Source organism: Phacochoerus africanus, chromosome 4 (assembly GCF_016906955.1).
Source record: "Phacochoerus africanus isolate WHEZ1 chromosome 4, ROS_Pafr_v1, whole genome shotgun sequence".
Classification (NCBI taxonomy): domain Eukaryota; kingdom Metazoa; phylum Chordata; class Mammalia; order Artiodactyla; family Suidae; genus Phacochoerus; species Phacochoerus africanus.
Genome location: NC_062547.1, coordinates 146,995,823 through 147,117,718, shown reverse-complemented (window position 1 = coordinate 147,117,718; position 121,896 = coordinate 146,995,823). Strand labels below are relative to the sequence as shown.

The following is a 121,896-nucleotide window of genomic DNA, read 5'->3' as shown; positions in this document are numbered from 1 at the left end:
TAGTTGATGTATTTATTATTACTTTCTTTAGTGCTGCCAATAGCTGCTTAAGTAAGGCTCCAGGCGAAGTGATGACAGATGCCCCAGGCGCAAGGTCCAAGAACTCAGGGCAGTTGCTGGAGGCTCTCGGGCTGAAACTTGGGTCCGCAGGCGTGGCCCGGGCGAGGGAGTGGCCATGGGCGTGGCGTGGCTGGGCCCGGGCGTGGGCGTGGCGTGGGCGTGGCGTGGGCGTGGCGTGGGCGGGCCCGGGCGAGCGTGGGCGGAGGTGAGGCGGGGCGGCTCCTGGCACCACCAGCCAGCACTGCCCCGGCCTCCGCGCCTCCCACGCCCGCCGCCCAGATTAGGACGCCGCTGAAGGGGGCGGGGCGAGACGACTGTCAGTTTCTCTGAGTGGACAATAAAGTTTCAGAAGTTTGAAAAAGGAGGAAAGAAACACCCCACGCCCCTTTGGCTGCTCCGGCGTGGACGCCTGCGGCCCTGCACGGGCAGATCTCCAGCGACAGTGTGCGGGCGGAGGCGTGGTGGGCGCGCTGGGATGGGGGTCACCGTGGACGTGCACGAGGTGTTCAAGTATCCCTTCGAGCAGGTGGTCGCCAGCTTCCTCCGAAAGGTACTCGTCCTGCTCCGGTCCGGCCGGGGTTCGGGTTCTCTGGAGCTGCCCGGGGGCTCAGCCATGTGCCCCCGAGGCTGCGGGCTCCCTCAACTCCCCCTCTCCTCTGCTCTGCTCTGCTGCGCTCGCTCCAGCCGCAGGTTGCGCCTCTGGGATGTGCGGGGCGAGGGCGGGGGTGCCTTTTCTCGAAAGCTACCCCTCCAGAATCCCGGAAAAGTCTCCGTGCGTGGCCTCACGTTCACACCCTGCCCCACCTGGAGGGAGAGGCTTTAGGGGAGGGAGGGTCAGGGAGAACCGCAGTGCTGGAGCCGGGTTGAAATTGCACTTAACTCTCTAGTGCATCTTTGAAAGCTGGCGGGAGCCGCCGAAGCCTTCATCCCAGTTTACTCAGCTCTGCCGCGTTACCACCTCAGCACTTGGCTCTCGTTAAGCAGCTGTGGGCCTTGGGGCAGACTCCGTGCCTTAGTTTAGTTTTATAATATGTAAAATGGGAAGAACTAAAGTCCCAACTCAGGGGTTGTTGTGAAGATTCAAGCAAAGTATTCCTGTAAAGCTCTTATCACAGTAACTGATGCTACTTAGTTCTTTAAAAGGTTATTTTTTTGTGCGACTATAACTGCACACCTTGGGCCTCAATATTCAGTGGCCCTGTTTATCTCAAGGGCGCCTCCTGGGACTGGCTGGTAATGGTAGAATGGGAAATTTCTTGGTAGAGTGAAAAGCACCCAGGCTTGCGAGACGGGACCCCTGGATTCACCTCTGGTTCTGCCTTTAGTTCACTGGATGACACCGGTTAAGGGTCATCTCTCTCGGCTTCAATGTCTGCATCTAAGATGTGTGGGTTTAAAACAGTGCACAAAGTTGAGAGCTATGTTTTATTTGGCAGACTTGCTGAGGGTTTAAGCCCAGACACAGCGTCCCAGAAGCTGAGGTTAGGGGGGAGCCAGGTTAGATTGGAGTTCAAACAAACCCGTTATTGGAATATCCAAAGAATACTGCTAATTAAAGACAACGAGCCATCTCAAGTTAAGGGATTTAGCACTTTTCTGTGTATGCGAAGATTGCGGGCTATGGGCTCACTGAAATTCCTTTGATATGTGCCTTAACGATCTGGAGCCAGTATCCTGTTTTTATCTGAACTAAATCCCCCCTGGGGGCTGGGTTGTTGGGGGCTGCAGAGGTTGAAGAATTTATGGCCACAATATCCTTTGTTTACAGAAATGGTGAGATGAGAGTGTTGTACCGGGAACTCTTCTTTCAGCTTTTACCTTCTTAAACAGGATTTGCAAGAATTGTAACTTGCCTTGGGTGGCCACCACTGGCCATGCTCTCCATCTGCCCCCTGGAAGCCAAATGGGGGAGTGGGGGGAGGAGATGCATTTTCTTAAGTGCTAAGACCTGACTTCTGGTTCCCGTCCTGGCTCAGTAGTTAACGAACCCTACTAGCATCTATGAGGAACGAGGGTTCTATCCCTGGCCTCGCTCAGTGGGTTAAGGATCCGGCATTGCCGTGAGCTGTGGTGTAGGTCGCAGATGTGGCTCGGGTCCCAAGTTGCTGTGGCTGTGGTGTAGGCCAGCAGCTACAGCTCCACTTCGACCCCTAGCCTGGGAACCTCCCTATGCTGCAGGTGTGGCCCTAAAAAGACATAAAAGAAAAAAAAAAAAAAAAGACCTGACTTCCTGTTAGAGGAGGGAATGCAGTTGCACTTGGGGGCCCAGGTCACAAAGGAGTGAGTAGGACTGGGCCTTTTTGGAGGGGACTGTCACCTTGCTGATATTGTTAATTGAGCCACTGGGTCCAGAGGAGTACCTGCCACCTGCTGGGTGCTCAGTACAGATCTGATGAATGATGAATGAATAACTGAATGAAAACGTGAATTACAGATCTGATGGAGACTTTGTTTTCGGCCAGGCCTCTGAACCCAGAAGAGAACCAGCCAACATCGTGTTTTTGTTAGGACCAGCCCTTCGGAGTGTGGACCCTCCAGTGCCACTGTTCCTTGGGAACACCTTTCTCGGTTGTCCTTGCTAGAGCTGGAGGGACACTTTGGGCCTTATTGTTGGATAGTTACTTCTGCATGTGTCTTTTCCCTCATTAGACTCGAAGCTTCTTTGGAGTAGGTATCACTCCTTCAGAAGCACCTAGCACAGCACCAAGGTCTCATCTAGAGAGTGATTGACATGTGCTAAGCTTCTGGGCTAAATGCTTTTCTTTTCATTCAGCAGGTGCTTAGAGACACTTTTCTTCCAGGTGCTAGGCTCACTGCTGGTCGCTAGGGCCCCACAGACAGACCCTCTTCTCATGGGGCCAATGATCTCTAGTGGGTGAGACCGACTTGATAAGTGATCAACAAGGAAACGCGTCACTCCAGTTGGTGGTGTGTATTTATTTACACAGGGAAAGTGCCCGGTGTTGTGACTGAGGATGGAGGCGGGGCTTGCTGACGTCCAGGAAAGTGGCCCTGAGGAAGGGCTTCCTGGAGAAAGTGGTGATTGGGAAATTGAAGCTTGAGTAGGAGTTTCCTAGACGCATGGGGCTGGGGAAGGAAGTGCTTTCATAAATATCACGTTTACTCCTCTCGGAAGCTTTGGGAAGTAGTTGTGATGGCCTTCCGTTCCGTGGACTGTAGAAATATGTTCAGAGAAGTTGAAGCAGCTTTTTTTTTTTTTGGTCTTTTTGCCATTTCTTGGGCCGCTCCCGCGGCATATGGAGGTTGCCAGGCTAGGGGTCTAATCGGAGCTGTACCACCAGCCTACACCAGAGCCACAGCAACGCAGGATCCGAGCCGTGTCTGCGACCTACACAGCCACAGCTCACCGCAACGCCGGATCGTTAACCCACTGAGCAAGGGCAGGGACCGAACCTGCAACTTCATGGTTCCTAGTCAGATTCGTCAACACTGCGCCACGACCGGAACTCCTGAATCAGCTTTTGCAAGTTCCCACAGCTAGCTGTCGGGAGAGCCAGGATTGCAACACATCTGAATCCAAGCCCACACCGCTCATCGCCAGGCTGAGCTGCCTTGCACATACCAAGCACTCAGATAATCATTGAGGGAGAAAATGTTGCAGTCTCAACTTTGCAGTGTTCTTTATTCAGCCTCAGTTTCCCTTTGCCTGCCCTCTTCTCTCAGGGTTTATTCCTCTGGGTGGACCTGCTGTGCTTGATATAAAGGTATAGCTTTGAAGTGTGGTAGGGAGAGAAAATACAGTGTTACAGTTTTGATTTGCTGTGTAACAAATCACCCTCTTGAGATTTTGTGGCTTATACTGATGGTAGGCTTTTTTTTTTTTTTTTGGTCTTTTTGCTATTTCTTGGGCCGCTCCCATGGCATATGGAGATTCCCAGGCTAGGGGTCTAATCAGAGCTGTAGCCACCAGCCCACACCAGAGCCACAGCAACGCGTGATCCGAGCTGTGTCTGCAACCTGCACCACAGCTCACGGCAATGCCAGATCGTCAACCCACTGAGCAAGGGCAGGGACCGAACCTGCAACTTCATGGTTCCTAGTTGGATTCGTTAACCACTGTGCCACAATGGGAACTCCTGATGGTAGGCTTTTAATTCTCCCTTTTCTGCAGGTTGCCTAGGCTCAGATGAGTGGTTTTTGGGGGCCATGTGCTGTATACCCTAAAGCTGCTTGTCTAGCTGGTTTCAGTTAGAATCTAGAAGAATTCTTTTTTTTTTTTTTTTTTTTTAGGGCCACACCTGTGGCGTATAGAAGTTCCCAGGCTAGGGGTTCAATCAGAGCTGCCCCTGCCGGCCTATGCCACAGCCAAAGCAATGCCAGATCCAAGCCGCATCTGCAAGCTACACAGCAGCTTGCAGCAACGCTGGGATCCTTAACCCACTGAGCAAGGCTAGGGGTTGAACCTGCATCCTGAAGGATCCTAGTCGGATTCTGAACCCTCTGAGCCACGATGGAAACTTCATTGTATCTGGAAGAATTCTTCTTACATTCTTAGCACAATGTCTGGCACCTAGTAAATAAAGGCTGAGGAGGACATTTTCAGAGGCTGGGTGAGGGAAAGGGGAGGAGAACGTTTGCAGAAAAGGTCAGGGATGGGGCAGTGCCGTCTCTGTACACACTACATTTCTGCTCTTTCTGTTCGCAAAGCAGCCCTTCACAGGTCCCGGAACAGGGATGTGTGACTGTCTCGAGGATGTCAGTAAAATGCATTTACTGTGGGAATTAAAGCTGTGAACTCAGAGTTCCCTGGGGGTGCACTGGGTTAAAGGTGCTGCATGGTCACTACTGTGGCTTGGATGCAGCTGCGGTGCGGGTTTGATCCCTGGCCCTGGAACTTGCCTATTCTGTGGGAGTGCACAAATAAATAAATAAATAAAGCCATAAACTGGACGTTGGTAGACCTGCCTCCTTCATTTTTTTAAACTAATTTTTTAAATCAAAGTATACTTGATTTACACTGTTGTGCCAATTTCTGCTGTACAGCAAAGTAACCCAGTCATATATATTTATACACACATTATATACATTCCTTTTTTTTTTTTTTTCCTTTTTGGCCACACCTGTGGCATATGGCCATTCCCAGGCCAGGGATAGAATCCAAGCCACATCTGTGGCCTATGCCACAGCTGTAGCAATGCTGGATCCTTAACCCACTGTGCTGGGCTGGGGATTGAACTGGCAACAACCACAGAGACAAACTGGATCATTAACCCATTTTGTCACAGTGGGAACTCCCTACATTCCTTTTTTTCCTTTTCTTTCTTTCTTTTTTTTTTTTTTCAGAGCCACACCCAAGGCACATGGAAGTTCCCAGGCTAGGGGTCAAATTGAAGCTGCAACTGCAGGCCTTCTCCACTGCCCTATGCCACAGCCACAGCAATGCCAGATCCAAGCCGCGTCTCTGACCTACACCACAGATTGTGGCAACACTGGATCCTTAACCCACTGAGCGAGGCCAGGGATTGAACCCACATCCTCATGGATACTACTCCGGTTCTTAACCTGCTGAGGCATAGTGGGAATTTCTGCCTTCCTTATATTATCTTTTCTCATGGTCTATCCCAGGAGACTGGATGTAGTTCCCTGTACTGTACAGCAGGACCTCATTGCTTATCCATTCTAAATGTAATAGTTTGCATTTACTAACCCCAGACTCCTAGTCCATCTCCCCCGCCCCCCAACCCCCGGTCAACCACAAATACGTTTTATGTGTCTGTGAGCCTCTTTCTGTTTTGTAAATAGGTTTCTTTGTGCCATATTTTAGATTCCATGTATAAGTGGACTATCATATGGTATTTGTCTTTCTCTTTCTGACTGACTTCACTTAGTATGAGAATCTCTAGTTGCATCTGTGCTGTTGGAAATGGCGTCCTTTTGTTCTTTTTAATGCCTGAGTAGTATTCCATTGAGTATATGTACCATATCTTCTTTATCCATTCATCTGTCCATGGTTTTCTTCCATGTCTTGGTTATTGTGAATAGTGCAACAGTGACCATAGCATGTATGTATCTTTTTGAGTTATGGTTTTGTCCAAATATATGCCCAGGAGTGGGATTGATGGATCATATGGTAGTTCTAGATTTAGTTTTCTGGAACCTCCATACAGTTTCCATAGTGGCTATACTAATGTACATTCCCACCGGCAGTGTAGAAGGGTTCCCTTTCCCCACACCCCCTCCCCTGCTTCCTTCATTAAATGAGCTTTGAGGTGACGTTGGGAAACTGTTTTCTCCAGCCTATACTGTGCCCTTGTGCAAATTAGAAAGAGATGTCATCTAGGCAGTCTGCCCCATAAGCTCACAGTAAATGGGGATAGTGGAAAGTATATGAGGCGACTTATGCAAGTCAGAAAAAAGTCCTCCTTCCTCTAGGTAACTGTAGCCCTGTGCCCACTGGCTTGATGGGAAAACCTTGTGCAGTGAGCAACATGCACAACACAAGCCTACTGTCTTAATGTCTCATCTTTGAAATAATAGGCCCTGTACCCCACCTATCTCCCAGGATTGTTGTGAGGATCAAACAAGTAACAGTTTGACAGGCATACATTTTTTTTCTTTTTAGGGCTGCACCCTTGGCATATGGAGGTGCCCAGGCGAGGGGTGTAATCGGAGCTGTAGCTGTTGCCCTACACCACAGCCACAGCAACACCAGATCCGAGCCATGTCTGCAACCTACACCACAGCTCACTGCAACGCCAGATCCTTTAACCCACTGAGTGAGGCCAGGGTTTGAACCTGTGTCCTCATGGATGCTAGTCTGGGTTCATTACTGCCAAGCCACAGTGGGAACTCCAAGCGTATATTTTTCTTAAGCATATGGTAGTAAGAATGATCCTTTTGGCAACATATGCTTTTATTTTTCTTTTAGTCTTTATGTGTTTTTTATTCAAAGGAAAGCACTTGGCAGAAGGGACAATCATACAAGGGTCTCCGGGAAGCATTTAGTCTGCTTTTGCGCAGTGGTATGTTTGCAGGCGTCTGCAGCACGGAGGAAGTTCTGTTTTAAATAGTCTGCTGATCTCTGGCTTTTGGTATGTTAGGACTTGCCTTCCAAGTTATAATATACGACTATTTTTAAAACCCGAGGAATGCTTGCTCTTCTTACACCTGCCTGTTGGATGCCACAGGCAAAACATAAACTACATGCTTTCAAAGCAAAGTGGCACCTTGAAAAACAAACACCACAACATTCTTTGTTCCTGGAATGTAATGTTTCTCGATGAACTTTTCGTGGAGGAATGCTGTGAAACCCCAAATGGTTTATTCATCAGATGCTAAACTGAACTTGCCATGAATTGTCATGTTGGTGCTCTTGACAGGGTGTTTTGGTTTCTTTCTTTGGGTAACTCTTAGTTTTCTAGTTCTCATCACTTAGAGCTGGTTCCTTCCTGCTGCGGAGAACTAGCTACAAAGAGAACACACTGTTGCATGGATGCATGTAGCAGCCTACAGGCTCCCTGGTCTCTGAAAGCTCACCTGAGTCTATTTAATGGGCTCACTTTGCATGAGCTGGATTCCTAAATTTTCTTTCTAAAAATCTTCCTAAATTTTGTCTCCCCGAAATTGAAAGTCATTAGAAAGGCCCTAGAGAGTGATGGTGAAGCCTGGGTTTTTCTTGTTTATTCTCAAATGAGACCAGGGAAGTTACAGTTTTTCTTAGCGTAGAGTTGTTCAAATTGATTTTCTTATGTTCTAGGACCAAAGAGTCCTTGTGCTTAGAGAGTCACCTTCCTGAATAGAGATTTTGTCATCTGTTCCTGATGTATCTCAGGTACCCAAAGAAATCCTGGGACATAGTAGGTATTCCGCCAATCCTTATGGAATGAAATACACGCTTCTGGGGTTTAGCCTTATGTAATTTCCAGCTTAAATCGCTGTGGGATTCAGCGCCATGTCCTGGCTTTGGGTACTGTAATGAAATGGACAGATTGAAACAGTTTCTTTGCTTCAACACCATGGCCTTGGGTTTTATTTATTCTAGTGAGGATCCTGATGTTCTCAACAAAATGGTCTGAGTGTTTACTCTCACATTCATAAAGGAGATTTATGAATGGCTATTTCCATTTAGAGTAGAAAGGTGATTGGGTAATTAATAATGTTTCCATTTCTGATGCTGTCTTTTCTCCCTTGCAAATTTGACACGTACATGCATGGAGCATCCCTCCCTGCAGAGTTTCTGAACTATTTGGGGTGGACCCATATTTCCAAAATAGGTGGTGTGAGAAACGACAGGCCTTGGTTAACATAATGGTTATTAATCTTTTTGCTCACACCGTAATAGTCTTTCTTCACTGTTATCTTCCTCTCCTCAATTCTCCTGGAAGATGAGGCACAGTGGAAGGACAAGCTGCAGAGAGGCGCGGGGCCTGGGCTTTGGCATCAGGGTCAAGGTGCTTCTAGCTGCCTGAGTGTGGGCAAGTAAGTTCATTTTCCAGAGCCTCAGTTTCCTTATATGCAACATAGTATCTTCTGGAGTCCTTGGGGGAAGGTAAGTTGGCTCATGCACACGGATTGCTTGCAGTTATGCCATATACATGGTTTAATGTTGCCACACATAGGTGCTTTTAAAGTACTTGTTAAAAATCATTATAGGAATCCTAACAATAATTGTTACATGTATCCCATGAACTTGAAAATAAAAAGCTGGGAAAAGTAGCCTGTAGAAATCCTTACTACTGGAGTTCCCGTCGTGGCACAGTGGTTAACGAATCCGACTAGGAACCATGAGGTTGCGGGTTCGATCCCTGGCCTCGCTGGGTGGGTTAAGGATCCAGCGTTGCCATGTAGGTTCCAGATGCAGCTCGGATCCTGCGTTGCTGTGGCTCTGGCGTAGGCCGGCGGCTGCAGTTCTGATTCTACCCCTAGCCTGGGAACCTTTATATGCCGTGAGAGTGGCCCTAGAAAAGGCCAAAAAAAAAAAAAAAGAAAAAAAAAGAAATCCTTACTACCTTAGAGTGATAAAGGGGAGCGTGAGCATGAATAATGTGCACATTTAAATAATGACATTTTTGCGTGCTTCCTGGTGGCCTAGTGGTTAAGGATCCAGCATTGTCACTGCTCTGGCTTGAGTCACTGCACCTCTGTGGCTCCGGTTCCAGCCCTGGCCAGGAAACTTCTGCATGCTGCTGGTGAGGCCAAAAAAAAAAAAAAGAAAAAAAAAAGACTTATTTTTAAAAAATCATTTAAATAATATTAAAGCATACTTAGTAAATGACCTAGTGGAGGTTGTGGCTTAATCATTGCCTAAAAGATAGGTGATTGTTAACTGTCAATGTATTAATAGTTAAATGTTCATTATATGTGTATATCTGTGCCCCAGTAGAAATTCACGATAGGTCTGTGTATCATTCGGCCCCTGGGAGATGAAAAGCTGAACAAAACGTGGCCCTGACCTCAAGGAGTTTGCTGTCAAGGGGGACAAAAGGAAATAAATTACTTTTTGTGATAAGTGCTTTCTCAGGGGCATATCATAATCCTATTGTGTGGGGCGAGTTTGGTCTTTTTACGATTTTGTATTTTATTGAAATGTAGTTGATTGACAGTGTTGCAGTGTTGTGTTAATTTCCGCTGTACAGCAGAGTGACTCAGACGTATGTACTCTTTTCCACATTCTTTTCTATTATGGTTTATCGCAGGATATTGAATACAGTCTGCTGTGCTGCACAGCAGGACCGTGTTGTTTCTCCATCTGGTCGATAATAGTTGGCCTCTGCTAACACCAAACTCCCACTCCTCCCCCCTCCCGCCCCCCAACCATGGTCTGTTCTCTTTATCTGTGAGTCTGTTTTTGTTTCATAGATGTGCTGATTTGTCTTGTATTTTATATTCCCCATATAGGGAGTTCCTGTAGTGGTGCCGTGGTGACAAGTAGTGTCCTTGAGGACACGGGTTCAATCCCTGACCTTGCTCAGTGGGTTAAGGATCCCCTGTTGCCACAAGCTGCAGTCTAAGTCAAACTGATGAGGCTCTTGATCTGGCATTGCCATGAGCTGTAGTGTAGGCTGGCAGGTGCAGCTCCTATTTGACCCCTGGCCTGGGAACTTTCACATGCTGCAGCTGTGGCCTTACAAAAAAAGACTAAATAAATAACTAAATAACTAAAAATAGATTCTACACATAAGTGGTATTTCTTCTTCTTCTTCTTTTTTTTTTTTTTTTTTGCTTTTTAGGGCCATCCTTGCAGCATGTGGAAGTTCCCAGACTAGAGGTCGAATCAGAGCTACAACTGCTGGCCTACCCCACAGCCACAGAAACACAGGATCCGAGCTGCATTTGTGACCTACACCACAGCTCACGGCAACGCTGGATTCCCGACCCACTGAGCGAGGCCAGGGATTGAACCCGAGACCTCATGGATACTAGTCGGATTTGTTTCCATTGCACCCTCCATGGGAACTCCCATTTGTTTTTTATTTATTTATTTTTTCCTGTTTTTTGTTTTTAATTTTGTTGGAGTATAGTTGATTTACAATTTTGTGTTAGCGTCAGGGGCATAGATGGCAAGGTGATTCAGTTATACATGCCAAGACGTGTAAATATATGTGTTTATATACATATATATGTGTATATCTCATTCTTTTCCCGTGTAGGTTGTTGTGGTATAGTGAGTAGAGTTCCCTCTGCCATATAGCAGGTATACTGCACTATTCTACTATTGCTGTACTGTTCCACTAGTCGACACTGCTATATGCTAAGTTCCTTGTTAGTTGCCTATTTTATATATAGTAGTGTCTGTACGTTAATCCCAAACTCCTAATTTATTCCATCCCCATTTGTTTATTTTTGCTTTTTTTTTTTTTTTTTTTGGCGGTGCCCACCCAGGCCATGTGGAAGTTATGGGCCAAGGATTGAACCTGCATTACGTAGTGACCCAAGCTACAGCAATAGCAACACTAGATCCTTTAAGCAGTAGGCCACCAGGGAACTCTTATTTTTGCTATATTTCTGTTTCCTTCAAAGACGGTCTAAGGAAACAGTGCTGTGATTTATGTCAGAAAATGTTTGCCTCTATTCTCTTCTAGCAGTTTTATGGTGCTTCGTCTTATATTTAAGTCTTGAAAGCCACTTCGAGTTTATTTTTGTGCATGGGTGATGGCGTGTTCTAACTTGATTGATTTACATGAAGCTGTCCAGCTTTCCCAGCACCGCTTGCTGGAGAGATTGTCCTTTCCCCTTTGTATAGTCCTGCCTCCTTTGTCCAGGGTTAATTGGCCATAGGTGTGTGGGTTTATTTCTAAGTTCTCTCTTCTGCTTCATTGATTCATATACCGATACCATACTGCTTTGATTACTGTAGCCCAGTTGTTTTGTCTGACGTCTGGAAAGATGATGCCTCCCGCTTTGTTCTTTATCCTGAGGATTTCTTTGGCAATGTTTAGTCTTGTGGTTCCATATAAATTTTAGGATTATTTGTTCCAGTTCTGTGAAAAACATGGAGGCAAAATAAAAAAAAAAAAAGGGCAAACTCATTCTGTTTTCTAGACTCTCTTTAATTTTTTCAAATTTCTTTTTAGTTATATTTTTGTTTTTTCACTTTACATTTTAAGCTTTTTTTAATTTATATTTTTTGTTTTGTTCTTTCTTTTTTTGGTGGGGGGTTGCTGGGCCCACAGCATGCAGAAGTTCCTGGGCCAGGGATTGAACCCATACCACAGCAGTGGCCCAAGCCACTAAAGTGATAATGGTGGCTCCTTAGCCTGCTGTGCTGCAAGAGAACTCCTAGACTCTATTTTTATTTTATTGTATTTTATTTTTTGTCTTTTCAGGGCCGTACCTGCGGCATGTGGAGGTTCCCAGGCTAGGGGTCTAATTGGAACTGTAGCTGCCAGCCTACACCACAGCTACAGCAATGCCAGATCTGAGCCGTATCTATGCCCTAATCGCAGCTCATGGCAATGCCGGATCCTTAACCCTCTGAGTGAGGCCGGGGATCGAACCTGAAACCTTATGGTTCCTAGTTGGATTCCTTTTCACTGCAGTGCCACGACAGGAACTCCCTAGACTCTGTGTCTTTAAATGAATAGGGTTTATGTGTGTATTTAATGTTTAGATAAGAGGATTTTCTTCTGTGTTACAGTTGTATAAACTGTTTCTTTGAAAAAACTTCATTATGTCATTGCCAGTGATGGGGACATTTTGGGATGAATGGGGGTGCAGTGATGTTGGTTGGCCTTCGTTTAGAGTCGTGGCTTGTCCTGCCAGAGGGCCTTTGGGATCAGCTGGAGGTCCACCGTCTGGTGTCACAGAGAGCAGCACATGATCTGGGCTTCAGGTCTTGCCTCCTTGTTGTTTGTTCTTTCTACTTCGTCTTCCTACTGGGACGGCCTGTAAACAGCCATTCAAAATATCTATTGACTTAAAATAGGTTTAGTCTTTGATCATTGAAACTTTTTTGGTGTGTGTCATTTTAGGGCCACACCCGGGGCCATATGGAGGGTCCCAGGCTAGGGATCGAATCGGAGTTGCTGCTGCCGGCCTACACCACAGCCAAAGCAACTCAGGATCCGAGCCACATCTGCGACCTACACCACAGCTCATGGCAATGCTGGATCCTTAACCCGCTGATCCAAGCCAGGGATTGAACCTGTGTCCTCATGGCTGCTAGTCAGATTTGTTTCCCCTGAGTCACGATGGGAATTCCTGATCGTCGCAGTTTTGACTGATCATCTGATCTTGGTATAAAATGCACATTGTCTTTCTTCTAAGATAGGCTGTTGCCTGTAGGTCTCAGTAGGATTTTGGCCCAGCCTATGGTGATTTCTTTGTGTAGCCGAAGGCCTCATCTCTTTCGTGCAGCCCCATCCCCTTGCATGTACGTGTCGGCAGCAGCATGAGTAGCAAAGATACCCTTGATGCTTGCACAACTGCCGTGTTAATATATTACACAATATACCGCGTTAATATAAATAAGGTATAATAAAATATATCTTATTTTAGGTCCCCTTGGCCTTCTTTGCAGGACTAATACTGATATGTCAGTGCAGCTGCTTCCTTGTCCCCTCTTGGATAATGCCCTTTGGAAGTTGGTCCACAATAGCTCCTTAGGGAGTCGTTGACTTTTTTGGTGGAGGGAGTGTTGTAAGAGGCAGACATTGACGTCTCAGCTTTTTGGAAAGTTGCTCTTTTACTAATTCCTTACTCTCTTAAAAGTAGGCTTTATGAAAGCTTATGTACTTTCTCCCCTGTAAGAAAAACGAATGTACCCTATCTTCACAAATCTACTTCCAGAAATATGTTGAGAGTTATTCCTATAGTTGGATGGACTCCATTTCTTGGCCTCTTACTCCTCATAGCGAAGTGTTTGTTTTAATGTATATTTTGGGTTTTTTTAGCCGTTACTTTGCAATTTTTGGCTTCTTACCTTTTAATATGTAAAACATAAATGAAAGCAAAGTACCTGACAATGCAGGAGAGCCTGCATGTTTCCCTTGTTAGACTCTTACCTACACATAAGATATTGCAGTGATATTTGCAACACATTTATATCCTGGGGAAAAGAGTTAGTTTACACCTTCTGTGAAGAAAGTAAAAATGATAAGTCAATTCAAAATAAAACCAAATCATACCTTAAAAAATCTCTAACGACACCCAGAAAGTACAGCAAATGTGCATAGCCCCTCGGGGTAGGTAATTCTTAGCCACTGCAGCTAGTGGTGCACTGAGTCAGCTCCAAGGATGGCAAGGAATTTTGGCAGGTATCTGGGTCATCCACTAGACCCCTTTGCTTCCTTGAGAGTCCCTAGTGTGAGTGGGACTGGGAAACCCCTGGGTTGCCCTGCTTGTGTGCAGGCTCCAACCATTATGTTTTTAACACGGAGACTCCTTATCGTAATGCTTGTTAATAGGCTTCCTTGTTTGGGGGAGGACGACATGAGATAATACATATGGTGACCTTATTACAGTGCTTTGCTCAGGCGGAGATGCTCAGTCAGCCTTTGATGGGCTTGATCCTGATCTAGCCTGATCCTTTCCACTGTCGCACTGTGTATGAAAGGTGTCCAGAAAAATCTGCTCACCTGCTTCTTGCCTTCCCAAATTGGCATTCCTAGTGATGCCCCCCTGCCCTCCAGTAGCCTTCCTTCTCTCTGCCCCCCAGGTAAATTTTTGTGAATTAAATCGCAAATATTCGTTGGCTTAAGATGGTGTCAGACCATTTCAAGTGATGCCCGCTAGGGGGCGCTTCGGCACAGTAAGTCCTTTAAGAACGTTAAACTCTATGCTTTTCACGTCACGGTATTTAGCTATTGTAAATAAACTGCTGATTTTTTTTTTTTTTTTCCCATTCCCATATGGAAGGAAACTTGAGGCTTGTGTCTATTCAGCTCCTAAAGTAGTTGCCTAGGAAAATGACTTGAATCTTGCAGATGAGTTTACTAGAGTGAATAGTTTAGGCTCTCCTGTGTTTGACTAAGGAAAGTCGTGTTTTACTTTGTAATTTACAAGAGTTGTCTAATGAGTTTAATGGCCCCGCTCAGTATTTCCCATCCTCCTATTATCTCCTGGTCTGATTTATTTTCTCCTTATGTGTTTTATTTTTTGCTTGTTTTTCTAACGAACATGCAAACTCTCTAAGAGGCTGCAATGTTGTTTGTTTCATTATTGTATCCCTAGGGCCTAGAACAGTGTGTGGCATGGTGAGGCGCCACGTTATTCAGTGAAGAATAAATAGTTTTTACCATGCGATGCCCTTCAGCTTAATAAGCAAATATTAAGGTTATATACACGCATAAATAAATCATTTGAGCTTATAATCTTGAGGAATTTCACTGATAACTTTGAAGCAATGAGAACTTGGGAACTTTTTACATGATCCTTTTCTGACGATGACCTTTCCAAGTTCTTTCATGATTTGGTTCAGCGATCTTCCTACAACTGACAACTTCCTACAACTTATTTATAGTATTCAGTCAGTCAGGACGTATTGATAATAGAACTCGAGTAAACTAGAATGGCAGTAAAGGCAGTACCCTCATACTCTCGTTTAACTTTTTACACTCAAGTTCTGTTTTGTACACACACACACACACACACGGACACAATAAAAATTCAGGGCATCTGTGTGGGTCTCAGCTCTCTCCCTAGCTTCAAGGATTTTGTGTAAGTGAGGCCTCTTGCTGAGGAACAAAATAGCTAAACCTGATCCTCTGTAAATGGGCCTTATCTTCAAAAAAAAAATGCTGAAGGCTAAACTTGAAGAAAACCGTCATCATCGTCATTCTGAGCATTTTTTTCTGGAGCTAGAATGAATGGATGAATGAATGCATGAGTAAACGTTTAAGAAGCTGAGCTGTCGACTAGTTGTCAAGCTCGAAGTTGTCAGGACGGTAGTGTCAGTGGCAGAGTTTAGGGCATGGGGCGTGAAGAGGTGTCAGGAAGCTGAGGACAGAGCCCAGGGCCCTCCGTAGATGGGTCTCCGAAGGAAGTGAGGTGTAGTTTCCACAATGCCCCTGAGGGCAGCATGTTTCTCTTCCAGATCGTTCTTTCATTCAGCAGATAGTCACCCAGTGCCTACTATGTGCCAGACACTGCTGGATGGTGCAGATACAAAATCCCTGTTCTTGTAGAGTCTGTGTTCTAATCCCATGTCTTTTGGGACACAGATATCTTTAAGAATGTGTGGGAGTTCCCGCTGAGGCACAGTGGGTTAAGGATCCAGCATAGTCTCTGCAGCTGCAGCGGCTTGGGTCGGTCGCAGCCGTGGCTTGGATTCAATCCCTGGCCCGGGAACTTGCATATATGCTGTCGGAGCGGTCAAACAAAGAAGGTGTCAACTTGATGGGCCCTGTTTCCTGAAAATTAGTCAGTCATTCTACCTCTTACGCACGCACGCACACACGCATGCACGCACGCACGCACGCACATGCGCACAGCTGCAGTGGGGTAGGGGAGACCCTCCCTGCTCCCTGAGTCCTCTATACCATTTCTTGGGTTTGGAAGGCTTAAAGCTCACGCTTACTAAGTAGAGGCCTCTGACGCCTGCCTGCATCCTGTTCGCTGCTTTCACCTCCTCATTTGCTCCTCATGCTGTTTTTGGATAAGACCCTGGAGTTTCCTTTTCAGATTAGATTGCATGATGAAGCTGTAAACCTCTGGGAACAGAGCCTACTCTGCCGCCTGCTTGTCTGATGGCTTTGAAGATGTTACTTCCATGCTCTGAGTCTCTTGTTGCACCTGAGCAGGGAGAATGTGGGATTGCAGTGATGGAGGGGTTTGAGGGTAGGTTGAGGGAGCTGACCTTGACGGCAAAAGAAGTATCTGTGTGTAAAGTCCAGTCTTGACGCTCCTTAGCTGGGTGGTTTTGAGCACATGACTTAGTTTCTCCAAGTCTTATTTCTCAGACGTGAAAGGAAAAAACCCAGCATGTACCTCATGGAATAGTTTTGAGAATTAAACTAAAATAATGTATGCAAATTGCCTAGGACAAAAGTGGTAGCTGTTATCATATCAAGTTTGTTACCTCCTCACCGTCTTTCAGGAGCATTTAATCAGTGAACTGTTCCTTGAGCCCCTGGCGTAGACTCTGTCTGTAGTAACCCTCCTGTGAGGCTGGCCCGGCCACCAGGCAGGAGTGCAGCACAGCGGTCTCACTCTGTCTTAGGCCTGGTTTAATTCTGTATATCAGCTGGGTGATCCTACGCGCTCTGATTTCGTTTAGTTTCCATTTCTAAAAGATGGAATAGTGATGCCACATGACACAGTCACAACAGAGAGGCTGGTTTTAAACAAGATCATGCATATAAAGCATTTAGTACAGTGCCCTGAAGAAACAACACGCAGGATAAATCCTCTAAGGCTAGTTCCATATTAATAGCATTATTTATTAATGAGCTTAACCTAACCTACCCCTGTCCACCCAGGGCTAGGCTGACTCTAAAGAAGATTTCTTAGAGTTCCCTGAAGGCTCTGCGAGTTAAACATCCAGTGTTGTCACTGCTGTGACTTGGGCTTAGGCTTGATCCCTGGCTTGGGGACTTTAGCATGTCTCAGGTGCAGCCAAAAAAAAAAAAGTTTCTCTAGATTTCATACCAGTCCAGTTGATGATGGGATGTACCATAGAAGTAAAATTAAGACTCTTGATTGAAAACTTGCCTTAGAGATTGCTTGGAAAATATTTATTGTTCCTGCAAATAACTGGTTACTGTGAAGTAATTCGCTATGGTAAAAAAAAAAAAAAATGAATGGTAATCTTTCTTTGTGTGTTTTCACTTAGTATCCGAACCCCATGGATAAAAATGTCATCTCTGTAAAAATTGTGGAGGAGAAAAGAGGTAAGTTCTCCAAATCTACCTTACTTCAGTGATGATCATTAAGTGATGTGATTTTTGTAAAGGTGTGTGTGTGTGTGTGTGTGTGTGTGTGTGTATTTGTGGCCTGTTAGATTTTAAACAGATCTATTAACAGGTGTATTTCTGTGTTCGAGGCAACCGTCAGAAAAGAGCACCCAGCATTTCCAGCAGTAGGAGGCTTGCCTTACACCCTTGTCACTTTCTCCATTAAGAATTGATGACACCTGTAAGAGCTGACATTTTTGAATACTTGATATGTGCCAGGCACTGTTGCTTTCATTAACTTAATCCTCAGAACAATGCAAGGGGTAGGAGTTATTATTCTTATGGAATGAATGAAGAAACCAAGGTATAGAGAGGTTCAATAACTTGCCCAAGGTGACATGGCTTTACCCCTTGCTATATTCTTGTATCATCTTATAGATGATAGAATAGATGTGACTGTCAAGTGATCAAATTCTAGAATCATGGAGTTCCCATCGTGGCTCAGTGGTTAACGAACCCGACTAGCATCCATGAGGACTTGGGTTTGATCCCTGGCCCGCTCAGTGGGTTAAGGATCCGGCATTGCCATGAGCTGTGGTGGAGGTCGCAGTCGAGGCTCAGATCTAGCATTGCTGTGGCTGTGGTGTAGGCCAGCAGCTGCAGCTCTGGTTTGATCCCTAGCCTGGGGACTTCCATATGCCATAGGTGCCACCCTAAAAAGCAAAAAAAAAAAAAAAAAAAAAAAAAAAATTATGGTCTCAAAACTCTGCTTAACACTATGGTTCGGTCTTGACTAGAGCAGGGCTTGACAAACTATGCTTGTGTTGCCTATTGTAAATAAAGTTTTACCTGCACCCAGCTCTGCCTGTTTGTTCACCTGTTATCTGTGGCTGCTGCCTTCCAACAATAGAGTTGTTGTGACAGAGACGGTAAGGCCCACAAACCCTGAAATACTTGCCGTCTGGCCCTTTAGAGAAGATGCTTCCTGAGCCCTGGCCTGGAGTGCAGGAGTCTTTCCTCTTCTCTGTCATTCTCGGCTCAGGGAGAAGCCTTTTCCTTGTTAGAACTAGAGAGCTGGGCAATGCAGGAAGCAGTAATGATACATATCACCAACCTCCAAACCTTTGGAGGCAGCCAGGCCCGCTCTCCTGGGCTCTTAAACCTTCAAAGAAAACATATAAGATGCTACTGTTCATCCCACGACTCTGAGACCTTCTCTGTGCTCAGGGAACAGAGAACTGGCTCTGGTTGTGAGGGTGTTTTGTGCACTTCCCGTAATTGTGTCGATATAGTTAAAAGCCATTTTCTCAGGCCCCTGCCCTCAGCGTGGGAGAAAGGTATGACGTGGCATTGGAGAAATCTGATTTCAGGTCCTGCAAGTTACTATCTGCATTACCTGACATCTGGGAGGCTCCATGTCTTCATCTATTCAATGGGAAAATCATAGCAATCCTGCCTTTAGGCTGTGGAGAAGATCAAATGAGAGAGCAGTGTTGCATATTCCATAGCTAATTATAATTTCTACCATTGGCAGGGCCATCTTTGCCTCTGGGAGTGGCTAATCCATTTCAGCAGGTGTGCTGCCGATACGGGATGACGTAGCCCAAGGAGTGCCCGTGGCCAGCGATGAGGCAGTTTCTCACCCACGGACAAGTTCTGGCAGTCAGGGTGTTTGCACCAAGGTTCAGACTGTTCCAGCCAGAGCTTTGAGAAACCCTGCAGGAGCGTGGCTGAGTCACAGTAATTCACAGAGCAAACGACAACACTTCAGAATTTGTCTTTTTCTCTGATGTGGTTTCCTTTTTTCTCAACTCACATTTATTGCATTATTTTTTTAAGTACCTAGTGCTAGTCTGTAAACTTTATTCCCAAACAGAATAGTTCCAGGCACAGGGAGCCTGCTCCCCTATGAGAGAGCATTGTGCCTAATATAATTAATTTCAAGTTTACATTTGTCGCCAGAAACCTGTGCTTGAAACATGTTTGGTGCAGAAGGTGGCGGAATCAGATCCTCCATCACTTTGTTAGAGCATTCTCTTGGTTGGCAGGAGGCTCATTGGCCGTGGCCTTCTACGTGTTGACACAGATCTCCCCGAGCAGGGAAGAACTGTTCCATCCTTGACTTTAGAACGTGCGGTGGGAGTAGCTACTTGTTTCGCCTTTATTCCTTTGCTCACAGATCTCTGGAGGGATCTGGTCCAGAAAAGTGGTCAGGGACACCGAGTTGGGAGGTAAAACATTTTCTCTAAAAATTCTTCATGGAGTTGAGATTGATGTTAAAAGTTTTATTCACCTTAACACAGGAATACAGTCCCTTGAATTTTTTTTTTTTTTTTTTGAGTGTAAACTTTTCTGTTTCTAGATGTGTCGACAGGGATCGTCTATAGAAAGAGGATTGCAGTCTGTCAGAATGTGGTTCCAGAGATTTTAAGGAAGGTAAATTCATTTCAAAATTTCATCCGATTTGGTGTGACACTGGGTGTTTTTCAGTCGTGGGGAGAGATCGCCTTTCTAATGGAGAGAGGAGCTGAGAACGCTCCCGGTTCTCCAGCCTCGTAGCCCTTTGAAGGCGGGAATCTGTCCCTCTCCAACCTCAGCTTGACAGGTGTTCTCAGAGATCGTTTTTTCCCGTTTGGTCTCTCTTCGGAGGGCGCTCGGTGTTCACAGCGATGGTCTGCAGTTAATTTAAAAGCTACTTTGAACGTTTTGCATGAAGTGACCATTTTTTGTAATCTGTCAGTGGCCAGCTGTGACTGTTAGGTAAGAATGATCAGAAGTGGGCAGATGGTAAATATTTAGCCTGAGCTTGAGTAAGGAAAGAAAAGCTTCAGTTGCCATCTCACTGTCAGAGAGAATGGTGATTTGGGAGTGTAATGTTCTCAGCACCTTGTGTAAATCTTTTTGTGTGTTTCTGTGAAGTAACGGTGTCGATGACGAAATCTTCATGATAGCAAATTGTTTTCTCTCTTTGAAATCCTTAAGCACTCTGGTGATTGTTGGAAAAAGGTGAGTGGAAATTTTCAATCACGTTGCTTTAACCGCAGAGGGATTCTTGACAAGAGTCCTTGTAGAATCATTAGGAAGTAAGAGGAGAGCGTGTTGATGCACACTTTTGAAAATGTCTCAAATGGTCATTTTAACCCGGAAGTGATTCTCTGTGTGATATAAAATCCAGCAGGGCTTCCGCTGATTAGCTTGCAAATTGCTTTGTTGTGCTGTATATAGAACACGTGGCTGCTTCGATCACTTTCTTATCAGGGATTAACACGGTCACTTTCTTTAGTGGATATGACAATGAACAGGAACTTTCTTTTGTTTTCCAGATGGCAATATGTTGCAGTATATGCAGCAAATTATTGCCGGCTTTTTCCACCGAGTGTGTACCCTGCCTTTGCCCTATATACACGCTTTGAATCTATTATTTAAAAAGGCATTCAACTTTGTCTTGTATCTCAATTCTTGAATAATTTAAGGACACCTCTGACTTGTGCAGTTCTGCCTTTGTAGTTTTCCATGTGTTCTCCACCTCGGAAAGCCTGCATGTCTAGATATTGGACAGAGTTTAAAATGAAGAAAATATTTTATCTGATAGTGTCCTGCATGTGATCCCGTAAGTGGCTCCAATGAGAATCCATCAGTTTAAGAAGGCCATAAGCAGCCCTGCAAGAGGCAGGGAAGGAGGCTGATAATTTGCTTAGTGGTTAGCACTTGGGAACATCAGGCCACGGACTCCGCAGCCCGCATAAATCCTGGGCCATTTGCATGTCCTCACCACCGTTTAGTAAGGTCCTAGTGTGTTTGATTATCAAGGACTTTGAACCATTGGGGAGCCATCTTCGGTGTATCAGGATCACCTGTCCTCTTAATTGTCCATGACCAAAGGCAGCTCTGGATATAGTCCTTATGAAGCTTGCTCTTCCTAAATTCAGAAAGCCGTCCTCCCTTTTTTGGACAGGTGAACATTTTAAAGGTACCTAGTATCCAGTTAGAAGAGGAGTCATGGTTCGATCCTCAGGAAAGGAACATGGCTATAAGGAGTCACTGCCTTACGTGGACACAGTATGCATCCATGAAGGAAGAGTCTGTTTTCCGGGAAAGTGTGGAAAATCCGAATTGGTAAGATGACCTGTGTGTGTGTGTGTGTGTGTGTGTGTGTGTGGACTGGGTGCAGGAAAGCACAAATGAGAGCACCTAATTGAAAAGCTGTGATTGCGTACTTGTAGCTTCTGTCTCACATAAATTATGTACTATTAATTTTTATCACACAAATAATCAATGACTAGATTTCCCATTGGGGAAGAAAAGCAGCTCAGCTGCTTTCTGCCTATCCTATCTAATCCTGGTGCCTTTTTACCTTCTCCAGAGGCAATGAACATTGCCAGCATATTGAATATTCTTCCAGACCTTTAAGAGATAGGTTTAGATACTCATAGAACCTGTAGAGTATGGTTTTTTGTGGCTTTTTTTTTGTCTTTTTTAGGGCTGCACCTGTGACATATGGAGGGTCCCACGCTAGGGGGTTGAACTGAAGCTGTAGACTCCGGCCTACACCATGTCACAGCAGTGCTGGATACAAGCCGTACCTGTGACCTGTATCACAGCTCACCACAATGCTGGATCCTTAACCCACGAGGCAAGGCCAGGGATCGAACCCGCGTCCTCATGGGTGCTACGTGGGTTCATTAACCATTGGGCCACAATGGAACTCCCTGTGTATGTTTTTTACATACATGTTTTCATTCTGTGTAAATCATTGTGGGCACTTACCTTCTTTAAATAGGATGTTTCTAAACTTTATCCATTGATGTTTATAAAATCTAGATTATTCCTTTGAACTGCTGCACAGCATTCAATCCTATCATCATGCTACATTCTCTTTAGCTTTTTTCCTTTTTGACAGACATTCAGATGGTTGCTAGTTACTCTTTATTGTAAACAGTGCTGTAATATTTGTGAGGAATATGATCTTATATATGCTATATGTGAGTGTTTCTCTAAGGGAAAATTGTTTTTACTATTGAGATATAGCTGACATACAGTAATGTGTGAAAAGAGAATTCGTAATTGTCAGGTTTATTGAGTTATTATTTCCATACAACAAAATGTATTCTTCTTAGTGTACAATTCACTGAATTTTGACAGATATGCAGATATACGGTTATATAACCACTGGCACAGTCTATAGAACACTTAAGGTAGTGTTAAAAAGCTATAGGCCATAATAATTCAGTGGGAAAAGAGTATTTTTTTTCAACATATGGTGCTGGCACAACTATATATCCTCATTCAAAAGAATGAAGATGAATCTCTTTGCACAGCAAAATACAAAATTACCTTGAAAGGGATCAGACATCTAAATGAAAGAGTTAAGGCTATTAAGCTCTTAGGAGAAAACACGGTAGTCAGTCTTTGTGGTCTAGGATTAGGCGGTAGTTTCTGAGATAGGACACCAAGATGCCAAACAACAAAACAAAGAATAGGTCACATTGACTTCACCAAAACTGAAAACTTTGTACTTCAAAGGACACTGTCCAGAAGGTGAAAAGACATCCAGAGAACGGGAGAACATATTTGCAAGCCATGTACCTGATAAGGGTGTAGTGTCCAGAATATATAAAGGGACATTCCAACTCAGGAATAAAAAGACAACCCAGCTAAAACGTGGGCAGGGCATCGGAGTCAATCCCCAAAGGTTGGCAGGTGTGAAAGGATGCTCGGCAAGGTTAGTGTTTAGGAGAATGCACAATAAAGCCACAGCGAGATACCACTGCAGCCCTGCTAGGATGGCTGTACCAAAAAGAACACACAACGCCAAGTGCTGGAAAGGATGTGGAGAAACTGGAACCCTCACACACTGCAGATGGGAATGTATAATGGTGCGGTTGTTGTGGAAACCAGGTTTTCAGGGCCTCACGCAGCTAAACATAGACTTTCCATCGGACCCAGCAATCCTGCATTGTATTGAACACATATCCACGTGACAGTTTGTGCAGGAACACGCATAGCACCACGTTCATAACAGGCAGAATGTGGAAACAGGCCGTATGTCCGTCACCTGTTAAATATGTACCCAAATGTGATATATCCACTCCATGGAATATTATTCAGCCATGAAAAAGAAATGGAGTAATCGCTCCTGTCACAACAGGGAAGAAGCTTGAGAACACAGTTTTAAGTGAAAGAAGCCAGTTATAGAAGGGCAGTTGAGGCAGTTTATTTGAGATGCCCATAATAGGTAAATCCACAGGACAGGAAGTAGGTAAGTGGTTGCCATGGGCAACAAGGCTGGGAGAGGAGGGCGTGACTGCTGCTGGTATGGGATTTCTTGTTGGGCGATGAAAGTATTCTGGAGCTAGTGTGGATGACTGCACAACTCTGAATGTACTAAAACCACGGAACTGTGCACCTTCAAGGGGGTAAATTTATTGGTATGTGAAGTATTTCTCGATAAAAGAAAGTTAAATGGCTGGTCCTCATATTTTTAGTTTATATAGATTTGGTTACAAGTGTGTTAACACATTAATTTACGCCCTGATCACTAGCACATGAAAGCTCATTTCTCTTCAACACTGTTCGGACTTGACACTAACATTCTTTAAATTTTTTGCCAGTGTAATGGATGAAAAACATTTAATTCCTTTGAAATGGTGTTTTTTTTTTAAAACAAACTGTAACAAGTGCCATATTTTAATAGTGATTATTGCCGTGAACTGTGATTTCAGAGGGTAATTTACTCTTTTATTTTTCGTCTTTTTTGGGCCTCACCCATGGCATATGGAGGTTCCCAGGCTAGGGGTTGAATTGGAGCTGTAGCTGCTGGCCTACACCACAGCCACAGCAACAGCAATGCTGGATCCAAGCCGCATCTGCGACCTACACTACAGCTCACAGCAATGCCGGATCCTTAACCCACTGAGCAAGGCCAGGGAGCGAACTGGCGTCCTCATGGATGCTAGTCACATTTGTCTCTGCTGCGCTATGACGAGAACTCCCTCTTTTGTTTTGGTGTTGTTCTGTATGATTTGAAATTTTTTTTTTTGGATGTGCCTGAGGCATGTGGAAGTTCCCAGGCCAGGAATTGAACCTGAACCGCAGCAGTGACAATGCCTGATCCTTAACCTGCTGAGCAATGAGGGAACTCCTGGGTTGAATTTTTTATTCCCCCATCATTTAAAGGGACATAAAGCCCTCAAACTCAAATAATTGAGACCCAGAAATTTGAAGTCCATTCTGAAGCCTCATCAGGTGGGCACATCATTTCTGCTCCCCTAATTTTGGTCCTGTAGACTCTGCCTCAGCAGCACACCGAGTGTGGGTGCCATGTCTCATTAATGTGTCCGAGATGGGTTTGCTCTCAACTACCATATAATTTTTTTTTTCAGTTTCTCATAATAAAAACTTCACATAGAATGTAGATCTTTTGGATTAACTATAACGGTTGTGTTTAAAGAATAGAGTTTATTTTTTCCTTTTTGTTGAAATGGTGAAAGAACAGAATGGTCTGATTTTATGCAAAAAACACGTCTTTCACTTCGTATACTTCATTTCATCCTCATTTTTATCAGCTCTTTTGGGTGATTGTCTAGTTTGAAAAGGTGAGCTAAACCTTCACCAGTTCTTCGTAAATGATAATTGGTCTGGGGAATCCACGGGAAACATCCTTCAGGACTTTTTTCCTTTGCGTTTTCTTAAAAATTATTTTTTCTTTTTCCTTTTTTTTTTTTTTTTTGGCTGCCCCACAGCATACAGAGTTTCCAGGCCAGGGATCAGATCCAAGCTGTAGTTGCCACCTATGCTGCAGCTGTGAATGCCAGATCCTTTAGCCCACTGTGCCAGGCTGGGGATTGAACCTGCACCCTGGTGCTGCAGAGATGCCACTAATCCTGTTGCACCACAGCAAGAACTCCTAAAAATTATTTTTTAAATAGCCACTCTGATTCTGGGAAAAATTATATATGTATCTTGTAAAAAAAATACTAAACAATTCAGGAAAAAAAAAGCAATTTTCATCCCCTAACAATAGTGTCTTCTTATGTAATTTTCTTGGTCCAATCCTAATTGGCATTTTGATTGTTCCTAAATTTTTTGCTATTATAAACAGTGCTGTAATGAAATCCCTATGATTACATATATCCCCGCTTGTTATTCATTGAACTTTTAGGGTAGATGGAGCAATGTGGGATTTCTGGGTCAAGGGTTATATGCACTTTGTATTTTGATACATATTACCAGATTCCTCTGTGAAAAGGTTTGCCCAGGAGTTTCCGTCATGGCACAGCAGAAACGAATCCAACTAGGAACCATGAGGTTGCAAGTTCGATCCCTGGCCTCGCCCAGTGGGATAAGGGTCCAGCGTTGCTGTGAGCTGTGGTGTAGGTGACACTTGTGACTCGGATCCTGAGTTGCTGTGGCTGTGGTGTGGGCTGGCAGCTACAGGTCCGACTCAACCTCTAGTCTGGGAACTTCCATATGCCATGAATGCAGCCCTGAAAAGACAGAAGACAAAAAAAGAAAGAAAGAAAGAAAAGAAAATTAGAATACAACAAAATGCAAAAAATGGGGGGGGGGGGACAGGTTTGCCCAGCTGTACTTTTTCTTATCTTTGGTTTGTTATGTTCTTGTCCTCTGCCAAACACTCTCTTTGATTCTTGGCACAACAAGCCAGTATTTATTGACTCCTGTTATGTCAGGGCCAAAGCTGTTTCCTTCATCTGTGGAGTTTTGAAGCTCAGATTAAGTAGCTTTCAAAGTGGTATGGTCACTAAGTCACCAAGCCAAGATGTGAACCCACTTGGAGCAAAGCCGTGAGGCAGGGATATGAACATTTGTGAAGAATGGACTTATGTCAGTCTGTAGGTTGCTTTGGATTCCAGGTTATGGAAAATGGGCTTTATTCTTTCGGCAACAAGCAGCCACACAGAGGTTTCTGAGCAGGGGATGAAGTGATGAAAGCTGTGATTCAGACTTTGGGAAACTTCACGTTTTCTTAGATCCTGAGGTGGATTTATAAAGGCATTTTAGGCAGGCATTCTTAAACGAGTGGATCATTCTGGGGGGGCATCAAAGACAAGACACCTTGTAACTTCTGTTCCCCTTCTTTGAAGGGAATGTGAGAGTGTTGGCTAGCCACTGCACCCAGAAAATGAAATATGGGCAGTCTTCTTTTAAAGAGCAAAACAAAACAAAACAGAACTGTCATGGCTGCTGCATCCAAAATTAGACCTTCCAGCAGTGTGTTGGTTAGCAGGTATGGGTGTGTGACAGGAAACCAGTCGGTCTGTCCCTGTGCATGGCCTTTTGGCTCAGTTTAGAGATGGCTTGAAATGGGCTTCCTATAGAATCTAAGCCTCGCTCTGTCCTTTACATAAACACACTTTTGGCATCTTGCAGACTCTCTGCAGTTGTGGCACCTTCTTGGGCAAGAGTTCATTAGTTTTTCCCTTGTCTGTGCGTTACACAGCTGGGTATTTCTTTTTAATTTAATTTAATTTTAATTTTTTTATTACATTTTCTTTTTTTCCCCCACTGTACAGCATGGGGACCCAGTTACACATACATACATACATAATTTTTTTCTCCCATTGTTGTGCTGTGTTGTAAGTATCTAGACATAGTTCTCAGTGCTACACAGCAGGATCTCCTTGCTAATCCATTCCAAAAGCAATAGTTTGCACCCATTAACCCCAAGCTCCCAATCCCTCCCACTCCCTCCCCCTCCCCCCCGGGCAACCACAAGTCTATTTTCCAAGTCCATGATTTTCTTTTCTGTGGAAAGGTTCATTTGTGCTGTATATTAGATACCAGATATGAGTGATACCATATGGTATTTGTCTTTCTCTTTCTGACTTCACTCAGGATGAGAGTCTCTGGTTCCATCCATGTTGCTGCAAATGGCATTATGTCATTCTTTTTTATGGCTGAGTAGTATTCCATCATATATATTTGGGTTGTTTCCATGTCTTGGCTATTGTGAATAGTGCTGCAATGAATATGCAGGTGCATGTGTCTTTTTTAAGGAAAGTTTTGTCTGGATGTATGCCCAAGAGTGGGATTGCTGGGTCATATGGTAGTTCCATGTACAGTTTTCTAAGGTACCTCCATACTGTTCTCCATAGTGGTTGCACCAGCTTGCATTCCCACCAACAGTGCAGGAGGGTTCCCTTTTCTCCACACCCCCTCCAGCATTTGTTATTTGTGGACTTCTTAATGATGGCCATTCTGACTGGTGTGAGGTGGTATCTCATGGTAATTTTGATTTGCATTTCTCTAATAATCAGGGATGTTGAACATTTTTTCATGTGCTTCTTGGCCGTCTGTATGTCTTCTTTGGTGAAATGTCTATTCAGGTCTTTTGCCCATTTTTCCATTGGGTTGTTGGCTTTTTTGCTGTTGAGTTGTATAAGTTGCTTGTATATTCTAGAGATTAAGCCCTTCTCAGTAGCATCATTTTAAAGTATTTTCTCCCCACTTACATCAATGGACACATCATTTAGATAGAAAATCAGTTAAGCAACAGAGATCCTAAAGGAAACAATAGAAAAGTTAGGCTTAATTGTCATTTTCAGGACATTACATCCAAAAAAAATCAGAATATACATTCTTCTCAAGTGCACAGGGAACATTCTCAAGAATTGACCACATATTGGGGCACAAAGCTAACCTCAACAAATTTAAGAGTATAGAAATTATCTTAAGTATCTTCTCTGATCACAATGGCATGAAACTAAAAATCAACCACAGGAAAAGAAATGAGAAAAAACTAAGTACATGGAGACTAAACAACATGCTACTGAAAAACCAATGGGTCAATGAGGAAATCAAGAAGTAAATTAAAAAAATACCTTGGGACAAGTCATAACGAAGACACAACCACTCAAAGTCTATGAGACGCCGCAAAAGCAGTGCTCAGAGGGAATACAGACCTTCCTCAAAAAAGAAGAAAGATCAAATTGACAACTTAACCCACTACCTAAATGAATTAGAAAAAAGAACAAAAAAACCATAAAGTCAGCAGAAGGAAGGGAATCATAAAGGTCAAAGAGGAAATCAATAAAACAGAGATTCAAAAAACAATAGAAAAAAACCAAGAGCTGGTTCTTTGAAAAGGTAAACGAAACTGATAAACCTCTGGCTAGACTCATTAAGAAGAGGAGAGAAAGAACGCAAATAAACAAAATAAAAAACAAAAAAGGAGAAATCACAACGGATACTGCAGAAATACAAAAAACCATGAGAGAATACTATGAACAATTATATGCCCACAAATTTGACAATCTGAAGGAAATGGAGAACTTTCTAGATTCTTACAGCCTGCCAAAACTGAATCAAGAAGGAATAGACCAACTGAACAGACTGATCACTAGAAATGAACTTGAATATGTCATAAAAACACTCCCTACAAGTAGAAGTTCAGGACCAGATGGCTTCACAGGTGAATTCTACCAAACATACAAAGAGGAACTGGTGCCCATCCTCCTTAACTTTCTCAAAAGGTTGAAGAAGAAGGAACACTTGCAAAGACATTCTATGAAGCTACCATCACCCTCATTCTAAAATCAGACAAAGATACCACCAAAAAGAAAACTATAGGTCAATATATTTGATGAATATAGACGCAAAAATTCTCAACAGAATTTTAGCCAACCAAATCCAACAACATATCAAAAAGATTGTTCACCACGACCAGGGGGGATTCATCCCAGGTGCACAAGGATGGTTCAGCATATGCAAATCAATCAACATCATACACCACATTAAGAAAAGAATAGTCAAAAACCACATGATCATCTCAATAGATGCAGAAAAAGCATTTGACAAAGTCCAACATCCACTTATGATAAAAACTCACAGCTGGGTACTTCTCATATGCCCTCTTCCTGTGTTAACTTCAGCGGACAGTTTCTCCTGCAGTTCTTAGGGAATGGAGTTTACATCCTTTTCAGAAGATGGGTCGGTGTGGTGTTTTGCACTTAATTTTTCCGAAATCCAGCTTGGCACTCCATGCCTCAGAGAAGTCCTTCTATCCTTATTCTGTCCCTTCTCCTATACCAGTCAGGCCACCTTCTACAGTAATTTATAGACACCCTGACTCACATGATTCTAGCCACCATTTCTATGTGTTTAGTATGTGCTTGGCTCTTCTAAGTGCTTGATATATATATGAATTTTTATGTATATAATCACTGAATCCTCATAGCCACCCTGTGAGTTCTTATGAAGTTGGAACTCTCCCCTGTTATTGTCCCCTTTACAGCCTGAGGCTTAGAGAAGTTAGGTAGGTTAAGCTAGCACAGATGGCCAGTCAGTGTCAGAGTCAGATTCAAACCCAGGCAGTTTGGCTCCAGAATCGAGGCTGTTGGCCATGACACTGCCCGGTCTCATAAGCAAGCCACTGTGGTTTCATAGTTGTTCTTTTGGCTCTACCTTTTCCTTTTCCTGTGTATCCATTTTTTTTCCCACCCACTCCCTCTGGGCAGATTATCAGAGACTGATGTGGGCTTGACGGGGCCCAACCAGTCGGAATCTGCTCCAGGAGCTGGGGGTGGGGTGGCTCCGTGCCAGATCCATCAACCCATTGTGCTGGGCCAAGGATCAAACCCATGCCTCCACAGCGACCTAAGTCACTGCAGTTGGGTTCTTAACCCACGATGCCACAGTGGGAACTCCAAACAATTCATGTGACTTCAGATTCTAATCCCAAACGTGTGCTCTTTTATTATAGAGTCAGTGTCTGTGGTTATTACCATTATGCTGTGGGAAGATGTTCCACGCTGCGATTTTGCATGTCCTCAGCACGTGCTGTCCGGGGCCACCAAGCCCCTCACTTTGAGAGTCCTGAGTCCCTTTCTCTTTTGGTTTCAAGGTGAGATTTCAGCACTGGAGAGCCTATCAGGCAGGGTCAGTGCAAGCATTTGGCATGGTTCCAATGCACCCGGATTTGGGATCTCTCCTTGGTTCCTGCTGAGACTGCAGCTGAGACTGTGGCTGAGACCCAGGGCTGTCATGCTCCCTGCTCTGGGGAACTGCCCACGTTTCCGGAGTCAGAGAATGTGCTGCGTGGCTTAGGCACACTTGGGCCAAATCAGATAATAGGAAAATGAATCTTACTCCAACGTAACAACATTAAAAGTTAAAAGTCGGCTCTTGTGGGAATGATGTAGAGCAGGATACTGGGCATTTGCGTTTGAAAGTGGAGAATGGAGTGTGTGCTTTTAGGTTTTTCAGAGTGAAAAGTTATGGTTTCTGCCCTCTGAAACCTTCCATTCCAAATTATAAGCTCATTCATTTCTTGCTATTTTGTGTTTGCTTCTAGATGTTAAAATACATTCGTTTGTCGTTTTCTGGTTCTCTTCTTACAGCAAATAGATTTTTATTGTACTGTGTGGCAGTGTAGCTGAAATGTGCTTGATTTGGCTTTAGTAGCATTGACTTCTCCAAGTCATGTAATTTTAACACACACTCATCTTGTAAAACTATTTTCTTGGGCTTTGCCCTTTCACCAGAACTGCGTGTTTTGGTGGTAAATAAAAACGTTTCTGTTATCCTGAAGCAAGATTTAAGTTGTCCCTGTCAGCGGAGACTAATTCTGTTCATGAAGTTGCAGAGCTGGGTTTCTTTGGAGTGACAGGACCACGCTCCCCTGCTCAGCATCTTGATGGCCCATGACTTCCCCTTCCCCTGTCTCAGAGCTTCTGCTTATCCAGCGATGCCCGCAAACCTTATTTCTGAAATCTAGAGATACTCAGCCTTGTCGAATGTGTGTTAATAACCTTGGTTATGTTGATTCAACATTTATAAAATCCCAAAGAAATCCCTCCTGGAATATGGTAAAATAAACAGAGAAGCCAAGATCAAACTTTACACATAGATTAAGTGAAGAGGATGAGCAGCTGTTCTTGGTTCAGTAAATTTCCATTGTTTTTGAAGTTACTCATACGAATATTCTTTGTTCTGTTAAATAAGGTATATACCATTTTCAGTTTTTATTTTTTTAATTTCTGGATTAAAACATCCCAAGTCTCAAATAATACCACTTGCATATTTTAAAGGGCTGATTGTTGGACACTGTTTTTTTTCTTTTTTGCCGTCCTGCGGCACGTGGAGTTCCCCGACCAGGGATCCGTTCTGAGGCACAGTTGCGATCTATGCTGTGTCTGTGGCGACAGCAGACCCTTTCACCCATTGTGCCTGGCTGGGAATTGAACCTGGGTCCCAGCATTCCAGAAACACCACTGATCCCGTTGTGCCACAGCGGAAACTCCTATTGGACATTTTTGCACTCTGCTTTTTCCCTACTCTGATGTATTTTTTCCTCAGGAGCAAATTTGATAGTTTGTTGACTTCTTTGTGTTTGGCAGTGGCTTTTTAAAAATTTTTTTTTTTTTTTTTTTTGCTTTTTAGGATCATACCTGTGGCATATGGAAGTTCTCAGGCTAGGGGTTGAATCGGAGCTACCGCTGTCTGCCTACACCACAGCCACAGCAATGCAAGATCCAAGCCGTGTCTGCAACCTGCACCACAGTTCACTGAAACGCCAGATCCTTAACCCACTGAGCAAGGCCAGGGATCGAACTTGCAACCTCATGGTTCCTAGTCAGATTTGTTTCTGCTGAGCCACGAGGGGAACTCTTGGCAGTAGCCTTTTTAGTTGACATCTAAACTTGTTTTCAGTGAAGTATTAAAATGTTCTGGCTTTACCAACTTAGGAATTGTTTCTGAGCTCAATCATAATGATAAAGGGCTTGAGGGGTTAGTTCCTTCACAGCCTGAACAAAAGCCACTGTATTCAACCCAGAGAGGACTCCCCATCGTTATTGACCTTGATTTCCAGCGCACCAGTGGGTGACGAGACAATTAGCAGAGCCCGCAGACTATTCCTGAACATGGGACACAAAGGCCGTTTCTGTGACTGTGACATCTGGGCAGGAGCCTTCCTTTTCGCTCACTAAGACTGCCCAGCAGAAGACACATTTGTGTCCCTGGGATCAGTCTTCTCTTCCCATCCTGCTGAGCCTCCGTGTCTAGCACAGTGCTGGGCTCACAGAGGAGGCTCCGTGGCTGTTTGCTGCATGAACGGCAGGTCATGCTTGGGGGCTGGAAAGGGAATGTGGGGAGGGCAGTGAAAAGACAGGGAACCGGCAGGAGAGGCACGTGCAGATGGGACAGTGCCCTAGGGTTTGGGAGGACATTTGAGCTAGAGGGACTCTTCTTGAACCCAGTAATGTGGGTAATTCTCTTCTGGTGTTGGCTGCTTGGTCTCTTAAGCGCCGTTGTGCGCTGGGAAAAGGGATGGAGCTGGCCCGAGCGCCCTCAGCGAGCAGTGTGAAGATTTAATAAGATAATACCTGGCAGCACTCTGCACTTGCGGACTATGAGGCGCTGGATAATGCGGGTTGTTGTTGGAACTAATGGTGAATAAATGGTGATTTCAAAGTGGCCTGGTTCCTAAAAGGTACTGACTTTGAAAAATAGAGTAAAGCTGTTTTATTGAAAATGGAGCTGATGATGGAACTGGAAACAGCGATGGTGAGCCAAGAGAACATTCTGTGCCATTTGCAAGTAAGTGCTTTTTGAAGTAGCTTAGTGAATGCATATGGAATGTTTTTTTTCTCTCCCGTCCTCCTTTGCTCTTCGGTTTTGAGGTGTGCCTTCATGCAGGCTTTGGGGGGAGTTTAAACTGGATTCACTGTGGTGATTTTAGTTTCGTAGGCTCCTGGGACTCAATATGTTTAATGTTTTCTCAGCGAATCTGTTGAGCAGTCAGATTTGGGAACCGCTGATAATGGTCCGAGTCCCGGGCTTCCAGTGGGAAGCAGACATACAGCTGGCACTGCTTTTGGAACTTTGTTTTGTGCTAAGTTCCTGTTAATCTTATAAAGCATGACCAGCTGATAATCTGACTCTTCAGAAAATAGTAAATGTTTTTTTGGCAGAAATAATCCTGCTGAAACGTTTAGCAAAATTTTGCTGAACTCCTCTTGACTCTCTTATGGAGCAGAGATGCCAGTTTAATTTCCTTCATTCTTTCCTCTTTTTCTTTCTTTTTTTTTTTCCTGTCTCTCTCCCTTCCCTCTTTCTTTCTTTTCTTTCCTCCCTCTCCCTTTCTTCTTTTGTCATCTTTCTCCTTCCTTCCTTCTTTCATTCCTTCCTGCTTTCTTCCTTTCCTTCTTTCCACAGTAAGAAGTTCAGGTTAAAAATTACTGTATTTTGTCAACCAAGAATTGATGCCATGTTGAGCAACTTGAAAATCTTGGGACCCTGGCCAGGCACCTGGCGACAGTCTCCTAGTGCCAGGACCTCTGTCAGGTTGAGGATCAGTGCCTGGGGGCTTGGTCACCATCGTTCTAATAGGTATCAGAGTCTCGTCCGCTAAGCAAAGAGACAGAACAAAGAAGTGACAAGGAGTTCCCATCGTGGCTCAGTGGTTAACAAATCTGACTAGGAACCATGAGGTTGCAGGTTTGATCCCTGGCCTCGCTCAGTGGCTTAAGGACCTGGCATTGCCATGAGCTGTGGTGTAGGTCGCAGATGTGGCTCGGATCCCACGTTGCTATGGCTCTGGTGTAGGCTGGTGGCTACAGCTCTGATTCAACCCTCAGCCTGGGAACTTCCATATGCCGCAGGAGCGGCCCAAGAAATGGCAAAAAAAAAAAAAAAGTGACAAGCTGAGTTCTTTTTCCTGGTTTGCATTCACAGCTGCATTTTGAGACATTTTCTCTGCTGGAGGTGGAGGCTGTTCTAGTTCATCTGTGTCTGAGAGAAATCTAGGTGGAAATTCTTATTAGCTTGTTCTGTTTGATTCTCCCTTCTGCTCTGGGAAGATGCAGCAGTCCCATGTCTGAACATAGAAAACCTCGGGCTTTACTCTGGTCTCATCTGGATGAGTTTATTCCAAGTATTCTTTATTATCGCATTTAAAAACGTTTCCTCTTTTTTTTTTGCCCATGAGTATTACATGTTCATTGCAGGATGGTTACAAGACACAAAGGAGAAAAAGCAGAACTTTTTCATGCCCTCTCCAGGTCTGGGCTCTTTCTGGTTGGTGACCTCAGAGGGAACCAGCGTTCTGAGGCCATCCTTGCAGATGAGTTTTGACTCTTGGTGAGCTTCATGGGGGATGGAATCATGTAGTGTGTGTACTAAGTTGTGTTTGTGTGTTTTGGGTTTTTGTTTTCTTAACATTTGTGTCTAGGAGCTTCCTCTGGTGTATCAGCAGTTTAGTTTGTTCTTTTCCCATTGGGGTGTAGCCTTCCTGGGAAGGAGCCGATTGCACTTGCTACAATGTATTTACTCCTTCTGCAGAAAAATCATTTTTACACACATGAAATCATACTGTGCATGGTGTTCTGACTTTTACAGTAGTTTAACACCACACTTGGGACCGTCTTTCCTTATTAAATGTGTCATGTTAAAATGATTTTTCAAAAATAGATGCTCAGATGTATTTATTAGATAAAGTTATTCTGGTATGTTTCATTCAGTGTCCTAATTATTGGGTGTGGCATTATTTGCCATCCTATGCTGTTATCAACAGTGATGTGATGAGTATCTTTACAAACTGGTCTGTGTCCTCTCCTGAGACCCCTTTATTAGAGGTAGAGGTAGGTTTGCCTGGGTTTGAGGCTTTTATTAGGTATTGCTCAATTGAAGTCTGCATTTTGAAGCCCCTCAGAAAATTTCCCAGGGACTTCGCAGATGGCAGTGTTGAATAGACCATGTTTGAAATGGAAACAGGAACAGCGACATAATTTGGAGGAGCTACTGAAAAATGCAAATGCAGCGACCCCTGTTCGAAAGAGTTAAGAATTTTGAAACAGTGGCCATGGAGCATTTAACTAAGCCTGTAGCCCTTCTGATAGCTGAGCCCTGTGCCTCCCTGCAGGTCACACACCCTCGAAGCCAGCAAGAACGGAATGCATGGTGGGCCCCGTATCCCGAGACTAGCTTCCAGCTGGGACAGTTCACAAACTTGGGTTTTTTGAAGGATGCCCGTAAGCTTTCACCGAGTCAGCACTTTTCTAGGTGACAGGATTGTGGGAAGGGACATAGGCGCTGAGGTTAAATATATGGATTTAAAAAGTGGGCCTGACACTTAACTTTGTGTGACTTTAGCAGATTTCCTTCTCCGAACCTCAGTTTTTTCCATCTGTAAAATGGAGCTAATATTACCTATCTCATTAGATAGATGGTGAGAATGAACTGAAGTGTGTGTATGTAGAGGACTTACTATGGTGCTTCTCCACGATAGGCTATTAAATAAGATAGATCGTGAGAATGAACACTGTGCTTTCAGGGACTCGGCCACCCTGCCCTACAACAGATGCCTGCCCTGGGCCGCCAGGCTCCTGAGATTCACCATTTACTCCCTTCCTGCTGATGCTCATGGTGGGTCATCTAGACAGCCAGCCAGTGGTCCCGGCAGGGGTTAAAAGAGCGCAGCTCCGAGGGGAAGGGCTCTGGGGAGGCTTTGGAAGCTGGCAGGGTGTTTGGCTCTCTAGCCACTGTGCTGTGTGGGGAGAGGAGACTGGAAGGATGGCAGGTTCTGGAGCTTCACGGACCTCGAATGCCGCTGGGGCGGGGCGGGGACTCACTGCCAGGTGGTTTATGACCGTCGAGTGCTGCCTAGATGCTAATGAAGTGGAGATATGTTGGAGTTTGCTGGGCATTTGCCTTCTTAAACACCATGCTTCTCTTTCTGCAAACGGGAGTCACCCCGGATGGGAGGACTAAGCAGCATTATCACTACCAGTGTTAGGATTATCGACGTTTATCAAATGCGTCCCCCCCTTACCTTGAGTGCGTTGCACAGCTTACCGTACTCACCTTTGAAACCACCTTTGAGTAGGTGTGATGAACCATTTTACAGAGGGGACCGGGCTTCGGGAGCATGCCTACGTGGGCGGGTGGCCATCCCGTGTGAGACGTGCATTCATATCACCTGACTCCAGGAACCCCGTGCTTCAGCCATGCCCTGTACGAGTATATATATTTAGTATAAATATAAAATAGGTGGAACGTATATATAATTATGTGTGTTTGTGTTCAGGCTAAAGACTGCTTAGTGCTTATTGAGAAGCCTGAGAATTGCATCGGGCCCCGGGGGATGCACGGTTCTGTGGTGGATTTGGTAAGGTGTTCGGGCGTGGCGGGGTGCATGCGGGCGGGCGTGCTCCCCAGCAGTGTTGGGCTCAGGGAGTTAGCCAGGGCACGAGCAGGCGGTCTGAGCCACAGACCTGGCCTGTGCCTTGGGGCCACCCCTCTGTCTGTCACAGGAGAATGCTGAAAACATCCTGATGAGAACTGAGGTGTCATCACGACTCATCCATGGATGCTTTCTTCCTCCTCGCAGACACTTTCATCAAATTCCCATCGTGAAAACCATTAGGCAGTGTTTGCCATACCCACCCAGTTAATGATTCAGGGACAGGATCTCATTAAGAGCTTTTGCTGTCCTGGAAAACGCTGTTTTGGGGATTCCGAGCTGGTGGCTGCACGCTCTGGGGATTAATTCCTGATCCGTATTTCCTCTGAACTTTTTTATTTTCCCAAATTCAGAAGGAAACACATTTTTAAATGACCCCGAACTAGGAGACTGATTGCATAGACTGCCGTTCACTTTCACAAAGATGTTCCTAGGTTTGAGCCGTGCTCTCTGTCATGATCCATTGTGCTCTGAATTGTCTGCCCATGGACGGAACGGTGGATGTGACTCAGATATGGGCCCTTTGTGAGTGAGTGAGCTGCTTTGAACAAAGTTTTCCAGATACCGTGGTGGCTTATCCCAGCCAGGCGAAGGCTGCCCCCTACTGACACCAGCAGGTGGAACTCCTGAGACAGTTCAGTTTCCCTGACAAAAGTATTGAGATGAACTAGAAATTTCTCCTCTTTGTTTGCTTCTTCCCTGCCTCTTCCCTCCCCTTCCTCCTCCCTTCCATCCTTCTGTTCCTGATTCTTTATTGATTTCCTCCTATGTGCTCGTCAGTGCAGCTGGAAATGATGCCATGAAAAAAATAGAGGTATAACCATTCAGAAAAACGTGGCATTTTAAAAGTTAAAGTCAGAAACTGTGCATGTCCTGTGACCCAGATACTCTGGACACTCTAGAGACACTCATGCACAGGTGCACCTGTGTAGCTGGATGCATTGGAAATATTTCCTTTACAGCGCTGGACATAGCTCTAAACGGAGTCCATATTAAATGTCCATCTTCAGTAGAGTGGATCAATAATTTGGAGTATTTTCAAGCGCTAAAACAGTATGCAGCAATGAAAACGGAACAAACAACAGGTACAGGCAGCAACATGGACAGCTCTCCACTGAGCACTCAGGTTTTCTTCTGTGTGCCTTAGGGAACAGTGACAAGATCAGGGTGTGCTTAGGAAGCTGACTGGGGGCTGAGCGGTTTATGGGGAGTCCACACTGGGGGCAAGGACCCTTTGGGGTGATGCTCCTTGAGAGAGAAAGTGCTGCGCTGAACCCAGACGGGAGGAGCAGCTAGGAAGAGAATGATGGACTGTCGAGCGCCATCAGAAGTCAAATAAACACAATCTGGTGATGAGTGAAGGCACTGACGCCAAGAGGAACCATATAACCTGTTGTTGAGATTTCTCGTCTCGTGGACGAGGACAGTGGTTATATTATTCACTGAGGCAGGAGCAGGACTAGGGTGTTGAGGCGGTAGATGTGAATCGGAGGTCACGTTGTGACCTCAGGCAAGTTCTCTTCTCTTTGCCACCCTTTCCTCGTGTGTAAAAGAGAGACAACATGTTAAGGGTAACACCCTCAGAAGACATTGCAGTGTCTGAGACGTAAAATACAGCTTTTTCCAAACTGGGTGGGACCCTGAGGGTATCCCACCGTAAAGGGATGCAGTCATTCCTTTAGGCTTAACAGAGATAAGACGGGTGTAGGGAAACTTGAATTATCTTTCTATCTCTTGAGTGAGACGTCAAACACTTAAAGCTTGGGGGCAGGAGAAAAGTCTTAGGACAAAAGGCAAGAGCACTGGAGTCACGTAGTGTGGGAAAAGCAGCGCCAAGAGGTGATTGAATGCGACTTTAAATGAAGGACAAGTCAGAAATTACCGTATACCTTTGCTGAAAATGGTTCTTGGTAGCACAGACACTTTCAAGGAATACCTTTTTATTTATACAAAAGTGATCCTCAGGGGCTTATTAGTCATATTTTTTGGTGATTGCCAAGTAATACATACTTGGTATAGAAAATCAGTCAAAAGAAGAAAGTGGATAACACCTCGTTCTAAAGCCCAGCGAGTCTGTTCATATTTCAGCGCTGTCCATTTGTCTCTCAGTCTGTGCTTCCATCTACCTCATCTTTTCTCTTTCTTTCTTTCTTTTTTTAAATAAGCTGAATTAAGTTGTTGTAAGCTGCTGTGTTTTGTGTTGGAACTTAAGTGGAGGCTTATCTAGCCTGAGGGATTTAGGTTGGCTATGTGTATTAAGAAGGAATGTGTGGTGGGCTTTGTCAAGAGAGCGCGTACATTTCCTTCTTTGGCAGTCTTAAAATATAATAGGATAAACTCTCATCTCGTTGATGGCAAGGGCGTGACCCTGCTTTCCTGCTCTGTTCTTCTCTGATATGTGGGCAAAGCCCGAAAGTGATTTTCTGAGCCCTTCCTTCTCCCAAAAGTGGTGGAAAGAAATATGGGTTAGAATGTGACATAAGTGAGACTCTTGGTAATCCCTCACCTGCATTTTCTTTGCGGACTGAAGAGGGCGTTTCTCCCAAGAGTGCAAGACTGCCGAACTCTTCATTTTAAAATATTAAAATCACCGTAAAATCCTACTCCGACTCATCGGGAACAAAGACAGGAAAGATTGGTGTCACTGGGATATAGTTTCCCACGAACAAGTCATTTTCAATCGACTTAAATCTAAAAGGTGGAAATGGCTTTGCTCAGACTGACTTTTGGCCTAGACTGTTTATGTCAGACTGGCTTGGGTACCTCTGTCTGTGTGTTGGGCGGGTGGGCTGGAGAGGAAGAGGAGTGTTCTGGAGGCTTTCTTTTACAGGGTTCATGATCTCCATGTAGAAGAATTAGAGAGAAGGACTAATTAAGAGGTGATTACTCAGGAGTTCCCATCGTGGCGCAATGGTTAACGAATCTGACTAGGAACCATGAGGTTGCGGATTCGATCCCTGGCCTCGCTCAGTGGGTCTGATGTAGGCCGGCGGCTACAGCTCCGATTAGACCCTTAGCCTGGGAACCTCCATATGCCGTGGGTGCAGCCCTAGAAAAGACAAAAAAAAAAAAAAAAAAAGAAGGTGATTACCCAAACCATAGCCTTTTGGTTTCATAATTTTCTCAATATATTTCTTTCTTTTTTTTTAGTTTGATTTAGCAGGTTTCTTTTTTTTTTTAAATTTATTGCAGTTGATTTACAATGTTCTGTCAATTTCTGCTATACAGCAAAGTGACCCAGTTATGCATATATATATATATATATATATATATATAAAATACATTCTTTTTCTCATATTATCTTCTGTCATGTTCCCTCACAAGTGATGGATGGTCCCCTGTGCTGTACAGCAGGACCTCATTGCTTATCCCCTTCTGAATGTCATAGTTTGCGTCTGCCAACCCCAAACTCCCCGTCCATCCCGCCTCTTCCCCCTCCCACTTGGCAGCCACAAGTCTGTTTTCCATGTCTGGGTGTCTTGTTTCTGTTTTGCAGATAGGTTCATTTGTGCCATATTTGAGATTCCACATAAAAGTGATATCATGTGGTATTTGTCTTTCTCTTTCTGACTTAACTTCATTTAGTATGAGAATCTCTAGTTGCATTCATGTTTCTGCAAATGGCATTATTTCGTCCTTTTTTTATGGCTGGACAGTATTTCATCACATATACTTACCACATCTTAATCTCTTCATCTGTCGATGGACATTTAGGTTGTTTCCGTGTTTTGGCTATTGTGAATAGTATTGCTGTGAACATAGGGGTGCATGTGTCTTTTTGAATTAGAGTTTTGTCTGGATATGCCCGGAGTGGGATTGCTGGATGGTATGGTAGTTCTATATTTAGTTTTCCGAGGCACCTCCATACTGTTTTCCATGGTGGTTGTATCATTTTACATTCCCACCCACAGTGTAGGAGGGTTCCCTTTTCTGCACCCTCCAGCATTTGTTATTTGTTAATTTTCTCAGGATATTTCTTGGCGTTAGAAGATGTGCTCATATAGACATGTACACACATTCCCAAATGCACATATGGGAGCTGTGGCCCATTTCCTTTCCATAGTGATAGGTAGGGTTTTTTTTTTTTTTTTTTTTTTTTGCTGTCATTGAGTAGTTTTGATTGTTAAGAAATTTAATATTTATTTGTCCATTTAACAAATGCTCATTGAACTCATTGCGTGTAGGCACTGTGCTGAAAATGGGAGATAGGAGGTGATCTGAAAAGCATTCACAAATGGCAACAAGCCTCTCAGTCAGTGGTGCACTTGTTACTGTTAATCTCTGCCTGTTATTAAGTGGCCTCAGGTGAGACATTCCTTCTTGCCTTCAGGATAAAGTCTAAATTCCTCAGCCTGGGAAAACCATTTGTAATCTGGTCTTCATCTCTCATTCCAGCCTTAGCTCCTAAGCTCCCACACTCATCTTATGCTTTGGTCATTTCTATGGGAAGAATTTATCAAGCCCCTTACTAAGTATTGGCTCTTTTAAGATAACTGGTGTCTCTTCAGACATTCTTTGTTCCTCCACACTTTCTTATCTGAGTCTTTGTGGCTTTCCTCTGGTGGAATGCTTTGCCTCCACTTGCGGGTATGACACTCATTCTCTTGTCCATTTATCCTTCCCACAAGTAAGTCAGATCCTGGAGGACAGATCCCTGGCTTTCCCTGGGGGCTTCTCATACCCAGTAAGGTGCTTAGCATATAGTAGCTGCTCACTCCGTGTGTGTTGAACTTGTGAATGAATGAGGCAAAGTTCAGTCTCGTGGTGATGAATTCCCTCATCTTTTGTTTTTCTGGGAAAGTCTTAATTTCACCTTCTGTTTTTATTTTGTTTTGTTTTCCTTTGGCCACACACACAGCATGTGGACGTTTCTGGACCAGGGATTGAACCTTTGCCACAGCAGTGACCTGAGCCATAGCAGTGAAAACACCAGATCCTTAACCCACTGTACCACAGGGAAACTCCCTTGCCTTCACGTTGAAGGATGGTTTTACAAAATAGGGTATTCGTAGTTTGCAGGGGTTTTGTTTTGTTTTGTTTTTGCACTTTGAATATATCTTCCCAATTCCTTCTGACCTACAAGATTTCTCCTGAGACATCATTGAACATTTTATGTGGGCTCTCTTGTGTGTAACGAGTTGCTTTTTTCTTGCTGCTTTCAAGATTCTCTGTCGTTGTTTGTGATCTGATGATTTGATTTTAAAGTCTTGATGTGAGTCTCTTTAGTTTGTCCTTTTTAGCATCATTGAGCTTCGTGAATTTAGATGTCCATTTTATTCCTCAGATTTGAGAAGTTTCCTGCCATTATTTCTTTACATAGGCTCTTTCCTCCTTTCTTCCTCTCCTCTCTTTCTGGCACTCCTCTAATATGTGCCACATTGACTCGGATGATGTCCATAAGTCCATTAGGCTGTCTTTACTTTTCTTCATTCTTTTTTCTTTTTTTCATTCCTCTCTGATGCAGTAATTTCAAATGACTTGTCTTCAGGTTCACTGATTCTTCTGCTTGATCATATCTGGTGTTTAACCCCCCTAGTGAATTTTTCAGTTCAAATATTTTATTCTTCAGCTCTTGAATCTCTGTTTTCTTTTTTTAAACTAGTTTCTATCTTTATTGATATTCTATTTTTTTCATGCATCATTTTCTTGATTTCATTTGGTTATCTACCTCTGTTTTCTTTTAGCTCATTGAACATCTTCAAAGTGGTTATATTGCATTCTTTGGTAATTTCATAGACCTGTATTTCTTTAGGATTGGTTTCTAGAGATTTGTTTTGTTATTTTGGTGAGGCCTGGTTTCCTTCTTGATCTCTTGCTGAGTCTTGGGCATTTGAAAAGATAGCCACCTCTCCCGGCCTCTGCATACTGGCTTCTTGCAAGGGGATGACCTTCACCTGGCAGCCTGAGTGGAGATTTGGGGAGAGGGGGCTCTTAAACTTGCTCTGAGGATGTTTCTTTTTTGGACCTGTGTGTGTAGTTTCCTGGTTAAAAAGATCTGCTCCTTTTTTAAGAGCGCATATGCTCTTGCTCCCCCTGGTGTCTGTCTTTGGTACTCCAGCTTCTCTAGCACTATCAGCCACCATGGCTTGCCTTTGTTCTTAGCAGCCCCCAGACATCCCAAGTATACTGCTGTTCCCTTCAACATTCTGAGTCAGCCAAGACAGGACCCAGTTCCTGGGCAGTTCCCTGAAAAGCCAAAATATTATCTGTATACTTTGCTCTTCTCTTTTCCCCAAAGAAGAAGCCAGACGTTAGGAGCTTCCTCCTGATTCGCTGCACTGTGCTGGGTGGATGGGGCCTATGGCAGGTACATGCAGCAAGCATTCTTCCACTTTGATGTGGCTCTGCTTGGTTTTGTACTTGTCTGAGGTGCTATAGTCTCTTAACTGGTTTTTGGACTTCTCAGAAAGGCAGCTTGGCCCACACTGGCAGAATGAGGGCCTGGGGCTTCCTATTCTGCCGTCTTTTTAGCATCACTCTCAAATCCTATTCAAATCTTTCTTTTATGAAATGGAGATAATATTGAATTAATATTGGTAGAACTTTAAATAGGTTAGTGGCACATATAATCTGGCTCACCTTCCTTTCTTTCTTTTCCTTTTTTTTTTGCTTGTGCTCATGGCATGTAGAAGTTGCTGGGCCAGGAATCAGACCTGAGCCAGAGCAGTGATAGCACCGACTCCTTAACCATTAGGCCACCAGGGAATTCCTCACCCCCCCCCTTTTTTTAATAATGATACTTACTTTTTCCATTATAGTTGGTTTACAGTGTTCTGTCAATTTTCTACTTTACAGCAAAGTGACCCAGTCACACATACATATGTACATTCTTCTTCTCATATTATCCTCCATCATGCTCCATCGCAAGTGACTAGTTATAGGAGTCCCTGTCATGGCTCAGTGGTTAACAAACCTGACTAGCATCCATGAGGATGCGGGTTCAATCCTTGGCCTCGCTCACTGGGTTAAAGATCTGCTGTTGCCATGATCTGTGGTGTAGGTCACAGAGGCAGCTAGGATCCCGCATTGCTGTGGCTGTGGCATCGGCTGGTGGCTACAGCTCCAAATCGACCCCTAGCCTGGGAACCTCCATATGCTGCAGGTGTGGCCCTAAAAAGACAAAAAAGACAAAAAAAAAGTGACTAGATGTAGTTCCCAGTGCTGTACAGTAGAATCTCATTGCTTTTCCATTCCAAATGCAGTAGTTTGTATCTATTAACCCCAGATTCCCAGTCCATCCCACTCCCTCCCCCCATCCCTTGGCAACCACAGGTCTATTCTCCAAGTCCATGAGTTTCTTTTCTTTCACCTTCCTTTCTAATCGAGGATTAAATGAGTCATTCCAGGCTTTTTTCCTGTCTCTGTCTCTATTTTCTCATGGTGGTTAGCATTTAATAAGTTCCTTATTGTGTGTCAGGAACCATTCATGTTCCTGTTATATGTATTAATTCATTTACTTCTGACAGTAATTATACAAGGAGAATACTATAATTATTACCAATTTACAATTGAGGAAACAGAGTTAAGAAGATGTAGGTGATTTACCTAAAATCATCCAGTTGATAATTGTTTCAGACTCAGTTTTAACAAGACATTTCGGAGCATGCAATGAGAATACATAATATTTACTTAAAATCAGTCAAAGTTATTTATTGTGGGTCACCTAGAGATTCTTGAAGATTATTGGCTGTCCTATCACAGTTTGATCATCGAATTATATGTTAGGTATAACTAGAAATTCTGTGTTCTGCAGTATTTTATAATTAGAATAATACACCCGTATATATTTTCTTCTTTCTAGCTTTATTGAGATGTAATTGGCATCTAATTGTGTAAGTTTAAGATGTACAGTATACTGATTTGATATACGTATGTGTTGCAAGATAATTAGCACAATAATATTACTTAACACATCCATTACCTCATATAGTTAGAATTTTCCTGTGTATGATGAGAACTTTCAAAATCTACTTTCTTAGCAACTCAGATATTCTTTGAGTAAGAATGTTGTTACATTATATAAACTGTACGTTTCCTTTTAACAAAATATTTTGTTGTAAAATGCAGTTTTACTGTGGGTATTATTTTTTGTTGATTATAAGTGGTGATTATGCTGTTGGAAATCCCTGTAATTTGAGTATTCAAATGTAGAGTGACACCAAAGATGCATGTTTTTGCTTTTTGCAGGACAGAGTTCATTCAGAAGGGCAAGATTTCCATCACAGGGGTTGGTTTTCTCAACTGCGTTTTGGAAACTTTTGCCAGCACTTTCCTAAGACAGGGCGCCCAAAAGGTAAGCTTGTTTTTCACTTTGAACCAACATCAATTTTAAGAAAACATGGAGGAGTTCCCGTCGTGGCACAGTGGTTAACGAATCCGACTGGGAACCATGAGGTTGCGGGTTCGGTCCCTGCCCTTGCTCAGTGGGTTAACGATCCGGCGTTGCCGTGAGCTGTGGTGTAGGTTGCAGACGCGGCTCGGATCCCGCGTTGCTGTGGCTCTGGAGTAGGCCGGTGGCTACAGCTCCTATTAGACCCCTAGCCTGGAAATCTCCATATGCCGCGGGAGCGGCCCAAGAAATAGCAAAAAAAAGACAAAAAAAAAAAAGAAAACATGGAGATGCCCCCTGGGTTCTTGAACGAGGCTTACGAACAGACATAACCTGAAAAATATGGTTAATAAACAAATGTATGTGAAGATAATTACCCTCACTAATTATTAACATAAATCCAAATGAAAGGAAAAGTGGAATGCCATTTGTGGCCCATTAAATTAAAAATATACCAATGAAGGATATGTGAGAATATGGAAGACTCTTATAGTCTAAATATAGTGTAAATAATTATTACAGTGTTTACGGTATATACAATATGTATGACAGCTATTTAATGAGAAAGAATAATAGCTAATATTTATGGAGTGCTTACCATGTGCTGCTCACTGAAAAGAGTTTTTAACCATTGACTCATTTCATCCTCACAAACCTTGGAAAGAGCCGTTAGTGTTGTGCTGATGTTGTGGATGAAGAAGACGCAGAGCTCGGGAGCTGCTGCTTGTCTTTGACTGTTTTTCAAGCTCTGGACTTGGGGGAGCACAGGCTTCCATGAGGCAAAGGGGTTCTAAGGTCCTCTATTTTTTTTCTTTTTTTTTTTTTTTTGGCGTTTTGAGGGCCGCACCTGCAACCTATGGAGGTTCCCTGGCTAGGGGTCGAATCGGAGCTGCAGCTGCTGCCCTACACCACAGCTCACAGCAATGCCAGATCTTTAGCCTATTGAGCGAGGCCAGGGATTGAACTTGTGTCCTCATGGATCCTAGTCAGATTCGTTTCTGCTGAGCCATGACAGAAACGCGCCTCTGTTATGCTATTTTAAGTTGAGCTATTCTGTTTTTCATCTGTCTTATATAGCATTGCTTAGGAGACTGCATATATCCTGTTGTCCAGGAAAATCCATTTCTTTTTCTTTTTTTTTTTGCTTTTTATGGCCACATATACAGCATATGGAAGTTCCCAGGCTAGAGGTAAAATCAGAACTGCAGCTGCCCGCCTATACCCCAGCCACAACTACGCCACATCCTACCCACATCTGTGACCTACTTAGCAGCTTGTGGCAGCACTGGATCCTTCACCCACTGAGCAAGGCCAGAGATCAAACCCTCGTCTCACGGGTACTCGTTGGGTGTGTTACTGATGAGCCACAATAGGGACGCTAGGAAAGTCCGTTTCTTATGCCGTTTTGTATACCTATTGCAGGTGTTCCCGAATTTTAAAAAGATACTTTATTGTTATTTCTTTTATCATATTTAAAATTTGCCATTATTGTTACTGTGATGATGAGCATCGCTTATTTCCAGGGTTTATTCAGGACCGATGCATGTGTTACCTCGTTTTGTTTTGTGGAATAGGCTTGACGGCACTCAGGATTTACACATATGCTCCGTAGATTTGTTTTGTGGGACAGGTTAATGGTTGAACTAAAGAACTAAAGAACTGAAGAACTGTCATCATGACCCCAGAGATACTGTTCTCATTTTGCAGATCTAGCTTGAAGAATGAACCTGAACTACACCGTTTTAGTCTGGAAGGCTGAGGGTAATGAATGAGTATTTGGTACTGTGCTCTACTGCATAGACAGACTGTCGTGATTAATGATGTGTTTCTGACCCTGGTGAACACAGAGCTAGGCTGGTCCCGCCTGTTTAAGCCTGAGCTTGAAGTGAGCAGTTGAGCTTCTGGAGGGTCTAATGGGATTGTCACTCAGACATTGTTGTGGGTTTTTCCAACTTTATTGCAAAATATGCGGAATATGCAAAAATTTGTAAAAAACCCTATGCTCTGCAAAACCGCACTCTAAAAATAATAGCCCTGATAAGAAAAATAACTTTGTTGCCGTGTCCTTGACTGAGTTGACTTCCTGGACATTGTTTAGACTTTTTTTGCAATGAGCCAGATAGTACATATGTTCGATTTTGTGGGCCAACAGGCAAAATAAAGATACCATGTAGGTGCTTTGTAACAAAGAGAGAAACAAATTTGTACACATTTTTTACTGACGAGATTAAAATTATAATAGGAATAATTGAGGATAATTTTTTACAATGCAAGTCTACTAATATTATAATTCTTAGAAGAGTGAAATTCATTTTTTAGGGGGATAACATTTACCTGAGTTGGGGTTAAAAAGTTAATGTTCCCTAGCATCAAATTGGTTGCAACTGTTGATTTATAAAAGCCATTCTTACCTTGGTGGAGCATGCAAATGCAAGTGGTGGCTGGTTTTGGCCTGTGAGCTATAGTTTGCCAGTCCTTGCTTTAGATAAATAAATACTGTTTGGTTAATCCATGGGTCTCTCTTTGACCTGTCCATCATTCTGAACCAATTAATGACTTTTACCCATGCAATGATTATGTATATTCTGATCCTGTGAGATACGTAAAGTAGGCGTTATTATTCCCATTTTATTGATGAGAAATTTCTTGAAGAAATGACTGTACCCAGTGCTGGCTGCTTGCCCATGTTCCTTCCTTTTGCACATGTGTATTGGGTGCCTGCTTTGTAGTAGGCACCATACCGAGTGGGCAAAATGGATTTACTCAAGGCCACAGAACTAGCATAGGTTGGAGATTAGACACAAATCCCCATCTTTTATCAACAAATCTTACCCCTTGCTACCCCGTGTGTTCATATGAATGAAGCAGAATGCCAGCCTGCTCAGCACCATGTGGTACATTTGAAAAATTTGTGTCGCAGTCCTATTCCTCCTGCATTTATTAAGACTCTTTGGTTGCAGATAACTGAAACTACCTTAGACTAGCTCGATATAAAGGGGGGTGAGGCTGGCAGGCTTCAGAATGGTCAGCACTGGAACTGAAAGCTGCTAGGAGTACAGGTGGTATTCTTTCTTCAGCTCTGTCCATTAAGACTCTATGTCTGTTTGGAGGTCCCGTGATGGTGCAGCAGAAACGAATCTGAATGAGATTGCAGGTTTGATCCCTGGCCTTGCTCAGTGGATTAACAATCTGGCGTTGCCATGAGCTGTGGTGTAGGTTGCAGACGTGGCTTGGATCCCACGTTGCTGTGGCTCTGGCGTAGGCCGGCAGCAACAGCTCCAAATAGACCCCTAGCCTGGGAACCTCCTTTTTAAGTTCAGCCTTAAAAAGGACAAAAACAAACGAACAAAAGACTGTGTGTCTGTTTTATTCTCTTCCTCTGCAGTCTGGCTTTCTCTGCTTCACAGACTGTAGAGTGATGTGGGCTGCCACTGTCCAAGTGCACCTGTAATGTGGACTTCTGGCCCGCAGAGAGGCTGCCTATTTCCTCATTTCCAAAGTCTCTGGAAGGGACTTTCACTGGCCCCCTCTAGGTCAGCATGGCCAGGATGGTAGAAGCCAGGTTGTATAAATACGGATAATCCTTTGTCGTGACTACATGTGTCAGGGTTGGGGTGTCAGTTCCCCGGGGGAAGGGATGGTAAATACTCCCAAAGATGTCTAGCGTAGTCTCACAGTAGTCCTAGGTTCTGGATGGCAGAGAGACAGTTTTATTCATCTTTTTTTTCTTTTTTCTTTCTTTTCTTTTTTTTTTGTCTTTTTGCCTTTTCTAGGGCTGCTCCTGCGGCACATGGAGGTTCCCAGGCTAAGGGTCCAATCGGAGCTATAGCCGCCAGCCTACGCCAGAGCCACAGCCACTCGGGATCTGAGCTGCGTCTGTGACCTACACCACAGCTCACGGCAACACCAGAGGATCCTCAACCCACTGAGCGAGGCCAGGGATTGAACCTGCAACCTCATGGTTCCTAGTTGGATTCGTTAACCACTGAGCCACAGCAGGAACTCCTTTTTAAATTTTTAAATTTTGTTTTGTTTTGTTTTGCCTTTTTTTCTTTTCTTTCTTTCTTTCTTTTTTTTTTTTTTTGTCATCTTAAACCCAACCCCCTCTCAGCAAAGTTCCTTGGACAGTGCTCCATACATATATGTAGAAACCAGTGAAAAGGAGATAGAATGCACAGTGAGGTCCACAGCTGGTTGCTGACGGCTGTTATCTGGAAAGCAAGTGACTTTACATTGTTAAAGTCACTTACTGTGCTTAGGAGTAAGAATATATTTTCCCTGCATGTTTTTTGGCCTTTTTGCCTTTCGCCTTTCTTTTCCCTTCCCTGACCCCCCCTCTTCCCTTTTTTTCCCTCCCCTCCTCCCTCCTCTTCTCTCCCTCTTCCCCTCCCTTCCCCCAAGGTGAGGTTGCTTGTGTTTTTGTGCCTCTGGGGTGTGTTCAGTTGCTTGTCTCTCTTCTCTTTACCACCTTGCAGTGCAGGGGCCTTTCTGACACAAGTGCTGATTTTCACTTTCCATGCATCACTCTCAAGTATGTGGGCAGGAGAATGGGCATTTCCCCTTGGTAGTCAGGTTAACACATGGGTCTCTGAAATATAAGCCGTCCTGGACTTACAGTCCACTAAAGCCTACTGTCTTTGTGATCGGTTACTTTGTGGCCAGTTACCAACTAGGAGCCAGGCCTTGGGTGGGATGCTGGAGACCTAGGAAGGAGTGTAAGACCGGATTCACAACAGTAGAGGCTGTGACTTCTACACAGCCTTCCTCCCTAGACATCTCTCTCAGGGTTGGCATGTGTGGCAGCAATGACTAAGCATCTGCTGATGCCAAAAATGCATTAAGTCCCCCTTGGTGTTCAATGCTCAGCACTATGATCAGTGCTGAGAAGGATATTAAAATAATGACTGGTACTTATCAGGAGCCTACTAGATGCCGGTGGGCGTGCATTACCTTATCTGTTTGCCTAAACAGCTCTGAGATAAGAACGTGTTATTCCCATTTTATGCATAGGGAAACTGAGGTTTCAGGAGTTAAAGAAGTTTTCTCAAGGTCACAGAATTAGTGAGTGGTGAACCTGGGATTTGATGTTGATGGTTACACCACCCTGCTGCATCTGTGCGCTCTGCACTCAGAATGCTTGTGTGGGTCAAGATCTGGGTGCTTGATAGAGCCAGAGCAGGGTGATGTCTGATGCCATACGGACAGTCAGGATGAAGGAATGTAGAAGCAAGGAAACTCAGTCGTAATGAAAGAACTTGGAAAGGACCAGAGGGATGGAGGGGAGGGGTTATGATGTTGGTACTCAAAAGGGCCTTTTGCGCCTGGAGAGTGTTCTCCCTTCCATTCAGAGCCCCTGCCTCTGTTTTTATCCAGACTCCAGCTGGCCTGTTTTATTTAGAGTGCCACGCACATTGAGGGTGTGCTTAGCTGGCATTTCTACCATTTTCACTGTAACGACATCCTTTTTTTCTGCTTTCCCATGGTCTGTAGATTTGTTGTTGTGCTATTTGTTTTGAAAATATCCTAGGAAAATAGCCAAAACAATCTTGAGAAAGAAGAACAAAGCTAGAGTATCACATTTCTTGATTTCAAACTATATTACAAAGCTATAGTAATAAAACAGTATGATATTGGCATAAAAATAGACTCATAGATCAATGGAACAGAATAGATGGAGAGCCCAGAAATAAACCCATACATGTATGGTCAGTTAGTTACAACAAAGGAGCCAAGAGTGTACGGTGGGTGAGGACAATCTCTTCAGGGGATGGTGTTGGGGAAACTGGACCACTATCTTTGACCATACACAGAAATCAACTCAGTATGGATTAACTGGATGCAAGACCTAGAACCATAAAAGTCATAGGGAAATACAGGTAATAAGCTCCTTGACACTGGTTTTGGCAATAATATATTGGATTTGACAGAAACAAATGCAAAGGCAGCAAAAGCAAAAATAACAACTGAGACCCCATCAAGCAATAGGACTTCTGCACAGCAACAAAACCATCAACAAAATGAAGAGGCAACTCCATTGAATGGGAGAAAATATTTGTTTCCAAATCATATATCTGATAAATGGTTAAATCCAAAATATGTGATGAACTCAGAGGACTCAATAGTAAAAATAATCAATTGTCAGATAATCCAATTGCCTGACAAATGAGAAAAGGTTCTGAGTAGACATTTCTCCAAAAAAAAGATGCAAGTGTCCAACAGGTGCATGAAAAGATGCTCAACATCAGTAACTGTCAGGGAAATGCACATCAAAACCATAATGAGATACCACCTCACACGTATTAGAGTGTTTATTTTCCAAAAGACAAGAAATAAAAAAGTGTTGGTGAGGCTGTGGAGAAATGGGAACCCTTATGCACTGTCTTAGAAGAATGTCAAGTGGTGCAGTCGCAATGGGAAACCGTATGGAGGTTCCTCAAAAAATTAAAAAGGGAACAGTCATATGATCCAGCAGTTCTGCTTGTGGGTATCTATCCAAAGAAAATGAAAACGCCAACTGGAAAGATAAACACCCCCCCACGTTCATCACAGCATTGTTTACTATAGCCAAGACACGGAAGCAACGTAAATGTCCATCGACAGATGAATGGATAAAGAAGATGTAGTATATATACACCATAGAGTATTTTCCAGCCATCAAAAAGAATGAAGTCCTGCCATTTGTGCTAACATGAATGGATGCTGAGGACGTTATGTTAAGCGAAATAAGACGAGGAGAGACAAATATCACACGATTTCACTTATGAATAGAATCTAAAAAACAAACAAAAAAGTGAACTCATCGATACAGACAGCAGACTGGTGGAAGTCAGGGATGGGGGTGGGGTAGGTGAAATGAGTGAAGGGAGTCAAAGGTACAAACTTAGCCGTTACAAAGTAAATAAGTCAGCAGAATGTAATGTACAGCAGGTGACTATATTTAGTCATATTTGAAAGTTGCTAAGAATAAATCTTGAAGTTCTGATCACAAGGAAAAGAATTTTATAAGTTTGTATGGTGACAGATGGTAGCTAGTTTTACTGTGGTGATCATTTTGCAGTATATACACATATCGAATCAATATGTTGTACAACTAAAACTAGTATAATGTTGTATGCCAGTTATTCCTCAAAACACACACACACACACACACACACACACACACACACACACGGAGAAAAACAAACCATACACACCTGTGAAGATGACGTTGGGGATAGTGCGGCTGATGACATAACAAAAGATGAAACAGAAAATGTCACCCACCCGTTGGAAAGTTCAAGGAATCATGGGTGTGCACAGTAGAAGTGGCGTTTACTTTCTGAGCTGCTGATCAAATCTGGATCCAGGCGTTGCCCACAGAACTTCTGGCTCAGAATCTCGAAGCCACAACAGAGGACAGGCTCTTGGGGATGTGTGGTGATCTGCAGGTTTGGGAAGCAGAGCCTGAGAGAAGAGAAAGCAGGAGTTCCAGTGATATTATTTGACTTGCCAACATTGTAAATCAAGAAGCAGAGGTAAAACTACTGTACGTTTTATACCATTTTGACCATTTCTAAGGGGGTGCAGTTCAGTGTCATTACACACATTCAGTGTTGTGCAGCCCCTTCATCACCATCCATCTCCAGAGTGTTTTCATCTTACCAAACTCTGCCACTCATATAATAACCCCCAGTCCTCCCTCCCCCCTGCTCCTGGCAGCCACTACAATTTTTTTTTTTTTGTCTCTATGGATTTCACTTCCTTAGGTACTTCATATAAGTAGAATTACAATATTTGTGGTTTTGTGCCTGGCTTATTTCACTTAGCATAATGTTTCCAAGGTTCATTCATGTTGTAGCAGGCGTCAGAATTTCCTTTCTTTTTAAGACTGAGTAGTTATCCATTGTGTGTGTGTATGTATATATATTATATACACCACATTTTACTTCTCTGTTCTTCCACCAATGGATTGCTTCCATCTTTAGGCTACTGTGACGAATGCTTAGGGGTGAATAAATACCTGTTCAAATCTCAGCTTTCAGTTCTTGGCGAGATTACGTGGTGATTCTTTGCCTCGTTTTCCAAGGACCCTCTTGAAAGTTTGGGTTTGAGATAGCTGTCTATCTTTCCGTGACAGCAGTGGACTGCACCATTACTGTGTATTTTTCTCAAGTCTGTGCGGCAGAGTGAGTGCTTCATAATCTGCACACTTCAGCTGGTGACGCTAGTGAGTGTGCCATACGCGTGCTGTTCTCACTCTGAGGGGCCCTCACTCGCCTCTCTCTTGACTTCGCTGCAGTTTCTGTTACTTTGCCCTGATTTCACATTCTGGTGGAGAGTTCTGAGCCAAGATGGCCAGCAGAGATGGGTTGGACATGTTGAAAAAGTGCCAGGAACAAGCAGTACACTGGATGCCAACTATCTATGTTAACATGCCTCCAGCTAAGCAGGCAGCAAAACTGATTAAGGAAACAGGAAGATGTGAAGGAAAATAGAGATAGGTGGACGTCCAGGACACTTGAAAGGCTTCATGTAGATTTCTGCAGCCTAGGGGATTGGCCAGCAGCTGTGATGCGGAGCTGAGAGGAGCCCAGGCCAGTCAAGTCCAAGTTTGGGATGCTCAGAGCAGGAAGCAGAAAGAGTAGGATATTCCCTTGGGCAGGCCTGGCACTGCAGGTGGCCTCTGGTCTGGGAAGGCAACCCTTAGGCAGTGTTGCTAAGTCTTTTTACCAGTATCACCTGCAATTAAGGATTTTTTTTTTTTTTGTCTATTTGCCATTTCTTGGGCCGCTTCCGCGGCATATGGAGGTTCCCAGGCTAGGGGTCGAATCAGAGCTGTAGCCACCGGCCTACGCCAGAGCCACAGCAACGCGGGATCCGAGCCGCGTCTGCAACCTACACCACAGCTCACGGCAACGCCGGATCGTTAACCCACTGAGCAAGGGCAGGGACCGAACCCACTACCTCATGGTTCCTAGTCGGATTCGTTAACCACTGCGCCACGACGGGAACTCCAAGGATCTTTTTTGACATTTTTTTTCCAGATCGCCTCTCCCCCAGAATTTGAATGCCATAGATATTCTGCTTATCTGTTTATACACTGTATTATATCTTTGCTATATATTTAAAAAATGTAAGATATTTTTCACTCCTGAGGACAAATTGTCATCTTGTTTTGATATTGTCCCTATTGAGAACGCGTGCTCTATACTGTATTGGGTATAACTATCTTTTGGAGTTTTTGCTTCCATCTCTCCCAATCACTAGCTCTCCCCCATTCTCACCCTCCCCAAACCTCCCCCTAAGCTTCCACCCCGCCAAAAAAATCCCTCAAATTCTAAATAGAAATCCAAAGAACTTTTTGCTGAACTGTCATGTGGTTCTTAGAAATCCCACATTTTACTTTCCTGGGAGAGGCGCAGGGGATGATATGGGTGATAACTGTGCTGCCACACCAGTGTTCTTTTTTAGTCCAGTTGTCTGAGTGCTTCGGCATGACTGTAAATGCTGCGGGAAATGCAAGGAGCTCATTATGCGCTTGCATAGAGGCATTTTTTTTTTTTTTTAACGTATGTGAAATACATTTTCAATGTGTGATAAAATAATTTGTTATTTCTGCCACTCTCCTGGCAAGGCCCCATTATTGGTTCCATCTATTTGTATTGTGTTGATCGGGAAGCTGCAGCAGCAGGAGATTGAATTCAACAGTATGTGAAGTATTTGTCACTGAAACAATGTGGGCAAGTCAAACAATTTGTGCATCGCTTTGAGGAAGGTCTGGCCTAGACGTGTTACAGCTAAAGAGATCTGAATATGCTGTTTCCTTAGGGTGTCTGCTTATTTGAGCCTTACAAAATCCATTTGAGTGGTGGAAGATAATTCTCTGAGACAGAAGATACTGTTCTTGAGCTAGTATATATGTGTGTACTGTGTGTGTATATATTGTGTGTGTATCCTACACACACACACGCACACACGCACACACAATATATGTACATGTGTTTGTGTATTTAGTATACTGAGGTACAATATATGTAGTCCGAATGGGCTTTTGGAAAAAAAAATTGTTGCATCCTTTTTTATTTATTGATTTTTGCATCATTGAAAAAAACCCCTTTAGTTCTCTGATGCTCTGTAACAAGCCTCCCCCACACTCTGCAGCTTACACAGCACGTATATTATGTCTCCGTTTCTGTGAGTCAGGAGCCTGTCATGGCTTAGTTGGGGTGCTCAGCTTTATGATCTTGCAAGGATGTAATCAGGGTGTTGGCTGGGGCTGTGATCTCCTCTGAAGGCTCGATGGAGAGGATTCCGTTCCGAATGCTCATGTGGTTCCTGGTAGGAATCTGCCAGCCTCTCTTGGTTTCTTGCCATGAGGGTGCATCCATAGAGCATTTCACAACATGGCAGCAAGCAAGAGAGGGGGCAGGGGGAGCGAGCAAGGCAGAAGCCGTAGTTTTTTTCCTTTCCTAATTGCAAAAATGACATGCCTTTATTTTACTGTATTCTGTTCATTAGCAGCAAGTCACTAGCTATAGGCCAGAGTCCAGGGAAAGGGATTAGCCAAGAGCATAAATACCAAAGGGAGGGAGCATTTGCAACAAGGTCAAAACTGCCTGTGTACTGCCCTAAGTAGATCGGTATGCCAAGTTGAATGCACAACTGTTAAAGTCTTTCTGGTACATATTGGCAGGGGATGCTAATAGGTGAGAGTCAGCTGCACCCTCACCACCTCGACCTCCCTCGCTACCAGCTAATAAAAAAGTTCTACAACACATACAGATACCTTGTTAATCACTTACAAGTAGGTACAAAGTAACTCACCTAGTCTGTAAATTTGATTAAATCTCTGTCCTTCTGTGTGCTCTGACCCGTGAATTGCACAAACAGTTCATTGAAGGCAGTGCTGATGATATTCCAAAAGCAAGATTCGGCTCTTTTTCAGATAGCATCAGGTACCCAGAATCTTCTCATCCGGTGTCTGGGCCACAGTACCATTTAGACATTAACTGTGGGGGCCACTCCTCAAATTGAAAGGTGAAGACCTTGCTGAACAGTCCTCAGGCCTCATTGTGCAAAGATGAATGTCTCTCTAGATTTTAATCCCATGACTTAAGTTCCACTAATTGAGTTAACACGAGTTGGTTTCTAACATCCATTATGCTAGTCAGCAAGCCACTAATTTTACCGGTGAAAATTCACACTTTTAACATTCTTTATGCTACTCAGAGACTCTGGCGTTTGCAAGGATAAAGATATCTGAAATTTTTGGGGGGTGAGATTGCTGATTAGAACGCTCGTAGCCAGTGCCCGGAGTGTGAAGCCTGCGTTAGGGCAACTCGCTACCTAGTATATTACTTGAAGTAAACAGGCACTGTAATATTATGTTGCACCTGCTAAAGTATTTTAAGACAAATTATAGTCATGCCAATAATCCTTTTCCAAATACCAACTCCTGAACTAAAAGCCTAGTTAGGTATATTTTGCCCTTAGAAAGACTGTAGCGCTGGGTTCTTAACTTGCTGCACCACAGTGGGAACTCCCTAGAAAGATTTTTCAGTGTGAAACAAGGTTTTTGTCTGTGTGTTTTAAAAAGTGTGAAGCTTTAGAGAAGTGTCCCTCAGGGCGTGATCTGGTTTTCTCACTTTCCAGATGTCACATTTTACATCTTGGACCCTTAGTTTTCTCATCTCTAAAATAGAAGGATAATAGTCTGTTGTCACAGGGTTCTTTTAAGGATTAAGTTTAGAAGCCACAAATGTGAAACATGCCAGGCACATAGAAACACTTAAATAATTCCTAACATTACAAAAAATTTTCTGACAAGTATATTTTTATAAATAGCCTTTTAAATATTTATCCAAACAAGAATTTTAGGTAGAAGTATGAGCAAGGCTTTGTTTCTTTAAAAATCATTTTTTAAACCATTTTTAAAATCCATTTTCAGTACTCAGTGTATCCACATTTAACAGGTTGATATAGATCCTTCCATGCATCTTTGTATATGTTTGCATATGTATGTATATGTATGGTTTTTTTTTTTGAAGAACAAAATTGGAATTATTCTGTTCATTTAGCTTAACTTTGTCATTTATGGACATACTGTGAACATTTTTCTGTGTCATTACATATCCTCTGAAAACATGATTTTTGATGCTTTCGTAATATTCCGCTGGCATAATAGCTCTTGTTCTTGATTTTTCACTATTACATATAAATATTATTATAAATAATAATATATAAAAATATATTTATATAAATATATAAATAATATATTATAAATAGTAACAACTCACTATTATAAATAATATTTATAAATATATTATAAATAATAATAATAATAATTTGTGAATCCACAAATATAAATATTTGTGTGTATTTCTGGTAACTTCCTAGACTAATGAGTGCGCACATTTTCAAGTCCTTTGATGGGTATCACTAAATTTGCTTCCAGAAGAATTCTGCCCACTTGTAGCTTCCACCACGAGTTTGCTTTGGGTTTTATCAATTTTCTTGCCATATGACTTGAAAGAACTTCCACTGGCCTTAGGAAAGCAGGACTATTTAGTCCACCCTCTTGGAACTGTTGTGAAGGAGAAATGAAATGTTAGCACCAGTCTTCTGATTCTTACTCCAAAGACAGGGCAAGTTAATGCTTGTCATTAACTAGTTGTCTGACCTCAGTCCTCCTCCAGGGTTTTTAATTCTGTTACCTTAGACTAGTTGCCCTGAACTATTCAGCTCCTTATCTGTGAATTGACTATATAGTGTACACACACGCATGGTAGTCACAGCCCTAAAACACAGCGAACATTTCAAAAGCTAATAATCATTCCAACATAGAGGAAAAGAGCAACTAAAACTGTCATTCAGATGACTAAACTCACAAACCTGGCGTAAGAACACCAGTGTGACATTCTGCTGACTATATATTGGAGGCTAGTATATCCTGCTTGGCTGTGTGAGTACTTTCAAGATTCTTTGCATTACCCGAATTACTCAAAAGAACTGATAAAATATGTTCTGTCCCTCCAGTTCCAAAGGGTTTATTTCCCAGCTTTCGATTTAAATCTGTTGATAATACTTTTTAATCCCACTCTTGAGTGCGCAAATAGATTGATGTATTTGATATTTATTCATTAGATGCCACAAGACTATTACCAGGAATCTGATTTTTAACAACTCACTTCTAGTTCTGCTACATAACAGCAGCTGCCCTCTTCTTACACCACCCCCCCACCCCCCTCAATGGCTCAGCTCAGCCTGCTCTTATCTCTAGAGTTTTAGTCCCAAGAAATGTAACTTTTGCAGTGAACACATCTCAGTGAAAATGAGTATTCTGCGAGCTATACAGTTTTTGTTCCTTCTGCTGAGTTTCAATCAGTGCGTTTGCCTTGGCTGTGAGACATAAGAGTCCACAGTCCCTTGATGAGTCATTTGAATTCATCCGGGTTGTAATAGACTCCTCAGGAGTGAAGCTCCTGGGAATCCTTTAAATCAGCCAGCTAAAATTCTGTGAAACTAGATGAAACCTGAGAAGTTGAGCTTTTTCTTGAAAGGGTTGAAAGTGGTTTCCTGAGCTTGACAGGAGTCATCGTCGTTATTTGCACCGTGATCAAGAGTCACATGTCTACACAGCACAATAAGCAACACATGGGCCAGGAATCCAGAAATCTGGGCTCCAGTCCTTCTTGGCTACACTCTCTTGGCCACAGTGCTTGGACTAGTTGCTTTGAGCCTCACTGTCTTTTTTTTTTTTTTTCTTTTTTCTTTTGGGTAAAATCAGGCATTGTACTAGGAGGTCATTGTCAGTTCTGACACTTTATGATTTTTTGAGACCTTTTTTTTCCTCCCATGTGTAAATACCAAGATTTTTTTTCAAGATTTAAAAAATTTCCTACAAATGGTCTTTAAGCCTGTATAAAAATTGAGGAGTTGACGCTAAGAGGGGATCCCAGAGCATCAGAGATGATTTAACAAGGGATGAGTTGGTGGCAGTAAAATATTTAAAATAAAATATTTAAAAATAAGACAAAACCTTAACAAATTACTAATGAGCAGAAGAGGGTGATAAGCATGTGGTAGGGTGTTAACAGTTTCATTTTATAATCCTTTTCATGTGAGCTAAATACTCTGCATATTGCAAAGATTTGTAAGTCTTGAATAGGGGTCTTTGAGTTTGGGTGCCCAGTAATAGATATATTTGCTTATTTTTAGTCCATGCCTTCTGTATACACAGACTGTACTGGAAGTTTTGGAGAGCGCTAGATATTATAATAGTAGTAGCTATCACTTACTGGGGGTTTATCAGGAGCCAAGCCCCGTGCTGTTTTATGAACACTGAGTTCTCCCTATAACCCTCTGGAAGAGAGATGTTGTTTTTGTCAGTTTTCCATTTTACGTACGAGGAAATAGAAGCACGTGGAGGTTAAATTACTTGCATGGTGTCCTTAGCCAGTGAGTGGTGGAGCCTGGTACACATATGACCTTGAAGTTGACTCTAGTACTTGAAGTGCACACGGTAGTACTTGCTTTCCTCTTGCTCGGTATGCCCACGCCCAGCCAGAATCTTTGGAGATTTGGGAGCCGTATTCTCCCCACTGTCTGGTTGGAGTTTCCAACCATGAATTACTTTTCTGAGCCCATTCTTGTACTCTGTTGTGCTGAGTTAGAAGACAATGAGGAAACGGGGTTTGGAGGCCACGATAGATCTTCACATACCTTGTGTAAATCTCAGGCAGGCATAGAACTGAAAACTGAAACCCCTCTGGCCAGGCTGCATTGAAATACCAGAAAAATAGGGGCTGCATCTGCAGCTTGTGTGGACTAAGTGTGTTTGAGGCACAAATCTTTTCTGGATCGGAACTGTTGTAGCACTGGGCAGCACTTAGTGCTAATAAATTAAGGCTCCTGGTTGGACCAACAAGGCCAGGAAAAGTCATTCAGGCATCGCAGATGAGGGCTTAATACAGCATTCTGGGTAGAGCCCAACTTGAATTGCAAAGGTATTCTAAAACCTTGAAGGGGCATCTAAGAGTTGAACTGCAGTTTTTGCATACCTGGAGCGTGCTAATTAAATGCCCCTTGCCTTCTCGGAGGTGTCCAGCTGTTCCTCTTGGTCATTCTTACCCCTGTGTTGGTGGTCATTTCTTATTCTGTCTCCCTGCTCTGCTGTAGCATTTCATCTCTTGCTGGAGGACCCCTCTGGCGTGTCCACGCTTTTCAGGACGTGGGTCACCAGGCTGAGCCCCATGCAGCAATGGGGAGGTGGCTGGGGTGTCTGCCGCTTTGGGAGAAAAGGAGCTTTGTATCTCATGAACCCAGCTTTGCTGGGTGATATTTCTATGTCCTTTCAATTTCTCTGAAATTCCATTTGCTGCCTGGGATTTGCTCCTTTATTCTCTGTCTAGCTTTCTTCCATAGAGTCTAGCTAAACTGTTTTTCTCTGAATTTCCTTGGTAAAGGAAAATGGTGAGTTTTTGAGAGTTAATTAACTCCTTTCGTGTTGACACCTTAGTTTAAGAAGAATTTAAAGGCTGTAATTAAAAATTTTCTCAATCAGTGGCCCTTGGTGAGGAGGTAGCTTTTGCTACTTTAAAAGACATTAATGTTTGATAAAGCCCATTAGTTTTTCTACTCTCTGCACTTCCTGATATGTTTTTAATATTTGGTAATTTAAAACATTGCTACACTCCCCCTAAAAAGACTCTCAGTTTAAAAAATTTTTTTAAAAACATTTTATATAAAGTGTTTTAGAGTAGATATTAACTGCACGTAAATGTTTTAAATGGTATTTCCAGCAGAGCCATTTATGTTCTTCAGCCCTAGCTCTCTTTCACAGCAGCAGCATACTTTGTACTGGCCGCCTCTGTGACTTGGGGCAAGCGATTTAATTTTCTGAGTCTCATTTTTGTCATTTGTCGAATGAGGATAACATGGGAACTAAACTTCGTAGAGTACTTGTGAGGAGTGAATGAGTTATATACATAAAATGTGCAGGACAGGACTTGGCATACAATAAGCGATCAGTTGTTACTGTTACGTAAAAAGAAGCTCGCGGACTCGGCTTGTGTCCCAAGTTGCTGTGGCTCTGGTGTAGGCCAGCAGCTACAGCTCTGATTAAACTGCTAGACTGGGAACTTCCATGTGCCTCGGGTGTGGCCCTAAAAAGACTGAAGGGAAAAAAAAGAAAGGAAAGGCAGTTTTAGGAGTTCCCATCGTGGCCCAGGGGCAATGAATCTGACTAGTATCCATGAGGATGTGGGTTCGCTCCCTGGCCTCGCTCACTTGGTTAATAAGCATTGCTGTGACCTGTGGCGTAGGTCACAGACATGGCTCGGAAATGGCATCGCTGTGGCTGTGGTGTAGGCTGGCAGATACCGCTCCCACTAGACCCCTAGCCTGGGAACTTCCATATGCCAGTCCTAAAAAGCAATTATCCTGCTAAGCGAAGTCAGCCAGACAACAAGCAATGAGACACCAACATCCAATGCTATCCCTGACATGTGGAATCTCAAAAAAGGACAGAATGAACTTCTTTGCAGAACAGACACTGACTCACAGACTTTGAAAAACTTGTGGTTTCCAAAGGAGACAGTTTGAGGGGGGGGGGGATGCTCCAGGGGGTGTGGGATGGAAATCCTATCAAATTGGATTGTGGTGATCATTGTATAACTATAAATGTAATAAATGCATTAAGTAGTAATAAAAAGATTTAAAAAAGAAAGAGAAAAGGCAAGGATATCATAGGCAAACACTTAATTTTTTCATTATGATATTGTAGACAAATGTGTAGTGACCGTGATGAGCCTGTTTTTGGAGTCACGCTAAGCCAAGTTTAAATCTCTGTGTCCCCCCCGCCCCAGGGGGATGTGTGAACTTAACCTCCCTCTGGGTGAAATGTCAATATAGTATCTACCTTCTGAGTATGAGAATTGAAGGAAATAGCAGTAAAGAAGTGCTTTAAATACCTGTCACATAATAAATGCTTCATAAATGATACCTGTTATCTTTCTGTTATACCCAAATTGGCGTATTTCCTTCTAGTATTTTATATACAGATTTTAAACCATCATAATTGCAGCAAGTATTTCATGCCTTGCTCAAGTATTATTTTATTACAAATGTATTTCAGAATAACTACATAACCTTCAAAGCCATCATTTTAATGACTGCATACTATTTCACCAAGTTATATAATAATTGATCTCACCATTTCTTAGGTTTTGAACGTTGAAGTGAGACCAGGTGAAACATCTCTATACATGAAGTCTTTTATATTTTGTATCATTGCCTTAGAAAAGATGTAACTGTTTTTGTGACTCTTTGCATTCTTTGTCTCCTTTACTGGGCGGCAGGCTTCTGAGTGGGGGTCCCTACTTTATCCTCGGTACCTAGCTCATCGTTAGTACCCAGTATTTATTCAGTTAGTGAATAAATGTGTATAACATTGTACTGTTTTCCGGAAGGAGTAAGATTTCTTCCTCTTTCCATTTTATTATCTCTTAAAAAGTCTGAAAAGCAGAGAAGCATTTTATCCGTTGGGGTAATAGGAAGGGTAACGGTAACAGGTGATATTTGTTGTGTACTTCCTATGCCCCAAGCATTGCGCTTAATACCTTGCATGCATTACCTGCTCCAATTTGCTCAGCCGTTCTCCGTGATAGGTACTGTTATCTCCATTTTATACATGAAGAAGCTCAGCGAGGTGAGCTGACGCGCCCATGTCACACAGGTAGTGAGTGGTAGAACCGGAATTCAAACCAGGTCGCTGGACCCTCAGTCTGAACACTTAGACTAAGGGCCACATGCCCCCTAATCGTGCTTCTCCGGTATCTCACCCCTTTACATTTCAGCCAGTTTAACATCTTATTTCCCGGGAGCCTGACTTTGTTGGCCACATTCCAGGTAAGGTGGGAATCAAAGCTGGCCCTCAGCCTTGAGGCTTTTTCATCAGTCTTAGAACAAGAACAAGAGCCAGTGTTGCTTACCACTCTGGTTATTTAAAAGGAATTCCACTCCTGCATTTCAGTAAGTGAAGGATGTGTGAATATATTTTTTATAAGCCTTAGCTTTTTTTTTTTTTTTTTTTAACTGAGGAGAAGCATTTGATGAGATTGGTTAACATTTAAGAGAGCCGGTAGTGTTAGAACCTTGTCCAGGTGGAAGTTACAATCCACAGGAATATCTCGGGCTGACCATGTGAGGGGTGTGATTCTAGGGACTCATCAATTATGTCCTATTTAGTGAGCACTTGAAATATTAGAGCAGCTTTTAAAAAGCATCAACTATGTTATTATGTCCATTCAGTCTTTCCCCCCTGCCCCAGCGTCAGTTTATTATGGGGGCTGGGAATGTTAAAGATCCTTTGCACCGATAAGTACTACCTTTTATTTTTCTCCCCCTTGCAAAATGATTGACTCTTAATCTTTGGATTGTCATTTGCTTATAGAAGTTGTATTGATCCGTCAGTCACATGTAGCTTTTGTTCTGGTCGCTCTGGCTTTGTGACTTGAAATGCTTAAAAAAAAAGCATCCCTTCTGAAACTTGCCATGGGCTTGTGCTTCTGCCACTCCACAGGTCGTGTGAAGGCTGAGGAGGGACGGTGGGCTGTCGTATTGATGGTGCTGATGTTCGCTTGGACCCTGGCTCTTGGACACCTCGTTCGCCCTCCCCAGGTTTCGTCCCTGAGAAGCTGGGATCATGTTTAGCATGAAAGGCTTTTCTTGGGAAGTAAAGGGCTCTCCCGGTTGGCGTTTGACAGTCAACCAGGGAAGTAGAACTGGCAGATCCTGTGTTGCATCAGAAGCGCTTTCCCTGCACGTGTTGGTCCTCTGGCCTCTCCAGCGTGCATGATGCAGCTTTCCTTGGTTTTGGTAGGAAACAAAATGGATTTGGAGATGTGGTGAGCTGTTTTTATTCTTAGGACAGTTCCAAGAGCTGCATGTGATTTGATCTCACCTTCCTCCCCTAAATTTATAAAAGGAAAGCCTCCCAGACGTAGATGGAAATGACTTTGTGGTGGCAGGAAGGACTGCGCCTACGGACGTGTTAAGGAGGTGGTGCGCTGAAGGCTTCGACTCACAGAAGCCTGGGTGTGAGTCTGGATTCTTCGCTTGCTGAGTGCTTTCGATCAAGTTTCTTAAGCTATCTGAGTTTCCTGTTTTCCTCTTGTCACTGACTCATAGGTTGAGTGTGAGGATTAAAAAGGACAAGGCGTGTAGGGTGCTCAGCCCAGCAACGTAGGGCATCAGCCTCTCAACAGCCACTTCTTTCCAGAGGCGTAGGTTTGCTCTCGCTCAGGTACTGGCTATTCCATCTGTACTGTGCTGTCTAGTGCTGGCTCTGTTGCAGATGACCCTGTGACCTAGGAAGAGCTGGTTCACCTGCAGGGCCCAGGCTTGCCAGCAGCAGTGGGACTGCCTCTTAGAGGTGCTGTGTCCAGGACACGTCAGATATGCCCGTGAACCACGATCCAGTGCAAGGTGAGCCCCTGCTGACGTTTCCTCCACGTCAGTCACTGACCATCAGCTGAATGGAGGGTCTCTTGCTGTGGGAGCCCCATTGTCAGGGCCCCTCGTCTGATTGAGGTCCATAAAGCTGTCAGTAGCTGACTTCCGGGCTACAGCGGAAGTGGGAAGTAGCGGTCAATGGAAGTCTCTGATGGGTCAGGAGCTCTAGATGTTGCCTCACTGAGTCCTCACAGCAGCCCTGCAGGGACGTGCATGCACTCTCTTCCCTCCACCCATCTAACGGGTGCAGAAACACACTTTGTGAGGCAGGACTCATGGTGGAAAAGAGTGGGAGGATTCTAGGTTTAAATTCCAGGTTGGCTGCTTACTAGCTGTGGGACCTTGAGCTAGTTACTCACCGCTCTGAGTCTCCTTATCTAGAAATGGTGAGCGTAAAAGTACCTCACCTCCTAGGACTGCTGAGAGGGTTAACGGTGACGCTGAGGGCAAAGTCCCTGGCAGATAGTGCGCCCATGATAAATTATTGACCCTATATTCTTGGGATTTGGGGGGATGGGGTTTTGACCAAAATATCGCTTTGCAAAATTATATTTTGTGCGAAGAAATGTGTGATTTGAAGATAGGGTAGACGGGCCCTACTTGTAAAGAAGATCATTTATTTATAGATTGATTTACAGAAACTTGAGAATTTGGGGGAAGGCAAAGGTAGAGATAAAAGATAAATGGAGGATTATCTGAGCATCCATTGGATTCGTTTATTACCTAGGCATCAGTTGGATTTATTTATTCCGTTAAAGACAGTTCAGTGGTCAAAGGCACACGCGCGCTGCTCACCATTTGCTCTCGCAGGAAATGAAGGGGATGTTATGACGAGCTTAAATTTAATGAACAGTGAACAAGGGGCTGATGCAGGAGGTGGAGAGGCCTCTTGCTTTTTGACGTGATAGTGTACGAGTCGGTACTCAGACCTTTGGCGCAGGCACTGAGGCAGCGCTGCTTCAGCGTAAGGACGACGGTCTTACACCTGTAGGCCTGAGACAGAGGCGGTAAGGAGCAGGTACCCATCAGTGGAGGTTTCTAAGCAAGCCGATCCGTTGTCAGAAATGTCGTGGGTGCAATGTGGCCTTGATATTTGAACAAATTACTAAAATTAATTATGCTTAGTAATCACACATGGACAAGCTGTAAGTTGGATGAAGTATAAGTCAGGAAAACTAAAATTATATACCTGTCCCAGTCCTTCCCTCCCTCCTTCTTTTCTTCCTTCCTTTCCTGCACCCGTGGCATACAGAAGTTCCCAGGCTGGGGGTGGAATCAGAGCTGCAGCTGCTGGCCTACACCACAGCCACAGCAATGCCAGATCTGAGCCACATCTGAGACCTAGGCCGCAGCTCTCGGCAATGCCAGATCCTTGACCCCCTGAGCGATGCCAGGGATCAACCCCACGTTCTCATGTGTACTAGTTGTGCTTCTTACTGCTGAGCCACGACGGGAGCCCCGCAGGTTACATTTCAAAAGATCAGAAATGGAAATAGACTAGTTAAGTAACATTGGAGCGTGGGCAACCAATGACTAAATGCCTTTTAGCCACTAAAATATTCATGCCCGTTGGGGTTTATTTGCAAATTTACAGTGTGGAAATGGCTTTGTCATCTTCCACTCTGGTATTTGATCCCAGGACAACTCCATAAACCAGATGGGCCACTTTCATTTCTTTGCTGAGACTTTCCTATCTGGATAATGTGATGACTTTTCCAAATTTTTCTTTTTCCTTTTTTTTTGTCTGCACCCAGGTTATGTGGAATGTTCTGGGCCAGGGATTGAACCTGTGCCACAGCAATGACCCAAGCCCAGCAGTGACAAGGCTGGGTCCTTATTAACCTGCTGAGCCATAGGAGAACTTCAGTTTTCATTTTTATTTTTAAAAAATTTTATTATAGTTGATTTACAGTGTTCTGTCAATTTCTGCTATACAGCAAAGTGACCCAGTTACACCTTTAAATACTTTCTTTTTTTCACATTATCCTCCATCATGTTCCATTACAAATGATTAGATATATAGTTCCCTGTGCTATGCAGCAGGATCTCATTGCTCATCCACTCCAAATGCTATAGTTTGCATCTATTAACCCCAGACTCCCAGTCCATCCCAATCCCCCCCCACCCCGGCAACCACAAGTCTGTTCTCCATGTCCATGAGTTCGTTTCTTTTCTGTAGATAGGTTCATTTGTGCCATATGTTAGATTCTGGATATAAATGATATCATATGATATTTGTCTTTCTCCTTCTGGCTTACTTTACTCAGTATGAGAGTCTCTAGTTCTGCACATGGCATTATTTTGTTCTTTTTTATGGCTGAGTAGTATTCCATTGTGTATATAACCTGATGAGCCGCAGGAGAACTCCTCCAGTTTTTAGATTTTATTATTTTGGGATATATTCTTTTCTTTTCCAAATTGTGAGATTAAATATTCTCCTTAAGGAGAGAGGAAACTTTGTAATGTGAAGCAATGACGTCTGAATTATTGTATCAGTTTAATGTTCTGCAGTTACACCTAAGGCTTGTGAGTTACCAAAATAAAAGGGAGTCTTACTCAAGAGCTTATTAGCCACTCTGGGGAAATTACATTGAAGTCATATAGACTGTTAGGATATTCCTACTTGAAAAGCATTGTACTCAAAATAATTTGTAGGAGTTCCCATTGTGGCTCAGTGGGTTAAGAACTTGACTAGTATCCCTGAAGATGTGTGTTGGTCCTTGGCCTCAGTGGGTTAAGGATCTGGTGTTGCTGCAAGCTGTGGCATGGATCTCAGATGTCACTCAGATCTGGTGTTGCTGTGGCCGTGGCCTAGGCCGGCAGCCACAGCTCCAACTCGATACCTAGGCTAGGTGTGGCCCTAAAAACAAAAATTGTAGATGTGATTAAATTTTGACTTATATATTAAGAATCATGCCATTTAGTTTGGGAGCAGGGCTGAAATATCCGATTTGTTTTTGAACATAACCAGTAGGGAAAGGAAGGGACAGCGCTTGCGGTATAGCCAACATTACAATGTCTGCAGTCTCATTAAAATCCTGTGGCCCCCAGTGTTGTAATATCCTGGATCCTGGCCTCTCGATCCTGATTGCCTTGGGTCATATGGAGACTCAGCTTCTCAGACTTGTGGTTGCCAAGGGTGGGGGGGGGTAAGGAGAGGGATGGACTGGAAATTGGGGGTTAGTAGATGCCAGTTATTACATTTGGAAAGGATAAACAACAAGGTCCCACTTTTTAGCACAGGGACCTATATCCAGTTTCCTGGGGTAGACCATGATGGAAGATAATATAAAAAAAAGATAATATAAAGAGAGGTAATATAAAAATATGTATATGTATGACTGAGTCACTTTGCTATATAGCAGAAACAGGCACATTGTAGACCCACTGTGCTGTAATAAAAATAAAATAATGAATAGGAAATACTACACACATGAACATATCTATGAAAAAGAAACAAACTCACAGATAAAGAAAACAGACTGGTGGTTGCCAAGGTGGTGGGGGGCGAGGTTTGGCAGTCTGGGATTTGCAGAGTAAAACTATTGTATATAGGATTGATAAATAACAGGGCCCTGTATATGGCCCAGGGAACTATATCCAATCTCCTGGGATAGACCAGGATGGAAAAGAATATAAAAAAAGACTGAGTCATTTTGCTGTAAAGCAGAAATTGGCACAACATTGTAAATCACCTATTCTTTACTAAAAAAAAAAAAAAAGTCCATAAACATTTGTTAAATGAAATGAAAAAAAAACAAAAAAACAAGACAGCCTCTTAGTTATTATGTGATTTTGGTCCAGGTGCTTAATTTCTCTGAGCCTTGAGTCTCATCCAAAAAAAGAAGATAATCTAAGCAGATAGGAGGGTGAAAGAAGTCAGCGCAGGTAAAGCTCTCGGCATGGTGCCCTGCGCACAGTATGTGCTAGTGCATCTAAACTATTGTTCTTGTTTGATGTTGTCCACGTTTTATAGATCAGAAATCCTACATATAAAAGAATGGGACAATATCAGATGAAAAGATACTTTGTCGCGGCAAAAAATCTGTTCCTGGAGAAGCACTGAGCAGTGTCTCTCTCTCTCTCTCTTGCCTGCTCGCTCTTTCTTTTTTTTTTGGGGGGCGGCGCACTTGCAGCAGATGGAAGTTCCCAGGCTAGGGTCCAGTCGAAACTACAGCTTCCGGCCTATACCATAGCCACAGCAGTGTGGGATCTGAGTCGCATCTGTGACCTACACCACAGCTCTTGGCAACACTGGATTCCCGACCCACTGAGCAAGGCCAGGGGTCTAACCTGCATCCTCATGGATGCTAGTCCGATTCGTTTCCCCTGCGCTGCAGCGGGAACTCCCTCTCTTACCTTTTGAATGAGAAAACTGGACGTGGATTCCTCCCTCCCTCCTTCCCTTCCTTCGTGCAGTTGAAGTGGGCTAGAAGCAGATCATCCAGAGCCTTACAGCCAAGATACAGAATGTGGGTTTTCTTAGAAGAGCAGTGGAACACCATCGAAGGGCTGAAGCAAAGAAGCAGCATTTTCTTTTTCTGCCTTTTTTTCATGCTGTTACATTTCTAAATAAAGTAAGCGAAAAGATTCTGAAAAAGTTTTATGTAAACCACCTCGGTAAAAAAAAAGTTTAGATTCGAAAGGAAAGTGAGGTTTTTAAACTCGATGCATACCTTTTTATCAAGGTGAGTGGTTTTATAATGCTCACTTCAGCATCTGAAATTGTCTCACTTTCTAACTCCTCTTGGCTAATCCAGATTCTTCAGGACCCATTTGAAGTCCCATCTCGGCTGAAAATTCTTTGCATAGCATTCCTTCCCTTTTATCTTTATATTCTTGTTCTTTATCTTTCCTTTTTTTTTTTTTTCCATTTCTATGGCAGCCCTTGTTATCCAGACCTTTCACCACACTGTCTAGGATGCTAACTACTGCTTAGATTGCACTATAATTCCACAATTCAGACTCATCAGCTTGGCATTCAAATATAATCATTGATCAGTTTTATACAGTCTTATAATTCGTCAACATTGAGCAGGTATTTTCTGCCAAATTCTGCACTAGACCATACGGATTCAGATGTAACTTTTGTTCCTTGACTCTGAGCACCTTACTATCTAATGTGGTCAACTTGTAAACTGATGACTGGTAGACTCATTCATTCATTCAGTAGCCGTTTATTGTGTGACGTCTGTGTCCTGGGCATTGTTCTTCTAGGGGTTGCATCTTGAACAAGACAGACAAGCCCCCTAGCCTTATGGGACTTACGTTCTGGTGGGATTAGATGATTGCGAAAGAGATGTAGATGAACAGCTATTTATTGAGTGTTTACCAGAAGCTAGGTACTGTGATAACGAGATTAGACATTATTTACACTAGTTTTTAGGACCAACTGCCATGTTATCTTCATTCAGTGATGAGGCTGTTGAAGATTAGAGAATGTAAGAGAAAGGCCCAAGACTTCACAGCTAGCTTGGACGCACCTAAATCTCTCTAACAAACCATGTTATGGCATAAATGCAGAGCTCTTTGTGTCCGTACAGCGATGTTTTGTATGCTGCTGTCTCTTCCAGGAAAGAGCAGAGCTAAGGTGGGAGTGTGTGTGTGTGTGCGAGCAGGTGGGGTGTGGGGAGGTGAAGTAGGCTCATTGCCTGCTGTGTCCAGTCCACTTTCTCCCCCGTGAAGAAGGCAGGTGCTGAACTGCCTGTGCTTGGATGTTCCCAGCCCTGCCCTTTCTCCGTCCCCTCCCCTGCTTGGACTCCCCTCCACTCTGTAGGTCCCACTCATAACCAGACTTGGGTCTGTCTTAAGTGGTTCCTCCTCTGCCGGCTGCTGCAAGTCCTCCTCTACGCAAGGTCCATCTCTACTTCCCTTGTTCCATTGACTTTCTAAAAGTGTTTTAAATTGGTAATGCTTCTCAGAGGCTGTCTTGCTTTTCAGTTATTTTGCATTGCTCCGATTCTTCCCAAGAGACCAGTGACCCCTGGAGTAGAGACACCGTGCCTTCTATGCATCTAATTCCTCACAGCATCTGTGCAGTCCCTGATGCACAGCAGGTGCTGAGACTGTGAGCCAAGACCCACCAGAAAGCTTTATTTCCTGTGGCAGGGGCTCTTCCCAGTGCTTTGTCTGGTTGTCATAGTACCTGCTTCTGGTAAACATTCAGTCCGCAAATTGTTATTCTCCTAATTATGACCCATCTCTTATCTTTGTGATGGCTAAGTGAGCACTTCTCTCTTGTTAAGAGCACCCTGTAGACGTGTCTTTTGCGACCTGCTTTAGAACTTCATGATTTTTATAAGGTTGACTGTGACTCTTTTCAGGGCCCCCACGTCAATCAGAGCTTCTTAAGGTAGCACCAATTTGATAACAAAATAAATACACTGCCTGGATCGAGCCACTTTTAGTCCCAACTTATTCTGCCTCCTCTTCGGGCAAGCCTTTCATTGTCTGTCATCATCAGTTCTTGCTCAGACACTCTTGGAGTGGGGAACGTGGAAGTGTTTTGACTCTGGGGCGCTGCTGTGCGGATGCACTTGGCCAGCACAGCCCTGGTCTTAGGGAAATGAGACTGGGAGACCTCACTTATCTCTGGACGTTGGCAAATAGAGAAGGTAGGCCGCGTAATAGAAAAAAACTTTTGCAGAGGGGAAAGAAATAATGCAATCAAGCTGGTTTACGGTTTGTCAGTCCAGAAAGCTTGTAAGTTAAGCTCTATCTATAAAGATGGATCCACTTAATGTTTGTTCTGCATCTCAGGCATCATTGTGGGATAAGTGATATAAATCTAGCCCCTTTAAGCCTGATCTCCTGGGGGTTGAGTTTTAAGCATTGAAACTTTATTTGAAAGGCCTCTATCGACTGGGCTTTGGTTTGGTCCTTCCTTACCCAAGAGACGCGCTAAATAATGGCTTGGCCTTCCTGGTAGGTTTTTTTGGTTTTTGGTTTTAATTCATTTTATAGGTCTCTCTCTCTCTGCCCCGGTTCTTCACCTTCCATTTCTAACTGTTCTGCTTACAAAACTAAAGTGGTGTGGGGCTGGGGGGAGGGAAAAGAAAAAATCACTGTCACATTGTAAACATAATTGATTCAGTAAATAACCTCTTTCAATTCCCAGGGCAAACCTCACAGTCTTGACTAAAGTCTGCTAGTGCTCAGCTCAGCAAGTGGGGGTGTTCCTAATTTGGATGGATGGGAAGAGCTCACCGGGGCCCGCATCCTAAGGAGAGGAGGTGGCTTTTCTGCTTTTCAGGACGTAACGGCTGGACTTATGGGCCGACTTCGCAAAGTGAAGCTTGCAACGAAATTAACCTGGCTGTTTTTATTCTTCCTGAAAACAGAAGGCAGGCACTTAATTATTGCTTGGGTTGGTTGAACAAAAAAAAAAAAAAAAGAACAAAACTTGAAACAAGGGGAGTGGCATCTACTAGTCTGTTGAGTTCCATGGAGACGAGGACTTGGGTTTGGTCACCAGTTAATCTCCAATGGACCTCGCAGGTGCATGCTACGTGGTTAACTGGTTCTGCTGGTGAATGAATGGGACCAGAAATGAGCACCGTTCAGATCTTAGGTTAAGAATGAGGGGAGATTTTATTCCACTGGGTGTTGGACTCTCTCTCCCCTCCTTTCCCCCCTAATTCTTTAAAGGGTGAGGGGCTCTAAGAGGACCGCGAATATGCTGTATGTTGAGAGATGATTAAGGAGAACCATTTCATCAGTTCCTAGACTGTCAGGGTTGGGAGGGACCTGGGGGGTGGTGTCCAGCTGGGCTAAGGGACACCTCAGTAGACGTGACGAGCCTGTGGACCCAGCAGAATAATCGTCGGGGCTGTGACCAGAACCAAGGGTTCCCGACGGACCACAGGGCTCGGCTCCCGGCCCTACAGCCTGCTGTTTTGGCTCATCCCACACTCCGTGCTCCTCGACCTTGTCAAGATCCTTTTGTTAATACTTCGTCCTTCCAAGCTGGTAGTATTTTGGGGTGACGGCCAGCCAGGCTCTGAGGGGCCTTCTAGGAGTTCCGGGGAACAGTACGTTTAGTTCAGTACACTTTAGCACTCGATGTATTTTTATTGTCTTCTCTAGAGAAGCACCCTTTCCTGTGGCTCCGAACAGACCCCCAGTAGGAAGTCCTTGCTTCCCTGGTGGGCCCACTTGGGGTTCCCCAGCCCTGCCTGACATGGGGAGGACCTGGTGTTTGTTTCAGGCACAGAGCCCTGGGACCTGCTAGGGTCCTATTAAATCAAAGCTTCCATGAGAGGCTGGAGGACCTGCAGTTTAAGTTAGTTTTTATTTTATTTATTTTATTTTTGTCTTTTTGTCTTTTTAGGGCTGCACCCATGGCATATGGAGGTTCCCAGGTGAGGGGGTCCAATCAGAGCTATAGCCGCTAGCCTTCATGACAGCCACAGCAACGTAGGATCTGAGCCATGTCTGCCACCTACACCACAGCTCCTGGCAACGCCAGATCCTTAACCCACTGAGCGATGCCCAGGATCGAACCCGCGTCCTCATGAATGCTAGTCGTGTTTGCTAACCACTGAGCCATGATGGCAACTCCCTAAGTCAGTGTTGATCATTATTATTCTCTCTCCTCCTCCTGTCCCTGAGAGCAGGGCCTGCACCCTTCCCCCAGGTCCAGCTTTGGCTCACTGAACACCCTACTTCCTAATTGCACCATAATCCTGTCTTTCCACCTGCAGGTCTATTCTCTGGTCTACACAACTTGTCCCCGAAGGAGGAAGGGCAGTCTCTGCTTGCCTCTTTCCTCCGGGGTAGAACTGACTGGCCAGGGTGTGTGTGTGGGGGGCGGGGGGAGGTGGGTCGTGGGGTAAGGGGTGCTGTGGGCAGGCAGCTTTGTACATACAGTAGTGAAGCCTTGGAGGCTAAGGGCTGCCCCTGAAACCAGAATTCAACCTCCGTGTTCTTTCCCTGGCTGTATTACTTAATAGTTGTCTGACATTCGGAAAAGTCCTTAGCCTTCTTTGAACTCGGTGTCCTCATCAGTAAAATGGGGGCAAGAAGAGTACTTGTTCAGGCATCGAGTGTGTGTGTTAACCAGTGTGTGCCGGGTCCACCCTCGGACCCAGACTCGGATGGAGGTTTCCATGCAGAGGGGGCTTCCCCTGAGGGAGTGAGGGAGGTAGGATTACGTCGAGGGTGACATGCAGGTGTGAAGAAGATCTCCGATGACCCCGTGGGTAGCCATGGTGATGGGGCGCCCTTTAGAGTTGTCCTGAATTGGAGGCAGAGGGCCTTATACCCTCTACCCACCAGTCACCGGATGCGGGCCACTCCTGCAGAAGGGGGCATGACCTCAGGCAACACATCTCAAAGGGCTGAGGGTGGCTGTGTGCCTTGGGCAGCCTGTGGTGCAGGCAGATGGGGGAGGGGTGCCTGAGTCCAGGGGGCTTTCCATGGGGCACCCTGCACCCACTACCCCCCTCATGCAGGCGCAGACCTTAGCAGCGAGAACATTGCTTTTCAGGTGGGCAGTAAACACAGGCACAGCTTGTTTTATTTCACTTTGCCTTATCACCCTTCGCAGATACCGCACTTTTTATAAACTGCAGGTTTGTGGGGCAACCCCGCGTCAAACAAGTCTTTTCGCACCACTTTTCCAACAGCAGCTGCTCACTTTCTGTCTCTGTGTCACAGCTGAGTGATTTCCAACTTCCGTTATCATCATATTTGCTCTTGGTGACCTGTGACCAGTGATCATTGATGTCACTTGTAGTATCTATTACCGTTATTATCCCAGCTCTGGCAGAGCCACTTGGTGGCTGGGCCACTTGCAGGAAGTGACTTAATCGCTTGGGGTGCTTTCTTAGGCTGAGCATGGAGATCCACAGCTCTGCTCTGCCTGCCTGCCTCCCTGAGCAGTTCTGAGCAATGTGGAGATAATGTGTGTGAAATTGCTGAGTCGAATATTATGAAAGGGTACGGTGTGACTGCTCTGAAATGAATATATGCCCATGGCTGGAATTCCTTGAAGGGAAAGGTTGTGATAAATGTAGAAGTGCTTGCCCGTGAAATGTGGCATTTTGACTCCTTTTCCTTCTCTCCGTAGGGGATTAGAATAATGGAGATGCTGCTAAAGGAACAGTGCGGTGCTCCCGTCATCGAATAAAGAATCACCAGTGAGTACTAGAAGCAAAATCAGAATTATTTACTCAAGCCATGTTTTCATGCTCATAAGCCTAAGTATTATGCCTGGTGTACGTCTCCCAGTTAAATGCACGGTGCTTCGTTGTATCTGTTAGCCTTCACTCCCTCGGCTCTTTGATTTTCAGAGCATTTCATCCTACATGCTGGGTTACAACGGCACTCAAGTTTAAACTGCTCAGCATAACCCACCATGACTGCCACTCTCAAGGTGGCGTGGGCCTGTTGAGACTGCAGTTCAGAATTTTCTGAAACTTAATTTTATTGGTCCGAGAGCAGTGAAAGAAGGGGTTTCAAGGTGTTTTTGGAGCAGGAAAGAAAGCAAGAAAAGGGGCATGTTGATTGGCCAGTGAAATACATACACATGGCCAGTCGTGTCTGCTCTATGGATAGGGGGTAGCTGCCTGAAATACTCTTGAGAAGGATTCCAGGGCCTTGAGAATAATTCTTGGGCTCTGGGTAAGAGTGCCACGATTGATTAGCAATGTCTGCCAGGGGCACGGGATGGAAGACACAGCACTTGTCCTGAAGCACGTGCCACTTTTAGGGCAAATGGTGTAGGGTGAATGCATTAAGCAGGGAGATTTCACAATTACTTTTTTTTTTATTAAGTTTTATCGTCCGCATCAAGGACAATGGTCTTCATAGTGGAAAGGGCGGGACAAGGTTATTGAGCAGAGAATGAAAGCCTAAATGAGTGAGAATAGTGGATTTGCATCTTAACCAAAGTTATTGGACTTGGATTTTTAATATCTGAGAGAAGGTAAAACCTTTGAGTAGAGCGAACATTATCATGGGCAATTCAGAATTACCTCGGGTTTCCCTATGTTGGCTGAAAACTAGAGCACACATGGTTTTGTATGAGAACTGCTCTCTAATTTTTATATACAATAAAGTTGGAGACCAGTTAACCAAAGAAGCAGCAAAAGGAGCATTCGTGTACCAGTACCTCAGCATTCAAAGCATGCTGGCCAGATGCGCAAATAAGAATTAGAGAATTACAAAGGGTTCCTGCTTGTTTGTGAGTTTGACTTCACTCTGATTAATAGTAAACATAGACTAATACATTTATTTATTACTGGAAAGGCTAAGCAAGATAATTCCCTTTAGCACAGGCCTGGCACATGGCAGGTGCTCAGAAAATGTTGGCATGGAATCTGTTGGCATCTGCTCTGTTCTTGGAAGAAGAACTTGGCCACCTCCCCCCATTTTCCAGGCTGGCCTCTTTCTGAGTCTCACCAGCCCCTCTAATGCTTGTGCCCTTGGGTACAGAGCCCTTCTTAGCCTGGAGGGTGGCACCTGAAGTCAGCTCCACGTTAGCAGAGAGAATGCGGGACTCCACTTACAAGTATGTGTGGTTTTCAAACTTGGGTTTTTGACGTAAAATGTTGTTAGTGGACAAGGAAATGAAACAGGCATTACCTGTGGTCTCACATCACCCATGTTCTTGTGTTTTTGTTTTGTTTTTCCTGTAATGGAGAGCCACGTCACGAACTCTGGGCTTTGTCTTGTTTCTGAAAAAGCAACAGATTCTCCCCTTAAGGGATGTGGTTGATGTCTGGAGCAGTTTAGGTGCATTTAATGCAGCAGAGTTCCTGACGGATTTACATTTCCAGACTCATAATTCAGGACCAGTTTTCTCAGGAGCGAATATGCAGTAAGGGGTGTGTACCTTTTCCATGTCAATCCACAATTATCGCAAATTAGTGGCTATTGCCAAGGCTGTAAGCTTCTTTCAAAATCAGCTTCATTGAGGGATCATCTGCGTACGATCAAGCTGACTCATTTCAGGTGCACGATTTAGGAGGTTTTGATTGGCGATTAAGCTGACTCATTTCAGGTGCATGATTTAGGAGGTTTTGATTGGCGATTAAGCTGACTCATTTCAGGTGCACGATTTAGGAGGTTTTGACTGGCGATTAGGCTGACTCATTTCAGGTGCACGATTTAGGAGGTTTTGATTGATACATACAGGTATGTAAGCATCATGAAAAACACGATAGGGAATATTTCGAGGCATTGACTTCGCTGCAGTGCTGTTGTCAGCTTGTTGCTTCCCCCTTCACCCCATCTTCTTGACTGGTTTTACAAAGTTTCTGCAAGCTTGAAACGTGCCTATTTTAATGGCACTTTTTCTTTCTTTAAAATTAGCTCTGTGGGAAATGGGAGACTGGTTGCAGGTAGGGAACTGCCTTTTATTGAGCAGTAAAATGCTACACTAAAAGAAAAGGCAGAGGAAGGAGTTATCTGTAGGGCTGGGGGGGGGGGCAGATTTAGCCCCAGGCCTGCCTGCTTTCCTAAATAAAGTTTTATTGAAACACAGCTATACCCCTGGCTAAGTTCCAGCTACGACAGCAGAGCAAAGAGCTGTGACGGAAATCTTAGAGCCTGCAAAGCCTAAAATACGTATTGTCTGACCCTTTAAGAAACAAGTTGTCTCTCCCCAGGGTTAGAGTGTGCCCTGTCCTCAATTAACATCGGGTGGCCTTGTGGTGGCCATTTGGCTTTTGTTTATGTAGCATTTGATCACATCTTAATTCCAAAGTTAATGGTGTGAGATTTTATTTTCTCTGCGTTAGTTCTCCCATCACCACTTGGGCGATGTTATTTTAAGGCCTCAGAACGCATTAGCATGATCACAGCAACGATGTTAAAATACCAGCGACAGTGATCCACTAAAATTGCTTCATAAAGTTTCGGGGCGTGTGCATCACGGGGTAGACCTGTAGGCATTTTGTTTAGCAGATAAAGTAGCACTCTGATGTGGCCGTGGTATAGATGCCATGTGCAGGGTACTCCAGTTTGGAGCTTTGGAATTTTGCAGATCCTAATGTTTAAAAAAGCATGCCAGGGGGGTTTGCCCAGGTGTACCTAAGGAGATGTTATGTAATGTTTTTATATTCTACCACATTTCAGATGTGCATGATTTCTGTTCACACGGTGACCGTGTTGTTTAGGGCACCTCGCACGAAAGACACTCCCTAGAACTCTGTATATCCAAGTGGGTGCTGGATAGAAAGCTTAGAAGGTGATTTTGTCATGAGCCAAAACGGAGGGGCATACATCTAGCTAACCAGTGTGCTCGCTGTGTTGCTGCTGACTCGTCCGCCTGATGGCTTTTTGATTTCCTGTCATTTTTGAATAAAACGAATGGCCCTGACATCTGTTTGTTCTCGCCGTGGGCAGTTGGTGAGGTTTGATAACAGAGTAGATTTTCCTTCCGCCTCGGAATGATTAAGCCCTCACTTGTAGCTGTATCTTAACTCCCCTTTGAACCAGCTCCTCTGGGTAGTTGCACTTAATCAAATGAGGTGCTCGCTTTGCTCCAAGATCATTAGGAGGCAGAAATGCAATTTCTTTAAGAATTATCCTCAGTGATAGAATTCAAGTGACTCTAAGAGTAGCTTTAGAAAAGAGGGCAAATAAGTATTGATTGTTGAGACATGGTTATGAGGCGATAGAGCCTGTTTGCTTTCTCTTGCAGGGACGCCGTTGTGTTGACTTCTGCTCGAAAATCATTTCTTGGACACAACACATCCAGAGACAGTGTTCGAAATACACATTTTCAGATTTGGTGTTGGCAGCTTAAAGAAGAGGAGACCTTCCTGCTGGAGCATGACATGATTCACTCCCCTGGAAGCCTGATTCAGACAGCTAGCAGCTCTCGTGGAGATGAGGCCTTCTGGCTGATTCTTAAGGCACCATCTCTACGATTTTACCGACGAAGGAAAAAACCCATAGAAGATGATACGAACTCCTCTGCAGGGTGTCTTGCTGATCACCTGGTGACAGTGTCAGGGCACCAGGGATGGGCCAGAGGCCGGGGTGGGGAGGGGGGTGTTTGCCTGTCCGTTCTTTGAATCATTGCTCACAGGACTCATGAGAAGATTCTGGGACGAATAAAGGAGTTAAACTTATTCTTCCTTAGAAGAATAGGTTCAGAGGCCTCTTTGGTCTCAAACAAATAGGAATGTACCAGACTGTGTTGAAACTAAGCCACACTGATAGTGTTGAAAATTCTCGGAAATCAGGAGCCTTTGATTTCCACCCACCGATTCTACGTAACTGCCATCAGTGCAGCTTCGAGATCTAGCACGAGGGCTGTGATTCGTCCTCTAAAGGCCCTGGAGGTGGGGGAGGCGGACGAGCATCCTGGCTCCTCCTGACTCCTTCTGGGATGCGGAGGGCGTCCTATAACCTCTCTGCTTTTCACTGGGCCAGTGGGGCTAATCGGGCACAGATCTTTCTGCTTGTGATGATTAAACAAGGTCGGCGTGAAAAGCACTGGTTTGGAGTCAGACAGACTCTGGCCTGACTCCCAGTGCGGTCGCCCGTCAGCTCTGTGATCATGTATGTAATTTACAATCTTTCGGACACTCATTTTGTCACACTGTAAAAGGGGGCTAAAGGATTAACATTGCTTTTGAAATCCTCAGAGGTCATGCAATAAAGGACCTAGCGTGGAATCTGGTGTCCAGAAGTCTAGTCAACAGAAGCTCTTGTTTTTTATGGGAAACCGTTTTGGAGATGTACTTATGTATTTAATGGACAGTGTTACTGTTTGAAAATTATGGGACGGTCATTTGCGTTTTGCATGAATGGAGGCCAAGGTGTGGATGCTCACTACCTGAACAAAAGTGTAAAGAGAGGCAGTAATTTGGAATTTATCTTCTTAAGGTAAAAAATGGGTCATGATTGGAAAGTCTTGGGAAAATCATTCTTTCTCATGTTGGAAACATTTTCTACTTGGTGCATTGATGAATTTCAAGCAATTTCTTTTTTCTTTAAATACTAGCTTTGCCCCTGTGAGCCTTCTTTCATTGTGCCTGAGTTATTTGTGCTGCCTGAGTTTTGTGTCGTGGGATAATTTCCCTTCATTTCCTTAGTGTTTCATCCTTCAGTTGTGCTGGAGGGAAAGTGAAGGGGAGAAACCACAATGCACTTTGCCCTCCTTTTTACCCTTTGTGAGTGGCGTTTGGTAGGCTTCTGGAGTAACGGCGCATTTCCAGACGTAGAAGGTGATGTGAGTGAACACAGAGGTAAGAGGAAAGAAATCAGTATCTGGAGGTTGGCGGTGGACTAAACTTAACTCTTGATACTCAACCACGCACGTTCTCTGGAGGCGGGCGTTCTCAGCCTTGGCGGTCCATTCGAACCACCTGGGAACTTGATGCAGCCCTGAGGCCCAGGTTCTGTCCCGGACGATAGGTCGGAATCTCTCAGGGGTGCAACCCAGGCATCCGTGTTGATTAAAGCTTTCTAGGTGATTCCCATGGCAGCTCTGGATGAGAACCCGGCAGTAAATTCTAAGTGAGCTGCAGATGTTATTTGATTCCTTTCCTAACATTTCTGCAGTAGGAAAGTGTCTTTGTAGCAAGAATTAGCGTGAAGCAGAGGCAGGCTGACTTTTTTGCCTTAATTCCTTGAAGCTGGGATGGCTACCGCAAACACCTGCAGGGTCTGGCAGGGGATCTGATGCATGGGGCAGGCTAGTAGCCCTTGGGGAACCTGGGAACAGGAGGCTGGTTGAAGGTGGGCAGCTGCGGCCCGGCTCCGGCACAGTGTTGCCAAGTAGCTGGTTTTTCTAGTTCTTCCAGTTTGCAATTTTCTGGGAAAAGATGGCATTAAAAAAGAAAAGTCTCCCAATTTTTATGTGTTGGCAACGAATTCACGATTGTTTAAACCATCGTGCCAGCCAAAGAAAACGTATTTGCCGGTACTTCCGGTCTCTGCCTTAGACGTGCTAAGGACGGGCTTACCTCTCAGCCACTTTTGAAGAGATTTGCATTTCCTTATTAACTGGATGTGAGTTGCTTTCTGCCTCGCCTCCAAAACTGCTTTTGCAAGTCTTTGCCTCCGCCTTCCCAGGCAATCTCGGGACTTGGATCCGAGATGCTTTTTCTCACTGGGTATCTCCCCCGCCCGCCGCAGGCGTCCGTTACTTGAAGCTTCACATACATGGCTTAGAAAGTGTATGCTCCTTTTGAAATTAATTAAGGCTTGTTAGAGTTTGTTTTTATTATCTGAGAGAATCCTTCTCCCGTGATAAAACATTGAAAAGTCCACATGTAACTTGATGATCTACAGTCGAGAGTAAGAAACGTCAAACCAGGTGGGAAGTGGGTATTGACAGACCTCTGGGCTGGGTGGCCGAGTCTCCCCTTCAAGGTGAGGATGGATTACAGTGGTTCCCTGGCTTCTACTTGAACCAGAAATCTTGGCGGGCAAGGCGGGGGGAGTTGTAGGGGGCTAGACGGCAGGTCCCCAGGGCCTCCCCCTGTGAGTCTGATTGATGAGATTTCAGCTGGGACTCAGGAATGTGCATTTAAAACAAGTTTATGGGGTGATTGGGTTGTGCTTTTCCACAGAGCAGATTCTAAGAAACATAGGGGAGGAGTGTCTGTATGTAAGAAAGGTTTGCAGTCAGTTAGGCCCACTGATCAATACAGCTGGTCACTCAGGATACGATCCATGGTTCTCCTGCACAGAGAAGCTGACCTAACGCCATCCCTACATAATTGAGGTGCTTTTGCCGCGGGTGGGCTTTTATGGTTTCAGTCATGTGGATAAAATGGTGCTGCCTTCTTTTGATAACAATCGCTTTGTGTATTTTATAAGCAGTATGCGTGGAATAATATCCCATTTATCAGACGTTGTGGTTCATGGTATCACCAACTCCAGGTGGTTCTTTTAAGTTGAACATCTTTTTTGCTGTCTTTCAGTAATTTGCATGGAACTCTTCATTTAGTGTCTCTTTGCTTTTGCAAACAAAACTTACTGAAGATAATGAAATCTTTTCAGGGTCCTCTCCCCCCACCCTTTTAACTGTCGGGCATGCAGCATATAGAAGTTCCCAGGCCAGGGGTAGAATCAGAGCTACAGCTGCCAGCCTGTGCCGTAGGCACAGCCACTTGGGATCTGCGCTGCATCTGCAAGCTACATTGCAGCTTGCAGCAATGCCGGATCCTTAACTCATTGAGTGAGGCCGGGGCTCAAACCCATATCCTCAGAAACAATATGTCTGGTTCTTAACCCACTGAGCCCCAACAGGAGCTCCAGGGGTCATCATTTATGTTGTGAGTCCTTTAACGTTCTGTTTAAGTTGGTTAAAGCCCCTCCTCTGGATGGCTCTCTGCCCGTCTCGAGGAACTTTGCTTTGCTACATGGGGTTGGGAGATGCCGTAACTGCATCCTGTATTTCAAGTAACAGTGAGCAGGAGCCAAGTGAGTCTTGAGGAGACTTTTCCAGCAGGGAAATGGATGAATGTTGCTGCACCGATGGCCTTGAGTGGCTCAGTTGCTTCCTCTCTTCCCGATCCTCAACTGCAGTTGTCCGATGTGTGACCTCAAGATAAGTGAGGTGTTGCTACAGATGATTTACTTAGATCTCTAAGCTGTTGTCCTCCTCAGTTGTCTGTTTTTGTATGTACAAATCCGTAATGTGAAATGTAAGTGGATGAAAATCCAAATGAACCTTTCTGTGCCAAATTTCTGTGCAGGATAAAGTGTTTTTGATTCAGCGTTACTGTGACTTCAAACTCTAAATTAGTTTATACCCGTGAAATTCAATCTTGCAGTCCGTCTCAAATAAAGGTGCCACAACTAATATTTGTGTGTGAATTTTAACTTCTGGAGGGTATTGCATCACGAGGCAGAGCTGGTATTTATCATTTGTAGTGGTGGTTCTAGGCCTTTTCAGCAGCCCCAGATAAGAGTGTTAGAACAACCAGCTGATGTTAGCTCCCTGCTTCCCCCAAGGTGATCCATTAATGTTTCTCGCACAAACAAGCAGAGGCTGCTCTTACTGGGTGAGATGAATGGGCCATGTCCTAATGGAGCAAAGGACCAGGCAGGATCTGCAGAGCAAGGAGAAATGAAGCACAAACAGCAGCTTGAAGTCACGTGGTCCCACAGTGGGAGGGAGAGACGGAGCTGCTGCTTGTTGACCTGCTTGCGAGGCTCAGCTCTACTCTGTGTACTCTGGTTCTGTGAGATTTGCTTTGATCCCTTTATTCGTCCCCCCTTTACCTGACTGTAGGTGAGGGGATTTCTCTGCCTTGCTTCCACAATGCCTTGCCCAAGCCCTCTGGATGCCTTTCTTCTGTTAGAGTCTGGGTGCCTTTAGAGGTAGCATCCAGCATTTATTGAGCACCTGCTGTGCGCAAGAGAAAGGCAAGATTTGTCTTCTCTTTTGTCTTGATGCAGTTGGTTTCTAGGCGCTTGTACCTTCATTGTACTTACAGATGCCAATAGTGGGCATTAATTGATGGTAAGACCAGGTATATTTACCTCTTGGGTAAATCAAACCATGATGGCTTATTTGAAGGATGCAGAAAAAAGCACAGGATGCATCTTGGGGAGCTCAGCACAAAATATGTAGCTTCACGCCCCCCCCCCCCCCCCAGCCTCACTGTCATGTCTGAATTAGTGAGGGCACATCAGACCCTTTGGAAGATGGTGGGTTCTCTCCAGGCTCAGCCTTCTATGCAAAAAGGTGGAGCTGCCATGCAGGAGACCACCTTCTCATCTGAGCAGTGATTGCAGGGTACAGGATATTCTGGCATAGACATTTTTGACTGTCAGACTGTTTGGACTGTGGGAGTTTGCTTTGTGGACATCCCTGAGTTCAGGGCGGCGGAGTCAGCATTTTCCCAATGTCTGGGCAGGGCAAGCTAACTAATTCTGGCTAATCCTACAAACCCCAGAACCTTAACACAGGTCTCAGAGGGACTGAAGCCACTAGAGGGGTTAAGAGTCCTAAGGACAAACCCCAGTGTGATGAGGACTCAGTATAAAAAGGAACTTAGAGGAACAATTCATCGAAATTTTCTTTTTAGGGCACATGGAAGTTGCCAGGGTAGGGATCCAATCGGAGCTATAGCTGCTGGCCTACACCACAGCCACAGCAATGAGGGATCCGAGCCACGTCTGTGACTTCCACCACAGCTCAGAGCAACGACGGATCCTTAACCCAAAGAGCGAGGCCAGGGATCCAACCTGCATCCTCCATGGATACTAGTTGGAGTCCTAACCCGCTCAGCCACAGCAGGAACTCTGATTTACAGAAATTTAAAATGAAGTGTTTAATTTTTAAAACGCAGTGCTTCTTAGATTTCTTGGCTGCCAATTGGATCCCCCTGGGGAGCTTTAAAAATACTGATGCCTGGATCCTACCCGCAGAGAATCTAGGCTGCAGCCCCTGCGTCAGGATTGCATCGAGCTCCCCAGGTGCTCCTGAAGCCATGGCAGCAATTCTATCAGCTTCAGAAGTAACGTCTGTTCTCCCCAAAGAGGTTATCCATAAGCTGGCTGGTGGAGGGAGTTGGCAATATGAGACCTCTTTTTTTCTAATGTTTTGTCTCTGGTCCTTAAGAAAAATAGAATTCACTGTCCAAGAAAAAGGTGCTTCAGTGTCTCTTAAATGCAGAGAGAAGAAAGGAGAGCCTCAAAATAGTCCACAATGCAACACCTGCTTTGTTGGGATCAAAAGTTTGAGTTGCATTTGTTGGAACAGCATCTCATGCAGAAAAATGATCCTGTGGTGATGTGAGACCCTTCCTGGTGTTGAAGGGTTAAGTGAAGAAAAGGCCCTGCTGGACCTTACCGTGTGGCTCTTGCGCTGTGGACAAGCTTGCTGTGCAGGAGGCAGCAGAGAGAAAATAGCAGCCACCATCCTGTTAAATTAAACTCCACGGAGCTCTTCGCCAGCATTCTCAGAGATGGGTAGAGCCATTTCGTGCCTGCCATCTGTGAGGTTGCTGATGGCATCATTACTTCTTTGTGTTGGTGCCAGAAAGAACTTTTAGAGGCGGTGGCAAAGGAGAAGATGCGAACCATGCAGCTATGTTTTTGTTTTCCTGTTTGGAGTTCGGGTGTCTCCCTAAATTCAGAAGTCCATCAGTTGTTCAAACTTTGAAATAACTGCATTGCCAGTGTCTTTTAGGGGAAATGATTTTCTGGGCTGAAGCGCCTCTTGTGTTTCAGGATGCAGTCATTAGCCTGGTCAAAACCAAAGACATTCTTGTTGGTCCATCAAAAACAAATCAAACAAACCCCACAGAACCCTGGTTGTCAGGACAAGAGATTTACAAAAAAACAGAAAGACTGTAATGAATAGTTACCCCAGAGTAACGGAAACAGGAGATGGGGCAAGGAGAGGGAGGGAAAAAAAGAGGAAAAATGTACAATTTCATATCTGTCACTGATGAGATTAGGGTGACTACCAGGAAACGTGTATTGTTGGCTAATTTCTTTCACAAATGACATTTCAAAGAGTTGGAGGACATAGCATGCAGGTCTAGAACCTTAGTTCATACGGTAATTTTTTTTTTTTTTTCTAAACGTAGCTACAAATGCAGCAGAAATAAGTTTAAGACAGCTCTTCTGCCATCGTGATGATTGAATCTGAAGTCTTGGAAAAACTGGGAGTCACATCTGAGGCACTAGGTGGCTACAATTTTTAATTATATTTTAAATTGGGTTAACCCGCGCGTCAGATGACACTTGGAACTATTCCACTGTGGGAAGTAGTCTTTGTGTATGTGTGAGTTTTGAGCCAGCATTAGAAGTTGTTTCTTAGGTGTTAGCGGTTCTGTCAAGGGCTGGGAGAACTGTCTCTTCCTGGAAAAATAAAGAGCAATGTTTTGGGGCTTTGCTAAAAGGTCAAGATTTTGCAGAGAAAATGGGGAATAGCAAAGCACCAGCCAGGCACTTTTTCCTCCCTGATCTACCTCTGAAACCTCTTCCTGGAGGATGGCACCTGCAATCCTCCAAGCCAGGTGATTGTCCTGGGAATGTATGTTCATGTATGCAGACTTGGGAAGCTGCCAGATAGACGGGCAAAATGGTCCTCTTAGAATGTTTTTCTCGAAAGATGTGTGGGGGGGAAGACATTTTTATTAAAATGTATAACTTCCTAGAGTGTAAGATTGGAAGGGATTCTTAATTTTTTGAAAAAGGAAACAAAAGACATTTTGCCTGGGGCCCTGGGTTGGAATGCTGCATTGTACCTAGCAGGCGTTGTTATATGAGGTTGATAATAGAAATACCAAAGGATGACAGTGACGCCTGCCTCAGCCTGATAGAAGCTCTTGGAATCAGTACACGTGTTCTTGAATGGCTGTGGGGTGAGAACACGGAACCCTAACCACTTGATGGAGATCCCCAGAACTTGTCCCTTTGGAGAAAGAATTGGGCAGAGAGTAGTGAGCAAATAGGTGGTGATGATGAGAGGAGAGAGAGAGAGAAGACGGATGTGCCCGTTGGGGGGAGGGTGTGGGTGGAGAGAGAGACATTCAGGAACAGAGCAACACGTGCTTGGGAGGTGGTTTAAATCACTTGCGTGGGGCCATCCTTCTGGGCTTCCTCTGGCCAATCATCTTGCGTCATGTGGCCTTGCACTCACACTTGGCCTGACCCTGGGCCCTCCCCTGTGTGCGCACATCTTTAGCCAGGATGGATCCGACCTCCAGGGTTTCTGGGAAGTTGACAGGTTGTCCTGTGGTCTGTGCCACTCCCTCTTCGGACCCCTGAGGAAGCTTTCTGCAAGGGTGTGGTTCTGAGGTCCCCTTAGGGCCGCACCTGCGGCATAAGGAAGTTCCTGGCCTGGGGGTCGAAGCGGAGCTGCATCTGGGGCCTTTGCAACAGCCACAGCAACACTCGATCTGAGCTACATTTGTGACCTGTTCCGCAGCTTGCCTCAACACCAGATCTTAACCCGCTGAGAGCAAGGCCAGGGATAGAACCCACACATGGGTTCTTGACCCACTGAAACATAAGGGGAACTCATCTAGAGGTGTCTCCTTGACCTCAAGAATGAGAAATAAGTGGTCTCTATCTTTTATCCAAGCAGGACGCAGCCCCTCCTTGCTCCTGGTAGAAGCTGTATCTTCAAGTTCTCTGTCCACAGGGAACAGATGACAGCTGCTCAGCCTGGGACCCACCTACCTTCTGTCTCACGTCCTCAGACACTGCAGACACTCAAATCCTGTTCTGCTGGTGGAAAAGCTGGAGGAGCCATGATGAAGGCCACCTCTAATGAGCTCCCCACATTCCCACGTGCTTCAGAGTCACCCTTCTCTCCCAGCAGCATGGCCTTTGCCTGTCCGTGTCCCATAAGGTAAAATGGGGTGAATATGCCGTGAAGGAATGGAGCAAGCCTTGCCATCAAGGGCATTGCCCGTGATTTTGAGGACGGAGTTAACGTAGAGCTCATAGTTATTGGGGAGGAAGTGTGGAAGTATGAAGAACATTTACCCAATATTAAAATTTATTTTTCAGTGTAACCTATTTGGGGGGAGAGACAGTGATGTTTCTACTTTTGTTCAGGGAAAACATGAGTCAGGAAACTTTGTGTCAATTTAATGTTTTTAACCTACCCTTGTCTCCTAAACAGAGGTGGTAACAGACAAACCAGCTCCTTCTAACCAGGCTGTTTACAGTGTTTAACCCAGGGTGCTTGTTAAAATCAAAGGGAAGGGGTAACATAGCAAATGCAAGGAAAAACTAATGAAGCTGTATTTTCTGATTCTTGTAATTGTAGTGGTGTGGTTGGTTCTGCTACAGTGAAGCTCTTATTTCCAGCAAGAAACCTCTCTTCTCGTTTACTCTCTCATATATTTTAACTGTCATGCAGATGGAAATTGTATGGCAGCTGCCAGCAGGAATGACCTTCGTTTTTGTTTACAAACACAAAGATTTCTATTGAGAATGCTGACGGTATTACTCAGCTGCTGTGTTGAAACAGCCCATCACGGTCAGACCTGAGTTTCCCTTTACAAAGTGAAATTTGACAGTGATTGTGGCATTAAATTCAGATTAAAATACAACAAATCTAAGTATCTGATTCGATTCAAATGCAGTCCAGAAGCTTGAACTAGAATCGTAGTTACGCTCTGTCCTGTCTGTGGATGTAGGCTCTCTGGGCTTCATTGTTTGACCCCATATGGGATGGAGTAATAATAGGGCCTGCTGTATAGGGCTGTTGAAAGGATTAAATGGGTTCAAGTCCTATAAAAACAGTTGGAACGGAGCAGTGCCTGGCATATAGTAAACACTCAGTAGTCTACACAAGAGACTGTGGTGTTAATTCTTTAAACATTTGGTAGAATTCTCCAGAGAAACTATTCAAGCCTGAAGTTTTTGTTTTAGGGCTATTTTTAACTACAAATATGGTCTATGTGATAGTTTTAGGGCTATTCAAATGTTCTGTTTCATACTGGGAGTGTTGGGGTAGTTTTGTGTGTTTCGACGAATCACTGAATATTACATAGGTTGTTAAATTGGTGTGTGCTGAATTGTTGGCAGTATTTTTATATTATCTTTTGAATATCCGCCTGGTCTTTAATGATATGCTCTGTTTGTCAATCTTAGTGATCTTTTCCAAGAACTAGTTCTTGGTTTTCCTGATGGTTCTCTTTTGCTTTTCTGTTATATTTTATGGACTTTTGCTCTTCATAATTCCTGTCTCCTGCTCGCTGTGTTCTTTTTCTCTTTTATCCTACTGCTTGTTCCCTTCTTTTCTATGTCTTGAGACAGGAGCTTAGATGATTCTTCTTGAAACTTTTCGGCTTGTTAATGTATTCATGTAGTGCTATAAATTTCCCTTCTAGCCCTGCTTTAACTGTTCGACAAATTTTGACAATGGTGTATTTTCATTTTCATTTAGTTCACTGTATTTGAAAGAAGCCTCTTGAGCCTTTCTTTTTGACTCATGGATTGTTGAGACGTGTGTTGTTTAGTCTTCCAATTAGAGATTTTCTAGATGTTTTTATGCTCTTGATTTTTAATCTGATTGCACTGTGGTTGGAGAACACGCCCTCTATGATTTAAATTCTTTACATCTACTGAGGTTTGTTTTCTGGCCCAGGATGTATAAACTGTCTTGGTGTAGGTTTCATGGACACTTGAAAAGAATATATATATATATTTTTTTGTCTTTCTAAAGTTTGCTTACAATGTGTTTTGTTCTGGATATCTCCGAGTATATCCTGCTTGGTAATTGCTCAGCTTTTTGAATCTGAGGCTTTATATCTTTTGCCAAATTTCAGAAGTTTTCAGTCTTTAAAGTACTCTTTCAGCCTCAACTTATTTATCCTCTCCTTCTGGAACTATGATGACAGGAATGTTAGATTTTTTTGTTAAACTCACATAGGTCCCTGAAGCTCTGTTTGTTTTTGTTCAGTCTCTTTTGTCTGTTCAGATTGAGCAATTCTATTGTTGGATATTTCAGTTTGAGCCTATCCTTTGGATTATTTACTTATTATGTTTTATAATTCTAAAATTTCCATTTAGTGCTTTGTGTCTTCCTTTGCTTGGACTCTCTATTTTGTGATTTGTTTCAAACATGTTTGCAAGTACTCACTGAAGCACTTTTATGATAACTACTTAAAAATATTTGCCAAATAATTCTAACGTCTCTTTTATCTTGGTGTGGAATATTCTGATGCTCTTGTTTTCAGTTTGAGATCCCCCTGGATCTTGACATGATGAATGATGTTTAAAAAAAATGAAACCTTGGCATTTCAGGTATTACGAGATTCTGAAACTTCTTTAGATACTGTTTTTTTTTTTTTTTTTTTTTTCCTGGCTTACTGGGATAGCACTCTAGCAGGGGAATTGTGAGTGCTGCCTCATTAGTGGCACATGGAAGGTAAAAATTTCTCCACTGACATCTGAGAGAAAGAAGAGCCTTGCTACAGCTTGATGGGAGTGATGGTTCTGGCTCCCTCCTGGACTGCAGTGGTACCTCCTATGCTGGGAGGGATTAGAATGCCTCGTTACCACTTGGCACATAGGCTCTACTCATACCATGGGATTGGTGAATGTCCTAACTCTCCTAGTTGCCCTCTGACATCACCTGTACAGGGAGGGAAAAGAAATACCCTGTCGCTGCCAACTGTAGTGGAAGTCCAGGTTCTTGATGAAGAATCACTGGAAGGTGATTTAATACCACTTGGCGGGGATGAACGTGCTGTTCCTACTCCTTCCTTGATACCATCCTGGCAAGTGGCTTGTGAATTCCTGTTAAAGCCCAGGGAGGGAAGTCTAGGCTCCTCATGTGGCCTTAATTGGCAGGAGTTGGGGTTGCAGCCATAGTTTCTTCCATGGTATTTGGTTAGAGTACAATGATCTAAATATTTTCCATCTTGGTTAGGCTGCGCCTTTTTGTCTGTGCCTCTTAGCATCTCCAGGTTGCTGGGTTGCTGGCTTCCCCAGCAATCGGTCTGAAATACGTGAGTCACAAAGAAAACCCAGGAAACTTACTGCACTGTTACTGTTTGGGTCTCAAGTTGCTAGTTGATTTGCCTTTTCTTACTTCACTTTTCATTTTATATATATATATATATATATATATATATATTTTTTTTTTTTTTTTTTGCTTTTCACAGCCACACCTACAGCATATGGAAGTTCCCAGGAGAGGGTTGAACCAGAGTTGCAGCTGCCTGCCTACACCATAGCCACAGCAATGCTAGATGCAAGCCACATCTGCACCCTCCACTGCAGCTCACGGCAATGCTGAATCCTTAACCCACTGAGCAGGGCCAGGGGTTGAACCCATATCCTCAAGGAGACTATGTTGGGTCCTTAACCTGCTGAGCTACAATGGGAACTCTCTTTCTCTCTCTATATATATGTGCACACACACACACACACACATATATATATAATGTCCAGGGGTTTAAGTTTACTGCTGCTGACTTTGGGCTCCTACCAAGTCCTACCTATCTTTCAAGTCTTAGATGACTTGTCATTTCTGGGAAGCTCCCTCTGAGTCTACCCACCAGGCTGGGCTTTCCTTATCCTCTGCCATCACAGTCTGCATTTCTCCATATAATAACTTTGTTCAGTGTCTTTCTCCTCCATTTGATGGCTCTTTGAGGGCAGGGGTTGGGTCCCATCTTGAATAAATGAGTGACATTTTCATTTGTAAAATGAGGGAGTTGGAATAGATGAACCTGGAGAAGCTCTATCTCTCCATTGTTTTCCTTCCCTTACTTTTTATCTGCCTCCCTCCCCCAATAATTTACAAATATAATCATATCTGAAGTCTTGTCCCTCTGTGCCTTCTCCAACATTGGTTTGATCATGAAAAACAAAACCAAAATTTGGTTTATATGTTAGATCAATAATGACGTCTTTATTATGGTTTTATTTTTGCACTTACTTGAATACCAGGAAAGTTTATTCATCCTGTCAGTAAATGTCAAATATCTACTATGTTCTTCTTTAAAACACTTTTAAAGTGTAGTTGATTTACAACGTTGTGCCAATTTCTCCTGTATAGCAAAGTGACTCAGTCATAAGTATATACACGTTCCTTTTCTTAAATTACATGCCATCATGGTCTGTCCCAAGAGACTAGATATATTCCCTGTGCTATATAGTAGGACCTCATTGCTTATCTCTTCTAAAGGTAATAATTTTCATTTACTAACCCTAAACCCCTGTCCATCCCACTACCGCCCACTCTCCTCCTTGGCAGCCACAAATCCATTCTCTATGTCTGTGAGTCTTTTTCTCTTTTGTAGATGAATTCGTTTGTGCCACATTTAAAATTTTACGCATGCATGATGTCATAGGGTATTGGTCTTTATGACTTATTTAGTATGATTTCTAGTTGCATCGATGTTGGTGCAGATGGCATTATTTCATTGAATATCTATTATGTTCTAAATTCTGTGGAAGAAGGTTCTAGAGATAAGAGCAGTTCACAAAACAAGGGCCTTCTTCCAATGGAGCTTAACAGTTGAAGTTTTTTGATACTGTTATTGATCACTTACATATCTTTTGTGAATTATATCTATACATTGTTTGCCTATCGACCGGCCACTTTTCTTCATTTTCAATGTTCATTGCACAGATTTTTGCTCAGGAGTATGAGAGATGCAAAGATAAGACAGTCCATTTCACAGTTCACTTAGCATCTGTTATGCTTCACCAGTTCATACATCCACACAAAAATACTTTTTTCAGAAAACAGGTCTGGACAGCCCACTTACACTATATTGTACACTTGAGAAACTTTTTTTGGAATATAAAGGCCAAAGTGGTTATGATGTTTGGCATTTTTTTTTTTTTAATAACAAATGTGCCACCTCACTGTATAGCAACAGTTAAATACCATACATTGCAGGAAGGAATTGAGCGGCAGGATGTGATGAAACAATTGTAACAAGGACCAGTTGCAGTGGTAGGGTCCAATTGCAAAGAAACCTGCCTGGACTTTAATTTGTATCTTGTTTTATGTAAAAATGATACTCAATTTTCATTTCACAGACATCAGAGGTAGTGGTGGGAGGTCCTGGGTGACACGCCTCTAATATCAGCAAGGTTTCGGACAAAAACAGGCACTCTTTGGAGATAAAACTTGCCTCCTTTCAGAGGGAGCCCTGGGTTGGGACTGCTTTAGTCTAACACACACAGTGGGTCATGCTGACCATCCAGTTCCCTTCTTTGACATGATGTAATCATCTGTCATATCTGTAGAAGGCGTGTTAGTTTATTCACTCAGCACTGCCATGTCCATTATCTCATTTAATCCCTCAAGCAACACCGTGGAGATGGGAGGAGATGATGCGCCCAGGAGGACCAGAGGCTCGTGCGGGGAAGTGCCTTGTCTGAGAGCACACAGCTAGTAAGTGGCTGAACCAGAATCACTGGCTACACATGTATCGTATCTCAGATGAAATTTCTTAGTGATACCACGGGGTGCTTGATACATGGAAGAGAAACATCTATACAGTCCTGGAGTTGTATTTCCTGATCACAAACTGTATTATTGGCACCATGTCATGTTGTTTTCATGACTTTATTTGCCTCTTTGTCCTGATGTGGAATACACTGCCGTTTTGACTCACTTGATGGGCTGGGAGTGTGTATAAAAGCACGTCTTGTGAAAAGTCCTTTATTCATGACTTTACAAACCACACTATTGGATTTACTCCATTGCTTGCTGTGATTTGGGGCCACCTTTCTTTCAGGCCCTTCAGAGTCTTTTACTTTCTTGGATGCAGTTCTCCCCTTGCTACTCTGCTGGGTTGTGATTCCCACCAAGAAGCAGGGATCTGAAGTCCGCTGCTATGAGGGGAAAGACAGACCCTAATAGACTTTGCCTCCTTTCATAGAAGGAGGCATAGGTATTTAGAGTCTTAATAATGGAAACAAACAAACACTTGTCTGCTAAATTTGACGGTTTCTCTTAGCACAAGTTCAACAGGAGGCAGGGATAGAAGGAAAAATGTGAGGCAAGGAAGAATGAAAGGCCCTCTGTATTAGAGCCTCATTTTCTGATCAAGATCATGAAGCCAGGGATGATTCAATCACATGGCTACGACTGTGCAGCCAGTGGGCTCTGTGCTCCTCCCACGTCTCACTCTGGTACGTGGGATAAGGAGCTCTGCAGGACCCAGGCCACTTTGGCACCTGACTGTCTCACATACACTGGACTGGCTGAATTCCAAGCCCTATACATGTTAGTCACTGTGAATCTTACAAATGGGGAGGCTCTGTGGCTGAGAACAGTAGTGGATGTGAGCATTTGCCATGAGAAATAGATTGGATGACAGAGGGGTCACGAGACCCTTATGCTCAAAACCAGAGGTGGCTCAGACACGCTGACAGTCCCCAAATGCGTAGCAGACACATGCTCCTGTGAAAGCTGAGTGGACTGTATGAGCATTAGTGTGTCTGCAGCAGCAGAGAACAACACAGTCGGATGGGGCTGATGGACAGTTACTTTAGTTCCTTCACCAATGGGCACCTTGCTTTGGTGCTATCCAGCCAGCCTCATCCTCCCTAACGTGTGTGATTCAAATGCGTGCCTCAGTAAAATTACAAAGGGCTCGTGGTCAGGGACATGGACGACGTTCGAGAATAGCGAAAACCCCCTTAGCTTGGCACTTTGAGAATGTCAGCCATCCTCAGTACTGTCCCTAGACATGACCTGGTCTCTACTTTGGGGTATAGGGAAGAATTGAACTTCTCTTCCCTTCTCTGATGCTGGGCATGACCAAGTGCATTTCTTTGGCCGATGGAATGTGGCCAGGGGAGACACTTCCAGACAGAACCCTTAAAAGCCCTTCCACAGTGTGTGGGTGGAGCAGGTCCTAAGGGGGGGGGAGAAAACCTGTCTGCGGTAGACAGGTGGCAGGGTGGAAGGATGTCTGTGTGAACAGCTCCCACTGTTGTAAACTGAGGTCTCAGAGGATGAGACGAGCCACACTTGCTACACCACCTGCACAGTGTGTGTCCGCCACCCTTGGCCTCTGCACTTTGGGGCACAGAGTGGGGTCCAACTCCCTGATCCTGAACGCAGTCGCCATGTGGGCATACTGGGACACACGTGCTTGTCCAGCTATCTGTCTCACCCTTTTCAGGTGGGGAGTACCTCGTGGGGATTGGCCAGAACTGCCTTCACGTTCCCTTGACAAGTTTCTTCAGGGTTGTAGCCCCTGACTTCCCTATTCTCAGAGCATCGGTTTGAGAAAACTTGACGTTGTACTGTAAAAATCCTACAACCCAGAAATGGCTTTCTCTAGGACCTGGGAGTCATCCCTTTGAAATGTCGTCATGGAAGGATATCTTTGGGAGGATAGGAGCCTAACTTCGAAAAGTGGCAGTTAGCAACCACGGATGGCCCAGTCACAGTGACCCACCTCCCCTCAATGGCCTCTAGTACTTTTCCTTTAGTTCACCTCAGCGTTTAAAAATTCTCCTGCCTTTCATTTTTTTATTATGATTTTATTGTTAGTAGTATCATTTAATAGTTATTTCCCCAATACAGTTTTTTCTTCTACTGTACAGCATGGTGACCCAGTTACACATACATGTACATATTCTGTTTTTTCACATTATCAGGCTCCATCATAAGTGACGAGACATAGTTCCCAGGGCTACACAGCAGGATCTCATTGCTAATCCATTCCACAGGCAATAGTTTGTATCTATTAACCCCAAGCTACCAAACGACTCCACTCCCTTCCCCTCCCCTTTTATTTCAGCAGAGTTAGATCCATCTCTGTCTTCTATTGCAATAGGTTTAAAGTCAGCCTTAGTATTTTTAGCAAGTATCCAGCAAAGTTTTCCTATCTCAGGGTATATAGATATATTTAATTTGATTAAGTAGTGCCAAATTTTTATTTCCAATATGGTTTTGCAGTTTGTAAGAATTTCTACATTCCCACGTTTCTACCAACCCTTAGAATTAAGAATTCCAACATTGGTGAATTAATAGGGTTAAGCGATATCTCATTGTTTTTAAAATTTGCATGCCTCAAACTGCCAATGAGTCTGAGCGCTTTATTATGTGTTTGATAGGTTTTGAGATTTCCTCCCTATAAGTTGTTCATAGCCTTTGTGTGTTTTCTATGGGGATTGCTGGTTTTTTTTTTTTTTTCTCGTCGCTTTGCAGAAATTCCTTTGATTCATGCAAGGCCTTGTGAATTTTAGACCTTCCAAATACCTTGTCCCATGTCACCCACCAGTGAACTTCACCCTTCTTGGCACTTGTCAAACAGACTTCCAAATTAAACTGTTTTGAACCTTCAACTTGGAGAAAAATTGTAAAATAATACGTAAGAACTTCAGTATATTTACTCACAGGCACTAACTTTAACATTTTTCTCCATTTGCTTATTATCTCTCATTGCTCCATGTGTGTGTGCATGTGTGTGTGTGTGTGTGTATATATATGCGTGCACACACAAGCACGGTCCGTGTTTAAAGAACCATGTACAAATAAGTTATAGGCATCATATTTCTTTACTCTCGGTTATTTCAGAGGACGTTTGCTAAGAACAGGATTAAACTATAACCAGAGTATGAGCATGAAGTCAGGAAATTTAACACTGACTCAGTCTTACTATCTAATCTTTTCTCCAAGTTTGCATTTTGCCAGTTGTCGCAATATTGGGCTTTACAGCCCTGTGCTCCCTTCAGTCCTGTCCCGTTTCTTTTATTTCCTTTCTTCCCTGCTCTCCCCTCCTCCTTCCCTCCAGATTCTTTTTTTTTTTTTGTCTTTTTGTTGTTGTTGTTGCTATTTCTTGGGCCGCTCCCGCGGCATATGGAGGTTCCCAGGCCAGGGGCCGAATCGGAGCTGTAGCCACCGGCCTACGCCAGAGCCACAGCAACTCGGAATCCGAGCCGCATCTGCAACCTACACCACAGCTCACGGCAACGCCGGATCATTAACCCACTGAGCAAGGGCAGGGACCGAACCCGCAACCTCATGGTTCCTAGTCGGATTCGTTAACCACTGTGCCACGACGGGAACTCCCCCTCCAGATTCTTTACCTTTCATGCCCTTAACGTTTTTCTTTAGAGGCTGTACCTACGTTTGTGTCATGTGATTATAATCCTTTGGCAGCAATACTACAAAGGTGATTGTGTTCTCAGGGCCTCGTGTCCAGAGGTACATGAAAGCAATTTTTATCATTACTGAAGGTGTTAACTCTGGTCACTTAAGGTGAATTTGTGCCAATGACCATTTTCCCCTTTGTAATTAACTTTCATGTAGACACCTTGTGACTGTGGAAATGCAAATGTATCTGCACTTGACATTTGTCACTTACCAATATATGCTAAACTCAGTTCATATTAACTCAGATCTTTCATCTATTACAAAGCATTCCATGATGTGTATGTGTCGTCATTTCTTCTCCCAGTTTCCTATGTGTAGGTATTGAGGTTGTTTCCAAAGATTTTGCATTTATAAATAATGCTGCAATGGATAATCGAATGTGAATGTCTTTTCTTATTGTTAGACGTGGAACAGCGTGAATTCCTAGAACAGGGATTGCTAAGTTACAAGGAAATGCATAGGTGATTTTGTTAGCCATTGCCAAACTCCCCAACATAAGGGTTATGTTATCTGCATTCCCATCAGCGGTGATGGAAACTGCCTGGAAGCCTTGCCAGCAGAATGTGTTGCCAAGCTTTTTACTTTTCTGCCAACCTGATAAAAAAGAAATGGTATCTCAGTGTAATTTCACTTCCTTTTTTTCTTTTGAGCAAAATTGAAATAGTTTCACATGACTAAGGACCATTGTGTGTGTTTTTCATGAGTTGTTGGCTTGGGCCTTCAACTTGTTGAAGTGTTGGGTCAATTTCCCCATTTCTTTTAATAGTTTTTAAGTATATTAAGAATGATATAATATCTGCAAATGTTTTCCCAGTTTGTCATCTGTCATTTTACTTTGGTTGAGGTTTTTTTTTTTTTTTTCCAATTAAAATTTTTTATGTAGTTAAATTTTATGTGTCAAATTTATCCTTAATTTTTTTTTTTTTTTTTTGCCATTTCTTGGGCTGCTTCCGTGGCATATGGAGGTTCCCAGGCTAGGGGTCTAATCGGAGCTGTACCTACCGGCCTACATCACAGCTCACGGCAACGCCGGACCCTTAACCCACTGAGCAAGGCCAGGGATCGAACCTGCAACCTCATGGTTTCTAGTCGGATTCGTTAACCACTGAGCCATGAAGGGAACTCCTATCCTTAAATTTTTTCAATTGGATTGTCTTTCTTTCTATCTTCCCCCCCCCCCCCACCCCATGGCATACGGAGTTCCCAGGCCAGGGATCAGATCTGAGCCACATTGCAGCAATGCCAGATCTTTAACCCACTGTGCCGGGTGGGAATTGAACCTGTGTCCTAGAGCTCTAGAGATGCTGTTGATTCCATTGTGCCACAGTGGAAACTGCTCAACTGGATTTTAAATCTTTGAAACTTTTCTTAAGATTTTAAGAAAAAAGTTTTAAGATTTATACCACAGGATAGATGGATTCAACTGTTTACTTCTGATATTTATATAGTCTTTTAAACTTAGAACTCTGGATCCATTTAAAGTTTATTTTTATATATGATGTGAAAAATACATTTAATTGTATCTTTTTACAAAAGGCTATTCAGGTATCTCTGCACCTTTTTTAAAAAAAGTTCATCTTTGCTCAGAGGTTGGTGAGCCATCTTTATTATATGATAAATTTTCCCTATGTGCTTGGTTCCCAAACTGGGCTGTCTGTTCTTTTCTACTGCACCAGTCTGCCTGCCTATTTGCTTGCCAGTACTATGCTGTTTGAATTACAGAAGCTTTATAGAAAGTTTTAGTATGTGGCAGGGTTCGTCCCTTTTTACAGTTGTGGTTTTTTCAATGTCTTCCTAGCTATTCATGTATGTTTATTTTTCTCATAAGAATTTTTGTTATAATTTATCTAGCATGATAAGAAAAGCTTATTGGTATTTTTTTTTTTTACTGCCTGAAGGGTATAAAGTGTATAAATTACTGTAGGGAGAAGTGATCTCTTTATGACCTTTCATTGACCTATTTAAGAACAAGAGCTTACTCTTCATTGGTTGATTTCTGACTTTGTGTTTTTCAGTAGCGTTTTAGGTTTTCCCATATAGATCCTACTAGTTATTTATTGTTGCATAAAAAATTACCTCTAAACCTAGTAGCTTAAAATAATAATAAACCTCTATTATCCGGTATTTTTCTATGGGTCAGGAATTTAGAAGTGGTCTAGCTGGGGGATTCTGGCTTGAGGGTCTCCGATGAAGGAGACAGGTGTTGACTGGAGCTGCAGGTAGCTGAGACTTAGTTGGTATTGCTGAAATGTTGCTTCACATGGCTGGCAAGTTGGTGCTGGTTGTTGGCAGGAAGCCGTGGCTTCTCACCCTATGGTCCTCTCTGTAGGACTGCTTGAGTGTTCTCACAACATGGCACCTGGCTTCCATGGGACAAAAGATGCGTCAGAGAGATCTAGGTGGAAACTACAACTGTTTTTTTTTTTTTTTTTCCTTTCTTTCTCTCTCTCTTTATTTTTTTTTTTGGGGGGGGGGCCTGCACTCGCAGCATATGGAGGTTCCCAGGCTAGGGCTTGAATCAGAGCTGTAGCTGCTGGCCAAAAATGTAGCCACAGCAACACTGGATCCAAGATGCATCTGTGACCTCCACCTCGGCTCACGGCAATGCCTGTTCCTTCAACCGTCCCTGCAGGGCCTGGGATCAAACCCACATCCTCATAGATGCTACTCAGGTTCATTAACCACTGAGCCACTCTGGGGACTCCCTGTGTTGTTTTTATAGTAAGTGTGATTATGTCTTCAGAATCATGGTGTGTATGGTTTAAGGGGAATAGGTATTGAATTTTTTCTGACATTTAGGGTCTTTATGCTAAGGCATTTCCCATATTGAGTGTATTACTACACCAAATTGTGCTTGGTTATTGTATGTTATTTTCAGTTTGGTGATGAATTCTGTCCACTAACAAACACTTATTTTGGGTTAATATTCATAAATTATGTTGGTAATTGGATTTAAAAAATTTTGGAACAATGTAATATTTGGGGATCATCAGCATTTTTGCTTCGTGGAATGATTTTGCAAGTTGTTTTCCTTCATTTTCTATGTTTTGGAACAGTTGTTATACCACTGGGACTATCTAGTTATTGACATTTTGGTGAAATTTCCTTGTGAAAACATCTGGGCCTGATGCTTTTTTTGTGGGGTCTAGCTCTGATAAATTTCTGTTTTTTTTTTTTTTCTATAAATATTGGTCCATTTAAAATGCTTCCTAACTATACTTGAGTCAGTTTTGGTAAACTTTGTCAAATATTAATCATTCCATACAGCTTTTCAAATTTATTTACATAGAAGTATGTATAGTTATTTTTTGTCTCATTGGGCATTTCTTTGTGCCTTCTTTTTCAGGTGAACTAGTGACATGTCTACCCTTTTTCAAAGAATAAAGGATTTGATTCGCGTCTGGGTTCCTTTAGAGTTGATATATTTTTAGTTTGCCATAAGCATATAAATCAATTATTCTCTTAAAATTGCTGCTCACATGTATTCCATTGATTCTAATATGCGTAGTTTCATTATCATTTCACTTTGCAAATTTAGAAATTGGGGATTCTATTCCTTCTTTCACTTGATGTTTAAGAGAAAAATTTTAATTCCCAGGTGGAATTCTTATTGTTAAATATTATTAGTAATTGCTTATTTTATTGAATTATAATTAGAGAGTGTTGTTGGTAATACTTCTTCTGCATATGACTTATTTTTTTATTTTTATTTTATTTTTTTTTTTGGTCTTTTTGCTATTTCTTGGTCTTGGGCCGTTCCCACGGCATATGGAGATTTCCAGGCTAGGGGTCCAATTGGAGCTGTAGCCACCGGCCTACGCCAGAGCCACAGCAACGCGGGATCCGAGCCGCGTCTGCAACCTACACCACAGCTCACGGCAACGCTGGATCGTTAACCCACTGAGCAAGGGCAGGGATCAAACCCGCAAACTCATGGTTCCTAGTCGGATTCGTGAACCACTGCACCACGACGGGAACTCTGCATATGACTTATTAATGGTTTCTTTGTGACCTAGTAGTTGGTCAGTTTTGTAAATGTCACGTGTGTGCTTGAGAAGAAAATGTATGTTTTGTTAGCACAGTTGAATATTTGATAGGTTTCCTTAAGATCTCTTCTATTGAGATTGTTGTTCAGGTGTTCTATAGCCCTATTAATTTTTTGTCTACTTTACATCTGTTAAAATGAGGATAGCTGGCTGAACGCTGCTATCAGGGTGCTTTTGTGTATTTTTCCTTGCTTTTTCTGTAATTACTGTTGTATAAAGATGGTTGCTGTGTTACTTGGTGCATAGGTATTTCTAAATGTTATCTCTATTTTGAATCACAGTGTTTAGTTTTAATACTATCCTTTTTGTTAAAATTAATTTTTTTGGGGGGGTGTCTTGCATCCTACTTGGATCAATACCAGGATTTCAACCACTGCTTTCTTATTGATTTCATTTGCCTGTTAGGTCTGTATTCATCTTTGTATATTTAGCCTTTTGGAATCATATTTTTTCAGGTCTGACTCTTATATACATCATAGATTTGGTATTTCTTTATTATTTTTTTAAAAGTATAGTTGATTTAAAATGTTTTGTCAATATATACACATTATTTTTCTCATACTATCTTCCCTCATGTTGTATCAAAAGAAATTGGGTACTGTTCCCTCTGCTCCACAGTAGGACCTCATTGCTTACCCATTCTAAATGTAATAGTTTGCCTTTACTAACCCCAAACTCAAAATCCATCCCACTCCTTCCCCTCCCCCTTGGCAACCACAAGTCTGTTTTCCATGTCTCTCTGTTTCTGTGTTACAGATAGGTTCATCTGTGCCGTATTTTAGATTCCACATGTAAGTGATATCATATGGTATTTGTCATTTTCTTTCTGTCTTCACTTAGTATGAGAATCTCTAGTTGCATCCATGTTGCTGCAAATGGCATTATTTCATTCTTTTTTATGGCCAAGTACTATTCCATGGTATATATGTACCACATCTTAATCCATTCATCTGTTGATGGACATTTACATTGTTTTCATGTCTTAACTATTGTGAATAGTGCTTCTATGAATATATGGGTGCATGTATCTATTTGAATTGTAGTTTTGTCTGGATATATGCCCAGGAGTGGGATTGCTGTATCATACGATATTTCTATATTTGGTTTTGTGAGGAACCTCCATAGTGTTTCCATAGTAGTTGTACCAATTTACATTTCCACCAACAGTTGAGTGTTTCCTTTTCTGCACACCCTTTCCAGCATGTTATTTGTAGACTTGTTAATAATGGCCATTCTGACCCACGTGAGGTGGTACCTTATTGTAGTTTTGCTTTGCATTTCCCTAATAATTAGCGATGCTGAGCATTTTTTCATGTGCCTGCAGGCCAACCATATGTCTTTGAAAAAACATCTGTTTAGATTTTCTGCCCATTTTTTGAGTGGGTCATTTGTTTCTTTGTTGTTGAGTTGTTTGTATATCTTGGAAATTAAGCCCTCATCAGTTTCATTATTTGCAACTATTTTCTCCCATTTCATAGGTTTGGCTTTTCTTTTTTAAAATGGTTTCCTTTGCTTTTTGAAAGCTAGTAAGTTTGATTAGGTCTCACTGGTTTATTTTTATTTTTATTTCTATTGCCTAGGGACACTGACCTAGGAAAACTTTTGTATGGTTTTTGTCAGAAAATGCTTTACCTATGTTCCCTTGTAGGAGTTTTATGGTGTCTTGTGTTTAAGTCTACAAGCCATTTTGAATTTATTTTTGTATATGGTGTGTTCTAGTATCATGGGTTTACATCCAGTTGTCCAGTTTCCCCAGCACCACTTGCTGAAGACACTTTTTCCCCATTGTATATTTTTGCCTCCTTTGTCAAAGGTTAATTGATCATAGATGTCTGCTTTTATTGTTGGGTTCTGTATTCTGTTCTATTGGTTTATATGTCTGTTTTTCTACCAGTACCACACTGTCTTGATTACTGTAGCTTTGTAATGTTTTCTGAAGTCTGAGAGAATTATTTCTCTTGTTTTTTTTTTTTTTTTCCCCTCAGAATTGCTTTGGTAATTCTGGGTCTCTTATGGTTCCAGATCAATTTTTGGATTGTTTATTCTAGTTCTGTGAGAAATATCATGGGTAATTTGATAGGGATGGCATTAAATCTGTAGATTGTTTTGGGTGGTAGTGCCATTATAGTAACATTAATTCTTCCGATCCAGGAGCAAGGCATATCTCTCCATTTCTTTGAACCCTTTTTAATTTCCTTAATTAATACTTTACAGTTCTCAGTGTATAAGTCTTTTACTTCCTTGGTCAGGTTTATTCCTAGATATTTAGTTTTTGGCAGTGTGATTTAAAATGGTATTTTTTATTATTTTTATTTTTTATTTTTTTCACTGTACAGCATGGGAACCAATTTACACATACATGTATACATACCTTTTCCTCCCATTGTTGTGTTGCTAAAAGGTATTTTTTAACATTCCTTTTCTAATACTTCATTGTTAGTATACAGAAATGTAACCAATCTCTGAATTTTAATTTTGTCTCCTGCTACTTTGCTGAACTTGTGGATCAGTTTGAGTAGTTTTGGGTGGAGTCCTTAGCATTTTCTATATATAGATTCAGGTCATCTAGAGTGACAGTTTTAACTCTTCTCTTTCAATTTGGATATCTTTTTATTTCTTTTTTTTTTATCTGATTGCTATGTGATATTTGTGAGTCATTTTGGAAATATTTTTCTCATAAACATGAGCTAAGATAACTCACCTTTATTAATAGACTTGCTATGCTGGGTCTCTGTCATTTTTTTTCCAATTACTATTTGCTCATTTTCTGTTTCTCTACATGATGTGTTTGCTTCGGTCTTAATTTAAAGAAAAGCATTTATTGATTACCTCTATTTTCTTAGTTAACATTTATTATCTGGTGTGTCAGTTTTTAATGTATCCTTTGACTCTTCCTTTTTATCTGTATGACAGATGCTCTCAAAATGTGGTTCACTGCAGGCCCCTGAAGCCTTTACATGGAGTCTGTTTTCATAATAATAGTAAGACTTCACTTGGATTTTCCTCTCTCACTTTCTTATGAATGCAAATGAGCAGTTTCCATAGGCTACATGATACATGATGATGTTCTTCTTTTGGTGGCTAATGAAATGTGTGAAACACATAAGGAAATCCAGCTGTCTATTAAGCCAGATCTGAAAGAGATCGCAAAAGTATAAAATAATGCTACTCTTTGGGAGGTCCTGTTGGTGGCTCAGTGGGTTACAAACCTGACTAATATCTATGAAGATGCAGGCTCTATCCCTGGTCTCAGTGGGTTAAGGTTCCAGAATTGCCATGAGTTGGTGTAGGCCAGCAGCTGCAGCTCTGATTCAACCCGTAGCCTGGGAACTTTCATATGCTGCAGGTGCGGCCCTAAAAAGAAAAAGAGGGAGTTCCCGTCGTGGCGCAGTGGTTAACGAATCCGACTAGGAACCATGAGGTTGCGGGTTTGATCCCTGCCCTTGCTCAGTGGGTTAAGGATCCGGCGTTGCCGTGAGCTGTGGTGTAGGTTGCAGACGCAGCTCGGATCCCGCGTTGCTGTGGCTCTGGCGTAGGCCGGTGGCTACAGCTCCGATTCAACCCCTAGCCTGGGAACCTCCATATGCCGCAGGAGCGGTCCTAGAAAAGGCAAAAAGACAAAAAAAAAAAAAAAGAAAATGCTACTCTTCTCACTGTATTTCTTGGGAAAAGTATCATTTTTCATAAAAATGTGATTTATGTTGCCATTTAATAGGCTTATTATTGTAAGTAAAACATAGCTTCTCAGTTGTAATTTCCTATATGGAAAATACTTGATAGATAAAATTCAATAAAGGAAAAATTTCTGAGGTTCTCAAATTTTAGGAGTATAAGGATTTGGGAGGTCATAAGATTTGAGAACTGCTTCTTGGCAACATCAATTAATTTATTCTCCTTTCCATGTACTCTCTCCTTTCTCTTCCACTTTTTATTCATATCCTATTTAGTATGTCAAAACCTATGGCATTTTGCATTATTCTCTTTTCTCCATTTTTGTTTTAATCTTAAATCTAAAATTAAAAATATTAAAGCCTTATGATCACTCTGTTTGCCTAAATTTCCTCAGTCATAACTTGGTTGAATGAAATTCATCCTTTAGCAGATTCTTCAAGGACACATGAATAAAATACTCTCCAAGTTTTTGAATATGTAAAATTGTTTTTTGTTATTTTTAATTTATGCCTTGACATTAAATTGTAGTTTACCTGGATGCAAAATCCTTAGTTCACATTTTGAAAATGCTGCTTGCCTCTTGCCTTTCTTTGTATGTTGCTGTTGGGAGTTTTGTTACCAGCTCAGTTCACTTGTTATTTTAAGAATTTTAGTTTTTGCCCCTGCCCGGAGACCTGGGGTTCCCCCCTGCCCCTGGAAAATCTAATAGTTTTATTAGATATATCTGAAAGTTGATCATTCAGGGTGAATTTTCTCAGGTTCCTGGTGGCCCATTTAGTATATGGATTTGGATAGTGTATAGTTTGCTGAACCTTTTCGTGGATTATATTTTAAAATATTAGTTATATTCCATTGGTTTTTATTTTTTTCAGAAACTCTGAATATGTATAACTGGATCTCCTCTTCTTGTCTTCCATTTATTTATTTTTTTGTCTTGTTAGGGCCACACCCTCAGCATGTGGAGGTTCCCAGGCTAGGGGTCAAATTGGAGCTGTAGCTGCTGGCCTACACCACAGCCACAGCAACACCAGATCGGAGCTGTGTCTGCGACGTACACCACAGCTCATGGCAACACTGGATCCTTAAACCCACTGAGTAGGGCTAGGGATTGAAACTGCAGCCTCATGTTTCTTAGTTGGATTTGTTTTTGCTGTGCCATGTCGGGAACTCCTTGTCTTCCATTTGAACTACTTTCTCTTGTACCCTTTTTAATGTTTTTATCTTATTTTTTTAATTTTTATTTTTTTTTGGTCTTTTTGCTATTTCTTGGGCTGCTCCCTCAGCATATGGAGGTTCCTAGGCTAGGGGTCAAGTCAGAGCTGTAGCCGCCGGCTTACACCACTTCCACAGACAGCAACGTGGGATCCGAGCCACGTCTGTGAGCTACACCACAGCTCAAGACAATGCCGGATCCTTAACCCAGTGAGGGAGGCCAGGGATCGAACCCGCAACCTCATGGTTCCTAGTCGGATTCGTTAACCACTGAGCCACAAAGGGAACTCCTTATCTTATTCTTTTTATCTTGGTTATTTTTCTACTTCATTTCCTCTTACTGAATGTTCATTTGAATATAATTTTTTTCTTATGGGAAACTTTTAATTTTTTTGAGGTTATTTCTCTTTTTTCTTATTTCTTTCCATCAGTCTTTATTTCTTCCTGTTTTATGGACAATTTTGTTCCTTAGATTTGATCATCTGATTTGAGATACTCATATTTCCAGATGCTTGCTTGGAAATACTGCTTTTAGTTTGGAGTATTTTGCTATAGTTTCTTCTGCTTTCATTGTTGGTTTTCGGGTGGTGTGAGAGAATTTTCACGAGTTTCACTTTAAGTTTTAGTTTTAGTCTTCCAAATTTGTATAGATGTAAGTTGTTTTCGAATATCTTGTGGATCAGCTTTGCAATTTGGGAAGATAGGAAGATTGTGAATTAAACACATGACACCTATCTATTTATAAACCCATCTACCCATCTATCCATAGTGTCAGATTTGTTCTTTTTTGTCCATAAATTTTAGTTACTCTTACCCGTACTGTCAAGTGTGATTATTTGAAAGTTGGGCAGCTCATACTCATAAATACATACTCAGGAATCCAAAAAAGTCATTCTTTGTAACATGGAGGAGAAAATACTCAGCCTCTGAAAGCCAAATGTACTAAAGAGCAAAAACATTTGTCTGAAATCCTCTCATTTGTAGGATATCTGTTGCTCTTATTACCTTGGCGAGCTGATGAACAAAAATCAAACATTTTATTTACTTAATTTCCATTTTAAAATAGTGTTTTTTACATAATTTACTATTTTAATTAAATTATAAGTTAAAATATTAATTGTGAAGTATTCAAATATGATTCATAAGGCGTGGTACTAGACAAAAAACTTCTCTCATTTTATGTTATGTCATATGTCCACCTCCCCTTTTTTCTACCACTATGAAGTTTTCTGTGCATCTTTATTCCCCTTGCTTTTTGTTATCCACCTTTTTTCAGTTACATTTTAAATACATTCTTTTTAAAAATACAATTCACATATGTTAAAAATCCATCCACCATTTTAAAGTGTACAGTGCAATAATTTTTAGTATTTTCACAACGTTACACTGTTAGTGTCACAATTCACATATGTTAAAAATCCATCCACCATTTTAAAGTGTACAGTGCAATAATTTTTAGTATTTTCACAACGTTACACTGTTAGTGTCACAATCTACTTCCAGAACATTTTTATCATGCCAAAGGAATCCCATACCTGGCACTAGTCCCTCTCCATTTCTCCCTCTTCCCAGCCTCTGACAGTCACTGATGTATTTTCTGTCACCGGATTTGTGAATTTGAATATTTCACATAAATGGGATTAAACAGTGTGTATTTTTTTTTACGTAGCTGCACATCCCTTTTTAAAATGGACATTAATGGGATCATAATGAACATATCTCTCTTATTCTTTTTCCTCTTCATATTTCTTCCATATCATTTTACATGTTTCTGGGTAATTTTTAATATCAGTATAGAATATACAGACCACTGATTTTTAATGTCGGTAAAGACCAAATGCCTCCTGTTTTATCCAAGTGTTCCATTATTGATGGATATATCAGTTGTAGTCAGTCAATATTATCAACAACCTCATACTGAAATTTGTTTTTGATGCATGTGAAAGAGCTTTGTCTACCGGGGAATTACAAAATAATTCTGGTGCCCACCTTAAAAAGTTATCGTGCAGATAAAACAAGATAATACCACTGCTTTGAACAATGCCTGGCAAAGAGTAATTTCACAATAAATGATACCTATTATTATTATTACAGATCTGCAGTAGCATAGAACATGTTTATGATACAATAATGAGTTGCTTCAAAAAGCAACCCAGCAAAATAGTCCATCTTCTTCGGGTGTGATTTTTGTGAAAAGTATATCTGCTTACGAATGCATAAAAAGTCAAAGGCAATATTTATGTGTGGAAAGGATTGCTTTGCTATGATGATGATACTGTGGGCTGCCTTTTTACGTTTGCAGAATGTCTTTCAAAATGTTACATCAATACAAAATTAAAAGAAATCGGGAGAGAGAAGAAATCTTGACTTGTCCTTGAATGAGCAGGAGGTGCCCAAGCATCCTTTTACTGCCCCCCACTCCCAAAACTATATGGCTTTGACAGGAGCGAGTCAAGAAGAGGGTAGTTGGCCATGATTTTTCACCATGGAGCAAATACCTGGTCGTGGTTTTCTTACCCTTGACTGTAAACATCTTTGCTTTGTCTCCTTGGTTACTCATCCGTCCATCCATCCATTCAATAGCTGTTTATAGAGAGCCTCCCGTGTGCTAGGTACTGTGGTGGGCACTGGATAGACATGAGTGAACAATGGTGAATAGGGAGGAAGTTCTCATCACCCAAGTTCTGGACAAATACCAACAAATAAATGAACAAGAAACTATCAGTGATAGGTGCTCTGCATATAAATAAAACTAAGATGCAGTGTCTGCTGATTGATGACTGCTTTGGACTGGGAGTCAAGAAAGACGTCTCTGTAGAGAAGTTGATCTGTTGAGACCCAAATGACAAGAAGGTGCTGTCCTTGGGAAGATGTTGGGGAGGAACATGTCAGGAGAGGGGACAGGATGGCAACACGCAAAGGCTCCAGAGCAGGAATCATCTCGGTGGGTGTGAAGTATAGAAGGCGGGCCAGGGTGTGGCTGGAGAGTGATGGGTGAGGAGGGAACAGAAGGTCAGAGAGGAGGGGAAGCCTCAGATCATGTGGGACTTTGTGAACTAGTTTGGGGCTCTTGGATTTTATTGTAAATGGGAAGCATTGGATTTTTTTTTTTTTTTAATTTTTGGTCTTTTTAGGGCCGTACCCACAGCATATGGGGGTTGCCAGACTAGGGCTCAAATTGGAGCTGTAGCTGCTGGCCTACACCACAGAGCCATAGCAATGCCAGATCCAAGCGAGTGCGACCTACGCCACAGTTCATGGCAATGCCGGATCCTTAACCCCCTAAGCAAGGCCAATGGGTGAACCTGTGTCCTCATGGATGCTACTCAGATTTGTTGCTGCTGAGCTACATTGGCAACTCCTGGATGGTTTTAAGTAGAAGAGCGACTTCTTTGGATCCCAGCCATTCTTTGGAAAATGGAAATGGAAGGGGGAAATCAGGGAGGTCAGTTGAGAGGGTATAGCAACGGTCTTGGCAGGAGGATGATGATGGCTCAGAAGAGGGCAGGAGCAGTGGAGAAGGGGAGAAATGATTGTTGGGTTTCTTTGGAAGATAGTTACCTGGATCTGCCACTGAATTGTGGGGCATGAAGGAAATAAAGGAGCCAAATATAACTTGGAGAGTGTTCGCCCGAGAAAGTGTGTGAGTGGTGATGGTATTTCCTCTGAAGAAAGCTGAAGACTGGGGAATAATTAACTTCTGTTTTGACTGAAGCAAAGAGTCCTATTAGGTATCCAAATAAAAATGACAAATGGAGACTTGATTATGTCAGTGTGGATTTCTAGGAGCAATCCAGACGTCTTCAGTACAGATGCGATATTTAAAAACCATGGGATTGGGCGGGCTCAACTAGGGGGAGTGTGCAGCGGAAAGAGAAAAAGTGGCCCTTACTTGAGATGGACCCAGGAGCTCCCCCTGCTCCTGATGAGGGAGAAGACAGGAAGCCACATCATTGTATTTTCGAATGCGTGTGGCTAGGGTCCATCCGGAGTAAGATATTAATGAGGAAGGAGGAAAGAGGATTCATGATAGACCCAGGGGGGAGGAGAACGGAGCACCACTAAAGATGCACACTCGATGGGATAGGTACATTCTTGGGCAGCATAGGATGCCTAAGAAATGGAGACTGGAGATGGATGTCAGACCAGACCCACCCTAGTTTTGCTCAGGATGCTCTTGGAGTCAGTGAGGGAGGTGTCAGCCATGTCGATGCCACTGGGGTCAGAGATGGAGCAATTTTCTCAGGTAGGTACTTGCCCCAGCCTAGCCCATGGCTTCTCATAATCTTTGTGTGGTTTCTTGGCCTCACACAGAGGCAGCTGTAAACAGTAGCCTTGATGACAGTTTGCTGGGGAATTTTCCACAAAAGCACATGAGGATTTGTCCCATCCGACTGAGAAGGCTGTTTTTCTGGATGGATCTCTATTTATGCATGAGGAAACTTGGCACTGGTGAAGCGGTAGCTTATTTTTCCTTTTTGTTTGGTTTCATTTTGTGCTTCAGAAATAGAACAGATTAAGCATTACTTACTTTTGAAGGTTCCAGCTCTCCCTACAGCGTGACTTTAAATTCTGTTCTCCCCAGGCGAGAACGTGGAAGATATCTCTCCTAGTTTTTGTAATAAGCAAATGCAGGGAGGACTTGGGAGGGTTTTTTTTTTTTTTTAGTTTAATTTTATTTACATTTCTTTGAAAATCTTTTCTTCCTATGAAAAAATGCTCATTCTAAAGGAATTAGAACAAATCGAAAAAATGCAAAAAAGAAAAAAATTGGAGGTAATGAAAATGATGAAATAAGATGATGTTAGAGCTCGAAGGGACCTTAGAAATATCCTAACCAAACTCAACAAGCTTTTATAAATGATGAAATTGGGGCTCAGAGAATTTAAGCAACATGCCCAAGGTCACATGGGTAATAAGATGACTGTGAATTAGAATCTTTTTCTCTTTTGATTAATCTTTTTCTATTGTACCAGGGATTTAAATTTTTTTTTCCCCCTTTTAGTGATGAGACTCTAAGCCAAATCTTACTTGGAAGCCCAACATGTAGAACAAGGGTGTTGTGGCTGAATGGGAGCAGGTGGGGGGAGGGAGAGCTGCAGGTCTGGTCCCCTTCCCTCCCATCATCCCCAGAGTTAATATGAGGCGTCCCTAGAGAATGCTTGAGATTTTCTTTCTGCTTTTTTGTTTTTTAGGGTCGTACATGTAGCATATGGAAGTTCCCAGGCTAAGGGTTGCATTGGAGATAAAGCTGCCAGCAAACACTGCAGCCACAGGAACACCAGATCTGAGACGCATCTGTGACCTACACCACAGCTCAGAGCAACGCTGGATCCTTAACCCCTCCCAGCGAGGGCAGGGATGGAACCTGCATCCTCCTGGAAACTCTTTGGGTTCACTACTGCTGAGCCACAATGGGTACACCTGCTTCAGATTTTCTGAGGCAATATTTGATACCTGTAATAATCATTGCCTGATAACCATTTTTTAAAATTTATTCACCAACTGTTTATTGAGTGTCTACTATGTGCCAGGCACCTTCTGAGGTGAAAGGAATATGTATAGCCTTGGACGAAACAGACAGAAGGACAGGCAGTATGTGTAGGGGGGGCATGAGGGTGGTATAGATACAGGCTGTCTCTCCTGGGCTCTGTCTCCTGCTGGCCCATGTCAGCCTTCTCTATTCCTTCTGTCTAGTTTTTGATACCCTGTTGTCCCTGGAATTGAGGACAACAGTGGATCTAGAACATCCTGCAAATCCTATTTTTTTTTTTCTGACTTAATTTGAATAACTCATCTTTATTTGTTCTAGAAAGAGCCAGTATTTCTCAGTGTTCATTTGGAGCCATCCATTTCTCTCACAAGAGGCTTAGTAGTTGCCCTGAGACCTTTTCTGTTTCCACTTTGATTAGAGGTGAGGAACTTGGCCATTCTGAAGGCTGCCACTTCAGCATTTTTTGGACAAACTTAGTAAGGAAATGATGCATCCCAATTTAACAGAGGTTAAAAAAATAGCATTTTTTGGAGGGAAATTGTTCCCTAATTAGGTGATTATACAATCACCCCATTTCCAACAAGAGCAGTAAACTCAAATCTGGAAGGTTAGCTGAACCTCTTTCAGGTTGGTCATGTGGCCCTCCGCTTGACTGCAGCCTCCAGTGCAAAGCAGGAAGGGCAGACGGAGTGGTGTTGGGGTCGCTGGGCCCTGCTCCGCACTGGCTGTGCATCTTGGGCGAGTGACTTACCTTCCTTGAGCCTTAGCCTCCTCACTCATATATTAACATAATGTGCATGAAGTTAGGGTCATTGTGTGATTAAAAGAAAAAGCATCCCGTTAAAGCAGCACAGAGCCTGGCCCAGGGGTGGATGCGTAATACATATTGTTTCCATCCTCCCTTTCCTTTGAATCTGAAGAACACATTTCTGAAGACATGGAGAAACAGGACTCCTCCTGGAGATTGTGTCAAAATGCAAAATCAGAATCAGTAAGTCTGGGGGTGGGGCCAAAGTCTTCTTTTCCAACAGGTTTCCATGCAGTAACTGCATCTAAAGCCTGCAGACATGGATGCTGAGTCACTTTGGAGTCAGCCATACACTTGAATCCCTGTTCCATATGCTTGAATCCCTGTTTTTTATTTTTTCTTTGATTTTTGGCTGCCCTGCGGCACAAGGAGCTCTCGGGCCAGGGATCAGATCCGAGTTGCAGTCGCCACCTAAGCCGCAGCTGCGGCAAACCACATCCTTACCCCACCCTGCGGGGCAGGGTGTCGAGCCTGCGTCCCAGAGCTCCCAAGACACCTCGGATCCTGTTGTGCCACAGTGGGAGCTCCTGCATCCCAGCTTTGCTAGTTGCTGGCTGGTTGATCTCAGGCGAGCCACGTCCCCTTTCTCAGTGTCTCACCTGGAGTGATGGGGCATCACAGGAACAGTGAAGACTGGAAATGAGACAGTGGGTGCCGGGAGCAGCACCATTACTGTCTTGGTCATAGTTACTTTAAATCTATTAGACCAAAGGCTGAAAACGCTGACATTGAGAATGGCACCCAGCCCAGTGCCTGGCTCAAAGGAGGTGGACCACAGATGCTGGCTCGCACTGCACATGTGATATTCACACTGGCAGAAGCTGTCCAGAAACTGGGAAAGGTTGCTACCTTGTCTGAATGTGGAGGCACTCAGGCCCTGGTGGGAATTTGAGGGGGTGGTCTTTGAGCTCCTTTTTCTAAGGAAAACCAAGTATTTGTCAGTCATCCAGGTCTGAACAGAAGGAGGGATGATCATTAATTTTTTTGTTGTGTTCTTTCTGGAAAACAGTTAGGATTCCAGGGTGTGGGGCTCTTACTGTAACTTCTGGAACTGGAGGCCGGGAGGGCTGAGTCTCGTGTAGCTGGTGAGGTGGCTATGGGATGATGTGGGGAGTTCATTTCAGACAGGATTCTCTGCATTGTCCCAGCTGTGTCATGGTCAACCGGGGGCATCCTCAGGAGGGTGGCAGCCTCCAATCCCGCTGTTTTCCTGCCTCCTCCTTTGCCTCTGTTTTGTGAACTTTTAGGACTCCATTTAAAAAAAATTTTTTTAATTTAAAAGAAAAAATTTCATAAGTAGTGTATGCCTGTGCTAGAAAAACAGAAAACATAAGTGACCAAATGACCAACATAGAAGTTATTTACACCAGAAGGTGGCACACTTTCATTGTAAAGGGGCAGATAGGAGATACTTTAGGCTCTGTGGGCTGTGCAAGCTCTGTCATTATACCATTGTTGTTTCAAGGAAGAAATCATAAATAATATGCAACTGGAGTTCCTGTTGTGGCTCAGCGGTAATGAATCCAACTAGTATCCATGAGGATGTAGGTTCAATCCCTGGCCTTGCTCAGTGGGTTAAAGGATCTGGCATTGCCATCAGCTGTGGTGTAGGTCTCAGTTGTGGCTTGGATCCAGTGTTGCTATGGCTGTTGCATAGGCTGGCAGCTACAGCTCCGATTTGACCCCTAGCCTGGGAACCTCCATATACTGTGGGTGTGGCCCTGGAAAGACCCAAAAAAATGGGTGGGGGGGGATTGAGGGGTTTCCTGGTGGCCTCGTGGTTAAGGACTGGCATTGTCATGGCTAGGTCTTGGGTCATGCTGTGGTGTGGATTCGATCCCTGGCTGGGGAACTTTGGCATGCCAGGGCCATGGCAAAAAAAAAAAAAAATAAATAAATAAAATAAAATAAAAAAATAAAAAAATAAATGGGACTAGGAAGATTGATTTAGGATTATGGGACTTGCCATGGACCCATGTAGCTGGAAGAGCCTGGAAAGTTATCATGACTCTTCTCTCTCAGATTTGGTGTGTGTCTGGTTTTCAGTCTTTCTCCTTAGATCGTCTTCTTCTGCCCATCAGCACAAGTGGACTCTGGTTGCTAATAGTGTCAGGTTGTGTCACTGGGTCCGCTGCTCTCAATCAGCCTAAGTGTTCCCTTTGGGCCCATGTCTCAATATCATCAGGAGAGAAAGTGTGGTTTGCACAGCACTGGCCAGATTTTACTCTTGGTCCGGTCACCTGTAACTTTCATAGAAAGGGATGCTGCGGATCAATTACGAAATGGCACCTCTCTACCTTGGGGAGAGTTAGGAGGGGTCGTGGTGAATTACACACTAAAGAACTTATCGGCGTCATTAAAGTACTCCCATCTTAGGAGGAAATTGGGTTTTAGAGACACCAAGTGAGTTACCTAAGTAGCAAAATAGGTGGTCCAATCTCAGTCTACAGACTTGAGTCCCGGGCGTGTTGTGAGCACACGGACTGCTGAGAGTTGACTGCCTTGCACTTGGGATGTTATAACAGGGACATCTTACTTGGCTGCTGATCATGGTTCACTATTTTTTTTTTTTTAATCCTGTTGCTTGATACATCATTGGAGGCTGAAAATCCCCCCCGTGTCTTTGACTTTGTCTCCACGCAGGGAGCTGGATGGATGAAAGCGGGTTTTGGAATTTTCTCCTGGTTGACTGCTGTGCTCAGAGTGCTTTGATCCATCCACAGAGGGAAATTGAGTGAAAATGATCCCTTTGCCAATCTGGGCTGGCATCTGATCCCTTGGCCTGGCTTTTGTCTCACAGCCCTGTGTCCAATGCCAGCAGTGAAATCGCTAAAATCGATTAGCAATGGTTACAGCCTAGTGAACACACATCCTGAAACCACAGTGACAGGATTCACCTGTGACAGCTGTAACCACAAAACCCAATCCCATGCCAGTGGAGGAGGCCATACCCCAGGTACTGTGGCTCTGATTCTGGGGTTCTTGTTGAATAAAATAGGCCATGTTTTTATCGATTTGTTTTTTTCCCTTGGGGTGAAGGAGTAAAATGAGCCATAGGGTTGTGTAAAATGTAGCTCTGGCATAGCCTTGTACATTGGAGGCTTGCTGGGAGAATTCCTTTATCTGGAGGAGCTCAGGGGTGCAGGACAGGTGAGGTGGAAATAGGTCATTTGTCACTCCAATACCCTTTCCTTTCCTCTCCCCTTCTCTCTCGACTATGCCTCGATCATAGCCCCTTTCCGTGTGGTTTTGGGTGGGACTGCACCCACACACAGTTCAAAAGATAGGCTGTGATTGATCCACACCCACCTGTGTATTCTCTCCCTTGGTGGTGGTGATTGATTGGAGTTCCGTCTGTTGACTCATCTTAGGACTGTGAAAGATCCTGGGAACGGGCCACTGGAACTGGCATTTTCTCTTCCATAGATATTGAGGATAAGGATGTGAGGCCTGAAGCGCAGGAAGCTCTTTTGTCCTAAGTCTCGAGCTTTTGCATATGTGTGGGCACGTCTGCCATCTGGAGTCTGATGATTCAGGCTGACCCCTCGGTGGCAAAGCTAAGAGACAAAGAAGGCCAGACACCAAGGGGCCTTGGTGATAAGGTCTGAGCTGCTGAATCATCAAGCTTCATCAAAAGACAACTGAGTAATGGATTGGTTATGCCCTTTGATCCGAGTTTTAAATCATTTGCATTAAAAAAAAAATCCTATTAGATGGAAATAGTACCACTAGTTGTTCTGAACAGACGATGTTTGCTTGGTATTCTGGCCTCTTTCAAAGGCTGAATACACTTGCGACTTGATGGCCAGTGGGTGCTGCACAGACTAGGAAAGGAACGGCACACCGAGGTCCCAGCTTCCTGTTGGCATGGCTAGTGTCCATTTTTGTCAGGGTTGAGAGACATGCGATGACTTTGACCGTAATTGCTGTCTTTTGATAGAAGTGAAAACATTAGCTATCAGTCTGTTGAGTGACGCCTTCTCTTCCTTTTGGTCTTTTATGAGTTTTTCTGGTGAATGTAGAACTCAAGCCCACATGGTATCTTCTCTGATGAAGTTCCATTAGGGATGCTCTGGAATGTCAGGCGTGTCTGGATGAATCTGCTTCATTCAGATAGTCCCTTTCCCCGTGTTTGTATGTGGTTTAGAAGGTGCATGTGGCTCATTTCTGACGAATGAGACAGAATGGACGTCTGCTGGAGATGAGGCTGCTTCAGGGAAACGGTCCTTGACTCATGAAGAACAGAGAACCTTGAGGTGACTGAATTTTTGGAAAGCCAAAAAGCTTTCCTTTTTTGGCCTCTTAGCTAATGAGATGCTTATCCCATAGTTGCTAATGTTATCTTATTATGTGAAACTGGTTGTTAGGGGTTTTTCCCCCTCTTCTCCTTTCCTTTCTTAATATATGTTCTAGAAAGTGTCCTGATGCATTCTGCCAGGACCACATGAAGTAGGGAGACTTGAGTCCCCTGAGGAGCAATGCTGAGGACACCCTCGCCCCCAATCCCCTGCCAAAAAAAGAAGAGAGAAGGAAGGAAAGAGGGAGGGAGATAAAACTATGCTGACTGTAGATCCCTCACATTCATCTGGGTATCCTAAATCTCTGTGCATGACTCTCCCCCAGCCACAGAGCAGGAGTGTTCTGTGTGACACCAGATTTGGAGGCTGTTTTGTGCAAAGTCATGATGCTTGCCTACTACACTCAGATTACCATAAATCTGCTAGCTCACTCTAGTACCTACTTACGAAACATCCTTTTTATAAGGGAGTGCAGGCGCGGTATTTAGAAATACTTGAGCAGCATTACAGTAATGTAAGTTAATGTGTAAATCAAGCTCACCATAAAATAACTAAACATGCATTGCTTTTTATTCTCTGAACTGAACTTAGAAGACTGTTCATCAAGTGACGGAAGTTGGGGTGCACACAGTCCACTAAAATGACAGTGATATGTGGGTCTTTTGTTGATTTTTGGACACTGTTGGTGTGGTCCTCTTGGCATGGCTGTCACAGGCTGCCTTGCACTGGGTGGTTTGACGTGGGGAATCCCATCCCTCTCGTCTTTCCATCGCTTCATTTATTTTATTTTTTATTTATTTTTATTAGTCAATGAATTTTATTACATTTATAGTTGTACAATGATCATCACAACCAAATTTTGTAACATTTCCATCCCAAGTCCTCAGTGCATCCCCCGACCCCCTCCAACCCCTCTCATTTGGAAACCGTAAGTTTTTCAAAGTCTGTGAGTCAGTATCTTCTCTGCAAACAAGTTCATTGCGTCGTGTTTTTAAAAATTCCACATGTAAGTGATAGCATTTGATGTTGGTGTCTCACTGTCTGGCTGACTTAATTTAGCATGATAATTTCTAGGTCCATCCATGTTACTGCAAATGCTGTTCTTTCTTTCCTTTGAAAGGCCTAGTAATACTCCATTGTGTATATGTACCACATCTTCTTTATCCAGTCCTCTGCTGATGGACATGTAGGTTGTTTCCATGTCTTGGCTCTTGTATATAGCGCTGCAATGAACAATGGAGTACATGTGTCTTGTTGAGTCATGGTTTTTTCTGGATAGATGCCCAGGAGTGGGATTGCTGGAACAAATGGTAATTCTATTTTTAGTTTTCTGCATCTCTCCATTTAGTTGATAGTCATTAGGTGATCTGCAGTCTTAAAAAGTAGAGAATTGCTTAAAAATTTGTAATACTGTTGATGGTCCTAAGACCTTTATAAGCTTCTGCTGAACTAAGCAATTACATCAAATTGTTATTTTTCTTCAGGTTTTATCATGTTGCAAAGATTTTTATATGGTCAAGTTCCCTCCATGAAAATTATTTCCTGGAATACCATTTTTAATTAAGTTGAAACTGTACTTCAAGCCAGATGAGAGGTGATTTAGTGTGAAGGTTAAGCCTGCATCTTCTGTCACTGACGTGCCTGGGCTTAGATTGGGATCCGTCACTTAGGTTGTAAATAGCCTCTTCATTCTTCAGTTTCCTTCCGTGTCAAATGAGGAAAACCACAGTAATTATACAAACTGTAAGAATTACTCCAAAAAGTCCTTCCCCCTGCTGCAGCAGTGGCTCTTAGTGTCTCTTGGCCTGACCATCTGCTATCTCCAACTTTCTTTGGTTCTTTCACAGCCTGGCTCATGGTGGCTGCACTTTCCACAGGTGGCCCCATGGAGATGCTCCTAGGGAGTGCCAGCCCAAGGTGGGCAGTCTCAGCCTCTGTGGTCCAGATGGGCATGGAGGGTGTGCCCACTTGGATGTGAGCAATGCCACCACAGGAATCCAGCACACAACTTCTGCCTATCAGGACAGAAGTTTATCCATCTGACAGGTGGAACAAATTCTGGCGCACAGGAGCATAGTGAATTGGCTGCTCTTCTATGTGAGTGTCAGGATGGCCAGCATCCCCAGGGCTTGGAGGAGAGGATAGGCAAAGCAGGGCTGGCCCTTGGGGATTCTTGGGAGACTGTGTGATGAGCATGTACAGAGAGGTGGGCAGTTTGACTGCCTTGTGCATCAGCCAATCAAAAAGCATACCAGCTGTGGGATCCTAGCTGTAGCAGATGTGACAGTAACTAACATTTTTACCACCAGGGATACTGCGAGGGCATTGCCTTGCAGAGCTCAAGACAGTCTCTATTTATTAACACTAAGGAATAATTAATATGTTATAAATGGTTATTGTCCTGCTTGTGAAAACCAGCAGACTACCATCAGAGAGGTAAATGTGGAGGAAGGTGTATTAATATTTTTGGAGCACATGGTTTACTCAACTGAGATACATCAGTTAACTCACCCAAGGTTGCACAGCCAATGTGTGGAGGATTTGGGATTTGTATCCAGTCTGTTGGTTCTGAAATCCTTATAGATTAATATCTAGAAGACAGCAAAAGTTCAGAGCCCTACTGATGACCAGAGACACCTCTGAGTTTCAGTGGCTCTTTGGAAATAGCATCTAAATGGCTAACAGACTTGTGGAGGTCACATGACACTATTCCAACCATTTTCCTCACCTGTCAAATGAGAATGAAATGACCACAAAGAGATGTGTGGCTGTGTCTGTTCACATCTGTGTTTGCTCTAAAAGGAAAATGGTTTCCTGCCCAGGAGTTTCCGGAGGGTTGCAGAACTTACCTTCAGCTTCCTGGGCTTGCTGGTGCATTCTTGGGAAATGAGAGACCCCCATCAGGACCAGGAAGCCAGGTGAAGCCAGGTGAAGCAGAGATCGCATGTCACACACACAGAGTATCATTGTCTGTGTCTGGAATGTCCAAGACGCCAAAGAATGGATGACGAAGTTTTCTTTCCAGAAAAGAAATGTGTGAAGTGACTGTGTTGCTGAGGGTGGGTGAGTGGGTTGCCAGAGTGTTGCAGAGGTAGGGGCTGAGCTTAGTTTATATGACAGCATCTGACATTTCTTCTACTGGGATTTGGAAATCTTAAAGCAAAATCACATGGCTCTGAAGTTTCTCCTTAGAATAGCCCAGTGTCAGGTGAACTGAAATAGGAGTCAGAAGTGGTGCAAAGGCTTCTGGGTTTCATTAGGTGGAGAAGGAGGTAAGAGATGCACAGGAGGGTGCAGTGAAAAGCTCTGGCCTCTGAGCCAGCCTGAAGTGGATCCCCAGAGTTGCCATTGACCACTGGGCAAAAGGATGAATTGGCAGTTCTCCCAGCCTCAGTTGGCTCTGTTGTAGTGTGTGTGTGTGTGTGTGTGTGTGTGTGTAAGGGTAACAGTACTACTAATATTCAACATGCATATGATAAACATTATTTATTGATCCCACTTCCCCCCAGTCCATGGCATTCAGCATGTGATAGTTATGGTGACAATAATGGTACTTGTCCCACAAAATTCACTTGGTTTTGCCCTGCTCCTCATCTGGGAGATGGCACTTTCTCCAAGGAGCTTTCCAAGTCTTCCAGTGACTTTCCTAAGAGGATATTCTTCACACACTCTGCACAATTACAGTGATAGACTTTTTTTGGTTACGTGCCTATTTGGGTTTGCTCTTCTCCAGTAGACTACCTGCTGTATGATAACAGGGACGTATCTATTTTTTCATCTCATTAAAAGGTGAAAATAGTATCTCACTTAAAAGGGATACGTAATCCTGCATAGGCTGCTGAAACCTGGGATGGGACCGTCCTTAAGCAGTAGCAGTGCCTGGCATATGGTAGGTCCTCAGTAAAACTTTGTTGAGTGAGGGAATACTTGAAGTTTTGTGGACTGGAATTGAAATAAAAACTGTCTCTAGACTTATAATATTATGAGATTTATATGATGCATCTTGCAAAGAAGCAAGGATACCACTTTTAGTTAATAATACCCAAGGTCTTGAATTTATATTTTCATTGCCTTGCGAACCATAACATCTCTAAAATGATTTTTCATCTTTGAGGAGCATCAGGAGAATCACAGGTCTCCCATGTGAACTTCAAAGTAAGTAGGCTGCAAATTTTTAGTGATTTTTATTTTGGAGTGTCAGATAACAGGCAGCTGAAATCGAAACAGCTTCAAATGTCACAGAATGTCTTCTTGCTGTTCTCCTCAAGCATTAAATGCATTAAACATTAAAGGCACAGTTTGCATTTCCCAATTGGCTGTAGATTTAAATTGTCTTGGCAGGCATAACCACACCCGAGAGTCTTTCCTTGTCTAAACGGACTGCAATTATTTTCCTTAAATCCTCAAGTTAACTTTTCAGAAAAGATAATGGTTAAGAGCAGGGATCAGGAAGCTTTTGGACCATTGCGACCCCGAGATTTTACCCTGAGTAACGTATGTCAGGAACCATGACTCCTGGGACAAGCTCTCCTTCCTAGCACCCAGCCTGGGAGTGGGCATATTCGAAGTGCTCAGTAGCTCTGTGTGAGGAGACGAAGGGAAGGTTTCTCTGTGATTATCCAGGGACTCTTCATCAGTTCCGACATAGGGTGCCTGTTCAGTGAGGCTGTGCTTAAGTGCTCTTTGAAAAACTGTAGCCCAGCCTCCTTCCGTTCCCGTTTCCTTCTGCTAAAGCCCTGCCAGTTGGCTTCATTTCTTCCAGATCAGATTATTGTCCTCGAGCATGCTGCGTCATCTACGTCTATATTGTGTTTCTTGTTTGTTTCCCCCACTAGAATGTGAACTACGGGGGGGTGGGGCCAAGGATTTTTGTGTATTCTTTTCACATCAGAGGCACTTTAAAATGTTAAAATGAATAAATGGATGATATTTCGGAATGCCACCTCGGGATCGTGGATTCCAGAAAATAAAGCATGCAAAGCAAAACAAAACTTGAACTTCAGTTTCTTCCGCTATAATAGATTTATATGTAGATTCAAGTAAAATCTGTAGCTGTGTATTACATTGTATGGCAACATATTCTTGTTTTTAAAAATGGTGTTTTATAAATAGACTATTTTAAGAGCAAAACACATAAAAGGTGATTTTACTAAAAGTTAACTTTCAAAAATTACAAAAATGCTGTATCTTCTAGAAAATTAAAAAAAATACATAAAAATTACTCAATTCCATTGGAATAATCATTGCTAATATTTTGGGGCATATTCTTATGAGTTTTTTATTGTGTGTACCATTTTTAGATAGTGTGTATAAAAATAGAAGCATAATATAAATGTTAGTAAGAGCCAATCTTTTTTTTTTTTTTTGTCTTTTTGCCATTTCTTGGGCCACTCTTGTGGCATATGGAGGTTCCCAGGCTAAGGGTCTAATCAGAGCTGTAGCTGCCAGCCTACACCAGAGCCACAGCAACGTGGGATCCGAGCTGCATCTGCGACCTACACCACAACTCACGGCAACGCCAGATCATTAACCCACTGAGCAAGGGCAGGGATCGAACCTGCAACCTCAGGGTTCCTGGTTGGATTCATTAACCACTGAACCATGACGGGAACTCCCTAAGAGCCAATCTTTACATGGCACTTACTCTGTGGTACTGTTTTAAGTGCTTGATTTATATTTATTGATATTAACATCACAACAACCTTGCTACCTAGATCCTAGTAGTAGCCACATTTTACAGATGGGGAAACTGAGGCACTATGAGGTTAACTTGCTTGAAGCCATACAGCTAGTGACTGGGTAGAGCTGGGATTTGACCCGAGGCAGTACGGCTCCAGAATCCTTGCTCTTAATCACTATTTTTGTGGCCTCCAAATATTGCTTGTGACTTTGTGTCTCCTCTCATCACTACAGCAAGAACGTATTCCCAACTGTTAGATATTCTCCTCCAATTCTCCTCCAACATTATTTATAAAGGCTGTGTTCCAATACTTGGCTACTCTAACTCTTCTATTTTAAAAGAAGTGATAGATAGGAATTTCCCCTCCCCTCCTTTCCTGGGCTGCTATGATTGATTGTAGAATAAAGCAACTTGAAGCTGAATCTTTACACACTGATAAACTAGCTTCCTTGGGCTAAATTTCTTAAACTGATACAGAAAGTTCAACAAAGTCATGTAATAAGAAATCATGAGGAACAACCTCAAGAAGCAGACACCTCTGTGGTTATATATTGGGAGTATTAGGCAGTTGCTTTATCAGTTTCTTTAAGTGGGGTCCACCTGTATTCCCTCTTATCAAATTGTTGTTTCAACTGAAAATCCCCCTGGTAACCAACCATTTTCAAGTAAAACCGTGTTCCTAAATGGAGACATCAGGGCTGTGGCAAGAGCCATAAGTGATGGTGGAAAATTCACATAAAGAACAAGCAGTAAACCAAGTCTGTATACCTAACACCACAGGCAAATGGG

The 121,896-nt window shown here is 43.3% G+C and overlaps 1 protein-coding gene across 2 annotated transcripts; it reads left to right on the top strand.

The window, feature by feature from the left end:
• Positions 1 to 320: 320 nt before the first annotated feature.
• Positions 321 to 79,002, top strand: PRELID2 (PRELI domain containing 2). Of its 2 annotated transcripts, XM_047778946.1 has the most exons (8): positions 321 to 610; positions 17,291 to 17,348; positions 19,714 to 19,787; positions 20,334 to 20,357; positions 21,307 to 21,467; positions 44,740 to 44,845; positions 74,442 to 74,511; positions 78,021 to 79,002. In XM_047778946.1, exons 1-7 carry the CDS (start codon positions 536 to 538, stop codon positions 74,499 to 74,501), a joined length of 558 nt encoding a protein of 185 aa, XP_047634902.1. In that variant the 5' UTR covers positions 321 to 535; the 3' UTR covers positions 74,502 to 74,511; positions 78,021 to 79,002. The 2 variants fall into 2 exon arrangements, with proteins under 2 accessions (XP_047634902.1, XP_047634903.1); XM_047778947.1 differs by lacking the exon at positions 20,334 to 20,357 and having other exon boundaries at positions 324 to 610.
• Positions 79,003 to 121,896: the final 42,894 nt, after the last annotated feature.

Coding starts and splice junctions, on each gene's coding strand:
- PRELID2 (XM_047778946.1), top strand. CDS start 536: ATGGGGGTCACCGTGGACGTGCACGAGGTGTTCAAGTATCCCTTCGAG. Junction 19,788..20,333: donor TTCCAGAGATTTTAAGGAAG/GTAAATTCATTT, acceptor GAAATCCTTAAG/CACTCTGGTGATTGTTGGAA. Junction 20,358..21,306: donor CTGGTGATTGTTGGAAAAAG/GTGAGTGGAAAT, acceptor TTTTTTGGACAG/GTGAACATTTTAAAGGTACC.